Raw genomic sequence first — 107,941 nt, forward strand, 5'->3', positions numbered from 1 at the left:
GATTTATTTTTATTTTATTGAGAGGAACTAAGTAAGAACAGCTCTCTAACCACATTGGGAGGAGGCTGGGAAGGGGGTTGTACGGATGATGTATGTGAACTAATCCCTATTCTCTCCAGTTAACAAATCACTAGAAGATGCCTAAAATGGAGAAATCCAGAAACAGTAGCATGAGCATATGATTTAGAGACACGAAAGTCACTCCCAGAATAACAGAGGTAGGAAGTGGTTGCCTCCGAGGAGCGGGACTAGGGGAGAGAAGGGATGAGGTAGGGCTGTTCACCCACAGGCTCCTCTGTTCAGTTTTTTTTTTTTTTAAGATTTTATTTATTCATTTGACAGAGAGAGAGACAGCCTGCGAGAGAGGGAACACAAGCAGGGGGAGCGGGAGAGGAAGAAGCAGGCTCCCAGCGGAAGAGCCTGATGTGGGGCTCGATCCCAGAACGCCAGGATCACGCCCTGAGCCGAAGGCAGACGCTTAACGACTGAGCCACCCAGGCGCCCCTCTGTTCAGTAGTTTTAACCAAGTGCAGGAAGTACTTGCATACAAACACTTAATTGTATCACAAAGTAGACAAGAAGGCAGGCGGTGGGAGCTCTTGCCCCTGCTCCTGAGGGCTAGAGGCCACGTTCGAAAGAATTAGACACCTGAGTCATGAAATACCTTTTGCAGGTAGGACTGAAAAGCAACCAGGATAAACGATGAGGACACTGGAGATGAGAGAATGTTCTGATTTTCACAAAGAGACAGAAGGTATTTCTGGAAACAACGGACCAAACGGCTCAATATAGAATCCTGGCAAAATTCTAGCACAGATTATCAAACAGATGGCTTGGGAGTGGTTTGGGATTTATTTATTTATTTATACTCTGCGTCGTTCCAGAAAGAAGGATTTGTAGAGGCTTACAGAGAGGCGTACAGTACAACAAGATAAAAAATAATTTTCCGTGAGAAAAGATTCTCAAAAAGTTAACCATAGAGTCACTATGGCGTATACGTGCGGCCAGTCTGCTGTGGGTTTATGCCCGAGAGCATGACGCACGTTCACACGAGAACTTGCACACGAATGCTCACAGCAGCATTATTCACCATAGCCGAGACATGTCCATCAACAGATGAATGGAAAAGCAAAGTGTGGTACATCCGTGTGATGGAATTTCTTCTTCATCCATAAGGACGGGTGAAGCACTGAGGTGTGCCACAGCATGGAGGAACCTTGGGAACGTGCTCGATGAAGGAAGCCAGACGTAAAAGGTCACATATGATACGATTCCATGTCTATGAATTGTCCAGAACAAGTAGATCTATAAGGAAAGAAGGGAGACCGCGGTTGCCAAGGGCTGAGAAGAGGGGGAAGGGGATGTGACTGCTAATGGGGATAGACTTTCTTTTAGGAATGATGAAAATGTTCTGGAATTAGGTAGTGGTGATGGTCACACAATCTTGTGACTATACTAAAAACCACAGACTCATACACTTTGGTTTTTTAAATTAATTAAGTGATCTTCTACACCCAACGTGGGGCTCGAGCTCACAACCCCGAGATCAAGAGTCGCAGGCTCTTACAACTGAGCCAGGCAGGCGCCCCTGAATCATACACTTTAAAAGAGTGAATTTTCTGGTAGGGGGATTATATCTCAACTGAAAAAAAAAAAGGGAAAAAATGAGTAAAGGAGAATAAAAGGACAGAAAATGAAGAGGAACCAAGTCAGCACGTGATACATATACAATTCTGTACAGGTGATAAAGGTGGACATGACTTTGGCCAGGAGCTTTCCAGCAGCTTCTATCAGCTTGGAAAAAGTGTTAATTAAATGATTCGCAGCATCCACGAGATAAAAAAGAACTGGCTGTTCAGGAGAATCACTGTTTCTCTTGCCCAACAGGAGTCTCTCCTGTACATCTACAGGGGTCTATTGGCAACAGCACCCCCACCATAAGTGCCGTAACATACCGCAGGGTCGCTCAAGCTAGGCATGAAGCCCCGGTTGAATTCAACAAGGGCGCTTTCATGCAGGGCCTAAATGGTATGCCAGGGTATGGGAGCAGTTCTCTGGAGAAAGTGGTTTCCAACCTTGGCTGCACATTAGAAAACCCTGGGGAACTTTTGCAAAATACCAGCACAGGACCCCATCCACCAGAGAGGCTGACTGTCCTCAGCTTCCCGGTGATTCTAGTATCTAGCCAGGTCTGAGAATTACTAATCGGGGAATCGTACATCCCTCACGAAGTCCTCCATGAATATGATTTCTCACCTCAGAGCTGATTCGTAAGTTCAAGCTTCTAGTAATGAGACTTCCAATTCGTGTACCAATATCTCCCGAATGTCTGCTGTGTACCAGGCAGGTGCTCCGCTCTGCGCCTGAGACAGAAGGATTCCTGTGTGACCCAATCTCCAGCCTCAGTGCGCTGACAGCCGATCCCCGTTAAAGACACCCCAGCTGATGATCACAAGGAAGTGTGGTAAGTGGAGATGGAGGGAACACAGGCAGGCACCTTGGGTAGCAATGGGGGGGGGAGCTCCCCGCAGGATCAATAGCTCACCTGAGCTCTGAATGAAAGGTTAATTAGGAGGGCGGAGAACGGTGCACTGTGTTCAATATTTTTCTCAATGAGTAGGATGACTATCAGTAACCATCCATTCTGAATGTGAGGGGCCACCCTTACTCTGGGACAGCTGGAGGGATAGCCCTTCTGCGGCGCGGCTGAACTGGGATCCAAACGGTGCTGGCAGGGATGAGAAACCCAAATGGAAATCCCATTAGGCTCAGGGTGGGGGAAGGCAACTGAGAAGTGTAGGCGGCACCGAACTCGGTGTTCTACCAGAGGCTCAAGGGTGCTCTCATTCCTTCCCAGCACAACACTGTAAGGATGTGATGTTTTGCAGTTGAGGAGAACTGCGCTGACGATGTCGAGCCCTGAGTTGATACAGTCAAGTGCGGGGCCAGGACCTAGTGCTGGTCTGTCCCGTTCCTGTGTCCACATTCCTCCCGTTATTCCCACGTATACCAAAGCCCATACAGCATAGGACTTCGGTAAATCACTGCGCATAGACAAGACAGGAAGACTTAGTTCAATAGCAGTTCCGGGGAGTGCGAGCTGGGGAGGGGTGCCTGGGTGGCTCAGTGGGCTCTCGGCTCAGGTCATGATCCCAGGGTCCTGGGATCGAGTCCCGAGTCAGGCTTCTCACTCAGCAGGGAGCCTGCTTCTCCCTCTGCCTGCTGCTCCCCCTGCTTGTGCTCTCTCTCTCTCTGACAAATAAATAAATAAAACCTTAAACAAAAAAATAGCAGTTCCTGGGGGAAAATGTCGCCAGCTCTACGCCTGTGCACAAGTCTTGGGTGTGTAAGTAGGAGGTGAATGTGCGAGGCAGATGGTGTCATGGGGAGGAGCCAGACTTTGGAGTGGGCTCAGCTTCGATACTTTCTAGCTGTGTGACTTTGGGCCAGTTCCTCCGCCTTCTTCAGCCGCGGTTTCCTCATCCATATAAAAGGGATGATAATGCCTACCTCATAGGGTCATTGTGGAGATCAAAGATAACGTAGGTACAGACAAGGACAAGATGTTTATAATATATGTAACTGAGAAAGGACTCATACCTAGAATACAACAAAAACTCCTCAATAATTCTTCTGAGGACAGACAACCCAATGTTAAAAGTAGGCAGAAGACGTGAGGTGCCTGGGTGGCTCAGTTGGTTAAGTGACCAACTCTTGATTTCAGCTCATGTCATGATCTCAGGGCCGTGGGATCAAGCCCCACATGGGGCTCTACGCTGGGTGTGCAGCCTGCTTAACATTCTCTGTCTCTCCCTCCCCCTTGGCCCCACCCCCTCACCTCGCACTTTCTCGCTCTTTCTCTCTAAAATAAATACATCAATCTTAAAAAAAAAAAGTAGGCAGAAAACGTGAAGGGGGATTTCACAAAAGAAAATGTGTAAGTGGCCAGTAAGTATATAAGATGCTGAACGGTATCTGTTATTAGACAAATGCAGATGAAAACCCCTAAGAAACTAGTGTCCTCCCAACACAAGGTTAAAGTGAATATGACTGAAGGGAGGATGTGGAGCAACTGTAACTCCAGACGCGTGGATGCTGGGACGATCCCTCTGGGTAACTGTTTCCCAGCAGCTCCTAAAGCTAAACCCATCCTATGACCTTGCAACTTCACTTCTGGGCTTGTCCTCAACAGAATGAGTGCTTACGTCCCCAAACACAAGCACATGAATGTTCCCAGCAGCCTTGTTTATAATAGCTCCAAACCGGAAACAACCTGAACGCCCCTCAATAGCAGACGGGATAAGTAAATAGTGTGTCTATACATTTGGCTGTAATAAAACTGTAGGCAAATAAATTGTGTGTATGTATATGGGGGAACACTGCAGAGCAATGAAGAGTAATGAACTTATGCTCTCACAGACATAATATTGAGAAGGCACCCTACTGTCTCCGGGGTGGGTGCTGGAAATACTCTGTATCTTGATCTGGGTTGTGGTCACCTGGGTTTGTACACATATAAAAATTCAATTTGTTCACTTAAGACTTACGCATTTTAATCTATGTAAGTTTAACCTCATTTAAAAAAAAAGTAAACAAGGGGCGCCTGGCTGACTCAGTCGGTAGAGCATGTGACTCTTGATCCGAGTCATGAGTTCGAGCCCCATATTGGGCATAGCGCCTACTTTGAAAAATGTACACAAAAAGTTATTATATGTCATGTGCTTAGCACAGAGTGGGCACTCAATAAATAGCTGTCAAAGTTTCTAGAAAGGAGGAGGCAGCGAACCCGTTGTACTCGGTGCTGCTTAGACCACTCAGGAGCACTGAGTGGAGTGCTGGGGGACCCCATTTTTATGAAGGTCACTAACAATCAGAGCTTGACATGATTGGAGAAAAGCATGGCAAGGGGTTTGGAATACATGGCCAAGGAGGGATGGCTGAAGGAAGTGGAGAGGATGTTTCTGGAAACAATGAAACTTATCAGGGAAGAACTTGAAAAATGTCTTCAAATAGTGAATGGCTCTCTGTAGAACGGGAATTAGACTTTTCCTTTGTGGCTCTAAAGCAGTCATTTGCAAACCGTACTGCAGCTCAGTACCCTGGAGGGCTTACCAAAACAGAGTATGGAAGCGCACCCCCAGAGTTTCTGATCCAGCAGGTCTGGGGCAGGACTGAGAATATGCGTTTCTTTTCTTTCTTTTTTTGGGGAGATTTTATTTTTAAGTAATCTCACACCCGGGGCGCCTGGGTGGCACAGCGGTTAAGCGTCTGCCTTCGGCTCAGGGCGTGGTCCCAGCATTATGGGATCGAGTCCCACATCAGGCTCCTCTGCTAGGAGCCTGCTTCTTCCTCTCCCACTCCCCCTGCTTGTGTTCCCTCTCTCGCTGGCTGTCTCTCTCTCTGTCAAATAAATAAATAAAATCTTAAAAAAAAAAAAAGTAATCTCACACCAACATGGGGCTCAAACTTACAACCCCGAGATCAAGAGTCATATGCTCCACCGACAGAGCCAGCCAGGCACCCCTAGAGAACCTGAATTTCTCCCTTCCTTTCTTTCCTTCCTTCCTTCCTTCCTTCCTTCCTTCCTTCCTTCCTTCCTCCCTCCCTCCCTCCCTCCCTCCCTCCCTTCCTTCTTTTAGAGAGAGTAGGAGCAGGGGTGAGGGGTGGGGAGAGGGGCAGAGGGAGAGAGAGAGAAAATCTTAAGCAGCCTCCACAATGCAGGGCTCGATCTCACGACTCTGAGATCATGACCTGAGCCAAAATCAAGAGTAAAAGGCTTAACCGACTGAGCCACCCAGGTGCCCCCTGAGAATCTTCATTTCTAACAGGTTCCCAGGACATCCTGATGCTGCTGGTGCAGGGACATACAGCTGCTGGACTACTGCATAATCCAGGAGAGCCATGTGCGCGGTTGTTGTGAAGAAGGAGGGGCAGGAGGAGAATGTATTGAAAACCTGGTATACCAGCTCCTGTATTACACCCTGTCTACATTTTCTCACAGTAAGGGGGGTATTATTCCCCCCCCCATTTTATTTTTCTTTAAAGTAATCTCTATACTCAACATGGGGCTTGAACTCACGACCCTGAGAGCAAGAGTCTCACACTCTAGCGACTGGGCCAGCCAGGGGCCCCATCCTCCCCATTTTAGAGAGAACGAAACCAAGGCTCAGGTTTTCACACATCTCACGGCTTGACTCCAAGCCTGGGCATGCTAAAGCTGAGGCTGACTGGCTCCCTGGGCAGTGGGGCAAATGGGATTCGGTTTCTGAGTGGAAGGATAATTTCAGAGGGTCCTTCCAACCCTCCAAGTTAGTCTAGCTTCAACTAGCTCTTTGAAGCACTAACACACATTCAGCGCCAGCTAAGTGCCAGGTATTATGCAGTATTCTCTCCAGCGTGCATGTGGCCGCTGGTCTCAGTCTTAAGATGCTTCTGGGCCATCTCACCTGCTCCTGTCTCTCCAGTCCCTCTTGGCACCTGCAGTAACCACCCCCCAGCCCTCTGTGCAGGCTGATAACTCGGTTCATCCAGATAGTTGGCAAAGAAGACTTTTTGTAGACATACCCATCTCTGCTGTTGGCATTCATGTGGGGCAGGGTGGCCGGGTCATGTGGGTACAGTCCTTGGCACCAAGCTGTCTGCCACTCACCCCATGCCAACCCCAGACTGAGCCTGCCAGTCCACTCCGCGTACTCTGGCCAGCAAGGCAATGATGTGGGGCTGTGAAAATAAAATCCGGAGGTAGGGGAGGGGCGGCCTCATTCCCCACAATGGCTAGAGGAACTGCAGACGTGCTTAATGACCTTGAGCTGGAGACTTCTACTGCTCCTGCCTGGCTTCCTCAGAGTCTGGGAAGCAGAGACCAGAGGGTCCTGGGGACCCAAAGCAGGCCCACGGTCACTGAGAGGATTCTGCCAAACATGAAAGCAGGCCCAAGTCCAGGTGACCCCCTCTAGGTTGTGATCATCAAAACTTTTCTTTTTGTACATTCGTTTTTTTAAAGATTTTATCTATTTATTTGAGAGAGAGAGAGAAGGAGAGCATAAGCAGAGTGGGGGGGGGGCGAGGGAGAGGTAGAAGCAGGCTCCCCGCTGAGCAGGGAGCCCAATGGCGGACATGATTCCAGGGCCTCAGGATCATGACCTGAGCTGAAGGCAAGATGCTTAACTGACTGAACCACCCAGGCAGCCCTCTTTTTGTACATTTTTTTAAATATTTAAGGTTTTCAATTCTGACAGAAACAGGAACGAAGATAAAGTGTTCTCCTGGTTCTATGCACTAAGGAGTTCGGGCAGCTTGGACACATATGTAAAAGGATGGTGGCGAGGGCACTTGGCTCTTATCTCACATTCTGTTAGATCTTGTTTGCTTTCTCCTCAAGTATTTCCAGGTTGCAGACCACCCATCGATGGTCCAAGACAGGCCATTGATGGATTGCTTATCAACTTCCAGGTGTTAAGTGGAAGTCAGTAGAACGTAAGCACCTCTCACCAAGGAGCTAGTCCTGGCACTCAGTGAAGAGCCAAACCCAGGGCCCTTCCTTGGAGGAGAGGAGGCCCACAGATGATTAGCAGTGACTTAATGGGGCCCAAGGAGGGGCCCTAGCAAGATTAGGGAAAGCTTCCCAGAGGAGGCAACCCTTGAGACAAACAGATTTCAGGCAGCAAGAGCTTGAGGACCCTTCACTCCCCTAGATCTTTTCTGCCAATCTTTCCTTATCTTAGGGTCTCAGACTGCTTTCCAGAGCTAGTGAGGGACAGGGATCATTTCCTTCCAATGTACATGGAGGGAAATCCGAGAGTGGCCAAGGGACCATCCAAGATTATGTCGTTAAAATTGAAGAATGACCACAAGGTGCCCGGCAAGGGCTAGACATTTGGATAGTCGACACAGAAGAAATAGAGGACAGCCTCTGTCCTTGGGGAACTTGTTAACATTGGGAGATAAGATATGTAAATGAAAAACCAAAAATAATTTTAAAGGCAATGTGCAAATAATTCAGTACCCAGCTATTTATCCAGGACTTGCTATCTGCAAGGCATTCTATGAGGCACCTGGACGGGGGTGGGGAGAGTTGGTAAATATAATATAACACGGTAAATATAGTCCGAGCCCTTAAGAACTCACCGTTTAACGGCTGCGGGGGAGGCAGGAGGGCAGGAAGAGGAAGCTGGCAGTCCCCGGATCTAACAGCTGACACTGGAGATTGTAGGGGGCAAGGAGTGGATCAGGGGCTTGCTGGAATTTGGGGGTTGGATAGCATTTTTCCAGAAAAGTTTCCTGAAGGAGGTAGACAAGGTGATGATACTGAAAAATAGAGGAGACAGAAAAGAATAAGAAGAGAGAATAAGCAACACCTTTTCCCATAACTCATCCCTCCACACGCAGTCCGGTAATGAAGCCTTCCCAGGCAAAATGAGATGCTTCCCCCCACGGGCTCTCAAAGCACCCCCACGGCAGAAGGAACCTCCTTGCAGCACTTGTTTCCCTGCCTGCTTGTCCCAGCTCAAAGGCCCTGCACAACAGGAAGGAAGGAGAAGGAAGGAAGGAAGGAAGGAAGGAAGGAAGGAAGGAAGGAAGGAAGGCAGGCTTTGACTCCAAGGAGGCTGGGGATTGTGTTCACAGTAGAAGGTCTCACTTTGGTTTTGTTTACTTATTTTTACTTTTCACTGTTTTATCAAAACATAACGTGCTTACATTATAAGACACAAGTCCTAAGCCTATATATGTCTGTACATGAATGAATGTACACAACTGGAGCTGACTCACATTGAAAGCGAAGCCACAGGAAATGATAGGTAAGGTCCCCAACAGTAAGAGGTATCAGTCAAGAACAGGACCGACAAGCATTTATCAGCAATGATGGGGCGGGAAGAGGGGACTCGAGTTGAAGATTGTTCCTTCCAACTTTGAGCTTCTGTGGTTCTAGAACTAAGTCTGCGAGAATGGTGGAGAGGACCCAATCAAACACTTTCCATTATGATTTCTTTTAGCTTTTGTTTTCCAGAGGATAACTTTTTACTGAATCGCGAGTCCTGTGTAGACTCAGCACTACCACCACTGAATAAGTAATTATTGTTACCATGCGGCCCACTGAGCCAGACAGCCCGTGGGGCTCTGCTCCCAGCTGCTCAGAGTCTAGGGGGCCGGAGCTGGAGTGCCACTGTGGGATGCAACCAGTACCTGCAAGACAAGTTGGTTACCTGTCCTTCCGCCAAGCTGTCATGAGAGCACCCACCCTCCTCTCTCCTCAGCCCTTCAGCTCTGGTTTCCCCGGAGGGCCAGTGGCCATGATGTCATGGCTCCTGCCACTACTACAACAGCTGAGCGGGGGTGACACTCTGGAACTTACCGCTCTGCCTGCAGGGGCCAGTGCAGGAACCCTGGCCCCCTCAGAAGCTGGGCCACACAGGACTCACCAATTCCATGGCCACCTGGGGGTACGGACAGGCTGTGTCAGCCGCAGGCTTCTCCAAGAACTACCAGTCTGGAGACTAACACCTCTCACCCCACAAACCCATCCGGGTTTTTCCAGAAAAAGAAAATAAAAGAAAGAAATAGGAATTTTCCTCAGAACTCTTTGGCGCCCTAAAGAATTATTTCCCAATTTCTCCTGGGATTCCTCCAGATCGCTGCCCTTTCCTTCCAGCCGCCTCCTCCCCCCTCCCCACCAGGAAGCAGAGAGATGGAGACCGGACAGAACATCTCCATCTGCCTCCCTCCTACACCTGTCCAGCGCTCAGACGAGATGCGGCCGGTGAAGACCCGCTCTCAGGCGGGGCTTAGCGAGAAGATGGGGTGTTTCTAAGGTGTTCTGTCTAAAGTGCTTACCCTCGTGAGATGCTAAGGAAACCCATGCATGCTCTCTCAAGAAAAAAATGTCTGTAGGTGATTCTGTCTTCTATTCTGGGGGAAGATGGGGGCGCTGCCAGACCCTCGAAGTCCACGAAGCCCCTAAGTGTAGGGGACTGTGCCCGGCGATTCCTCCACCGCAAAGCGCAGGTCAGGCTGGAGTCTGGGGGGGAAACTGCAGCTCCCCGAGCCCAGGCGCAGCGCTGCAAGAGCCCGCCCTCCAGCCTGTGTGAGCGTCCTGGACGCCTCGGGCTCACTTCGTCCAGCGCTGCAATGGGGCTCGGGCCCCGCCGCCCCCGGCGGGCCGTGCAAGGACGCGGGTGGGACGGGCAGCTGGAGAGGGGGTGGGAGCGAAGTGCGGCAGGCGGCCGGGCTCCCGCAGCCGGGTAGGGTGAGCGTGGGCTCGGGAAGCTGGGGGAGGCCGGCGCCCGGCCCGCGCTAGGAGGGCGCGGGCCCCGACGCGGTGCCAGCCGGCCGCAGACGCGCCCCCGCAGCTCCCCCGGCCCGAGGGCGGGGCCCTCGCCGGGCCGCCCCTCCCCGTCCCTCCCTCCCGGCCGCCGGCCTCCCCGGCCCGGCCGGCCCTCCCGCTGGCGGCGCGGCACTCGGGCACCGGTGCGCGGAGCCAGCAGCAGCCAGCCCGCCAGCCGGGGCCATGGGCTGCGACGGCCGCGTGTCCGGGCTGCTCCGCCGCAACCTGCAGCCCACGCTCACCTACTGGAGCGTCTTCTTCAGCTTCGGCCTGTGCATCGCCTTCCTGGGGCCCACGCTGCTGGACCTGCGCTGCCAGACGCACAGCTCGCTGCCCCAGATCTCCTGGGTCTTCTTCTCGCAGCAGCTCTGCCTCCTGCTGGGCAGCGCCCTCGGGGGCGTCTTCAAGAGGACGTGAGTGCCGGGCCCGCCCGGAGCCCCAGAGCCCCCCAGCCCCCACCCCCGCCGCTCCTCGGCACGGCCGCGCCGACCCTTCCCTGCCCTTCCTTTCCCTTCCTTCCCTTCCTTCCCGGCCCTTCCTTTCCCTTCCTTCCCTTCCCTCCCCTTCCCGCCGCCGCGTCCCTGCCCCCGCGGGGCTGAAGCTGCCCGGCGCCCCAGCCTTCAGGCCGGCGGCGACCACCCCTCCCAGCGCCGCCAGCCGCGCCGCGCCTTAGCTGAAGGGCTGCCTCCCTCCCCCACCGCGGCTCTCCCCGGAAAAGTCTCTCCAGGGACTGAAGGTGACTTCGGGATTATTTATTTGCCTTCGCTCCCACGGGCGAGGGGCTGAACCCGGTTCGCACCCGCTGCCCCGCCCGCGCGCCGCGGGGCCGGGGTGATGGAGTTGGCGGCGGTGGGAGCGTCTCCCTCTTGCTCCGCGGCTCGGAGGTGGGTCGGTAGCCCCTGCTGCGGGGGGCGGAATTGAAAGTGAGGTGGAAGGAGAGTGGGAGTGTCACCTCAGGGGCCGTGCTAGGTGCCAGAGCTGGCTGCGGCTTGACAGAGCGCCCTGGGGCGGGCTCCACTCAGACCGTCAGCTCGACTTCAGCTGACACACGCTATTCCTTCCCCACGGGTGGCCACGGGGCCGCCGGGGTCTGTGTGGTCCTGCTTCAGAGAGAGTCAGGGTTTCTGCCTTGGCCCCTGAAGGGCAAGCCCTTCTGCCTCTGAGACACTCAGGACCTGACCATTAGGGCCATGTGGGGGAGGCGTGGGGCCTCTCATGCAGGGCTTGGTACGGTGACCGTCCATCTCTGGTGCCAGGGCCCCCCTCCACTTCTCCCACCCCGTGTTACTCCTCCTTAGCCTCTGCCCCCAGGGTAGGGCTCTGGCCTCTGCCTGCCACGGCCCCAGAGATGCCTCTTTGTATATCATTGCAGAGCCTCAATCTCCGGGCTTAAATTGGACAGGGCCGCCCCCGCAGAGCCCTCTGGAAAGGCAGCAGGATTCACTCTCCTAGTGCAGCTGGGAAAACAGACCCAAAGCAGGGGATAGATGACTTGCAAGCTGGAGGCTGCTGGAGATTTCCCTAGCTCCAGCTCCTGGCTGGGTGGTTTTCTGAACTGCAGGGACTCAAGCAAGCCAAGGGCCCAAGGAACAAAACCACAGTTAGGCTATCCCAGAGAAACATCTGGGGGTTGGGGGGTGCATTCTGAGCCAATTGCTCTCCCCCTTTGGCTCACTCCTCCACCTATCCATGAGGGTGGGTTTTCCTCTCCACCTTGCTTCTGGAGCTGATGGAGAGGACACAGGTACCCCACTTTAAGCCACCCAGCTGACAAAACATTACCAATTAGGGAGTGATTAGCCCCATTATCAAATTCTCTTATAAATGGAAGACTCTCCTCTTCAGAAGCAAGTCTTGTGTACGCTGGTTTTCTGTGGGTTTCATATAGGATTGGACGCATGTGGGATTCGGAAAATCTTAGGAAAAAGCTCGAGGTCCTTCCCGATTCTGCCTAGAGGTTTAACTGGAAAGCTAGCAGGGCGTTTTTCTGTTTTCTTTCTTTCTTTTTAAAAAGTATTTTGACTTACAAAAGCTCCCTTACCTGGAATTTTTTAGGAACGTGTGTAGTGCAAAGAACAGGAAGGGGCAATGAGGATAATTCTAATGGCAGGTTGGCGAGCCCAGGTTTTGTGAAAACAACAGAGATCCACACCCGGCTGGACCCTGTCTTCCTCCCTTGCACTGCGCCTCCCTCATGGCTCCTTACCTAGCCAGGAGCTCTGAGCAGGCAGTGGAAAGGGTCCTGGAGCAGGACATGGGCTCAGAGGAAAGAAAAATGATACTGGTAACAGTACCAACTAACTTCACTGAGCTCTTGCTCAATGCCAGGCGCTGTTCTTAGTACCTCACTGGTGTTGACTCATCTGTCTTCACCACAACCCTACGGATTAGTACCATTTTAATCTCTATTTTGCACATAAGGAAGCTGAGGCACAGAGAGGTTAAGACACTTGCTCGAGGTCATACCACACAGCTATTAAGTCAGGATTTGAACCCAGGCATTTGTCTCTAGAACCAGATACGTGGGAAATGGCTCTTGCTTCATGAGTAGTCAGCTTGAACTGGGTAGGGTACAAGTTACACCCGGTCCTCACCAGGCACAGGCCTACGGGCTGTGGGTTCCTGAGCTGACACTTCTGGGAAGGAAACCAAACCGAGGGCCTCTGGAGCTTCCTGCTGGGATCTGAGGGTGGGGTTAGGATGGGGTGGAGGGCATAAGTCCTATCAGTTCAGGTTCACATTTAAATTCGGAACCTCAATCCTCCTGCCCCCAAAACAAAATGTCAGAAGGAACCCTTTCCCTTGGCTGAGAGCAAAGTGGACTTCAGTGGGAATGGAGGATGTGTCAGCAGGGGTGGCCTGTGCGTCATTGGGAGTCACTACCAGCAAGAACTGGACAGCTCATCACAATCCCCTATTTCTCAAAACAAACAGAAACCCCAATAGCCCTGAAACCAGCCGCTAAAGCTTGACTCCTTGGGACCTCACTACAAATTCAAATGCTAATACCACCCCCCCCACACCCAACAAGCTTTTCAGCTTAAGTGATTACCCGCTAGTACTAGAGCGCCAGGCTGGTACTTGTGAGGGGGTGGGGGCGGGGGTTGGTCAACTGTTGTGGCAGCCCAGGTTAAGCCCTGCCTACTGCTTGGCCCAGCCTGAGGACCGGGGCTGAAGAGGGTTTCTGGATGCCTCTGTAGGGACATGCGTTGGAGGGTCTGCGTGTGGACAGCCTTGGATGTTAGAGTGCGTGACAGGACAGGACAGGAGCTCTCTGCTCAGGGTAGGATACGGCCCACCCTCCCACCCCCATCCCCCACCCCCAGCTTCCAGCACAGAGAGAAATCTTGAAGGAAGCCACCATGTGGGGGGCCAAGAGGGAGATGAGCGCAATTAGGGTCAGAAGAATCTGGACTAGAATTCCCTTAGAAATATCTTGCTTGGGGCGCCTGGGTTGCTCATTCAGTTAAGTGTCTGCCTTCGGCTCAGAGTCCTGGGATCGAGCCCCACACTGGGTTCCTTGCTCAGCGAGAGCCTGCTTTTCCCTTATCCTCTCCCTGCCGTTCCTGCTGCTTATACTCTCTCTCTCTCTCTGTCAAATAAAGAAATAAAAATCTTAAAAAAAAAAAAAGAAAGAAAGAAAGAAAGAAAAAAAGAAAGATCTTGCTTATCGGGAGCAGGGAGTCATTCAAAGAAGAACACAAAGTCCCCTAGCTGGCAGCGTGCACAGGTATACGCTTTGTCAGATAGGAAAGAGAAAGGGGTATTTAGATAAAAGGTTAGGGTTTGTTTTTTTCCTGGTTTCTTGGGGACCTGTCTAACCACCTTGGGCAGTTTGGGGGACCCCTTTATCTCAAAGGCATCAGGGTAGATAAATGGCTTTCAGACCTTCCCCGGCCTTCTCCCAGCCTCACCTTGGCCTTTCCCCTGCATGCACCCTCTTAATTGAAGGCTTGAGTCCTTCCCCTCTACCCCACTCGCTGTCTCCTTCTCTACCTTTAGTTTTCCCTATGCCTGCAAGGCCTGCCCTGCCCAAGACCCAGCTATGACTCCCTCCTGCCCATTGCATGAAACCCAGTCTTCCTTCCATGCAAGGTTGCCCAGGCCGCTGTCAAACCTGCTTCCCCAAGACGCTGGCCCCCTGAAGTACCTGGAACACAGTACAAAAGCCAGTTTCATCCTCTGAGTTGAGCCCCGGTTGGTCTCCCATCTAGAAAGACTCTGCCTCTCCCTCCAGCAGCTTGTCCACGTTTCGGCATGCAACAAACCTGGGCTGAAAGCCTGCTGGGGGTCTGGCCCCAGACATGATTCTTGCTTTAAAAACTCATCTCAGCCTGGGAGTTACCATATGCCCCAGCAATGCCTCTCCTAGGCATATGCCTCAAAGAACCAAAAACATGTCAACACAACACCTTGCACAAGAATGTTTACGGCAGCATTATTCATAATAGCCAAAAAGTGGAAGCCAACCAGGAGTTCCTCAACGTATGGACGGACGAACAAAATGGCTACTACAGTAGAACAGCTTTCAGCAGGAAAAATCCATGAGGTTCTTCTATACGCTACAGCACGGGGGAACCTTGAAAACATCATGCTAAGGGCAAGGAGCCAGGTACAAAAGGCCTCATGCTATATGGTTCCATTCCTATGAAAGTCCAGAAGGGGAAAATCTATAGATACAGAGAGTAGAGTGGTAGGTTCCTAGCGTTTGGAGAAGGAATGGGGAGTGATGCCGGTGGGTACAGGGTTTCTCTCTGGGTGAGGGCAGTGCTCTAAACTTAGATTGTAGTGATGGGTTCACAGCTCTGAATATACTAAAAACCACTGAACTATATACACTTTGAGTAGATGAATTTTATGGTATGTAAATTATCTAAAAAAATTGTTAAGGTTTTATTTTTTTAAGTAGTCTCTACACCCCCATGTGGGGCCCAAACCCACAACCTCGAGGTCAAGAGTCGTACACTCCACTGACTGAGCCAGCTAGGCGCCCCATCTCAGTTTTTTTAATTAAAAAAAAAGAATCTCAAAACTGAAAATTTTCAAAACCCATCCCGCCCCTTAATTCACTCATCCAACAAGTATCTTTTGAGCCCAACCCCATTTCAAGGGCAAACACGATGGACAAGGTCCCCGCCCCCATGGAGCTTACCCTCTGGAGCACCGTGTCCGTGAAATGAAGGGCATAAAGCAGGGAGATGGAGAGTAACAGTGGAGAGGGTACTTTCACCAGGTGGGGCGGGGAAGGCTGCTCTGAGCAGGTGACATTGGAGCTGATGCCTGAATGACAGGAGGGAACCACGCGTGCAAGTAACTGGAGGAGAGGGGTTCCAGGCGGACGGAGCTGCAAGTCCATCCAATGCGCAGGACTGCTCCCTGCAAGGCTAGCACCCCAGCGGGCCAGGAGTGTGGTCACATACAGGGTGCAGCCCCAACCTGAATGTAACAGGGCCTGAGTCCTGCCTTAGGTTGGGATCTCCCCAAAGACAAGCTTTCTTGATGCTCCCTCTGAGTCTCCCCAGCCTTAACGCAGGGCCCTGAGCAAGCTAGAGGGTCATTGTGGGAGTAACCGGTTAGAGGGGGGCCTCTTCCTAGCCCCCTCAGTCTGAGTTGTCCCTTTCCTGTTGGGCAGCTTAAGCTGTAGTCTCCAGCCTGCCCGTGCTCCCAGGGGGTGCCCTGACTCCTGGTTTCTTGTCCCAAGCTCCCACTCCTCTCTTGGAGGCTGTCTGCTCCTTTCGGGGCGGGGAAGGGTTAGGAATGCCTCTGACTCTTCCTGGGTTCTGGGCCCTTCTCCTCTTCCTCCAGGAAGATTATCAGGGTGGGGATGACCTGAGGCAAGACTGTGAGCGTGTCAGTGCCCACCCTGGGGTCCCTCACGTCGAGGTGGCAAGGGGCTGGTCCTCAGCAGCATTTTTGCCACCCTGGGGAGTGGAGGGCAGGACAGGCTGGCCGACATCTTACTGCTTAAGCCCTTCCCCTGGTGTGGAGCCAAGCAGCCCCTCCTCTTATCACGGATCCAGGAGGGCCAGAGCCAGCACCCCGGCAAGGCCAAGTCAAGGTGATCACGTGTACCCTCTGGGTAAAGCAGAGCACCTGGGCCGATGGGGTCGGCAGCAAGCTCAAGGTCACACAGCAGACTGGTGGGGCAGGCACCACGAGGCGCTCCCTCCCCCACTTCACCTTCCACGTGGAGCCATCAATGAGTAACTTGGACATTTCTCAGGCTTCCCGAGGAAGGGTTCCTTAGACCGTCTGAGCTGTTCTGCATCTCCCCAGGCCTTGGGGGAATGGGGCCCCCTCTCTCACTGGCCTGAATTAACCTCTGAACCCAGGACCAGGGGAGGAAGATCAATGACACAATGCTGGCCTTAGCTTGAACTGGGAGTCAAAAAACTGGATCCTGGCTCTCTTCCCCTGTCTGAGCTTGGGTCCTGATCTATGAAATAAGGGGTAGGTCCTTGCTGCCCCTGTAGCAGTTCCTGGACCCACTTCCCATGGTCACCCCAGACCAGCAGGCTGTGCGGTAGGAACAGAGGCAGGGCCTGGCTGGGGAATCCGGGAGCTGCTGAGCCTACTTGGGGGGGGGGGGAAGCTGGTTGCCGGCAGGGAGGACGTAGGGAGGAGGTGAGCTGGGGGGGGGGTGCTGCCAATGGCCAGGGGATGACCCCAGGGAGGGAGCAGAAGAATGTAACATCTCACTGACTTCGCATAACAGCCTCAGGAGGCAGAGCTTACCATCCCCATTTTATAAAGGAGCTAAGTATTCACCCCTAAAAGCTCAGAGGGGCTGTGTGTCAATGCCTTGCCCCGAGTGGCCCACTGGGAAGTGGCAGGGTTAGGTTCTTTTTAAAAAAATTTTCAGTTGAGTATAGTCGACATACATATTATATCAATTTCAAGCGTACGACATAGTGATTTGACATTTTTATACACTGGGACCGGTCTGATTATACATCCTACTACATTTGTGCTGCCAAAGCTGTTTTGACATTATTATTCCATAATGTTCAATTACCCACATTCCTGGAAGGGGCCGTTGACCAAACCATTAAGTGACCAAGCCAATTAGCGTATTTCAGCCTGGCTCTAGGATGTATCTGGGACTTCTTTTCTCTTGGCAGCTGTATGCCATTCTAAAGAAATATGTCCAGGCTGAGTTTTGGAATGCTCAGGCACAGCCTGGCTGAAGCAACTGGGGAGGGCAGGCAGTTGCTGGGATGGAAACACAGGCTTTCCTGGGCCGCAGCTGTCCCCAGGAAATGGGGACACGTCTCCATCCCCCGTGCCCAGGAACCACAGGCCCAAGCTAGGCTTTGCCCTCCCCAGCCTCGGCTGGTAAGTGGCAGGTTCGAATCATGCCCCAGGGGTCGGCAGGAGATGCGGGAAGGGCCTTCCCCGGCCAGTTTCCCTCCAGCCTCTCCTTTCTGTTTTCTCACCCCTTCCTGCCTGTCCCCGAGCCTGGGAACAAAACTCTTTCCTGTGGGCATCAAATGTCCTCCAGAACAACAAGGTAAAAAAGTACACATGGGAGAGAGGAGAGGCTGTCGGGGCAGCCCACCGAGACCTTGGCCCTTCCCCATCCCTTCCCCAGCCTCCTGCTGCCCCGCCGGCATCCCAGCCCTGCCTCAGGCTTTCTCTCTGGCCTCTGTCTCTGTCTCTGACTCTCTCTCCCTCTCTGTGTCACCCACTAATACTCCCGCATCAGCCTCCTAAGTCTCCAGGCCATCCTGTGTGGGGTGACAAGGCAAGCCATCCTCATTTGACCGGCAGCAGCCAGCACCCCTGGATGGAACAGCAGCTCGGGGCCAAGCACAGTGCCAGGCACGGGGGCCCGCAGTGAACAGGCTGCAGCAGACACCTTGGGAAGCTTGCCACGGAGCCAGCAGTGACATAGGAAGGGTCTGGAGCTGCCAGGACACTCGCAGAGGGACCACTGGGGGCTCATGTTCCAGTGACCACAGCTGTTCATCTCTGCTTTGTAAGCCTGCATTCAAGGCTCTAAGGACTCTGGCCTCCCGCTCCCATCTGGCTGCCCCTGTCTCAGGCCTAGCTGAGTCTATGGCCCAGCACCAGCCCTTTCTCTCTCTCTCTCTCTCTCTCTCTCTCTCTCTCTCTCTCACACACACACACACACACACACACACACGCACACGCACTCTCCCTCCCTCTGCATGCCCCCTTCTCCATGGATAAGCAGCATGGCCTAGGGATTATCAAAACAGAAGACCTGGTTTTGAGCCCAGACTGTTGGCTACTTTCTTAGTCTCTCTCAGCCTTAGTTTACTTGTGGGTCCAACAGGCGCAGTGGCAAAGCCTACCGCCTCGGGCCTGTAAACAGGTGTTCCTTGTCATTTTCTTTTCTCACAGCTCTCCTTCCTGCTCTCGCTTGCTGATCCCAGGTCCCATTCCTTCAGGACTTGGCTACTGGGCTGATTTTTTTTTTTTTAAGATTTTATTTGTTTATTTGAGAGATGGCACGAGAAGGGGGTCAGGGCGGGGGGGTGGGGAGGGCAGAGGGAGAGGGAGAAGCAGACTCTCCACTGAGCAGAGAGCCTGACACAAGCTCTTGGTCCCGGGACCCTGAGATCAGGGCCTGAGCCAAAGGTAGACGCTTAACCGACTGAGCCCCCCAGGCACCCCTACGGGGCTGATCATGAACCACATTCATCTAGGTTTTTCAGGGCAACAATGATAATGTGTTAACTCTTCAAGAGAGTCCGTGCACTTGACTTGGGGCAGAGTGATGAGCGAGGTGGTGGAAAGGTCACCCCATCCTGTGTGCCCGCTCAATGGGGAGAATAGTTGAGGGAGAGAGAGGGCATCCTCTTGCTATCCCTGAAGTCAGGCCAGCCAGGCAGCTGCCCGGTCCATCTTGTGCAGGCAAAGGAGAGGGAAAGACAGAGCAAGCGATCATGAGAAGCCTGCCGTTTTCATCACTCGTGGAGATGAGGGCATCCCCTCTGTGCTGGGTGCCAGGGAGCAAAGGGAGACTCGAGGCCAGGTTGCAGGAGGCAGAAATGCATGAAGCTCAGCGGGCAGCCCAGGCTGTCAGCTCTGGGGGCCCACAGAGCAGGGGTGCCGGGGCGAACTGGGGGCCAGAAGAGACCCTCCCCACAACAGCACCCTCCCTGTACTCCTCCTAGTGTCTGGGGTGAAGGGTGAAGGGAGTGCCCCCTCCCTGCTCACAAAGAGTTGGGAACAGGCAAGGGTCATGATCAGTGATCTCCCCAGCAGATCAGCCTGGAAACAAGAAAAGAGAAAATAACGAACTAGTTCTACCAGCAGAGGCCTTCTGATAAAGGATTTAATCAAAGATGGGCCAAAAGGAGAAGCAGAGAGCCATGGGGGTCAGAAGCAAGACCTTCTGGGAAAAGACGTAGCTAAGAGCTTTCCTGGGGGCTTCCCTCTTTTCCTTAACGTGCTGGAAACTCGGGTCTTCTTGCCACATACCTCTGCCACCTCTCCAGTTCTGGCTGCCACAACAACTTTACAAAATCTGAAAAATTTTCTTTTATAAGCTCTCTTTTCCAGAACCTTCTTTTGTTTTCTTTTTTTAAGTAGGCTCCATGCCCAATGTGGTGCTTGAAATCACAACTCTGAGATCAAGAGTAGTATGTATCAAGAGCCAGGCTTCCCCAGAACCTTTTTGCTACCCAGTGTCCTTCACCCACATCAGCCTTTCAGGGTGGTTCCAGAAAACACAAGGCATCCTTCCTTTGTCAGAGTCTGGTTATTAGGTAGGGTGTACCAACAAGATCTTGACAGAGCCCTAGACATTCCATTCACTGACTCGCTCATGGGGGAACAGGCCCTCAGCCTGCCTGCTGTGGGCTCCTCTGTGGGAAAAGTCACCTCCCAGACACCTCTCTTTGGGGACAACCACAGGACCTCTCTTCCAGAAACTGCAGAGTCAAGATCTCTGCCCGAGGGCCGGAGGGGGGGTTGTTGTGCCGAATTACCCAAATACCTTGGCTGTGGGCTTTGGTTCAGGTGGTTTAGTTGGCGCCTGTGAAGGACCTGGCCGTTTTGCCATTCCTGTGTTGGGAGAGGGCACTGCGCCCAGCTGGTGAGGGGAGGGGCTCGGGTTCCACCCCAGGTCCCATCTCTACAGTTCCCTGTATACGGCACAGGACCCTGGAAATGCTCAAAGCAGACGCCCCTCGAGAGGGACACAAATACGTATATAATAGTTTATGAGTAAACTATTTATTTATTTATTATTTTAAAGATTTTATTTTTAAGTCATCTTTCCACTCAACGTGGTGCTCGAACTCACAACCCCGAGATCAGGCGTCCCGTGACTCTACGGGCAGAGCCAGCCAGGCGCCCCCTGAGTAAACAGTTTCCAATTGCTTGTGCGTAAACCAGTAGCGGTTACACTTTGTCTGGCGTGTGCTGTGTGCTCCCTCACGGTTTCCCGAGTTCTGACAGCCGCGCTGTGACGGAGGGGTTGCTACCTGAGAAGACTGGGGCACCAGAAGCATCTCGCCTGCAAGCCCCTAGCTAACGACAGAGCTTCTGCAGTCCGCAGCCCCCTCCCCCCTCCTACCAGAGGCTTCCCCGAGGCTGCCCAGTGCAGGGAGGGCCAGGAGGGGGCTCTGTGTTCCAAGGCCCTGGGCCCCTCCACTGACCTCACCCCTCTGCTACTGCAGCCTGGCCCAGTCGTTATGGGCCCTCTTCACGTCTTCCCTGGCCATCTCCCTGGTGTTTGCCGTCATCCCCTTATGCCGGGACGTGAAGGTGCTGGCCTCTGTCATGGCGCTGGCGGGCCTAGCCATGGGCTGCATCGACACCGTGGCCAACATGCAGCTGGTGAGGATCTATCAGAAGGACTCGGCCGTCTTCCTCCAGGTGAGCCCACACGTGGGCAGGGGGCTGGGCCGCGGGGAGCTCCCTGGCCTCAGGCCCCCTCTCCCTTCCCTAGTTTAGGCCTGGTGGTGATGCCCAAAGAGCCCCAGAGATTCAGTTCAGTGTGGTCGCTTCCAGCTGGGCCACACTGGATCACGATCTTTGGACTTGGGTCTCCTCATCTCTAGAATGGGTCACGCTCCCTGTGTGCGGGGTGGTCACGGGAATCTAGGCACCCCGGAGAAGAGGTTCTCTGTGAACCGGAGAGTGCCATGATGGCATGATGGGAGGGCTTGCTGTTTTCTCGGCTCCTTCCTCCTCTCTGTGTTCTCTTTCTGTCAGCCCTCCTCTTTATCAAGCCCCCTCCCCTTTGGGGTGTTAGCTGGTAGATGTTATCATGGGGACAACCCCCAGTTGTGGTTAAGATTTGGGAAAGAAGGAAGTGGGAGGGAGGGGAATGGCCACTGTCACCCAAGTTATCCCAGGCCAGAAGATGGTTGAGAGGAACTTCTCTCCTCGCCTCTCCTGCTTCCCTATTGCTCCCCACTCTTGGGGCCAGGAGGGGCTCCCCAGATGGGACACGATGTGGGGATGGGGTAGGAAGCCTGAGCCATCCTCCCCCCATCCATACCACTTCTCTTTGCTCCCTAGGTTCTCCATTTCTTCGTGGGCTTTGGTGCTCTGCTGAGCCCCCTAATTGCCGACCCCTTCCTGTCTGAGGCCAACTGCTTGCCTGCCAATGGGACAGCCAACAGCACCTCCGGCAGCCACCTATTCCACGCGTCCAGGGTCCTGGGCCAGCACCATGCTGAGGCGTGGCGTTGGTCCAACCAGTCGCTCTCCAGGCTGCCTCCACAGGATGGAGGAGGGACCCGCGTGTCATACGCCTTCTGGATCATGGCCCTGATCAATGTGAGTGCCACAAGGGCAGGGCTGGGTGGGGCCAAGTGGACCGCCACACCTGCCAGCCCATACCAGCTCCCAGTGCAGCGTCTTCTGGTTCTCGGCAATGTGCTGGCTGACGTGCGCCCCGGGGAAGGCAAGGGGATGGGAAAACTGAATGTGAAGGGGTCACAGGAGATCATCTTGAAGGTCCTCGATTGTGACAATCCATGCTTGTGATCTCAAGGGAGATAGAGCCATGAGCGGGTTTAGCACAATGGAATCAGGGTCAACTTTCATGCCATTTGAGGCTCCACAGGAAACCGGCTCTTTTCCTCCAAGGCCAGACGAAGTAGATCCTGGGACAGAGCCCTGCAGGACATGTCAGGCTGTTCCCCCGGGTCCTTAATCGCCGGTGGGATTCTCCTGTGCCCTGCTGTGAGGTGGGCTCCTGCGGAGGCCAGGGGATGGACAGGAGAACCTCTGAGGGATCCTGCCTACACCGAGGCTGTGACGGAGCAGAGCAGAGAGACCACTCACTGTGACTGGGCCAGTGACTGAGGCCGCTCTGTACCCCAGCTGTCGTCCTCCCCTAGCAGCCTGACTCTGTCTCTGGCTAGAAACCTCTAGTGCTCTGCAATTCAAGACAGGTCCCCCCACTCCCACACACACACACCAGTAGCCCAGGCTGGGGCCACAGGCCCAGGTGGGGAGACACCCCTGCCCTCTCTGCAGCTTGGGAAGCGCTGCCAGGAACACCAGCAGCAGCCCTGGTTTCCTGGCTTGGGCCCAGCCTGGGCTGGGGGTGCAGAGTATTCGAGGGGGCATTTGCTGGGCTGTGGGTGGGAGGCACTGGATGGCTTGTCATGACTTAGGGTGTCAGTTGGCTCCGAGCAGACTTGTCACCCCTCCAGAGGGAGGCAGGCTGGGTTCAGGCACCCAGCTGCCATGGGGCCTCAAGACAATGCGGTGCATATGGCACTGAAAGGGGCCTTGGGATTATCCAGTCCCACGGAGAGGCAGAGCAGGGGTGACATGCGTCCCTGGCTCAAGGGCCTGATAAGTGGCTAGCAAGACGCTGACTCCCCACACCAGCCTCCTTCCTGCTGCCCCCCAGTCAATGCTCTTTCTCCTTTCTTCTCCTTTGTAACTTTCCTTGTACGAGAATCTTCCCTTGGGGCTCTCAAAAACCCACGCCCCTCTCTTGCTCTCTCTGTTTGCTGCTGCTGCCGATCATTGCTTTGGAAACAGTCCAGCTTTGGGCCTGTGGCTGCCAAGGGGGAACCTGCGAGGGGCAGGAGCACTGTCCGTACAATGTCGAAGCTGAGACTCCGGGACCAGGAAGCCGGAAGGTCCAGTTGAAGTGGAGGTCTGTTTTCTCTTGCCCCACGAGGTGCAGACTGGAGGCACTTTGTTTGCTGCAGGATGTCCGGACTTTTTATATTGGTTTGTTTCTGAAGATAAACAGTACACCACAGAAGAGGATGGGGCCGTGCATGCTTGTGGGTGTGTACACACACACACACACACACACCCGCACAGCCCACCCCGCACGCTCTGAGGAGCTTGCCTTCTCCGAATGGGCTTTTTATAAAGGCAGGGTGCACTCTAACTGGCCACAGCAGCCAATCCCCTGTGAAGTCCTTCCCACCGCTCGCCTCCCTGGAAAGCCCCACCTGCAGTGACCAGGCTCTTTCCAGCTGTTTCCCCTTGGCCTTCACTCAGGCTTTCTGCCACTGCAGACCTCTGTGTGAGGGTTTCCTGTTCCCCCCATCAGACTGGAGGGAGGGCTTGTCTCCCCCATCAGACCTGGACTCCTGAGGTCAGGGGTCATCTCCTCCCACTCGGGCCTGATGTGCAGTGCTCTCTGGGCATGTCTGACCTGGACTCATCTTCTAGTGGGGAGGGAGGCTCCCAGGTGCCCGCAGGGAGGTGTCAGCACGGAGCCGGTGTTCCGGGGGGCCCCGGGGAAGATGCCCCAGTACACCAGCCTGCCTCCAGGGACGGGGGGGGGGGGCCCTCAGAGCCGCACGGGCCCTGCTGCCTCCCACGGCCACAGCAGCTTTGCCCGTCAGGACAGAGGGGCCCGGGGGCCTCTGGGGAGTTTCCGCAGCTCCCCGGGCTTCCTCTCTTTCCTGAGCGAAAGGAACTGGGATGAAGTTGCGGCAGGAAGGGCAGAGGTCGGACTGGATGAAGAGCTTCCTGGCAGCAAGGGTGGTTAGATGCAGGCAGGGCACCTGAGGGAGGCGGCGGCGGCTTCTCCAGGCAACCGCGGAGGCCGGAGACGTTCCTCATTGCTCTGGGGGGTTCCCGAAACCGAGTGGCTTAGTGTAGGTAGCAGTGCATGGAGCGCTGGGCTGGTGTGTGCGCATGTGGCTGGGAGCGCACCTCTTCCAATCAACAGCAGCGCGAGTCTCGGCTTTCCAGTTTGCACACGAGGCCCTTGAGGAAAGGCTCTGCACCTGCTCAGGTGTGACATCACCCAGGCAAGCCCCGAGGGGACACCGGCCCCAGACAGAGTCAGGGTGCCCGGGCTCCTGTCCAGTCTGCCCGACGCCAGCCGTGTGACCGGGCACTAACGCTCTCTGGGCCTGGAGCTTGGGGCCTTGTAGCAGGTTATGACTGAGTGATAACTTGGAGCCTCAGTCGCCCCATCTGGAAAATGGGGATAATAAACAAAAGCAAACTGTCTTTGTAAAGTGTCACGTGATCCATCAGCACCAAGGAGTGTGGGGGCATTGTTCAGGATAAGGATCTTAGAAACGAGTTTATCTCTGGCACTTCTCCTGTACCAGAGGCCTGGTGGGAGTCCAAGTTTTGCATGTGACAAGGAGCTGTCTTCAGGAAAACGGATGTGGTTAAGGTTGGGCCACAATTAAACCAGTCTGCCCCGGGTCAATACACCTGGCGGCATTAGCCAGGGACAGCGCGTAAGTGGACACCCTTGGAAAAAAGCTGTCTTCCGTCAGGATGTGCGGACACATGCCGTTGGACGATGTGGAGGTGTCTGCAGTGGGCCAGGCATGGGAAGGGGCCAGCCTGATGGGAACAGGGCTCTCCTGACCGTCTGCCCACCCCCCAGCTCCCGGTGCCCATGGCCGTGCTGTTTCTACTGTCCAAAGAGCGGCTGCTGGCCTGCTGCCCTCAGAGGAGGCCGCTGCTCCTGTCTGCAGATGAGCTCGCCCTGGAGACGCAGCCTCCTGAGAAGGAAGATGCCTCCTCCCTGCCCCCAAAGTTTCAGCCACACCCAGGTGGGGGCTCTGATGAACTTTCCCGCCCACAGCCCCACACCGAGGCTTCTCTGGTGACCCCTTCCCCCAGGGGGTGAACGTAGATCCCAGGTAACGGTGGCTGGAAACGAGCCGTGGGCACTGGTGGTCTCGCGAGGCAAGAGCTGGAGCGACCCAGCCAAAAGCGTGGGGAAGGCAGGCTTGTGGCTCCAGCCTCCGTTCTGCCTGAGCCGGCCCGTGTGACCTGGGCCAAGTTACTGGATCTCTCTGAGTCTTGCATCCACCAGGACTGAGATGGACGGGGGCTGTCCCTAACAGATGGTTGGAAGCTAGTAGAAGGTGGGAGGCAGGATGGGGTCCCCATTCTGCCAGGCCCTCTACCTGCCAGCCGCTTCCCCTGGGCCTGCAGAGGGGAAGGAGCCGAAGCTGAGACTCACCCCTGTCCTTTGTGTCACCCAGGCCACGAGGACCTGTTCAGCTGCTGCCAGAGGAGGAACTTCAAAGGGGCCCCTTCTTCCTTCTTCGCCATCCACGTCACTGCGGCCCTGGTCCTGTTCATGACCGACGGGATGACGGTGAGCCTGCCCCCCTCCCCTGAGACTCCAGCTGGGGGTAGCAAGAGAAAGAGCCAAGCATCAAGGTTTCCTAGAGGCCTCACCTCTAGTACAGTCGATTCAAACAGTTACACTAAATAAAAGTCCTCGGGGAGACTGTCTGCAGAGTTGTTCGTAGCCCCTTGGTACTATGGTCTTCTGTCCCAGCCCATTGTCTTTATTTTCCTTAACTCTGTGGCTAGAAGCTTCTCTGGTTTGTTACCAAGGCTGGACTACCCATATTTTTTTTAAAAGGGCAGAGCCCAGGGGCACCTGGGTGGCTCCGTCAGTTAAGCATCTGCCTTCCGCTCAGGTCATGATCCCGGGGTCCTGGGATCGAGTCCCATGTCGGGCTCCCTGCTCAGTGGGGAGCCTGCTTCTCCCTCTCCCTCTGTCCCTCCCCCCACCCTGCTTGTGCTCACACACTCTGTCTCAAATAAATAAATAAATCTTTTTAAAAAATAAATAAATAAAGGGGCAGGGCCCTGTTCCTCCAGGTAGAGGTCATGCCATGTAAACTCGAGGGCACACTGCTTCCTGGAACACATTCCAAACCCTGGCTTCTCGAGCCACGTTGTAAACAGGCTATAGGCAGGACCTGAGCCCAGCTCTGTATTCTGCTAGTGACCTCTGTTACCCTAGTGTCTCTTCCCAGAAGTCTCTTAGGAGTAGATCAGGATCCTTTCGAATGGCTGATTGATTAACCGATTGCCGTATCAGGGACTCTCCAAAGAGAAGTCCCTAAGAAGCAGATGACCCAGTGCTAGCCCTGGTTGACTTCCAACTCAGTGTGGCCTTGGGCAGCTCACTTCTCTCTGCCCCCTCATCTGTAACATGAGACAGCTGTGGTACCTTCCTTCAACAGTAACCCTTCTGTGGAATCCTCATAAGTGAGACATGTGGTGGAAGTCTGCCGTGGTTGAGGGGTGGGGAGCAGTGCCCGTACGCCCACACCTCTCGGGACCCCCTGTGGAGACCGGAGACACCCCCCCCCCCGCCCCCCGCCACGGCATCCCGAGGCCTGCAGCTCTGGGCAGGTGCAGTCTCTACGCTGTGGCTCCGTGGGTCCTACCTCAGCTCGGGCCTGCATGTGGCATGTGATCCTGGCTCCAAACCCCCCTTTCACTGAGCCTCTAGGAGCAGTACCAGTCCTTCCTCAGCCCTCAGCACCCCTGCCCCCAACCTGGGTTTCCTTTGCCGAGGGTCCAGCGGCGCTGCGGCGTGCTCAGCAAGGCCCGTGTCTCTGCAGGGGGAGTACTCAGCCTTCGTGTACAGCTATGCAGTGGAGAAGCCGCTCTCCGTGGGGCACAAGGTGGCTGGTTACCTCCCCAGCCTCTTCTGGGGCTTCATCACCCTGGGTCGGCTCATCTCCATTCCCATCTCCTCCAAAGTGAAGCCAGCCACCATGGTTTTCATCAACGTGGTAAGTGGCCTCCTTTCACTTCTTGGAGACACAGGAGGACCATTCCCTCCTGGCCTGACCGCTGCCCCAGGACATTTGCTCCAGACTGGACTCTGCCAACAGGGAGGGAAGGTAGTAGGGGGAGGAGAACAGAAGCGAGAGATGCTGGTGAGGAAGGGACGGATATCCAGAAGGTGAAGCCTATCTGTGTGACCTTGGAAAAGTCCCTTTCCCTCTCTGGGCCTCTGATTTTGTACCCATCAAAGAAAGGGGCTGTAGGAGGTGGTCACTGCTGAGTGGAGCAGATCCCAGTGCACGGCCTGCCAAGATACAGGCGAAACAGGTGCTGGCCTTGGTCCTCCTGTGTCACCTTGATGCCCAGCTGGTCAGAGCCCCATGGCCAGCAGAGGCCAAGGATCCCCTGGCCTTCAGAACCACCATCTCAGGGCTAGAGCCTCAGAACCTGCATCTTGAAACTTTCCCAGATGACTCTTAGTAGCCATTCTAGAATGTACGATGGCATTCAGGGAACCGGTCTGCCTGCAAGGCTCAAGCAGTAGGGTCAGACCTTCGACCTGATGTGTGTCCATGTCACCATCTACGACAAAGGGTCTAGATTACAGACTCCTGTAAGGTCCTCTAGCCCAGCCTCCCTCCCTCCAGGGCTCCAGTCATCTCTCTAACCTCCCCTCCAGGGAGTCCACAGTCTGCTTAAATACCTGCTGTGACCGGGAGCTCGCTCCCTTACCAGGGAGCCCAGTCCACTGTCAAAAAGTACTTCCTTGGGTTGAGTTTCCAGCAGAAAGAGGGTCAGGAAATACTGCTGCGGCTACAGAGATTGGAGACCATGAGCTTCAAGAAAGGCTCTTATACTTGGCCTTGTGCTGGTCGATGACCTCTAAGAAAGAAATTTCTATTCACCATAGATGGGAGGTAGTGTCGGTAGAAACCAAACTCAAGAGGGAGAGGAAGACGGGAAGTGGAGGTGTGACTACTGCAAATATTTCTGAGCTGGAGAGAGTCCTGTCTGACAGGAGCCTGTGTGAGGCAGAGGAGAAAGGGAGGAAGCCTGTGAGGAGGGGTCCGGGCGGATCATTGTCAGAGAGGACGGCCCTGCAGCCCTGCGATGGGAATGGGGATGGAGAGCAGTGGAGAAGGGAGAGTTAAGCTCAGTGCGGAGGAGGCTGAGGAGGTGCCCCAGGGAAGGAGCAAGACTCCACAAGTCCTGGCTGGAGAAGAGTCGGGGTACCCGTGCTGCTGGTGGCCAGCCTCTGCGGGATGCAAGGTCAGCGGCTTAGACAGAGGACGGTGGGGGAAGGAGAGCGGCCGAAGCACCCACTTGACGTAGGCACTGAGGACAAAAATGCATCTGGACTGCTGGTTTTTAAAAGGAAAGTCAGATTCCTGGGCCCAGCCCAGACTTCATGAACCAGGGTGACGAGGGGAGGGAACGTAGCCATCTTTATATTTAACCTACACCCCAGGGGCTTCATGTCCTCAAGCAAGCTTGGGAAAACACTATCCTAGAGCAAATGACGTCCAAACACATTAGGCGTGCTTCTGGAAAATACAGATTTCCGGGCCCCTCCGCCAGAGAGTCTGATGCAGGGTGCGGAGAGGAGCCTTGCCATCGGGATCGTTTTCAGGGCTTTGCAGCTGCCTTCGGTGGGCACCCCGTCAGGATTACCGTCCGACAGCCCTGAGCGAGTTCCCTGGCGCTGCACCTGCCCAGTGACTGTCACACAGTCCCTGCGACTTCTCCGGAGCAGTCCTCTCGTGTTGGAAGGAACGGTCACCCTGCTCTCTGTTCTCCTGGGTCTCCACAACCACTTCCTGGTGAATGGATATGCACCTCGCGCAGGGCCTGTGGGGAGCTGCAGGGGACTGTCTCCCTCGGGAGCTTCCAGCCAGCTGGGGAAGAAGATGGGCAGGGGAGGGGTAGAGCAGGCCCGGCCCCGAGGGTCAGGAGGGTCAGGATGCGGCTGGCCGGCAGGTGGGAAGCAGGCCGAGTGGGAGGAGAACTGCTTGGTGGAGTTGCTAGTTCGCCCTGGGCATGCGCAGGTGTTTTCCAAACTCCCCCAAGTCTGGAGAGTTTCAGGGTGACTCTTCAAGGCTTGCCTAGAAATGTCTGGTTTGAAAATGGGGTGGCCAGGCGGCAGGAGGGGAGCGAGGGCAGCAGCTTCAAAACACTGGTTCCGCGCCAGGCATGTAAGTTGGGAGCTGACTCTCCAGAAGGTGCCGCGAGGGGCCAAGGTGGGGGAGTGTTCCAGACAGAGGACGCTGCTGGTTGAAAGGCCCAAGGGGGAGCTAGCTGGGTGGGAGCATGGTGGGCAGGGCCGGCGACAGGGAGCAGAGGGAACGGGTTGGCGCAGCAGACATGGGCTAGATCCTGCAAGGTCTTGTAAGCCAGCTTTGGGGTTTTATTCACAGTGGGAGAAAGGCAGGCCTTTAGAAGTTGGTAAGCAGAGAATGGACATGTTCTGCTTTGTGTTTCAAAAGCGCACTCCCCTGTCCTGTGTGAGAGTCGACCTGGGAAGGGCAAGAGTCAAGCAGGGAGCCGGTGAGGAGCCCCTCTCGCAGTCCCGGCATGAGAGGCGGCGGCTGAATGAGCGTGTCAGGATGGGTTTGGAGAGGTACACGTTTTTTGGGTGGAGTTGATAGGACTTGCCCTTGGCCTGAAGGTAGGCGGGGAGGGAATAAGGAACCGAGGACTACCTTGGTTACAGGGCCTGTCCGCTGGGTGGATGGGGATGGCATTCACTGACATGGAGGGGGGGAAGAGTCGGTTTGGGGGAGCAAAGGCCAAGTTTGGACCACGCTGTCAGTCAGCCAGTCACCTATCAAAGGGGCGGAATTACGTGCAAGCCTGGCGCTCTGGACACAGGTCAGGGATGGATTTAAGAGGCTGGGCGTAGAGATATTTGAAACCGTGGCTCTGGACCGACAGGGAATGCAGACAAAGAAGAGCCAGGAGCGTCTGGGGCCGCGCCAGCTTTTAAAGATTGAGCAGAGGAGGAAGAAAGAGCAGTGAGGCTGTGGGGCCATTTTCTGTGCCAGAGAAATACATTATATTTGGAACCTTAAATATGTCTACTGCTTTCGCGTTTTTACTGCATGAGAGAAGTCTTGCGCTTTGCTTCTCCGTTGTGAAGAGCGGGTGTCTCCTTCAGCCGCCATTTGCAGTGGACCCCCTCTAGGGTGGCAACTCTTCGCAGGCAAGGCCTTTGAGTCTTGGGCTCAGACAGAGAGACCTTGCAGCAGAAATTGAGGGGCTGGTAAAGAAAGGTAAAGAGTTGGGGGCTCATGGGTTGCAATCGCTGGCTTCGTTCCTCCAGCTGGAGCAGGTCCCTGGGATTTGCCTGGGAGGGTGACCGTCCCTTCCCACCGCACAGGCTCAGTTCATCTGTCAGTGGGCCGGGGCGGGGGGAGGGGGGTGGGTCTGGATGTGGTTTCTTTCACACCTTCTAGCTCTCTGCTCTAGAATTTTATCTTTTTTTTTTTTTTTTTTTTTAAGAAACAGAGGTACTCACCCAGGAGATTTTTACCTGAAAGCCCTGGTTTTCTGTGGAAGACCCTTATGTCTGGAGACATTTAGGAAAGCTCAGAACACGCAGATACTAGGACTGATCATTGTGTAAAGAGTCCCAGTTCAAGAGGCCCTGCGTGGCTATCATTTCTGCAGCGCTCTCCAGGGTAGCTCTGGTAACCCATTTTGCAGACTAGGGGGCTAGAATTAGAGAGACCGAGGACTTCAAAGCCCCAGACTTGGTACTTACACCTGGGTCTTCTGCCTCCAGACCCCAGCTGCCTGAGTTTCTTCCCAGCAGCATTTTGCATCAAAATTACTCAATGTTGGGGCGCCTGGGTAGCGCAGTCGTTAAGCGTCTGCCTTTGGCTCAGGGCGTGATCCTGGCGTTCCGGGATCGAGTCCCACATCAGGTTCCTGGGCTGGGAGCCTGCTTCTTCCTCTCCCTCTCCCCTGCTGTGTTCCCTCTCTCGCTGGCTGTCTCTCTGTCACATAAATAAATAAAATCTTAAAAAAAAAAAACAACTCTCAATTTAAAAAAAAAAATTACTCAATGTTGACATAAAAGCATTTTAAAGGAATTTAGAAAAAGAGTGACTTAACAAAAATATGCCCATGTGACAGAGACCCTTTCTGAACCAGAAAGATCTCTGGTGTCTGAGCCCATCCCAGGGGCCTTAACCACAGGCTGGAATCTGCTCACGGGAGTCTGAGCTGAAGCTGGGGGAGCCAGACTGCCACAGCCAGCAACCCTCTCCCTGGGAGGTCTCCCTGGATGCCCAGAGATTGGGGACCCCGCCACTTACCCCCACTACCACCCCCAGCCCTGCCAGCCTCTCCTGCTACCCCTGGCCTTTCTCTGTGAACTCATGGCTTTTAAGGCAAGAAAAGCAGTGGAGAGCGGAGAGCTGATGGCTTGGCTGGAATTACCTGTGCTCACAGATGAGACCTTGGGGACAGGCAGTACTGCCTCGCCAAGCGCTTCTTAAGTGTGGATGGCAGGCCATCTGCCTAGCTGTCTGGGTGGCTCCTTCCCCCCATCCCTCCACCGCACCCCCCCCCCCATCCGCTGTCTTCCGTTCCCAGAGCCTCCTCGGCGAGACCAGGCCGGGGGAAGGTGCAGTTCCCAGGTAGTCCACAGGGAGGCGTCCTGGTCACACAGCGGCGCTCTAGGTTCAGCGCGGACCTTTCCAAGTTGGGAGCCTGAGGCCCAGTTTTCCCCTTTGCTGACACCCTCCATCTCTGCTGTCACAGGTCGGCGTGGTGATGACGCTCCTGGTGCTTCTCGTTTTCTCCTACAACGTCGCCTTCCTGTTCGTGGGGACAGCCAGCCTGGGCCTGTTCCTCAGCAGCACCTTCCCCAGCATGCTAGCCTACACGGAGGACATTCTGCAGTACAAAGGTGGGTGTGCAGGGGCGCAGAGCCACCCCCCCCCCCCGCGGCTGGGTGACACATCCTCCCCTTCCAGCTCCATCGCTGCCCTGCCCCCTCCAGAAATGCCCACTCCCCTCCTGACTCTGGGGCCAACTGCTTGGCCGGGGTGGGGGGGCCTGTTCTGACCCATGTGGCTTTCCCCCATCAGCTGTACACCTGTGTCATGTGATTTCAGGCCCCCGAGAAGCAGTAAGCTCCTCTTTCCTGTTTTCTTTTTCCCGTGGTAATGTCTCCTGACCCACAGCTGGCATTTGGTGTAACGTGGGTGTGCTGGAAATTCCAAGTCCAAAGACCAGCAAAGTGGCCCAGGAAAAGTGATGGCCTAGGAAAGGGGTGATCACTTACCAGTAATAGTACCTCCTCGCTTCGCTGTGCTTGTGGAGGTTTTTGGAAGCCCAGAGGATTAGAACAGTGCCTCCACCCTCGATTTGGGTTGTGAGGATGGGGTTCTTTGATGTCAGAAACCTCAAATTCTCTCCAGTAATCTCCCTCCCGTTTCTGTAGCCTCCCAACGGCATATAGTAAAGATCTTTTTTTAAAATGAGTTAATTAAAAATAATTATACTTTGAACATTTAACATTACCCTTAGAAGTCACTACAGTGCCGTAGGGTGTCCGAAAACCAGCGTTGCAAAGGAGTGATTTCTTTAGGGGAGTAGTGGGGGAAATGGGTGTAGGAGGCATGGGGGTGGCCCGAGCCATTAGAGCTAAAACCAACTCAGCTACCCACAGTAACAAGAGATGGGAGGCCTGGATCCTTGAAATCTAAGGATGATCACCAAACCCCGAGTGAGTAAGGGAAGCAGTGAAGTAACTTTGGTATCCCATGTCACACGGAAGATCCCAGAGTTCTAAGTGGTCAACTAGTGTCAGAGTATAGGAGCTCCTGGCTGACTCCGCCCATACAGCATGCGATGCCTGACCTCAGGGTCGTGAGTTCAAGCCCCACCTTGGGCGTAGAGCCTACTTAAAAAGAAATTAACAAATCAACTAAGCTAAATGTTAGAGTATAATAACAATAATAACACTCATTGGTATTGGTTGATTCTGCCTGCAAATGATCGCTCAAATCCATCCTCGTCTCCTCTCTCACCATCCCTGCCTTAGGTCAGGCCTTTCCTATCACGGGCCTGCTTGGAAAGCTTCATGGTGCCCAGCCTTTCCCAGTTTCTATCACCTCCATCTCTGCTTTGGCAGGTCTTGGCCTGTCCCCTTCCCATTTGCCTCCCTCCGTGGTTCTCAGTGCTGCTCCCACATTAGAATCACCTGGAGTGGGGCGCCTGGGTGGCTTGGTCAGTGAAGCGGCTGCCTTCAGCTCAGGTCATGATCCTGGGGTCCTGGGATGGAGCCCCACATTGGACTCCTTGCTCAGTGGGGAGCCTGCCGCTTCCCCTGCTTGTGCTTGCTCTCTCCCTCCCTCCCTCTCTCTGTGTCAAATAAATAAATAAAATCTTGGAAAAAAAAAAAAAAAAGAATTACCTGGAGCGCTTGTAACAAACCCCAAGGCCTGAGCTTTCTTTCCACAACGTCCGATAGAACAGGTCCGGAACTACTGGGGGTTCTGAAGTGCAGCCCAGGTAGGACCACTTGGGAGGCCGTCCCCCGCACTGCTGCAGAGGGGTTCCTGTGAAACACAGAGCCGGTCACAGCCTGCATGACTTCCTGTGGGGCTCTTTTCCTTTCTCGCGCCTCCTCTCACCCCGCTGCCACTGGGCCTGCATGCTAGCCATGGTGAATGACCTGCTATTCTCTGCCCAGAGTGCCCACTCTCCTCTGTCCCTCTCTCTCCACCCCTTCTGGAAGCTTCTCTGAAGCCCCTTGAAAAGCTGTACCTTTCTCAAGGCTTCTGTACCTATGTTATCTGTGTCCTCTCCTCGACGACGTGCTCCCGACGTGCGGGCACCACAATGTCGGTCCTGCCTGCACACTTTCTGGCTTTGTGACCTTGTACAATTCCCTTTTCTTCCCCTTTCTGAACCTGTTTTCTCATCTACAAAATGGGGGTGCACGCACCTACCTGTGGGATTGTTTGTGCATTAGGGGAGATGAACACTTGACTTAGGGGCTTAACTGCCTCACAGGTGCTCTCTGTATGTTAACTCTGGTCATCTGAGTACTCTCAGCGTTCAGCTCGGTACCTGCTGCGCAGAAAGTACTGGAAGGTTTTTGAATGAATGAGCGGCATAGACATGGATGCTACTGGAATTCAGAGAAGGGAGTGACGAATGCTGAATGCACACATAGCTTCACAGAGTTGATGGGACGGGGAGCTGGCCCCTGATTTGGAAAGGCAGGAGGAAGGAAAAGCATTCCAGGGAAGGGTGGGGCGGGGGCCGTGAACAAAGTAACAGCAAAGGCAGAGAGAGAGAAATGTAAGCCAGTCCAAAAGATCTTGAACCCATTGTCAACAATGATGATCCCTGTTTTTTCAAAAAACACTAAGCATCTACCGTATGTTGGCCACTGAACTAAAATTCAAGGCTCGGTCCTGCATCGTGGGCTTGTAGACAGACCGTGGGGGGCGTGGGAGAAGGGTGGAGGGGCCCAGGGAAACGCAGGTTTAGGGCCTGGGGGAGGTTCCTAGAGGAGGTCTGAAGGAGGAACTTAGAAGATGAGAGGAGCTTGGCAGATGTGGGGGCACGGGGGGCACGCTCAGGAGGCGGTGAACGCATGCGTCGGAACCTGGCCTGGCGCAGGACTGCGCAGGGGCGGGAAGCGGGTGGTTTCTCCCGGCTGGAGGGCCTGGAGGGTAGATTGTGAGCAGGGGCGAGAGGCGTCTGAGCCCTCCACAGGGACAGGTTATAAAGGGCCCTGCAAACCACGTGACAGCCTGGGGTCTTTATCCTGCAGGCAGCGTTGAAGGGGTGAAGCAGACAACTGGCGGGGTTTCGCGGGTTCACGGTGTGCCCACACAAGGCTAAGCACTGCCCTGTACTGCATCGGACTTCCCATGGGGCAACCCTATGGAGAGGGTGTTTGTGCCCGTTTTACAGAAGGAAACCGAGGCCTAGAGAAGGGGGGAACGGGCCTCAGGTCACACGGCTAGTAGCTGACTCTGCTGGGCCCAGGACCCGAGTCTGACTCAGAAGCTTGGACTCAGAAGGTCTGTGCCATGTTGCCGGAGCAGGCAGAGCTGTGGCCGGTCAGTGCAGCACAGGGGCAGTGAGGACATGGGTCTGCCCGGAGCAGAGGGCTGGCCAGAGCAGGTCAGGAAAGCTTTCTGGAAAGGCAGGTGGCAGCCAGATTGGGAAGGATCCTTCCTAATGCCAGGCTGAGCAAGTTGGAATCTACCCTGAAGACAACCCTGAGTACTGAAGGTTCTAGAACAGTGAAAACATAGTGACAGCAGGACCTAAGCATTCCCAAAGCAAAGTTAAGGACTAGAGTCTGAGAAATCGGAGGAATTCGAAGTAGTCCTCTTATGCCATCATACCATTTTCCGAAGTCTTCCCAGAAATAATGGGGGTTATACCAACTGACTTGGTTCTCCTTAACTTGCTTTTACTAACCCAAATCCTTCTCTTTGGGGTCAGGCTGTGCGACCACGGTGCTGGTGACGGGGGCAGGAATTGGCGAGATGGTCCTTCAGATGCTGGTTGGTTCGGTATGTGGGGAAACTCTAGGGGAAGGGGCCAGCATTTGGGGAGCTCCCCTCCGAGCAGGCGGGAAGATGCAGCCAGCCACCTTCTGAACCCATGCTGTCCCTTCCCTGAGGGTCCCGCCCAGCAAGCAGGGCCCCCACGATCTATTACCTGTTTCTGCTTCTGAGCCAGCTTTGAAAGCTGAGCTTCCGAATGTGGGACTTGGAGATGTGAAGGGATGTATGGTACAGTCCAACGCAAACACAAGGCCTGTCTGGGAGCGGGGCCAGCAGGGCCCCGTGGGAATGTCCGTTAGCTCCCAGCGCCTGGGATGGGATTGAGGGGGGACGGGAGTTTGTTTCCCACCCCTTCTCAACCGACCATCCCCATCCCACCTCTCCTAGCCTTTGGCCACCCTCCACGGGGCCCAGCTCCTGCCCCGATCAAGGGCCAGCCCTCCGACTTCTCTTCAGATAGACCCATGTGTCATCTGTTCACCAGGAGAAAAAAATACATCTGCTTTTTGTTGAAGGCTCTAAGGCGTGCATGTCATTCCCCTTTTTACAAAGGAGAATATTGAAAGTCGGGTAAATTAGCAGCTTGCCCTCGGTTAGTCCTCCTTCTAATAAGTGACAGGACGTTCAAACCCAGGTCTCTCAGTCTCCCACATGCCCCTAATCACAACCCTCCTTCCCTCTTCTGGTGCCCTGCCCGGAGGGAGAAGGGCTGCGTCGCAATGACGTGATGTCTGGGGTTTGCTTCGGTGTAATCTAGTGCAGGGAAGAAGTCGGGGGGTGGAGGTAGGGGTGGGGTAACAGAGGAAATTGGTGCTGAATGTTAAAGTCAGGTGATGGGTCCATGGGAGTTCCATAACCACCTTGGCCTGTGCTTTCCATTTCCCACGATAAAAGGATATGTATAAAATCTTTTGCAAAGTTCTGGTTAGGCCTTGTGGGTTCAGAGTTTTAAGGAAGATATGGAGATTTCCAGAAGGTTCCAGACAAGAGCTAGCAGGGACGGCCGGGGTCATGGGGTGCAACCCCTGCCTCAAAGCAGGATTTCTGCCTCCTCCAGAAACAGCCTTGAAGCGAAGCCAAGACGGCCCTTCTACCCGCGGTCCTGCCCAGCGGTGTGCCGGGCGGGCCGCCACCTGACGGAGGAGCGGGCCAGGGGTTGGAGGAAGCTGCTCCCTGCAGTACGCCTTCGTGTGCGGTTCTGATGGTCTGTGTCTGTCTTCCCCTCTGGCAGGTATTCCAGGCTCAGGGCAGCTACAGTTTCCTGGTCTGCGGCGTGATCTTTGGTTGCTTGGCTTTCACCTTCTATATCTTGCTCCTGTTTTTCCACAGGATGCACCCTGGACTCTCATCAGGTAAGGAAAGAATCCGTGTCTACACAAGAGCGGGGGAGGCTGTGGGAGATGCTGGCCATCTTAGCACGCCACAAAGGCTATTCTGGTCCAAGTACAATGCAAGGAAATGTTTATCTTTCTACAGCTTCCTTTCCCCCTCTTCCTGCTCTGCCACGCGATTGTCTGCACCGGACTCTTAGCACAGGAGGGAATGGGACGGGCTGACTCATGGTTTCTCCGTTAGGAGAGGGGCATGGAGTGTGAACTTGGCTTCCTGCGTCCCACCATGCCATGGGACCACGGGCCAAGAATCTCTTTCCAGCCCGTGTGAGGCCCTGAAAGGCAGAGTCTGCCTCCTTGGCTGGAACGCGGCCCAGAAGCCTAATTGGCCATCTCTTTGCAGTTTAGGATTTTGACTCTAGTCCAGAGTTCTTTTTCAAAAAGAGGTCCTTTGGGCCAAGTGGCAAAGGAAAGCTCCTTCAGGGCAAAGATGCCTCCTAAGAATAGTCTCGTTCCTGGAGACCCCAGGCAAGGGGAGTCCCAAAGCTATTTTCATACCCCTGAGCCTCCCTGCCTCCCTGCCCTTCTGCCCAGAGATCTCAAAGCCCCAGCAAGCGTATCAGCTCTTCATGGAGCCACTTCTTAAGAGAAGGTGCCCAGGCAGAGCCCTCATACTCTCCGTGAGAGCAAAACAATCACCAAAACAAGGGGAAGGGACAGCTATCCGCGGTCCTCTCGCTCAGGCGGCCGCTCAGTTTAAAGGCCCAGAAGAACAATGGGGCCCTGAGTCCGCACTACCTGTAGCCTTGCTCCCTGAGGTGGCAGGTACATAGCCTAGCACTCAGCACGGAGCCTTCATTTAGGTTCGAGAAATGTTTGAATATGCGATGAGTAACACCTAATGAGCTCCCTATTCATGGGAGACAAAAAGAAACCTCTATTCCTCAAGCCCTAGACACTAGTCTTAACAAACTCCCTCCACTGGTTTGCCAGAACTAGTAAGTCTGACTTTGGACTTGGCTCCCTGCGGAGCCATAGAATGGTAGAGAAACAAAAGCCTGGGGAAGCTCTCAGAAGGAACTGATGCAGCCCATCAGAGCTGCTAGAACACGCTCCCTGTTTTTTCTTTCGTAGTTCCTACCCAGGACAAAGCCCTAGGAATGGAGAGTTCAGAGTGCTACCAGAGGTAAAGCTGGGTGAAGGGGGCCGGCGAAGACTGCCAGGCTCTTGGAAACCAGCACAGACCGAAGTGTGCGAGACAGTTGGGGGAGGCATGGAGGCCATCTCTCCACGCCTTGGCTCGGGTCTTCTCCACTAATCCTTGGTTGGGTACAAGAGATTAAATTGACTTCTGGTACCTGGATCCTCCTGGGGCAAATCATTAGAAGTTTACCAGATGGATATTCAAGTCCCCTTCCCCTTCCCTGGTTTGGACCTTTGGTCAGAGCTGTCCAGGATACCCAGATAGGAAGGAAGAAGACAGCCGTAAGCTTCACTCCATCGGCCACCTCTTGCATGGACCACACCCTGCCTGGGTTTGAAGATCACATTTAGTTGAAGTTTGGAAGAATAAGTTGAAATTGTAAAGTTCAATGATCATTGCTAGATGTAGATATATTTTAAATTGGTCAAAAACAAACCCCAAGTTATTCCCTGGCATGCTCAAAGAATGTATGTGCTTTTTACTTTTTGAGAGTCCGAAGTCCCTCAAATTCCGGGTGCTGATATCAGTAATTCATGTAACATCTCAAACATCGTAGGGAAAGTGACTCTTGCTATCTTTGGGACACTAATTCGGTGGTAAGCTGGGCTAGCTCAGACTCGCTTCCAAAAGCCGATTGTTAAAATTTCATTCCGAGAGCTGGTTGTTAAACACAGCCATTATTCAAAATGAAATTATAGAAACTTACAATTAATTACATTAAAAACAAAGGTCATAACCACTCAAAACTCATCACTTCCTTGAAGTTTTTTCACGTGTATTGTGTCTGTGTAGTGGAAAGTGTGCTTCTGAGCACCTCCTTCCAGCAGCACTTTCAATGATCATGTGTTTGGCGGCTGGAGATGGGCCATGTGGGAATATTCACCCCACAGAAACTAGCAAAGGCTCTCCATCCTGGCTTTTCTTCTGCTCCCCCTCCCCACCCCCGCCAGAGCCCATCGTTAAACATCCATCAGCCGACCACTGCTAAGAGGCAATGCCAACTGGCCCGAAGTTTCTGGGAGAACGGGATGAAGAGTCTGTTTTTCTTTTTTTCTTTTTTGTTTTTTTTGAAGAGTCTGTTTTTCTTGACTGACATTGCGCATATAAAAGGTGTAGAAACAGCACTAAGAATTTCTCGAAACTAATTTAAACTTGTCATCTTTTATAGAGGAAAAAAAGCTCTTTATACCATGTCAAGTTGTTTCCTTTAACAAAAAGCTGGGGTGCCGAGCACACACGGGGCAACACACTGAGGAGGAAGCGCTCCTGCCCAGAGAGCGTCCCCTGGTGACCCAGAGAGAATCCCAAGCCGGCCACTTGGAAAGGGTTAAGAGCACTGAGGCTCCGTAAGGAGTGAAATGGCTATTACCTGCAGATTCTCTGTGTAGGTACAAATGTACCTGTATGAACAGGGAAGGTGGATCGAGGTTCTCAGCAGCAGGTGTAAGCGGTGTGCCCCACACAGACCGGTGTCTGGACCGGTGTCTCCCAGATCTGTGGCACTGGTCCCGTCTGCCAGCACCCTGTGTGCTGATGGGACTCAGGGGGGAGTGAGCCCGGTGGTGGCCTCCCCCTCTAGCCTCGTGGCCCCGGGCAGAGAGATTACAGATGCTCTTCCAGCCTGGCTTTTCTTCTTTTTTTTTTAGATTTAAGTGACATTTCTAAAAGCACGTACCCTACCTCAAAGGACTTCTGAAAGAATTAAGTGACTTTGTTCGAAGCAACGATTGAATGCCCGACAGAAACTGCTTAATCAATGTTGACAATTTTTATTTTTAAAACCTCATTAGCGGCTTCAAAATTGTTCATATGTTTGGTACATATTTATTGTAAGTCAAACAATCCAAATTCTTTTTTGAAAGCTGATGGTCTGAGGTGTCGTTTTAACTAGATCTGTAAATACTTACAAGCATTTGATGGCTGCCAGACTTAAATGTGAGTGACTGACCTGGACAAAAAAGAAAGTTGTATTTTTCTTGTGGTTTTTCAAAAACAAAACAAAACAAAAACCCCTTCCTTTTTATACAGATTTAGAAAGAAGAATCATTGACTTTATCTAAGGTGTCATGATTAATTTAAGAATATAGAAAACAAGATTGAAACAAATCTAAGTGTATCTTTCCTGAAATAAAATATTTTAAATTTAATACGTGTTACCCATTATGGACAATGGATTCTTTTATATGAAGCTCAGAAACAAATGACCAAATATTTCCCAAAGAGCGGTCTCTCTCAAACTATAGGTTCCCATGGCTGAATTATTTTAGAAGAAACAAAACTCTCAGGACTGAGAATCACTGCTCCCTCTTAAATATAATCAGAATAAGGGAAGGCAGATAGGTTTTTCTACCACACTTCAAAATCAGTTACAGAGCAAGTAGGCTTTTTACCTGATCGTCCTCCTTTAAAGAGGTTTGACATTTCAGAGTGCAGCCCGATCACCCTGTGCCCAGGTGTCCCTCTGCTACTCGGAGGTGGGAATCTGATCCATCCGGACACCAGATTCACTAAAGGAAGACAGAGTGAACTGGAGGTCTTTCAGTCCTTCATTCGTTTTAGAAAGACTGATGGAGTACCCGCTGTGTTCAAGGCACTGCTTGTGTAGAGAGAGAGCAGAGCGCGAGCCAGAAGTCCCTGCCTCCTGGAGATTACGCTGCAGCAGAACAGATGGACAGCAAGAACATGCCGCGGGATGAAGGAAGATCAAGCTGGAGGAAGGGGGTTGGAGGAGGGACTGCCAAGTGATGCTCTTGCAAAGCCTTCCTGAGGAAGTGCCGTTTGCTCCGGAACCTAGACACAGTGCGAGAGCCGCGACTCCGAGTACCTAGTAGCTGAACGAGCCTGTCGTTGGGGCTCGGGCGGGGGACAGGGCAAGCACAGGGGCAGGGGTGCAGGGGCAGGGGCGTTGGCCTGCATGGGCTGAAGTGCAGTGGGGACGGTGGGACAGAGGAAGGAAATAGGTGGGAGTGGCAGCTAGGGGCCGGATCAGACAAGCCACGGCAGGAGCCCGGATTCTGTGGTTTTTATGTGAGCTCAGTGGGAGTTGCGAACAGGCAGGGCACATGGTCTCATTTACGCTTTTTTTTTTTTTTAAGATTTTTTAAATTTGTGTGTCAGAGGAGGGGTGGGAAGAGAGAGCGGTAGGCCAGAGGGAGAAGCAGGCTTTCCGCTGAGCAGGGAGCCCCACTCAACTCGGGACTCATCCCAGGACCCTGAGATCATGCATGACCTGAGCCGAAGGCAGACGCTTCACCGACTGAGCCACCCAGGCATCCCTCACTTACACTTTTTGTTGTGTGGAGGAACTGTGGGACAGGAGTGAGACCAGGACACCAGCAAGGGCACGACGGCCCAGACTATGTAAGACAGGATGATGGACAACATTGGTAGCGTCAGAAGTAGTGAATGTGACTGGGTTCAAGCTATATTTCCAAAGTCAGAATTTGCTGATGGATGGGGCGTGGGTGTGAGGAAGAGGGGAATCTAGGATGACCCCAAGGCACGTGACTTGAGTTCCTGGCCCTATGACAAGGCCATCGGCCACTGGAAGATGAAGGGGGTGGTGCTCAACAGCTCTATTTCGGGCATGTTCATTTTTTGATGCCATCTTGGATATCAAGAAGGCTGGTAAATTTCAAAGTTGAGAGCTTCAAAGTCAAGCCCAAAGGTATCAATTTCGTGGTCACATACACATAGCACTTACAGCCCTGGGACTGACGAAGACCGCCGAGAGAGAGAGAGAACGTAGAGGCTGGAAGGCTGAGCCCTGGGGTTAACACCTCGAGGTTTGAAGAAAGAATATGATCCAGCAGGGCGAGAGAAGCCAGGGAAGGAGGAGGAAGTTCAGGAGGGACCGTGGTTTCCTAGAAGGCATCGTGAAGAGTATCTCGAGGAGGAAGTAACCAACGCCACCAGGAGTTCCAATGAGGGCTGACCATCAACCGCAGGACTGGGCAACGTGGACGGTGGCCTGGACGAGAGCGGGGTTTCTGGCAACGATGATGATGACATATTCAAAGCGCATGGGAATCCTAACATCAATCGTGATGCTCCAGCAACCACCTTGACACCACTGCTTTCCATCGGGTAGAAATGATCTTTCCAGTTTCATTTTTCATGACATGCCGTCCTTGGGTTATCCTAAGGGAAGTCACCTTCATGGACTCCAGTTACGGGGCGTTATCACAAGTATTGTGCTTTCTAGTGACAGTCAGTGTGAAAGCTTCCAAAAGTTAATGATGCTCTCCTACCTGGTAACGTGAGCCCTGGGAAATTACCCAATGTTGGGCTAGTCTTTTGTCATTCGATGCATCTAAAAAACCCAAAGTGACTGCAAAATGGACCTTATGCCTCTCAGGAGGATGTGTCCACAGAAAGGTTAGAGAATGGTGGATCAAACAAGCTTTTTTACTGAAGGATTTCTTAGAGCTTTCCATATTCTAATAATGCATTTTGAATCTCCAAGAGGTGGTGCCCCCATTTCCCAAACTTATTCGACCTCATGGGACTGCTGTTATAGGTAATATTGTGACCACAGTGGCTTAGGATCCAGCAGTCGTCAGAAGTGGTTCCTACCCAACCACCTGAACACGGCTTACCCACCACCTGAAGGGACTCTTCACTGCGGCCCCCAAAGAACCCTCTGTGACACTATCCTGTCATCCACACCTAGGGACAGGAGACAGACCTCTGTGATGTAATGTGTGCCACTTACTAACCCCGCTTTCCCCATGGATATTGGATCAACTCAGTTCTGAAAGAGCCTCATTTCATTTACTTCATGAACTCAAGTCTTCAGTTTCTTATGCTGAAAACTACACGAAGAGACAATGCCTTGAGCAGAAATAAGCAAAACATGCTTCTCGCAAGGGCTAGAATGAATCGGATTAAATTTTTTAAAATTAAAAAGTGGAATTCAGAAGTAAAATAAAAAGATTTCACATGGAGAGTAACTTTTCTAGCCCATCGAGTTCTCTTAATTCCTTTTTATATCCATGATCATTTTACAGTCTCCCCTTTCCACCACCTATATCCCAGCTCAGGCTTTAACTATTTTAATGTAGATGTGCATCAGATAGTTGAGACCAGGTTTTAATGATAACCACGGGGAAACCGAACTTTTAACTTACACTTATGTATTTAGCATGGATGAACACAGAATCCACAGAGACCACCTCAATGGATGTGAGAGGAATGATCAATTCAGAAAGTCATTTTGTTAAAAATATTTATTTAAAAAAATACAATTGTTGTCCATATCTAGTTGCACATATACCTATTAACATATCTATATAGTTTTGGACTTCAGTTAATCTGCTACAGTGCTTTCCTAAAGCTAGCTTGCCATTATACAAAGCAAATTCCTCTGTCAGTTCCTGCATAAAAATAGGTTTTTTTTACACATCATCTTTCTAAAAAGGCGCACATCACCATTACAGAATTTAACAAAATTTTTGCATAAAACTTGAAGTGATAGAAAAACCGATCACCTGATTGGTTATCAGAGCAACGCCTTGCTACGTCTGGAGATGCACTGAGTATCAGCTACACTCTTCTCTTTTAAAAGCAGCATATCATAAAGCCCTCAAAGTGCTAGCACGTCGTCCTCGCCTACCTATGCTCTGTGTGAAGGTTCTTTGCCGCATTCGAACAGAGTTCGAGACTCTGGCTACGGTCAATCCTAATCAGCCTTAAAACATCACCCCTCTGTTTCCCGACAGACTAGGTCAGACTGCTGAGCTAGGAGACACGGCTGCTTCTCTCCAGCTGCACCAACAATCAGTATGATTTTAATAAATGGTAGCGGTTACCATCATATTAACTGCGGTATTGGGGAAGAAGAAAAAAAGCGATTTTAATACTTTGAAAGTCTCCCTAACATAAATTTCACGGACGTTAAGACAAGGTAGTAGTGACGCGTTACCCTCATTCATTGCTTTGGGTAGGTGTGCGCCTGCATTACACAGAAGCGTTCCACGGACACAGAAGGGGTGGATACTAGATACTGTGAGAGATCGATTTCAACAAGGGGGAAAATAAACAACGAAGGAACGGTCTTCTCAGTCAAGTTGATCTAGGCTGGAGAAAAGCACCCTTGACAAGTTCTTTTTCCCGCATCTCCTAAACTAAGATGCGGATGTAAAAGAATTCTCCTCTCCGGTGTTAATGCCACAGCAGCCATATGCTTTTCTTCCGCATCAGACACGGGGTGGATGGAAATCAAATGTTGACTATTTAATAACATTCAACTTCCGTGTGATAACCACACCTGAAGATCCAGTAGAGCTCACAGAAAATTACTGGTTTATTCTTCAAAATGCAAAGTTGTACACTTCTTTTTGTTTTTAAGCCAACTTGATTATCTGTCCGATAAAGGGTAGAATTCTAAAAAACTAATTTTGTCAAAAATTGTATTCACCTCAAACCAAAGCTACCAGTAGCAGAATGACTGGACTGAGTGTTTCACATTTAATCTTCCCTACCCACAGAGGTCAGTGAAACTACATGAAGGCAAAAGTGCAGAAGCCGATATGACTGTGATTAGGAAAATCAAATGGCCAGACCGAATCAATAGGCCGCGAGTGATCAAAAAACTTAATTGTATTAATTTCTATCTTTACATATATGCATATTAGTTAATTTCACTAATCGTGAACAGGGAAGTTCGTAAGACATTGCTACTTCTCACATAAGCACTGAATGTAATGTACATATAAAGGCCTTGGTAATACTGCCCTCAAAAACAGAAAATATGAAATGTCTTAGAAGGGACTATGTCCCCCGCCTAACGGACAATAAGCAACGACGAGTGAACAGGAAAGTGGATAGTTTACAAAGCTGAGTGTACCCCATCAACTGCAGATCATTTAAAAAGTCATACATTTTTACAAAGCACAGTATTAAAAGCTTGTAAATGATTTTAAAACTTCCTAGCTGAAAGATCATACCTTCCAGAGCCTGAAAGAATGGCTCATTTGGTAATCTATTTGTCTCTTCTCCAAAGAGTCTTAATTCCAGAAAACATAAATGAGAAACATTACTTCTCTGACCCTCAGTATCCTTAGGTCAAAATTAAACAAAATCTTTAAGTGCTTCCAGTTATTAATAACAAAACAGTGCTAATAATGGTGCCCCAAAAAGTGCCAAGTAATTTAATACCAGTACGTGGCATTCCCACCCCTGAACTCTACTCTAGGCTTATCTGAATGATTCTACTGGCTAGAACTCTGGCCCAGCCACAGGCCACGCCCACCCTTGTCCAGAAGGTCCCAGGCCTGTCCTAGCAGGGCTCATGATCCCTGGAGGGACAAGAGTCAGAATGGGCCCTTATGAGATGGGAAACAAGGCAAAGCTGAAAAGAACATTCAGCCCAAGATACTCTGAGGTTTCTGCTAATGCTTTTTAGGTACAGTTTAGAAGGATAAACTAGGCTACGGTGCCCGAACTCCCACCATTTCATCAATTCACGGTCAAATCTGTACTTTAGAAATACTATTCTTAGTATAAACCCCTGAGAAACTTGAGACGACCCCACCAGAATGAGGATTCTACACAAAAGTGGAAGTGTAGAAATGTTAGGAAAGGGCAGTGATGCACACGCCAGGAGAACGGGTCAACTTGGCTTCGTTCAGCACATGGCACGTGCAGCCTTCTAGTTCTAAAATGGTGGCAACAATTAGCCTTTAAAGTCTATGATTCTAGGGATTTAAAAATAAATGTGCAGGGCATTCATTTTTTAAAAGTGGCAACTGCAAAGTGCGGCCAATTTTTTTTTTTTTTAAGATTTATATAAAATAGCCTAGGAGCCATCCTAAAGGAAGAAAACTGTATGTTCCCTCTGAAAGATTTACTTACACGCACACGCACACACTCAGAACAGCAGCATACCCACACGTACACAGGTACTCAGCCGATACACCAGAAAGACTTGGAAGGAAATGCTCTCGTCTCCCAATTACATCTTTAAAAATAAAATTTTAAACCTCATAAAACTTTCTGATGAGAACTAAAAACACCTAGAGTTCAAGAGGGTTACTATGTTTGATTGTATCCCTCGAGAGTTTTGTTAGGGGGTTCACTTAAAACGATGTTAACAACAGCTCGAATGTCTTGGTTTCTCTGGAAAGCCTGAAAGCCAACACCTTCCCTCTCACACAAGCCACTCCGGGACGCCCCGTGTAGATGACAAATGGCAGCATTCCAGCGACTGCCACCTTCTGGCAGGCCATCAATCTATCGCAAGTTGGTTTGGGTTTTTTTTTTTTTTTTTTTTTTTTCAGAAAAGCCTGATGGAACTGGCAGCTTCAAATGGAACATTTAAACCACATCAACAACTCACCTTTCAGACTGCTCTGTTTACAGGTCAAAACATGACTTTTGTGCTTACAGGTTCCACCAAGTACGAGAAATGAAATCAAACCGCCTTCTTTTCTTGCTTAATACACTACCACCCACAAGAATTCTAGATTCTAAGATTAAAAACTTCAAACTTTGGTAAGCAGAATTCTGATGACCTAAGAGGAATAACAGGGCACCTTGTTTCAGGTAATGCAGCATTAGAACTAACCACATTTATTTGTTGATCCAAAACCAAGAAGGTAATTCCTAAAATGTTTTCCATAGAACCCACTCTCGGGTCAGGGCACCCGCTAAAGAAAGGTAGTTCATGTTGACCTGCACTTCCCTACTGTGGGGTGAGCAATTCACTTCTCAGCTCCATTTAGAAATAACGTGTTCTGTCCTTCCCTCAGCTAACACGGTGAGTAGTTTTTTTAACTCTCCCGTTGGTTTGGTGATTCATTTGGAGCTCCAGGTTTCTGCACAAAGACACATGCACTCGTCTCCAGACTGGTCTACACGCCTAAGAGCGGCACCGAGCACCATTCTAGATTTCTGGCAGGTATAACTAAAATATATACAAGTAAGTGAAGTGGTAAGTAGCACTGGCCCGTCAAGGAAAGTATTTCTTCAGATGCTGAAATGTTCCAACAAATAAAAAAATCAAAACTTATGAATGCAGCAAGAAAATGGAGGTGGTTATAGAGTTTTGCATAAAGCAACTTAAAATAATTCAGAATTCGTTGGTAAAATAGAACATTAATAAGACCAAAAGAAGTTTGTAGGCAGAGTAGTCAAATAAAAGTCAATTACAGAGTCATACCTAATTTGGAGAGAAAAGAAAACAGGTTGTCAAAAAGACTATGCAGGAAGCTCTGGAGAACATCTGGTAATGGGTTATGTATGAAAAAGAATTAATACATTTCAGGAAGTTGAAGACAACTTTTCCTGAAGATTTCCAAATGGAACTTCTAGAGATATGACAAGAAAATCAGATCAAACATGTAAAGCATTCCTCCGTATATCACAACAAAAGCATCCACCTTCTGTTTTCAAGATCGGACTAGACACAATACCGAGTCAGGGGTCTTTAAGGTAGAGAGTGCATGCTGCCAGAAGGCGCACAAGACAATCTCCTGGGGGCAAGAAGAAAATACTAGAACTTACAGTCAGGATTTCCTTTTTATACCATCCTTAATTCCGATTTTTGTGTACGTCTTATAATGTACATGACTTTCACACAGCGGTTCACAACTTAACTTACACACGTTTGATTCTGCAATAGGAAAATGGCGTTCAAAAACTTTTACTGAGCAAGGTGTGTGCTCACAAAGGCTGGAGACCGCTTTTCTGAAATGCCAGGGGGTGCTTCCAGGTGCTTGTGTTCCCTAGAAACATACAAAACTGACTTCAGAACTTCACAATCCTAACAAATACTCTGAGATCAGGATGAAACAAGGTTACCAGGCCAAACCTCACATAACACCAGCTATGAATGGGCCTGTAGTGACACTGTGACCAAGAGCCTGCTGTGACGGCCACAGCATCCCAAGCCTCTGACTTCCTTTCCCCTCCAAGCCAGAGTGACACACAGTATGGAGAAAACCAGAAATTGTGCCAGGTGAATAGACTCAACACACCTGCCTTTTTGGACCTCTAATACAGTATGTAAATCGTCAAGGAATTCTTCCAGTTAAAAAAAATCCCGTACCCTTTCACCATATATACATGTGTATATAGATGGGCTCATGGGCTTACTTTCCCCATCAAAATCTGAAGAAAAAATTTATACTCATATTTTTGCCATCAAAATGTGGAAAAGTTAAACTATATTTTAATTCTAAGAGGCTTACATTGACTTTTTGAGGATTTCTGGATTATTCCCTTACATATGTATTTTTAAAAATCGGTGGAAGTTCTCACCTTTGTTAGAACACACAGAATACGTCATGAGGAATATTATATTACACAAGCATTGACAAACCATTAAAAAAAATTACTGAAGTTAGACATGTGATTTTAATTTTGTATTTTAAAAAATCAGCATATGAATGAGAAAAAAATGATGTTAGAAATTATGTGAAAATCCACCCCTGGGATGGAATGATGCCGGCTGAGTGTGCAGCTCTGTGTTCACCCCTGCTCGATTCTAAGGCAGTGGCTTAAATTCAGCCACAGGGGGAGTCATTTACATCATGGAATCAGCCAATGCTCCAATTTCAGGACTTCTTTTTTTTCCCCCTTCAGAGAGCCTGGTTGTATGTTCCCAGCATACAAATGAGTAGATATGGGCCAGAGCAGATGAAAAGGTAATAAGATAATCACAGATGATTAAAAAACTCATTCAACCTGCTCCCTTACCTTACTCTGGGCTACTTCTGCCCACCAGCCATCATCCTGGCGAAGTGCCTCGTGATGGAATCCAGCTACAGATACCAAACAGAAGTCTCTCTAGTGAATACTGATCTGAAGTGGTCTGTCAGCTTTTGACGCTAAGAACAACCCTGGATGTTCCAAAAACATGAAGCTGAGACTTTTTCAGGAAGGAGGTAGTTTACAAACAGAACGGTCTGCCTCATACCCTTGAGCTAAGGTTGTAAACTTTCATTGAAAAAAGGAAACACACACACACACACACACACACACACACACACACACACACACTTCTCCACGTCAGCTGCTCTCAAAGAGAAAGCAGATCATCAGTCTCCTGAGGCCCGCGCTCTTGGAGGCTTCCGGGGCTGGTTTGCAGGACAGAGGACTCACTAAAACTCGCTCGTAGGAAGCTGCTGTGACTGAGTTTTAATGGTGCCCTTGGTTCCCAGGCACCCCTGTGCTGCGACAGTTAATCTTCAAAGATACTGTCTATGAAAATGACCAATGGCTTTTCTCCTTTACTTCAAAAAGATAAAATACTTTTGTGCTTTCAAAATTAAAAATACCTAGTTAAACCAAGCCATCAATACTTACATTGAAAGTACAAAATATTCATTAACCTAATAAAACTATTCCAAAGTGCTGCTGAGAGGTCCGATTTCGAAGAAGCATGCAGAGTAAACGACTCCATGTGGGAGCCAAGGGCCATCGTCTGCTCGCCATCGCTCGGAACACGGCCTTGCGACACTGCTACAGCCCCCCTCAAGAACAGGTCTTCCGACTGGTGACCACAAATGAACCGCTGACAGGGCTCCCACACCACAAATACAGAGACAGCTCCCTGAATACCGTCCCTCCGCCGCTACTAGCCTAGTGTGGACGCCTCACACTACAGCTTCTCTACACTGCGCAGAAACATATTTAAAGTGAGCATTACACGTCTGGAAGATGCTGGTTTGTCTCAGTGTCCATCTGAGCCCTCAAATCCTTACTCCCTCATTCCACTTAGTGGATGGGATTCAGTTACAAGAACTGTTTCTAGAGTTAAAAGATGAGGTTAATGGGCAGTGTGGTGGTGGGGGGCATATAATCAACTCTAGACTTTAAAAGCCAAGTTTTCAGAAGATTCCACTGTGAAGTTGGTATCAGTTCAGTCTGGAGGCTTCACAACTCCGCCCACACCTGGCACTGATTACCATACGCTAATACTTTATAAATGTGGTAACGCAGAGATGAAGGCCTGCGTTTCTCACTACTGATGTGAACAATCCAATCCCTGCGTGTGAGCATTTCCAAACAAATTCTGCCGCTCTCTGAAAAAAAACTTTTGTCAAAGGAATAAACACATCTCTACCTGACCACAGATTTGGAGGCTTTGCTTTGCTTTTCATCTTCCTAATAACATCTTTAAAACTATCACAACCTCTAACAACCTTAAATTTAAAAGAAGGTAAAAATGCAGTGGAAAATAGGGTAAAATGAACAGAAAAGAAAAAGTCTCTTCTAACTGGGACAGCCCCACATGTTGTTTCAAGTCATTCAGCTGAATGTTGACTCAGAGACACCTCCAGATTCAAAACCCAGCTTCACCCTAAAAGCCATCACTTACCAGGCTGTGTACCACGGGGGTATAATCATACCACCCAGAGAGTCGGCGGCACTTCTGTGCTAGAGATGGGGTCCCCTAGTCTCACTGGTTGTTGCAAACACTGTCTTAAACCCCAGGTTTAAAACATCTTCCTACGTTGAAATAGACTAGGCTCCACGCTCTGTTCACAGGTTCAGACGAAATCACACCTATGGCTACGAAACCCACTGTGATAAAGGTAAGTAAGAGTCTTTCTGTGGAGTTGCTTAGTATGCTACCCTTCACAGCAAAATAGAATCTCTCCAATAATATTCCTCCAATCTTACTTTGTGTGAACAGGAACGATTCCTTTTCCTTCACTGCTTGTATACAGCTCACTTTTAGTTATTCCACAGAACACACTTAGTCCTGAATATACGGCCAACTGCATTTCACATCTCTCCAAATAAGACACTCAAAGCATTCATTGTTTTCCTGGCCAAAGGGTCCCAATAAGGCAAAAGGAGTAACTTTGTTCTTAACTGCTCTTGCAAAGCATAGCTAGCTGCTAAACCCCACCAAAAATTTCTTTAACACAAAGCTCAAAATATTTAGAAAGGAAGGAAGGTAGGAGTGAAGGAAGGAGTGAAGGAAGGAAGAGGGAGGTGGAGTTTGAACTCCAATTAAGGCATTTTTATATACAGTCCAACTTCAGTCATATTCAAAGGGAATCTTAAAAAGGCATCTCAATGGGGAATGGCAAAAATCACAATAGTCTATTATTAGCATTGTAGAACTATTAACCGCTCACTTCAAATGTAATCATGTTGAATGTCTCTCTGTTTCTTTATTCCTTGGTTCTCTCATTCCACAAGTGCATAGGTTATGTTTTCTGTAGATCTGGGGAAAATGGGCCAGGGGTGGGTGGTCCATCCAGGCCAGACACAGTGAACGGTCCATGACTATTCAGTACAGAAGGAAACTAAGAAAGAAAATAAAACACGTTATTATCCTATTACTCAACCCCAACTTTCACTTTCTGTCCCTGCTACAGTCCGAGGCAGAACGTGAAAGCCACCTGCAGTGGCTCATGGGACAAAGGTAGTAACCATTTATCGTGGAAAAATATGATGCCACGGCAAAAACTTTAAAGAAAAAAACTGTTTGTCCTACACGTTAAATATTAACACTCTCTGGCCTACCTTGATGGAAAGAACAAACCAAAACCTTCCCTCATAGCCTAAGGCATACAGGTTTACGTTTAACTTCACACAAAGGTTTTACAAAGTTCATGAACTAGAGTATAATTCAATTACAAAGCAAATCACAGACCGTCAAAAAGAGGTCCAGAAAGAGATGCCCATCTATGAACTCTATTTATAACCGATGCAAATAGTTATAGGGTGTTTATCCTAGAACAGAGCTCCCCGTCCTGTATTCTAAGACCAGTTCTACAGGGAGAGTCCAAGCTGAAACTGTGTGAGCACTGTGGCTTTGCTTAAGGTCTCAGATCACTCTAGAACTCAATTATCTGTGAGAGGCAAAGAAAAATGTAAAAATAAAATCTGAAACATTCTCAACACTCTTTCTATTCAATAATTTAGAACTTTTTGCAAACAAACAAACAAACATAGAAGGACTTAATTTTCTTTTGTCCTTCCCAGTTCATTTTCAAAAAAACAAATGAAAAGTTAAATTGCAAAATACAAGAAAATCTCCCAGTGAGTCATCCCTAAGTAAGTGAATGAATCAACCAAAGTAACTCTATAAGTTATAAAGTCTAGACGCTTGGGGAAAAATAATGGTTAAAAGCTCTGAGACCTTTCCTATGATCTCAGTTAAGGGATAATACAATATCCATTTTTTAAAATATATATTTTAGGGGCGCCTGGGTGGCACAGCGGTTAAGCGTCTGCCTTCAGCTCAGGGCGTGATACCGGCGTTCTGGGATCGAGCCCCACATCGGGCTCCTCCACTGTGAGCCTGCTTCTGCCTTTCCCACTCCCCCTGCTTGTGTTCCCTCTCTCGCTGGCTGTCTCTATCTGTCAAATAAATAAATAAAATCTTTAAAAAAATAAATAAAATAAAATATATATTTTAAATGTTGATAAGTCTCAATTCTAAATGAGCGAGAAACAGGAGTATCTGATAGAACATTCTCAAAAGTTTTCTCTTTTTAAAAAATCCTCAGGTAAAAGAGGAGATATATGTGCAGATTTTCCCACAAATTTTCACACACGCCTATTTTCCTTTTTTCCAAAAAGAAAAAAAAACACAAAAAAAGGATTTCTAGCATTTAAAATGACAAAGAAATTGGGTGGGTTCAAAATCTACTACAGTACTGAACAATTCTTGGTCTAACTGAAGTGTGTCTAACAGTCAAGAATGAAAGGGAAGCACGGCTGTGAATATCCGTCAGTTGTTTGCTGCCTGGCAAATTAAGCCTCAGAAAGCACATTTATTAAACAGAAGTTTTACGATGATGAGACTGAGGAGTGAAGACACTGCCTTTGGCCTTTTTCTTCATGTGGCAGACCCCAGCTGCAAGAGACAGGCTGGTAGGTGCCTTACCTGGAAGAGTGTGTTAGCACCTTGCAGTCTGGCTGGACTCAGGGGAGCGACCGGGCTCAGAGTACTCCAGAAGTGGATGCTGGAGAGCAAGGGGCTCGGCGTCAGTAAGATGGGCGTCTGCAATACGCAAAACAAAAACGGTCACTAAGTGACTCATCAGGAGTATGTTTCCACCTTATAACACTACACCAATAGCCCTGAACCCAAATATTTTTTTTAAATTTATTTATTTGAGAGACAGAAACAGTGAGAACGTGCACACGAGTGGGGAAAGTTAGGGGCTGAGGGAGAGGGAGCAGCAGACTCCGTGCTGAGCACAGAGCCCCATGCGGGGCTCAATCCCAGGACTCCAGGATCATGACTTGAGCTGAAGGCAGACGCTTAACCAACTGAGCCACCCAGGCACCCCAACCCTGAACTCAAGTAGTGTCCTCTTCTCTGCTAAGTATGTCTGAAATTTTATTATGAGGAAAAGCTCAGAAATTATTTTTACAACCTAAGAAAGATAAAGGGCGAAGTATTTTTTAACCTGTGTTTTGTAGGGTCTTTCCCAAATAGAGAAACCAACCTGGTCAAGTGCAGAGAAATAACGGGTAACTGAAGTCACAAACACAGTTCTCCTTAGTAATGGGAGGTCTGGGAGTCATCTATTTAAATGTTACGGGGGAGGTGCCTGGGTGGCTCAGTCGGTTAAGCCTCGGACTCTGGATTTCGGCTCAGGTCATGATCTCAGGGCCCTGGGATCGAGCCCCACGCTGGGCTCTGTGCTCAGTGCAGAGTCTGCTTCTCCCTCTCCCTCTGCCCACCCTCCCAGCTCATGCTCACTCTCTCTCTCTCTCTCAAATAAAAAAAATAAAATCTTAAAAAAAAAAATTCTCTCTCTTCCTCTCCCTCCCCACCCCCCTCTCCCTCTCTTAAATAAATAAATAAATGTTATAGGTGAGCAAGTTAAGAAATAGCTAATGCAACTACAAACTTGTTAACATCCCACCAGTTGGTTTTCTTTTTTTTTTTTTTTTAAGATTTTATTTATTTATTTGACAGAGATAGAGACAGCCAGCGAGAGAGGGAACACAAGCAGGGGGAGTGGGAGAGGAAGAAGCAGGCTCATAGAGGAGAAGCCTGACGTGGGGCTCGATCCCGGAACGCCGGGATCACGCCCTGAGCCGAAGGTAGACGCTTTAACCGCTGTGCCACCCAGGCGCCCCCCACCAGTTGGTTTTCTTAAGGTTCTCAGGACTTATTGTTTTCTAGCTTTTGACATTATCACTATTTTTTTTTATAAGATACCAATGAGTTTTATAAGACGCCCCCCCCCCCCCCAAAAGAGGAGAGAGAATAGTTGCTTTAGGAGGAAGTGGACAACTATTTCTGGCTTGCAGAGCCCATGAGCTCTTGTGCAGCCCACGCTCCTCCAGCCTCGTGCGGCCACAGTTCTCATCGGGTGCAGAACTGGATTCCTTTCACAGGGTCAAAGCCCGCCTTTCTCAGACAGACCGAAGGAGCCGCAGGAGGACGGGAGGTTATCAATTCGGGATTTGTTTTAAAAGTGAGTCAGTGCAACCATCGGCGGCGCCAGAAAACAAGAGGTGGTTACCTGTGAGAACAGGGCTGGCGTAAGAGAAGCCGTGGGGAGAGACGGGCTCAGGATTCCCAGTGGACTCGGGTCACTGCCCGTGATCACGAGGATGGGTGCCAGCTCTAATCCTTTGGGTTTCTTGGATCTTGAGGAATTACTTGTTTTGTCCTTTTCCAGCAAAGCTGAATCCTGGTCTTTCGGATCCAGTGACAAGTTCTCTGAAAGTTCCATGGGCTGCGAGGCCACTGACTCGATGTCGGTGTCGAGGTCGGGGTTAGGACTCAGCGGCGGTGAAGGTGTCCTGGGGGTGGGGGGCTCCTGCCCAGAAGGGGAGGCGGACGGGATGGGGGGCGCGGCAAACGCGGGGGCGACGCTGGCCGCAGAGGCCGGGGCTTCCAGGGAAGGCAGTCTGGGGGAAGCCAAAGTCTCCAGCGCTTGCAGAGTTTCATCTGAAGGCGGAGAAATGCTTGGGCCGGCCGACGGGGCGGCGGCGACAGGTTCAACGGGCAGCTTTTTGGAAGGTGTTGTGACGAATCTGATGACAGATGGTGTTGGCTCCTGGGGCAGCTTCTTCTCTGCCAGCTTCTCAGCTGGACTCTCGATCTTCATGGGTTTGAAGAGCTTCTTATTGGAGGAGTTCAAAGAGTTGAGAGTGAAGGAAGAATACAAGCCGGAGTGTATGTAGTCATTGCGGCTGGAGGCCCGGGCCCCGGGCTGCGGGGGCCTCTCTCTGCCCCCGTTCTCGGGGTCCCTGGAGCTGCTGCCCCCTTCCCCGCAGCTCACGGCTTCATAGTCTCCCTCAGTCCTGCCCACAGTCAGTGGGTCCATTTTCAGAATCTCTGGGTAAGACACAAACTTGTACACAAACTTCTGACCATTCACCTTTTTAATGATATTCTGTAGATAAATAAAATAAGCATGCTTATACTTTCTTGTAAACGTACCTCCCGCAGCCCATGAAGATGCTGACCTGATACAGGTCTCTATTTGGCAAGGGGTTTACTTCTAAGAGCTTCAAAATCACCTACACTTATCTAGCCATGCCAAACCCAGGTCCTAGCGCTACGGAGCATAAGCTGAGCGTATTTAAATGTGTTAGGAACAACTGCAATGATATGCTACATGAAAGAGAGGTTTCAATTGCCTCACACCCTCAACCGAATTATCTGTATTAAGGCAAAGATCACTGAACTCCAGTCTCAAACAATTCCAAAGGTACCAGCCATTCGCATCCTCAGTAAGCACAAAGGAAGAGAACATTACTTCTGCTGGGCCTTCTACTTCCTTCCAAAGTTCCAGTTCTTTCTTACCTCACACCCCCATTCGGGAAAACTGATAAGACCAATCACTTAAAGGTGAAAGAAATTAAGATCTCAGCTTCTCATTCTCATTCTATCCATTGGAGCCATTCATTTTACCTCAGAGCCCAAGAACGTATCCAAAATAATAAGAAATTTAAAAATAAATTTTAATTAAGAAATCAAATCTGTGTATTAACAGCTATTCTTTAAGGCCTTAGTTTGTGTTCTCTGGATAAAATTAAAAAGTAAAAAGTAAACCTAAAAAACAAGCATATATGTGACAACTTTTCAATTACAATATACACGAGAATGTTTTATTTCATCCTCAAGAATCTCAAATTCTCTTTTCCTTATTCCAACCCTATACTCACTTTTTCTTTAAAGACAACTGCAATTAGGAACAACACATGCATGAGAAGTGGGCCTGCAGAAAGAGGGCTGGAACATTTACATGTTTCATCCTAATTCCCAACTGCTGAAGTGACGAAATAAAGCGGATCGAAATCAAACAGGACAGTGATCATTTTGCAATGGACACAAATATCAAATCATTACGTTGTACACCCAAAACTAATAGTCAATCACACTTCATTTAAAAAGGTTTAAAAATAAACCAGGATATTAGTATCTTATAACCTCAACAGAAGAGAGGAACAATTCTTGTCTCAGGCGGACGTGTATTACCTTCACGTAATAGTATCTGAGAGCGCGGCTGAGTTTGTCGTAATTCATATTAGGCTTGTTTTTACGAATCCCCCAGAGCCGAGCCACCTCTTCTGCCTGCAAAAGCTTGAACTCCCCATCATTGGAGGTCCAGCTGATCATGTGCTTGTTCTGAGGCTCCTGTAGGAGCTGAAGGAGGAACTGCCACAGGGTGATAGCACTGTCCATAGCAATGAGCTGAAAGACACACAACAGTATTAACAGCCAACACTCCCAGGACACCCCATGCCAGGCACCGCGCTCCGAACATATTCTGCCTTCATTTCATTCCCACAGCAATCCTACAAAACAGACGCCGCTGCGGCCTCATTTCACCTTTGAAAAAACTGATTCAGAAAAGAGTTAAGTCACTTGTCTGAGGCCAAGCAAGTAAATGGTGGAGCTGACATTTAAATCCAGGCAATCTGGACCCAGAGTCCAAACTCTTAAGCAAGCCACACTGCTTAAGAAAGTCTTGCTGGGAGACGAAGTTAGTTCCGTAAGTCACAGGAGCAGTCCGATGGTTGCCGGTCACCAGAGTGTACCGCTCTTACTGAGTTTGCCTCAGAGACCAGCATTTAAATCAAGCAACTTGGTTTATTTGCCAGGAGTACCGTGTGCGTCTCATGGTGGCCCGAAGATGTAGGGAATAATCTACTTTTGCTCCATGGGTATGTCTCTCCAAATAGTTTCCGTTCTCATAAATTAATTTACATTTAAATTGGCAGCACTGAAAATTCAGAAAATGCTCCCTGATTTAATTTACAAGTTCTGTCACCACTCTGCCCACAGGGTTACTCCTTTTTAAATTTTTTCTTAAAAGGAGGCTCAGCTTGAACTCACAATACTGAGATCAAGCGTCACATGCTCTACCGACTGAACCAGCCAGATGCCCCCATAGAGCCTTCTTTATTTGATTAGTGGCCTTTATTTGATTATCAAGACATGAAATGAAAAATCATTCAAGATCTCGGGTTTTAGGATCTCCCTGTTTAAGCCAGAGTTTCTCAATTTTGGCTCTACTGACATTTTGGGCCAGAGAATTCTTTGTTCCTGGAGGCTATCCTGTGCACCGTAGCTGCTCTGATCCCCTAGATTCCGGTACCCCTCCTGCCTGGTCATGACAATCAAACATGTCTCTAGACGTTGCCAAAAGTTCCCCTGTGAGACAAAATCATCCCAGTTGATAACCATTGGTTTAGGCAACGGAGCAGCAAAGAAATGCTCTCACAAAGTTATTTTCCTTATAAAACTTCAAAACCATACCCCATCTATTAGGAAGAATTCCCTAGGGCAGAAACTCTGGCCAAATATATAAAAGAACATCCTAAGAAGCCTATAACTGAACTATAGACACATAAAAACTGAAAAACCTTCCTTTCTTTAGCTAGGAATGAGATCTCAATGGACCAGAACAGGACTTGGAAACAAATTAAATCAATTCCATTAAAATACTACAGAAATAGGTAAGTTGGGCTACAACAAAATTTAAAACTTTTCTGCTGCAAACAATACCATCAAGTAAGAAGCAATATTCAGAATGGGAGAAAATATTTTCAAACAAGGGACTTGCATCAGAAATATATAAAGGAATTTTTTAAAAGATTTTATTTATTTATTTGACAGAGAGAGCACGCACAAGCAACAGGAGGGGCAGGCAGAGGGAGAGGGAGAAGCAGGCTCCCTGCTGAGCAGGAAGCCCAACGTGGGGCTCGATCCCAAGACCCTGGGATCATGAACTGAGCTGAAGGCAGATGCTTAACATCAACTGAGCCACCAGCTGTCCCTAAAGGAATTATTTTTTTAAGATTTATTTATTTGGAGCACCTGGGTGGCTCAGTCAGTTGGGCATCTGCCTTCAGATACGGTCATGATCTCAAGGTCTTGGGATCCAGCCCCACATGGGGCTCCCTGCTCAGTGGAGCCTGCTTCTCCCTCTGCCTCTGCTCCTCCCCCTGCTTGTCCTCTCACTCTCAAATAAGTAAATGAAATCTTTTTAAAAAATAGATTTATTTATTTATTTGAGAGAGAGAGAGAGCTGGCATGCAAGCTGGGGGAGGGGGAGAGGAAAGAGAAAATTCTCAAGCAGACTCCCCACTGAGCATGGAGCCCCACATGGGGCTCAATCCCAGGACCCGGAGAAAATGACCTGGGCTGAAATCAAGAGTTGGAAACTCGGGGTGCCTGGATGGTACAGTCGTTAAGCGTCTGCCTTTGGCTCAGGGCGTGATCCCGGCGTTCTGGGATTGAGCCCCATATCAGGCTCCTCCGCTGGGAGCCTGCTTCTTCCTCTCCCACTCCCCCTGCTTGTGTTCCCTCTCTCGCTGGCTGTCTCTCTCTCTGTCAAATAAATAAATAATCTTTAAAAAAAAAAAAAAAGAGAGTTGGAAACTCAACTGAATGAGCCACCCAGGCTCCCCCAAAATTCTTATAATTAGGGGCATCTGGCTGGCTCAGTCAGGGGAGAATGCAACTCCTGATCTTAGGGTTGTTGAGTTCAAGCCCCACAATGGGTGTAGAGATTACTTAAAAATAAAATCTTAAAAAAAAAAAGGGAATTCTCATAATTAAAAAAAAAAACAGAAAATAGGCAAAGGATTTGCAAAGACATTTCTTCAAAGAAGACAATCTGACAACAAGCTCATGAAAAGATACTCAACGTTAGTTACTAGGGAACTGAAAATCAAAACCACGTAAGATACCACTTCACACCTACTAGGATAGCTATGATCAAAAAGACAGACAGTAGGGGCGCCTGGGTGGCTCAGTTGTTAAGCGTCTGCCTTCAGCTCAGTCTGGGATCGAGCCCCATGTTGGGCTCCATGCTCTTCTGGGAGCCTGCTTCTTCCTCTCCCACTCCCCTGCTTGTATTCCCTCTCTCACTGGCTGTCTCTATCTCTGTCAAATAAATAAATAAAATCTTAAAAAAAAAAAAAAAAGACAGACAGTAAGAAGTGTTGGCTAGGATGATGTAAAGAAAGTGAATCCCTCAGGCATTGCCGGTGGGGATGTAAAATGGTAGAGCTGCTTTGGAAAACAGTGTGATAGTTCCTCAAAATGCTAAACAGAGTTACCATATGACCCACCAATTCCGCTCCTAGGTATATACCCAAGAGAAGTGAAAATACATGTCCACACAGACACCTGTACAGGAATGTTCACAGCAGCCTTATTCCATATCGATATCCAAAAAGTACAAACAACCAAATGCCCATCAACTGATGAATGGACAAGCAATATGTGGTGTAACTACACAGTGGAATATTATTCAGCCAGAAAAAGGACTAAAGTACTGGTACATTCTACAACATGGACAAACCTCTAAAACATCACATGAAGTGAAAGATGTCAGCCAGAAAAGACCACATGTTGTATTTCCATTTATATGAAATGTATTCAACACAGAAAGTAGATCAGTGGTTGCTAGGGGCTGGGTGAAGAGAAGAATGGGGAGTGACTGCTTTTGGGTTGATGTGAATATTCTAAACTTATGATTGTGGTGGTGGTTTCACAACTCTCTGAATATACTAAAACCACTGTACTGTACAACTTCAGTAGATGAATTTTATCTCAATAAAGATGTTAAAAACTAACACTACAAATATTACAAAAGCGTAGGCCTTAGAAGCCTAATTCTAACAACGTGTAACTCACAAAGGATGGGATCCTTAAAGGTCAACTATGTCTGCTCCCAAAAAAGGCAGGAGATGAGAAACTGTAGTGGAAGACAGCAGGGTTTCGAGAACTTTTCCGAGACCCTCAAAATGTCCTCCAATAATCCTTAGTTGTCACTCTGAAGCTGGTTACAGATACTGTCTTCTAAAAGCAGAGATGAGAAAATAAAAAAGAACAGGAAGCAGGAGACGTCCCCAGTCACACAGTTAATGAAGAAGCTGAGCCCATGAATCCAAGTCTCTTTCATCACAGTCAGTCACAAACTCTGTTCATCAGGAGAACCACTCCCTAGGTGGGTAACTGCATTCACATCACCAGTAGGTTGTAAAGTATTACAACTGGATACTAAGTGATAATAGCCTACAAACAGAAGTGCTGCTTTAATGCTAAGTAACCCTGCCCACTAACCTTTCCCATAGCCTCACTTAAGCTGAGTTAAAAGAGTAGGTTTAGGGGTTACCTGACTGGCTCAGTCAGTGGAACATGTGACTTTTGATCTTGGGATTGTGAGTTCAAGCCCCAGGTTGAGCATAGAGCTTAAATAAAAAAGAGTGATTTTATATTATGATCCATCAAGTATGGGGGGGGTTGCTATTCCTCTCAAATTACCAGAGACCCTTTCTTCTAATGATGTCTGCTCATGGCTAGTTATTTTTTAATCACATAATTTCCTGTCTAAATTTTTTTTTTTTAGTCTAACCCTGTGAAAACTACTCCCTAGTAAATTTTAGCCTAACCAAGAACTGTCTCTATATTTCCAGATATCATCTTCATAACAAGAATGCCTAGGGGGGCTCCTGGGAGGCTTATCAGTCAAGCATCAGACTCTTGATCTCAGCTCAGGTCTTGATCTCAGGGTCCTGAGTTCAAGCTCTGCATTGGGCTCCATGCCCACCGCCCCAATACTTATAGGGGTCGGGGTGTGAATGTGTGTGTGTGTGTGTGTGTGAAAGAGAGAGAGAGGGAGAGAGAATACACCAGTGGGAAGGGAAACGGGGAGCGAGGGGACAGCGGGAGGGAAGGGAAAAGATGAAGGTCAGAGAACTGAAATCTCAAAATGACTACAAATTTGGTGACTGTAATTCCATTTGTTTTTGGAAAAATTCCCAAACTAAATCCCAGTCTTAATACCTATCATATAGACAATGCTTGAGCCCCATGGGTTTATAATGGCTAAGGTTATAATTGCCATCTCCACAATGAACACATAAGTGCCATCCTGGGCAAAGTGAAGGGTCCCCAAAGTATACATGCACCCATAGGGGTTCAGGTTTCACCTTTCAAATTCTACCTTCCCTTCTGGTTATTAGGGGAGCGCATGTATTGAGTCAAATGTTGGTTAACTGCTGCTGATACTTCGGGGCAGAACCTAACTGTTGCAGAAAATGCCGATGCTTTTTTAGTACTTTACAGTGCCTCTGGGATACAAGGTTGTTTAGAATCAAAGGGCATTGTGGTTTTGGAATGAAGCACTGGAAAAGAATGTTCTTTTGCAAAAAACTAATATGCATATAAAATGGACATCTTCAGTGAGTAAAGGAATATTTTATTCATTCAATTTTGATATCAGATCATACTCTGAAAAGTTGGTGAACTCTGGGTGTACAGTCAAGTTGAACCTCTTCATTTCAGTTTCTAAAAGTGGGCTAGCAATATGAAATTCATTATTTCCTCAGCCATAAAAGAGAACTAAAGAAAAAAACTTCCAGAAAACAGTTATTAAAAAGGTGAAATAAGTCGAAAAATACAAATAATTTTATTCTAGCTACTTATCAATAAAAACCTTTATTTTCCTTCACGGAAAAATTCAAGTTTTCTAAAATTACACTTTTAGAAGAGCTTTTCAGGAGTATAAGGAAGGAGCGAAATACTCAACTGCTGCAGATGAAAGAGTGTGATCTCCTCGAGGAGTTAAATGTTGAAAACAGTACTGATTCTGCCTTAACACTTCAAAGACAGATCAATCCCAGAGGTAAACGGAAAGAAAGCATGTTGAAATAACCTATTAGGGAAAGGAAGTCTCTAGTAAATGAAACTTTTTCCACCCTAAACATGTTTATAATACACATAGCCCAGTTGCTGTGGTAACCCACAGCCCAACTATTTTTCAGAAACAGCAGCTAAGACCCAAACACTAAAGGTCTCCAAATTCAGCGCGCTGCTTAAATAAAACAAAACCAAATTATGTATCAAGATTAGTTTTAAATTAAAATCACCGTCGTTTACGAAAACCAGGAAATCTCTTAACTGTACAGTACCCTATATTAAGAAAATATTGAAAGTATAGTTATTGCAGTAAAACTTGACAATATTTCCATAAGACTGTAATGGATTTCACTTTCATACTTTTAACGCTTAAGGAAAATCAGAGAAGGGAGCTCCTGACGGGGAGGTGGGAGAGGGTGAACGGAATCACACACATTTTAATGAAAACACCACTGACAGTCCTAAATATTAAAGCACCAAGTACTCCGCGCACTGGGGTAGTGGCTGGGAGCCCGCAAGGGGAAGGGAGGACCATCCACAGTTGGGATGAGGAAGAGACCAGTCTTCATGTGAATGCCCTAAACTTCAAATAGCAACAGCCTGGGAAAAAGCCAACTGTGTATTTTTTTGACTACTTCAGTCAGTCAACAATACCCCTTATTTCCTGCCAAGGCCAGTTAATTAATATTCCGCCCCCAAAAGATGTTTCCAATTGATCCTCCCAGGAACCAAGAAGCGACCAGCCTCGCGGCAGCTGTACATTAAGCGGAAAGTCAAGGGGGGAGGGGGCTCGCGGGACAGAAGTAGAAAAAGAAATGAAACTTGACACCGGATGAACAGCGAGCTTGGGGAGAGGAAGAAACTTCGGTGACCGTGTGCCCCAGAGCAGATCAAAGTCCGGGGAAGAGCCGCAACCTCACGCGGCCTTGGTAAGCACTCAATTACTGTACTTTCATTTTCCAACTTCCTGTCACCACAAAGAGTCAGAATTCGGCCCCCTCCCCAGGCCAAAGAGCCACTGCCACCCTGTGCCCCAGGGACCTGCGGGGCGAAGCTGGGGACCCGGCGCTCCGCCGCCCACCTGTGCGCAGCGGGGCTGGGGCCGCGGGCAGGGCAGGGCGGGCCGGGGGCGGGTCCCAGGGGAGCGCCCGCCCCCGCCCCCGCCGCCACGCTCACTTCCTGTTGTGCAGCCTGCCCGCCCCCCCCACTCCCGGCCCCGGCCCCTGCTCCCCGCTCCCCGCAGCTGGGGGGCGGCGGCCGCGAAAGCCCGAAGGGGCGCGGGGTGGACGGGGCGCGCGGGGCCGACCGCTCACCGAGGCCGCGCGCGGGGCTCCCTCTGGGTCTCCGCCTCAAGCGCGATGCTTCTCTCTGCCCGCCGCCTCCTCACGCTGGTAGCTCGAGGACGGCGCGGCAGCCGCTGCGACCCCCGCGGCGGAGCCAAAGAAGGCGGCGGCGGCCGACCCGAGCCCGCCGGGTGCCCGCAGCCGCCCGCATCGCCCGCCACCGCCGCGCCCGCCGCGGCTTCTCGCGCCCCGCCCTCTCCGCCCCCGCACGCGGCGGCGGCGGCGGCGGCGGCGCGGGTCGTGGGGCCGCTACCCGCCGGGCGCGCGCTCCGGGCGTTCCTCCACGGGGCCCAGCCTGCCAGTCGCTCCGTGGCCGCCGCCACTCTCAAACCCCCCGGCTACGTCGGGGCCCCTCCCAGACGCCGTTGCCTCCACGCGTCAGTTCCGGGGGCGGGAAGGGCGGAGCCGCTGTTGGTGCGGGGTCGTGAGCGGCGGCCGCTCTAAGCCTGGGTTTCGGGGGTCCCGGGGGCGAGCTGGGGCGCAGTGCGGCTGCCCCCTGGAGTTCCGCACTCGCCGCTCTCCGCCGGACTACTGAGTGGCTGCTAACGGCTTGCTGAAGCGTCCGACCGAGTCCGCAGCACCAAAGCTGCCATCTGCGGGGGGGGGGGGGGGGGGGGGGGAGGACTCCGGACAGCTGGGGGCCTCTCCGCCTCTCCCGGGTCCGAGAGAGAGGGGGGCGCTCGCCGGGCGGCGGTCCAGGGGACCACCTCTGTTGTTGCGAAGCTGAAGCGTGAGGGCTTCTCTCTCCTGGGCCACTCGTCCTGCCTTTTCCCCAGCTGAGTGGACGGAGGAGTTAGTAACACAAGGAACACCCCGCCTCCATGAATATTAACAGCACTGTGGCTCACTGGCCCGCGGACTGACAAATGGAGTCAGATCTGGAATCCAGTCTTGGCTTTACCCCTCACTATCTTGGAGACCTTAGTAACTTTCTTAACTTCCCAAAACTTTCGTCGTCTATGAAATGCAGAGAGAATCCATTCTCTTAGAATTGTGATGATTAAAGCAGATCAGGTGCACAAGTCACCTAGCAGAGTTTCTAGCACATAGGTTCTTGTTAAATAGAATTCTTAAGGAACCAATCACACTTGGTACTAAAGACTACTTGAGTAATTTAGCAGCAGAAGGGATGCACAGTCAGTAAGCTGGATTGCTGAACAAACCCCGAAGAAATAGATTGCATATTCTATTTAACAAGAAACCAGAAGGCCAGCATGAGTTAACTTTGCATGGCCATTTACTATCTGTAAGACCTGCAGAGAGTTGCTTAACCTCTCTGAACCTCAGTTCCTCGTGTAAAATGAAGATGATAATGTGCAGCATTGCTAAAAAGATTGAATGAAATAAAGACTGTAATGTGCTTAGTGCGTTTCCTGGCATATAGTAGACACCATTAAATGGTGATGTCATTTATTTTTGCCTCCACCTCACCCCCACAATTGAATTCAAGGTAAAATTAATTGAACTCACTGAATGAAGTGTGATCCTATTATCCCTGGTAGAGTTTTGGAAGAGAATTAACACTTCATTTTATTACCAACCTCCTCCACCCTAAGAGTAATTATAACCCAGAGGTGTTCCTGTAAAAGCAACACTACCAAAGATGTTACCTTTTTAAAAATAATTTTACCAGAGGATGTAAACATTTTCATTAAAAGGAAACGTGCAATAACTGAAAAACACTAGCACTCTTGGCCTCTGATATAAAATGTTTCCTCGCAACAGTTTCCATTTTAGAAACCGGGAGGAAAAAATAAGTATTATTAAGGTAGGCTGTGTAAGCGACACCTTTGGAAACATTTGTTTATAGAAAGATTTCATTTTAAGCCTTAGACCAAGAACAGTTAAGGGTTGTGGAACTCTTCAACGGACTACCCTGCTCTGCCCAAACTAGCAGGAAACCTCTGATTCAGCCTCAGGGTCTGCGGTGGTATCACAATTCCTTTAGACAGAGTTGACAGTCTTGTCGATTGCAGTATATTTTTGGAAAAGAGCCTACTTTGGGAGTTCTTAAATTAGTCATAGCAAGTCTGTTTTTAAATTGACTTTTTTTTTTTTTAACAGTACATGTTGACAGCAGAGAAACTAGAAAAGTCAGATTTCGGATTGGTGAACTGGGGGAAAAAGTTGATTAATGTGCCCGGTTTTCCCACTCAAGATTCTATAAATACAGAATCTCTCTCCACGGTTCCTCACACGACAGATGGTTGTTTTTGCAAACTCCATGGTGGTTATGTTGCTTTTTTGTTATCTTGTTTGGTCACTTTCCCACTCAATAGATTTCTAGTTGTAGCCTTGGCTGCTCAGGGTTATCTCAAAGTTTGCAGATTTTATTTAAGTGGTTTCATACATGTTTCTCTGCCTGCCCTGCCCTCAGTTGTGTTTTTCAACCATTTTAGTTACTCCAGCGCTGCCACCCGTATTCCCCTAATTTAATGACATTTCCTATCCCAGTAACATCTCGTTATGATTATTTATTCTCCAAGCAAGTTCCCCTTCCCTCTCCCCTATTTCTCTGCCTCGTCATTACCCCCAAGTTAAGGTCCCTTTTTCCTTAAGAAATATTTCATGGACTCTGAGCAAGCACGGAACCATCCGATTGCCTGCCCTGTCTTCCAGACAATGTCTTGCAGCACATGGAGTAAAGAAGAGAGCCTTAAGTTAGAAAAAGCATCGGCCGCTCCAGATAGGGACAGATGTGAAGCAAGCTGTGGCGTGTGTGTCATGAAGGAATAAAACTTGGGGATTTCTGAGTTCTCGCCTTGCAATCTCCCTAAACTCCAAGCTTGATCCTCCTGAGAAAATCTTTATGACTTATCCCTTCTGGGCCTCACTTTCAATATCTTTAAAAATAAAAGCTATTCATACCTTTCACTTGTAGTCTGTAGTGGATGGAGGCAAAGAAAAAGACAGTTGATCAAAGTAGGCTTTGAGTTCTTGTTCAGTGACCCTATAGTTATTACGTTCGTGGGGCTTAAAAGGCCAAAGGAAAAGTTAACTTTGAAGTTAAAATGCAGGCTAACTGGATATTGAATCTGGCAGCATTTGCTAACCCCACTACTGATCAAGGCCCTAAAATTCACCAAAGACAACCAGTGGCGTGATGGTTAGAAATGATCTTTACACCAAGACTATTATTCTGGGCAAAGAAGTTTTATTCCCAACAATAAGACCTATAATCAGAGGGTATTCAAGGTCCAGAGAAAACCCATGAAAAAGCCTTTGAACAAGGTACTCGTGGCCTCTAGACTATGATGAAAGCTCATGGAAACATCTTTCAGCGCTAACTGTAATCCTCACACAACACCCTGTTTTCCCAGAGAGGACATGACAAGACATGACTTTATCGCAGCTCCCTGCCTGGGGCATAGTACGGATCTAACACATTTCATGACCCGTCCCAAACACACCTCAGAAATGGCTTCGTATACTCTGCTTCATTGGACTCTACACCCAGTCAACTTCTTTCCTCCTCCACTAATATCTTTTTGAAAAGATTTTATTTTATTTATGTATTTATTTATGTATTTATTTATAGAGGGAGGGAGGGAGGGAGGGAGGTAAAGGGAGAGGAGAGAGGGAATCTTCAAGCAGACTCCACACCTAGCACAGAGCCTGACGTGGGTCTCAATCGTGCAACCCTGAGATCATAACCCGAGCCGAATTGTTCTTTGATACATGTATTTTTTCTGGGTTATGAAAATTGCTGCGGAATATGTATTAGAGAAAGAGGACAGAACTGATCACTTCTTTCCTAACTGCCCTTTGGAAAAGATGTAACTTGATTGACAATCTACCTTGTGGGTAGGCATGTAAGATTCTGGGTGGTTTGACTAAACTCGTTGTATTCAACTCTCTGAATTTGAAGCCAGAAGTTTTGTTTCCTCTCTTGTAAATTTTATGATAACTGGCTGGAATTTTTTTTTCCACTTAAAATTAATTCAGGAACAACAAAAATGTTAATTCAGGAACCACCACCAGAAGGCTTTGTTCTTTTTCTTTTTTTTTTTTTTTTTTCAGGAATTTTCAGTCGTGGACCCGCAACACTGACGCCCTCGGAGACCATCAGTTTTACGGTTCTCTCGCATTATCTCTTATGATCCTATTGACATAGACAAGAAATTCAGCCAAGGATCCAGAGATGATGGGGAAGGAACAGTCAGACTGACAAAGGTAGGGGTAAGCGCAGCTCTTGGAGCCTGGCAGTGTTGTGGTGAGGAGGGAGAGGGAGGGAAATTACCACCTCCCACTGCATTCAGGAACATTTCCTGAAAGAGGTGGAGTTTGAAACATTTGGTGCTAATTCAAAAATGTGTGCCGCCAGCTTTTTTCTGTCTTACTTTGTTTACCCAGCTGCGAAACAGAATTAGTTTTGCCATGCCAAAGGACGCGTAGCTGGCAAGCCGCATACCCAGCTCAGAAGTGTGACACAGCCAGCAGCTTCCCTCCTTCAGACGCTCAAGGGAAGGAAATTTAAATTCTGTCTAGGCTCACCCCGTAAAATGGGGTAACTGTAGGGCTTTTTCCCCACTTCTTTCTCTCAGCTTCTCCTGCTGCTCAGAAAATGCAGCCATGATGCATGTAACTGAATATGTCTAGAAATCAGCTTCCAAAGGGAGAGCCCTGAAGTGGAGGGAGAAGAGGGGGTTCTCCCAGAATGGAAGAGAATCCAAAGGCAAGGTTTCATGGCAAAGAGAGCTCTGGTTAGATTTTGTTTGGAATTGTCTCCCTCCCCGCTGTGTATACCCTTCACCCTTGTTCTCTTGCCCCCCCTGACCCCCCCCAGCTGTCTCCCTCAGCCTGACCTTTCTTTCTTGGCCTACTTTGCCTTTCCCTCCCTTACCTCTGCGCCTTAACCCTGCCAGTGGCCCCCTTGAGAATTTACTAACAGTGATAGTGGTCCTCAGGCCTGAGAAAACTTCAGAGCAAAAAATATATTTTGGGGAGCGCCTGGCTGGCTCAGTCGGTAGAGCATGTGACTCTTGATCTCAGGTTTTGTGCTTGAGAAAGCACAAAAAAGAATTAATGCTTTATAAGATAGATAGATAGATACAGATATAGATAGATAGAGATAGAGACAGAGATAGAGATAATATTTAAGCAGTAGCCATGTGCTAATGCTCTACCCTGGATACTTAAGGAGCCAAGGAGATGACTAATTCTCTTTAGAAGTTTCCTAAAAGACCAGGGGCTAAAACCCACCCGGACACAGGAGGGGTGTTAGTTAGGGGCGAGGACTGTGCTGGGGGGAAGGAGGAGAGGGAGAGGAGCCTCCCGTTCTCAGCCCAGCACCACAGGAGCGGGCCAGGCCTTGGAAGAAGCAGGAGGGGATTCCTAGGGAAACATTCTGTTCGGGTTGCTCTTCCGGTTCGCCGGCCCCACGCAGACTTTAGGGCAGACTTTAGGCTCAGCTCAGATGTCACCTGCTCTAGGGCTGGTGACCTCCATCGTCTCCATCGCGGCCAGTGCTGCCCCTGCCTGCGGTGCTCCCCGCGCTCACCTTCTCTGTCTGTTCCACCCTTCAGACTGAGTCCTTGAGAGGAGAGCCTCGGTCTCAGTCACCCTCACAGCCCAGTGCCCGTGGCTGCCGTCCCTTTGCCAGGAGCTGCCCAGTTAGTGCTCATGGAGCAACTGGACCAGTGAGGCCAAGGGGGGCACCCAGCTCAGAGACGCAGACGGGAGGTGGGAGGTGCGGGGTGCCCAAAACTTACCCAACCCCACCCCCCGCATCCTCCCGCTCCATCCCCTTGCCTCTCTCAGGTCCTTACCCTCTCACCCTCTCACTTCTCCATCCCGCCAGTCAACAAGTTTGGTCCCACCCATCCTAAGAAAACTCCCCTTCCACCATCAGCCTATTCTTTCCTTTCCTTCAGGATCAAACTTCAAAAAATAATGGTTTCTATTTGCTGCCTCCCTTCTCAGCTGCCACTCACTCTCCAGTCTCCTGAATGTGCCTGCTGTCCCCACCAGTGGCTCTTCCCGGCCTTGTCCCACCCACCACCCCTAGTCCTCCTTGAGCCCAGCTTAGACCTCTCCGTTTTAGGTAAATATCCCCAGGTCTCCAAAGCAGGCTTAGATGTCCCTTCCTGGTACCTTCCCCGAAGCGCTGGCCTCCCTTGTCTTCTGTGAGTTTCCCTCTGTCTCTCTGACCAGTTTTGGTCTCTTTCGGGCTTTCTGTTCCGCCAGCTCTGAAGAATGGGTTCTGGACTTGCCCCAGGCCTCTGGCTGTGGGTGATGGTCCCTCGGTACACTCCCCGTGAGGGGCCTCATTCTCTCCACGGCTTTGTTCACTACCCAAATGTTAGACCCCAAACCTTTCTTTCTGACCCTCAATTCTCCCCTGACCTCTGGATCCCTGTCTCCAATTTCCTACAGGATTTCTTCTCCTGGATGTCCTCAGAACCCTCCATCTCAGAATATACAACCTGAACTCAGTACCCACACCGGCCACCTGAACCAAGTCCTCCTTCCTGCTTCCAGGTGAAGGCACCAGCCAGACACCTCAATCATCCCTAACAATTCCTTCCTCCTCACTCTCCAAACACAAGGGGTCACCATGACCTGTTGTGTCTAATCTCTAGAATATCTCACACCCATCCCCTCTTCACGGCTGTCCCCAAGGCTCACTGTCTCTTGCCAGGACTGATGCAATGGTCTTCTACTTTCTTTCCCAGGATCCGCGCATGCCAGCCCACCCCCACATCGCCATAAGCAAACTTTCTGACACACATGCTCGAGTGTGTCACTCCTCTGTTTCAGAGTGCCCAACGACTAATTTCTCTTCTGCTTCCACGAAAAAGTCCAAACTCTAACCTGAAAGACCTGTGAAGGGCAAGGTTTAAAGGCCACGTCACCCTGTCTCGGTGTCCCCTGTTTTGATTAGTGGCCTTTTCCCGTCTAGCCCCTTTTCAGCCTGAGCTCCAGCCTCATAAGCTTTGACCCCTCAGACACATCCAGCACCACCAGGACTCCAACCTTTTGTTTCTGTCGCTCTCTCGGCCTGTAACATCCCCTCCATTCCATGGAGTTCCTCGAAAGCAAACACCGTGTCGGTCATCTTTGCACACCCTGTGTCTCCTAGCCTTGTGCCCGGCACATAACAGGGACCTACTGAATATTGAATGAAGGACTCTAAGATCTCCAATGTCACTTCTCCCCTGCTTCTCCTGACCACTTTCATCCCAGGGAGATGTGAGTGTTCCTTCCAGGCTCATTCACTCAACAAATATTTCATGAGTTCCTGCTACATTCCAGGCACTGTGCTGAGAGGCAGGGATACGAGAAACTTCAGTCTAGGGTAATAGACTGTCAAGGAAACAATTATAACACTGAGAGAAGTGCTGTGATAGGGGTCCTTTGTCACACACCTTTCCTGTAGAGAAATTAATATGAAAAGCCAAACCATGACCATCATGCTAATTGGGGAGAATGGTGTCTGGGCAGAGTGGTGGGGGGGGGCAAATGTTCGGTGATATCTCAGTCTATTCAGGCTGCTGTAACAGTGTACCACAGACTGCGTAGCTTATAAACCACAGAAATCTATTTCTCACGGTTCTGAAGGCTGGGAAGCCCAAGGGCAAGGCACCAGGATGGTTGAATTCTGATGAGAGCCTCCTTCTTGGATCATAGCTGACAGCCCTCTCTCTGTGTCCTCACGTGGTGGAAGGGGAGAGGAAACTCTGTAGGGTCACCTTTACCAGGGCACTAATTCCATTCTGGAAGGTTCTAGCCTCATGACCTAAGCACCTTCCAAAGGCCCCACTTCCTAATACTTAGGGATTAAGATTAAGATTTCAACATATGAATTGGGGAGGGAGGGGTGCCAACATTTGGACCATAGCACATGATAACTAGATGTGCCCGCTGCATTTCAGGCCTCACCTGCCACAGGCGAGAGAGTCCCTTTCCCTGCACAACATCGGGCCAGTCACCCCCAACACCTTCTTCATCTGGTCCCCTCTTTCTGTTTCCTACTGACCATCTCCCTCCTGCTGCAGCATTCTTCTTAGCTGTCTTAAAACAATCTCCTAGGTTCTAGCCAAACTCTGCCACCTTACCCTAGTTCTGTATGGAACAGAAGAGGAAGAAAAGCGTACACCCATTTTTAGCCTCTATAACATTCTGTTTTCTCTTATAGCCATTTGTGTCCTTGGGATGGGGACCTGAGTTTCCCTTACCAAGTAGAGTGCTTTATACACCACAGACCAACATGTTCAGTTGGGTGAATGGTCATACTTCCCGCCCATGCCCTTTGCGGCAACTGACCATTCTCTACAGCGTCCTATCAGAGAATCTCAGGGTGGGAGGTGCTTAAAAGTAGAGTAGCTCAACCTTGCCTTGTGCGTGAGTCTCCTCCGCGACCTGCCCCGAACACTGGTCTGGTCCTCGTTCCCCGGCTTCCAGTGCAAAGAACCCCGACCTCCCACAGCGGCCCGGTTCCCCTCTGACAGTCAGAGTCTGTACTCCCAGAGCCTTCCCCAGCCCTGCTCTCTGGAGAACACGTACAACCCCACTCTGGCCTCCCCAGATCAGCCCTTCTGGGAGCCGGGAGCTGAAGATGGCTCTCCGGCCTCCTGAGGGGTCTCTCCTCGGCCAAGCTGGACACATCTTCCTCCACCCCCCCTCCCGCACGTGATGGGATTTCAAGCAGCTTCAGCATCTCGCCTGTGGCCCTTGCTCTGGATAGGAGGGGCAGTCACGGTACCGTGCGGAACCGGGCTTTCTCTTTCAAGCTCTTGACCCAAAGAGAGAATCGATCAGAAGCATCATAGGAGCAGAAAAGCAAAAACATTGCACCTAAGGTTTGAAAATAGGCTACTGATTCCCTCGCTGCTCCAAACACCCTGCCACCCACTCTACCCACAACACATCCCCATGTAACTAGGAAGGCAGACGGCATGCGCTAAAAATGTTCTCTTTAAAAAGATGTGAGCGCTCCTGCTAGAAACCCATATTTTCAGAAGTTTTCTGTGAGCTCACTGAATTAAGGATGGGGCCAGCTCCGTGCATGCAAGCCCCCAGATGCGTGCAGTCTCAGCTTCCCAGCGTAGCAGGGCTGGTGCTGCTCTGAGCCGGCCCGCGACAGAGTAATAAGGAGTGAGGCCTGTGGTCCTGCCCCGTCCTTCCTGTCCCCTGTCTCCCCTTGTCCTCAGTGCCTCTTCCTTTCACTTTCAAGGACCAAACCATGCCAGCTCTGCGTAGTTCACTTCGGTCAAGGACCTCCAAGAGGGTAGGAACTCTGTCTGTCTTCTTACCCTGTACCCTTGTCCGACCCCTTCAACAATTGCTCTTCAGAAAACATTTCAAGTCGCTTATATTCTCTTATGAATTCATGTCAGTACCTTATCTTCCCAGGGACATTTGCATCTTAAGTCTTATTTCTAATTATGGTCTCCAGTTAAGGGGATTCCAAACGTCAGCTAAGAAGCGAACGTGGCTGGTAAAATGGGCAGCGGGAAGAGCCTTCATTCTGGGGCTTCTGTGTTGTCACCTATAAACTGAGTGGGGGCTGTTTGATTTCCGGCTCTGGCATCTAGGAGAGGCTGATTTGTCGGGTGGTAGTAAGACCTCCTCGTATTAGTCAGGTTTCTCCAGAGAAACACAACCAATAGAACGCACCTGGGAGAAAGGCTTGTTACAAGGAATTGGCTCCCACGACTGTGGACACTGACAAGTCCCAAGATGGGCAGGTGAAGACTTGGTGAGCTGGAGACCCGAGAGAGCCGGTGGGTAGTTCGGTTCAAGTCTGAGGGCCTGAGAACCAGGCGGACCGAGGTGTAGCTACAGTCCGAAGGCCAGCAGGCTCGAGGCCCAGGGAAAGCCGATGGTTTAGTTTGGGTCCACAGGCAGGAAAATGTTGATGTCTCGATTTAAAGGCAGTCAGGAAGAAGGAATTCTGTCTTGCTCAGAGGAAGGTCAGTTTTTTTGTTCTGTTCAGGCCTTCAACTGATTGGACAGGGCCCACCCACATTTGCTTTACTCGGTCTTCAAATTTAAATGTTAATATCATCCAAAAACACCCTCACAAACACACCCAGAATAATGTTTGACCGAGCATCTGGGCATCCCACAGCCCCGGCAAGTTGACACATAAAATTCATTGTGGAAGCAGATGATGGATCAGGTTTGCGGTCTGAGAGGCTGGGGAGGCTGTGAAGGGCATAAAGAGATGGAGCCCCTACGCCTGTGAAGGAGCTTCCCGGCCACGTGCAGGTGAGTCACCTGAGGCTGCTACCCCTCAAGTGTGGGGCAGTGAGTTTAGCGCGCTGGGGGGACTCAGGCTGCGAGCAGGGCCCTCAGGGCAGCGAGTGGGTGGAGAAAGGGCGATGGCGTGGCTCATAGATCGGTCCCGCAGAGAAGCCACGGGACAGTGGCAGTGAGGTGAGCAATGAGGTCATCGGCGTGAGGCACATTTATGATGCAGAATCAATAAGACTCCATGGTTTTATGACTAGCGCATGAAGACCGAGAAAAATGTATGTACGGTTGATTGAAATGCTCCTGTATTCCAAGTGCTCACAGGGTTGAAACCATGTTGAACTTGTTTCATAGAAGGAAATAATCTTTGTCCTGGTGCTGCTTCCCTGCCTCTCCTGCACGCTCCTCCGTAGGGTTGGTACTTGTCAGCCTGCCTGCACGGTTAGAAGTAACTTTTCGCCAAACCTGTCTTGTTTTCCCCTGGGGAAATCTGAGCACCCGAGAGCAAGGACCGCACCCCACGCATCTTCAGACGCCCCCCCTTCGCGGCGTGCACCGTGCACTTCTGCCTCTCGGGTAGTCTGTGAACAGGAACGGTTGATGAGTCGACTGGCTTGTGCGATGGAAGGTGAGAAGACGGGTCTCACCTTAAAAAATAGAATAATGACCTTTTTATTTTGGAATTCTGTTAGATTTGCAGAAACGCTTCGGGGTTAACGCAGAGGCTCCTTGTAGACTCACCCCCACCTCGTGCAGTCAGTGGTAGAACGGACATCGGCCTGAATGCATGAGCCCTCGGACGGACGTGTCACATCCTCCCCGTTGGCCTCGGTTCTGTCACCAGTGAGAGACGGTAACAGTGTCTGCCCTGCCCCCCATGCTGTCTCCATGTCACTGGCAGGAGGCCAGCCTGTGGGGTGGTCTGTGGGTCCGGGCTGCTGTCCCTGGAGCCCGCTGCCTCCCCCTTCCCAGACCTAGGGCCCCCGGCAGCCAGCGGGCAGCGCCCAGTGCGCCTCCTTGCAGCCCCACTGGAGCGGCCGCCGGTCTTTTGTCAGCACAGCCCCAGGGCTAACAGAAGCTCCGCATATGGGAAGGCAGACAAATACTATTTGATGAAAAGGAGGAGAGAACATTACCTAACATTACCTGGGGACCGTAAAGTGCTCAGCAGTTTCTGGGAGAGTGGGGGCACAGGGCACAGGATGATAGAGAGGTCAAACGCCGGAAGGGGCAGATCGGGGTGACCCTGTCACCAGGGCCTGCCAAGCTGCCTCCTAATGTGTGCAGAGGTCCAGTGACAGTGTTGGGTGTCAGAAAGTCCCTGCCTCAAGTGGGCCTACAGTCAGTGGTGACGAGACAGCCAGGCTGCTGTAATCAAATCGGACCCTGGAAAGCAAGGGTTTTTTCCCCAACAGCATAAGAAGTAACCCAAGATCCCAGCTGCCCACTGGCTGTTCCCCACTCTGCTCCTCCTGCCCCCCCAATCCAGCTATAACCGGCTCTGCAACCGCGGGCACCCCCAGCCGGAAAGAAGACCCAGGAAGGTACAAGGGACTGGGGTACCACCCACCCAACTCCACCCCTCGCCCCCCTTTCTCCAGTTCCTAGGTTCAAACCACAAGCTAGGATCCAGGGCTCCATCCCTGCCTGGGAGGCGGGCAGAGCGCAGCAGGATGGGGCCAGAGCAGGCTTCCTTTCTCCCCCACAGAGATCTTATTTTTCCCTCCTCTAAACTCTCCGGTTTCTGCTCTGCATTTTCCATGCATATCCTGCCCCATACATGTTGGTACATTTGATTCACAGATGTTTGTTCCTCTCACCTAAATTCAATGGTCTTTTTTTTTAAGATTATTTATTTATTTATTTATTTATTTATTTATTTATTTATATCTGACAGAGAGAGAGAGCAAGCGGGGGGAGTGGCAGGCAGAAGGAGAGGGAGAAGCAAGCTCCCCGCTGAGCAGAGAGCCCGGACAGATCCCACGACCAGAGTCGAGGGGACTGAGCCACCCAGCGGCCCCTCAATGGTCTTTGTCTGAGACCCCATGTGGAGAGGACTAAGGCTAGTTGTAAGGTCTTTGAGGCCACTGGCAGCCTCTTCCCCTCTCCGGAGTTCCCTTTCTTCCTGCTCCTCTCCTCCCTTGTCCTTCTCAGCACGTTGGTGTTTCCACGAGGAAGGCGGTTAAAAACCCGAGGAGCCGGGCGCCTGGGTAGCGCAGTCGTTAAAGCGTCTGCCTTCGGCTCAGGGCGTGATCCCAGCGTTATGGGATCGAGCCCCACATCGGGCTCCTCCGCTGGGAGCCTGCTTCTTCCTCTCCCACTCCCCTGCTGTGTTCCCTCTCTCGCTGGCTGTCTCTGTCACATAAATAATCACATAAATAAATAAAATCTTTAAAAAAAAAAAAGGAAAAAAAAGGACACTAAGGGAAAAGGCCTCTCTGGCAACATCACGGAAGTCGGGGAAGCAATTCCGGGGAAGCAGTTCGTTATTCTGGAAACCAGTAAATACAAAGAAGGAGTCAAGCACTTTTTGAAGAAATACGATTTTCCACTGCCTATGAAATAACGGATAGAAGTAAAGATATCGGTGACTACTAAACATCAAAAAAGACAGACAGACAGACAGTACGTGCTCTCTCCTAAGGAAGTACACACATCTATAAGGTATCCTTACAAAAACAAACAAATCGAATCTGATCTGGTCTCTGACTTTACCAATTTACAGAAAATGCGGAGGCAATAACATGTGACATGTCACTCTGGGAATGTAATCCGCAAAATCCCGATGACCTATGTAACTGTAACAAATGACAAGGAAAAGAAGAAAAGAAAACTGCGGAGTCACCCACGGATTACAAGAGATCTAGGAGACATACCAACCAACTGCAACATCTGGGACTTATTTCGGTTCCAATTTGGGCAAAAACTACACAAAATTATGAACACTAGATATCTGATTACACTAAGAAATTATTTTGTGGCCAATAGTAATGTGGCTATGTGTTTTTTTGGTTGAAAGTCCTTACCTTGTAGAAAAACATTCTGAAGTACTTAGGAATGCAGTATGAATGAATGGAATGAAATCAGCTTCAAAATTATGTAGGAAGAGTATACAGAGGTATTGTTAAATTAGTTAAATATTAAAAGGCCTGTGTCATTATGATGGGACAGTCAAATCTGAATCTAATCAAGCCTCTGGATCTTGTTACCAGCTCAAAGGGAAAAAAGGAGAGAAAGACGAGCATCTTCAATAACACTGAGGATACATAACCTGATATAGAATGTGGGCAATTCTGGAGAAAACCTTACTCTTCCTTCACAAATGCACGGCATTAAAAAAAAGAAAATTAAAAAGAGGGAAATTGTTACAGTGAAAAGAAACCAGAGACATTGCCACTAGACACAATTTATCTTGGATGGGTCTTGATTTGAACAAACCAACTGTGGAACACCATTTTTTGAGCAATTGGAGAAAATTATACATGGATGGGGTGATCAGTGATGATAAGGAAATGCTGTTTGTTGGATATGTTCATGGTATTGTGATTAAGTTGCTGAAAAGTTTTACTTCTTAAAACACACACTGAAGTATTTACAGGTGAAATGAAATTGTGTCTGCCATATGCTTTAACAATACCTCCCCCTCAATGGGTCGGGGAGAGAGAGTAGATAAAATTAAAATGGCAGAATGTTAATAATTATTAAAATTGGGTTCGTTGTACCAGGCTCATTATTCATGTATGTTTGAAATTTTCCATAATAAAAAGTTAAACATAGAACATTTTAAAGATTTTATTTATTTATTGGAGGGAGAGAGCATGGGGGGGGAGGGGCAGAGGGAGAAGCAGACTCCCCACTGAGCAGGGAGCCCGACTTGGGGCTCAATCCCAGGACCCTGCGATCATGACCAGAGCTAATTAGACACCCAACTAACTGAGCCACTCAGGCGCCCCCCCTTTTAAAGATTTTATTTAGAATAAAATAAAGAACATTTTAAAAATAAATAAAGCTGGTTCTTTTAAAAAAAATTATTTAAGTAATCTCTGTACCCAGTGAGGCTCAAACTCCCAGTTCCAAGATCAGGTGTCACATGCTCTAACCACTGGGCGAGACAGGTGCCCCGAATAAAGCTAGTCCTGCACATGGTGTTACCTACACTGACCACGAGAACTGGGAACAGGAAGGCCGGCCAAGTTTGAAAGGGTGAGGGAGATGGCATGGCAGGGAATACTCTGAATGTGACCTAAGCCTGGCAGGAAGGGTGAAGGAGACAGGAACCAAGGCTCAGTGGTGTTGAAATCCTAGCCTGCACGCCTCCAGTTTCCTTTCTACGTCCTGCTGCTGTAGTTGATAGAGGGTGCTTGTTCCAACGTTTTGGCCCTCTGAGAAAGAAAATGCCCCCACTCTCCTGGACTCTGTGTTCTTCCTGCTCCCCACCCCCAAATTCCCAAACACACTCTCCAATCCAAGGGGGGTAGCACATCCAAGCCCAAGCCCCAAACATTGGACGAGTACTGGTCTATGGCTCCATCTGCTGGTGACACTGGGAACTGAAGCTGCCCAAACAGGATCCCTACTGAGAAGGATGCTGAGGATAATTTGAGAGAGATCTGATCCTTCCCCCTCAGGAAAGATAAACACAGGCCAATGAAACATAGAAGAAGCCTTTAATTTCATCACCATAAACATTATACTCTGATTGCTCACATACAGTATAAAATATTTACTCCACTAAATAAATAAGACACAACATTATTGCAAACGGCACTTAAACCCCCCAGAGATAAGACCTCCTTAGCCCAGGCAGGGGGTACTCCTGAGTTTCTGTGCGAGATTCCCCAAGCACAGATATGCCCTGGGGCTGAGACGGATTAAAGCTCGAGGAGCCACACTCTGTGCTTCTTTCTGGTCCTGCAACAGCCCCAGGGAGAGGGCTGTGGAGCCAGTAGGAAAGGTTGGGGGTGGGCAGCTCCTTCATCAGCCCAGCCCTAGAGAGAACTGAGGGGAGTGGGGGTGGGGGGCAGGCTGGGCCAAGAGAAGAGGGGAGGCTAGGGAGGCTGCTGAGACCTGGAGCCCCACCGTCCACTTACCCCCAGCTCCCCCAGCCTTGGGTAACAGGATTTGGGATATCAGCTGGGTAAGCAGAGCTTCCAAGCTCCTGCGTTAGGCAGTTTTGGGGCCAGACCAATCACCCAAGGGAAGATGATTCTGGCAATGCTCAGTCCAAGAAACCAGCCATGTCCCGGGGCCCACTGGGGATCTCACCTCTTAGACACTGAGATGACAGAGCTGGGAATTGGTCCCCCTCTACTTAGTTAAATAAATAAGTTAAATATTTAAAGGCCTGTGTCCCTATGATGGCAACACAGGGGCCAACAAGCCATGTCCTGATAAAATGTAGTCGTGGGGAGGATGGGAGAAAGGCAGTGCTACGCGGCCAGGCTTCCTCTCTCCCCACCAGACTCTTACCCAAAATTAACTTTCATATTCTCAAATCCTGCCGAGGAGTTTCACACTAGAAACTTCTCTGCAAGAGCAACATTGAGGGAATCTATGGGATAAGGGGTCTTGGAGGTGAGAGGCCTGGGTATGTCTTGACCAGGACACTAGCTGTTAACCCTGCCCGGGTAATCCCGCTGCAGAGTCCTGCATTCCAGTGCATGGAGCTAATGAAATGCCCTACCCTTCTGGCCTCCCTGTATTAGTCCAGACTGGAGCCTGTTTGGACCAACAGCCGGCCCTGAAGACTGGAGAGAGAAAGAGAGAGAGAGAGAAGCCCCAGTCCCCCACCTCTGCAGCTCTGCACTTCACCGCCACGGGGTGGCAGCAGAGAGCCACACCACTTTGGCAGCAACAGAAACTGGAAGGCCGGCCCCCCAGGCCTAGGAGGCCACCTGGATCCGGAGTGGGGGGGGGGGCTGTGACCAGTGAGGCAGGCCCTCCCTCAGTGGGTCAGAAGGTCAGAAGTACTCTACAGGGAGTATTTGGCCAAGTCGCTCTTGTCGAATACTACCTGCGTAGCAAAATAAATGGCCACCAAACCAAGGCCTGCAGCGGACACCATGTAGGCAGTGACAGACTGGCTGAGCTGCACAATGGAGCCCATAAACAGGGACGGGGCCACCTGGGACAGCAGGAAGGCACTGTCCAGGATGGCAAGGTCCAGGCAGATGCCCCGGCCCGGAATGACCCTGGCCTGAGGCACCTCGTCCACCACCACACGCATGGAGACGTCGCAGGAAGAGGCCCCACAGAGCACAGGTGGAGAAGGGAGGAGGCTGCTGCCTCCAGCACCCGTGTGTCCATTGGGGAAGGGAGATCCGGTCTTGGGGCCCGGTGGAAAGCTGGGCATCAGGCTGTCCTCACTGGCACTACTTCCGGCATCTCCTCGGTATTTGGGCAGGAAAACCTGGGGCAGGGGGACAAGGATATGTAGGTATCCAAGCATAGGATCCCAGCTCTAAGAACAGACCCTGGCCTTCATACCAGGGGCTGGAAGAAACCAGCCACCCAGTCTTAATGACAGTTGTGCAGCAGGTCAGAAAACCAAGCACACCCTCCTTGGTCTGGGTCTAGTTAGGAATCTCCTCAGGGATTGGGGATGGGGAGGGGACAGATCTGAATCCAGAAGTCTAGGTCTCCTCTAGCCTCTCCCGGAACCAGTAAGTGGCAGACAAACTCCGACTGCAGGTCAGGAAGAGAATAGAACCCCAAGGTAGAGGAAAAAGACGGAATGAAGACAGGTGAGAAGAGACATGTGTGAGAACAGAGGAACAAAATCCAAAGGTGGGACCCCTGATGGCGAAATCCCCACACAGGCTTTCTTAACCCTCCTACTTCCTGCCCCCCACCACTTCGCTTTGGGACATCCTTCTTAACCTCGCAGAGAGAGGCTCTGCTCCCACTGGGGTCCCAGGCCCTACTGTGAGGTCCATGGCCCTGGACTGAAGATCCAGCAGACAGCTGGGGGAGGAGAGGAACAGGAGGAAACTTCCAGACTCCTATAACCTAGCCGTGCTAATGTTGAAGCCCTTCTTGCTTCTTACTGTGTGCCTTAGATTAGGGTAGCCTGCCTCTGCCCAGGCCCCCCTATTTAAGGACGGGGCCAGAATTCATCCCCCACCGTCCCTGTGCCCGCTGGTGCCTCACGCAGAAGGGCTCTCGAGAGGGCTGCGCTAGAGCTGGGACCTATGGGAGCTCAAAACGGAAACCAACAGCTCCTGGTGCGGCCAGCAGTAGGCAAAGCAAGTACAGACAGTATACAGGGCCAAGTGTGCCGGCACTGGGCCTCCCAGGACCTGTCCTCCCCGCCTGCCACCCCCGGGAAGACCAGTGAGGCTGGAGCCCCAAGAAGCCCCTAGGGACAGACACGCTCCGCGGTCCCAGGGGACCAGCCCCAGCACGTTCCCTGGCGCGAGTGCGTGAGCCCACGCCTGGCCTCTGGACACCAGCCCCCAAGCCCCGAGCCGGGGCAGTGGAAGGATGGAGGCTGAGGAAGGTTATCTGTGTGCTGACGGGGGCCTCAGGGACCAGGCTACCCCAACCCAAGGCCCGGCACTCCCTCCACACACCGCACCCCTGCAGCTACCTACTCAATTAACCACCCTCCTAGCTAGCTACTTCCCCGCTACCTCACTCATGCCCTCCAGGGGCAGACGTACATCTTCCCTGCATCTGGAAGCTCCAGGAGGGCCGGCCTGCATCTCCTCCCTCAGGACACCCCAACTTCTTACCCTCTGGGCGGAGCTCTGCACCCGGGGCTGTAGCTCACTGAGGCCAGTGAAGGGGACAAAGGCGACCACACAGCTTTGGTCAGGAGGCTTCCCACAAAACGGGGCCCCTGGAGGGGCTGGTTGGTGTGGGGCCAAGCAGGAAGGAGGCCCCCAACTTACAGTGGCCAGGCGAGCGGTGGCAGGTGCGGCAGGCTCAGAGATCCGCCGTGGGGGCGGGGGAAGGGGACGGAGACAAAGGGGTGAGGCAGGAAAAGAAAAAGAGAGAATTAGGCAGAAAATGAAGATAAACCAGAAAGAGAAGGGGTAGTAAGGAGCCTTCCCCAGCTGGGAGACCAAAGCAGGGCATGGGTCAGTCACAATGCCCCTTCCTGAATAAAGAGAGCCGTTGCCAACCCCAGACCACCCCCACTCACTGGCTGCTGAAGCCAGGTGCCCCAGAGGCCATCTGATCCAGCCCACCGCCCTGCCTCTGCCTGGAACAACCCAGCCCAGACTGAGGGCCTCCACTAGCCAGATTCTTCAGGATTCCCAAAGAAGGATTTAGCATTTCCTGCAATCATCCACTCAGTGCTTTAGAGTCCTGACACCAGGAAGTCATTCCCAGAATCTAATCTACGCCCTCCTTCCGCAGCCCACGTCTCTGGCCCTGGGCTACATGGGCTTCCTCTCCAATCAAAGAACGGCTTCTCCCATGTCTCTGCCCAGACCCGGTTAGGGGCTTATCCGTCTCCCCTCCGCCCCCGCTCCACCCAGTGGCCAGCGTGAGTACCTGCTTCTCGCGGTGGTAGAGGGAGGCTAGCGTGTAGGGCAGGATCTGCAGGGCTGAGAAGGTAAAGCCGGTGAGGGCGGCCGACGCGGTCACCACAGCCACGCTGCGCGACAGGCACATGGTGCCGGCAGCGACAGGGAAGGCCACCACGCTGGCCAAATAGACGGCCCGGGTGCCGCATCGCTGTACCAGCCGGTCCATGACCAGAGAGAAGAGCAGGGAGACAGCACACTGCAGGAACAGCCCCAGGCTGCCCATCCGGACCCCTGCAGGGTGGGGGAGAAGAGGAGGTCAGCCCCCCAGCAGCGGGAGGCCCCGTACAAGCTGGGGAGGGGTCAGACTGTGGGCACCTGTCGTCGAAGACTCGGCATGGACCGGACCTGCTCACCCGCGTCATCTCCACCCAGCTGTGGCCACCGGAGTCTAGGTTTTTCCACCGCCCTTAGACGGTGGGTGCTGCCAAAGCCTCTGGCTAAGGGCAGAGGAAGACGTTCTGAGGGTTGTTTGGGGGCCTCAGCTAGTGCTCAGCTCTCTGAGGGTACGAGGAAACACAGAGACCGCTCTGCCTCTGGCTCCAGGACAGAGCTCGGGAGCGCCTGAGCTGAAGGCCTGGCCAGGGAACGTGGCAAGTCAACAGCGGGAGGAGAGGGCACCCTGAAGTTGGGGCCCTGGCCTTACTCCTCTACTCCCTCTGCTCCTTAACTAAGCTTAGCCTTTTCTTCTGGCAAATTGGGGCAATGACTCTGAACAAACTCTCCACGGCCAGAGGCCCAGAGGCGTTGTCAAGACGGCAAGCCCAAGCCGAGCTGCCCTGCACCGTGGGGGCCACGTGCAGAGATGGGGCCCACTTTCCTGACAGGCAAATCAGGAGCCCAGACGCACAGCTACCAGCCGGGCACAGACTGCAGGCTGTGGGCCTCTCCCAAGGCCGGGCCGTCCCCTGGGGGTGGGGGGGAATCTCTCACAGCTGCCCCCTCCCTGCCCCCCCCCCCCCCCCCCGCCTCGCTGCTAAGGCCTTACCTTCATCATACTGTCTCCGGGCATCTGTGCCGGGCGCAGCCCGGGGCACACCCTGGTACAGCCCCTCGCCCACGAAGTCCGTGTAGAACAGCGTGAAGGTCATGAAGGCCATCCAGCTGCACAGCTCGGCCACGAAGAGTCTGCGCAGCGTGCGGGGCACACGGCAGCAGAGCCGGTGCAGCCGGGGAAACAGGGCGCCCAGGGTCCGGAAAGCCAGGTGGGTGTGGCACGCACAGCAGTGCGGCCCCGACGGCACCGCCAGCCCTTCCGCCGGCTCGGCAGGCCCCAGCGCGGCCTCCTCGGCCACAAACAGTGTGGCCGCCACGCAGGTGAGGAAGATGACGGTGAGCAGGCCAAAGAGGCACTCCTCCTGGGTGCCCAGGTAGGGGGCCAGGGCACTGGCGTCCCAGTCGATGGCGGGCAGGAGGTAGCCCAGGCAGCCCCCGAGGCTGATCATGAAGGCATAGACGGAGAAGGCCTGCCGACACTGGTCTGGGTCCCGGAAGAGGTCAGAGAGCAGGGCCTCCAGCGGGGTGAAGCAAACCTGGCCACAGAAGTCCAGTAGCCCCACCCCCAGGATCAGCAGGGCCAGCTCCAGGGGCCTGGTGTCCGGGCACAGCAGCCCCGCCAGCCAGCCGGCCCTCGGGATGAGGAAGAGGCTCAGCAGGACGCCCAGGGACAGGGCCCAGATGAAGGGCCTCCGGCGGCCGTAGCGCCCACGCCAATGGTCACTGGCTGAGCCTAGGAGTGGGACCGAGACGAGGCCCAGCACTGGACCGATGCCTGCAGGAAGGACACACCGAATGAGCCAGAGGCTGGGGGCTGGGGCCCTAAGGGGCCGTGGGGGAGGGGGACCAAGCTCTTAGAGAAGGATGGAAATGACCACCATCCTATCACATGCAGGGCCACCTCTGTGCTGGACACAGTGCGGAATATGTCACACCGACTCGAGTTTAGTCTTCGTAGCTAGGATTGCTAACGCCCCGTCTTGAGATGGGCACGCTGACGCATGGAACAACTGGTAAGTGAGCCTTGAGCACAGGCGCCGAGGTGGGGGGCAGGGGCAAGGGGCAGAGTTTCAACAGGCAGTCTGACCCCAGGGCCTGTGATCCTGGGAGCCTCCGCCCCAGGGTGACCACTTGCCTTCTGTGGCTTTTGCAGAACACATCTGTGGTCAGGAGCCCAGCCCAGGCCTGAGGGGTAAGAAAGAGCCCTGGCTGGGAGACCCTGATCCCACTAACCAATAGCTAGCCCTCCAGCCTGCCTCAGTCACCCAACCACTCATCAGCCTCCATGACCTCCTCTGTGAAATGGGGGACCCCAAAGGTGTCGCAAGGATTAAATGAGTAACAGAGAGAAATCAGAAAGGGCTGGACAAAGGGGTCAAGAGCAGTGTCTCCTATTTGCCAGGCATTATGTAGGGGTCAGGGGTATTGGGGTGACCACGGAATGTTCCTGTGCTCTTTTCCTATTGGGCCCCCCTGCCCCGTCCAGCCCACCATCACCCCTCCACCCTGCAACCCCTCCCTCCCCCCCCCTCCCCCCGGCTCCACAGGCCCAGGAAGAGCACGCAGCCACCTCTCCCGCTTTGGGCAGACGCACTGCCACCCTACCTCCTGGGTGTCGTGGATCTGCAGTGCGAGGGAAGGAGGATGTGGTACTCACCTAGCACCATGGTCATGAACTTCTCCTCGACCCCCACTTCCAGCAGCAAGGGCGGCACGTAGGTGATGCCGGCAGCCAGGCACACCTCCAGGCCAAAGGTCAGCAGGTTGACCAGCAGGAGCTGGGCCTTCCGATGCCGCAGCAGGCGGCCGGCCCACAGCCTCTGGACCATGGTGGGCTTCACACGCTCCACAACTGCGGTGGCTCAGCCCTGCTCCGGACGCCCAGGCCTCTCCTCCTTGCTGCCACCAACTGCCCCGGCCTCGGCCAGGAGCCCATTTCTGCCAGCATTCCGTGCAGGTCCGGCTCCTCAGTCCCTGCTAAGCGCCTGTGGCCGTAGGGTGCCTCGGTGGGGACATAGCTTGTCACTCGGATCCTGAAAGGACAGGGACCATCAAACACAGACCGTGAAACCCCGGGAACCAGGCCTCCAGGATTTGCTCTGAGTTCTGTGAATCCTGTTCACTCCCAGGCTGGCGACGACAGTGTGGCCGTGCCACCCTACTGCCAATCAGGAAATGCATGTTAATATTAGCCTAAGGCTGACATAACTAATAAGGTAAATATGATTTTTAAACCTCAGCACACTCCAGAGCCAAACAGACGTCCGTTTTTCTCTGTTTTGGAATATCTTTGCCATTGCCCTTGCCTGCTGGGATGGAAAAAAGAAAAGAAAGAAAATCGAACCAACTGAACTCCCAGTTCCCCAGGCCCTGTTATCAAGGTGCCCCTGGAGACCTCTGCCAGGCCTGGCGTGTTTGCTTTTCTCTCTCCACTTCCCAAAGCTGGGCTGTTCAATTCCCCTTTGTTAGGAGTAGCACTTCCTATTCCGAGCTGCCTGGCCACAAGCCACGGTGCACCATAACCCGAGCCCCCAAGGACGAGGACAAGGCGGGGAGGGCGGGGAGGCTGTGGTTTGTTGGGTTGGGTTTTAACCTGTCATTGAAACCACTTAAAGAGGGCTCCCCTGGGGGAACCTGGGCCTGCAAACCTCTCCCTGGAGTTTCTCTCTGTGCTCAAGGCTCGTGGGGAAGAAACATTCCCACGTATATTGCCCAACTGTCAAGGGACAGTGGGGCCTGCTCCCAGGTCCCTGCCTCCCAGGGGCACCGGCTGGTGGCAACCATAATGACCCCGGTGACGCGGCGTTGGCAGGAGGCCCCACCACTTCCCTGCAGCCTTTCTCTGCCCCCCAAATGGCTCCATTCTCAGCAAAGAAGTCCCCATGGCCCTCCCTGCTAGGCCTGCCTCGTGTGCCTAGAGATCTCACTGGGGGAGCCCCCACCCTGTGCCCCCAACCCCCAGGCAATTGGCTTCCAGGTCTTGCTTCCTGACAACAGGACCCGACACTACCTGCTCTGTGTAGGGATGACCACAAAAGAGGGAAAATCAAGTCAGCCATGAAGAGGAGTATAGAAGGTGGGTCTTCGTGAGAAAAGGCAAGAGTCCCCTAACTTGTCAATCATTCGAAAGAGGTGCAGACAGAGCTTCATGCCACTCCTGGCTGGAGTCTAGACTGCGTTCCCCTGCCTCACCAATTCACTCCCATTCACTCCCATAAAGGCCGTGGACCGGCCCTGCTCACGAACAAGGTCCACAGCCCAGAGGGCCCCGCCTCTGCCCCTCCCTGAGTGGGCACCTGGGGCACCCTCGGCCCTCCTTCACTCCCCTCCAATCTCAGCATCTCATCGTCTGCCGCTTCCACTTCTTTTATCTTTTCAAATAACACTCAGCCTTCCAGGGCCTTCTGTGCTACAAAGCCCGTGGTAGGTGTTCTCTGAAATAGGCCACAGAGAAATCAGATGGCCGCCAATCCCCGGGAAGATGTGTCCCTCCCATAACCCCATAACCGCTTTGCAGCTGGTAGACCAGAAAGGAAGGCTGGGCAACCAGCAGCCTCCTCCCCAAAGTTCTGCTCAGACCCAGACCATCCACTTTGGGAAGGGGCATGGACTCTTATGGGGGTGGCATGGGGAGGAGTGTAAAATACTGACCCCCAGAGTCCCTAAAGGGGTGGAGGGGGCCACATGTCAGTCCTCCTCGCTGGGCAGTTTTGAGCCAATCCCCTCCCCTGCCTCAGCAACCCCACAAGGAGGGCAGGACCCCGCACATAGACCAAGATGGGGGTACTCTCCAGCCTGGAGGGAGGGGTTCTGGGTCAAAAGGCTCCCAGCCCATTCTACTCCCCGCCCTCAGTCTGGGAAGGCCCTGGACACTCCCAGCTGTGGGTAAAGGGACCAGGTCCTCCCTGAGCAAACAGACCGTCAGACCCAGACTCACCCACAACTTGCCCACATTCCCAAGCTCTCCTTGCTCTCTGTGGTTTCAAGTAAATTGCAGCTCTTCAAGAAAACGCTAATCACCCCACCTGCCTCCTTCCCGTCCTACCCCAGCCCCTTTCTCCTAGGAAGAGGCAGGACACCCTCCTTAGCCCAGGAGAGAGAAAGACAAAAAGACCAAAGGGGGTGAAGAGAGGAATTTCCCTTCACTCTCCTTCAGTCCAAGTAGCTCATTAGCCGCCTCCCTCTCCCTCCTTTCTCCAGCCTCCTCCACCCTCTCCAGCACCAGGTAACTGGGGGCTGGGCCGGGTGAAGAATTCTTTGAAAGGAGTTGGGTAGGAGGTGGGCAGGCTCCAAGCCCAGCTCGGCACCCCTCTGTTCTTAGGTTGCTAAGCCCGTCCTCTCTCTTTTGACTTCTACTGTGCCTCAAGGTCCAGGGCACTCTAGCCACCTCTAGAGTGGAGTCTTCCCAGCCCAGGACTGCCTAAGGAATTCCTCCTCCCCGAACCTTCCCCAGAGCCCTAGTCTCACCCATGTCATCCCCGCTCTGGGGTCCTCAGGGCAGAGTGCACCCCAAAGGTCCCCCACAGTGCTCACCGGGCACCTGCCATCCCTCCAGGACACCACAGAAGCCCAGGCCCTGCCCGGTGCCCAGGCCCAGAGCAAGTGGTTCCCCCCACTTTGGTGGCAACCACTCCCTTCTGCAGCCCAAGGGCACGCTGCCCACCAAAGCTTCTAAGTGACAGATGACTGCCCGCACCCATTTGGGGCATTCTGCTGTCTTCATCAGGAATGCAGGCGGGGAGACAGAGTTCAATTCTCCTCAGCACCCTCGGTGTCAGAGGGGCTTCTGACTCAAATCCGCCTGTCCCACTGCTCCCGGAGCACTCAGCCTGTCTGGCAAACAGAAGATCAACCCGCAGAGCCGGCCTCCCGGGGCTCACCTGGTAGGGAGGGGGCGGGAAGAGGAGGGAAGTGGAGGTACCACGAGGGGAGTGTGGCCTGACCTCCCAAAGGGAACAGCAGCCTTCGGGGAGGACAAGTCCCTCTCAAGTTCCAAGTATCTGTCCTCCAATGACAGGACAGCAAGAAGGCTGGAAGAAACGCAAGACCTCCAGGAACCTCCTTGGAGCTCTGCCCCAGGCCACCTTTCCTCATCCCTGGGGGAGCAGAACCAAGCACGCTGGGCCCGCTCAGTGAGCCCAGCCCCAGAGAGCAGGAGCCCTACGGGCAACGCTCCCCACCCTCCAGCGCCCACCCTAGCACGGGGGGGCCTGGGAAACTTTTACCCAAGGAATGCACGGCTGAAAGCAGCGTGGGGGTGGGGGGTGGGAGAGATGGGAAAGACCGAAGGGCCCCCCCACCCCCACCCCCACCAGGGAAACCCTGGCCACACCCCCAGAGGGGGCAACTCCTAAAGTTTCAAAGGTGGTGAGGGGGCCGCACAGCCCCTCGGGCGGAACGGCCCACGTCGGGTCTGGCACAGGCGAGCGTGGGGAATGAGACTGAGCGGCAAGAACCGACTTGGCCTGAACTCTCTCCAAAATGCAAAAGACAGAGAGAAGGAGGTGGGGGGAAGGGCGAGAGCCCACTCTGGTAGCCCCCTAGGAAGGGAGCGTCAGAGGGACGCAGAAAGAGGCCTTTGAGGGCTTTCAAAGGGGCTCCTGCCACCCTCACGACTGAGGTGGGGCCCGGGGGGAGCGGGTTCCCTCGCTGACAGACAGAGGCCAGAGGAGCCCAGGCTCGGGGCAGCCCCGCCGTGGGCCAGTGTCAGGCATCAATTCTATGGGCTCTTTATGCGGGCCGGCGTCCCCCTACCCCGCCAGGCACATCAAACGCTGTGGCCCCCACCCTGACCCCAGCAGCTCGGCGACCCTGCGTCCTCCCTCCACACTCACAAAGCCGGCCCGGCTTTCTCACGCGCTCCTCTACCCCTCACAGCCCCCAGGCGGCCCCTCCCGCAGAGAAGGAAACGCAGTGGGGTGGGCTCCCTCCAGGAATAATGACTCAGCTGCAGAAAGGGGGTGGGGTCACTCCTGGCCAATCTCCCCAACACACACCCCACGCACAGGAGGCTGTCTGGGCCCAGGCTGGGAGGGCGGGTGAGGCGAAATCCCCAGGTGGAGACTGCAGGAAGGGGGGGACCCCCGTTCTCCCACACCGGACTGGATACTAGGATCCCCTTCCAAGCTGAGCTCTCCCAGGCCCTCTAGGTTGGGGGCAGGGAAGAGGGCTGGGGGTTCACCAGCCCCGCATCCCCGTGACCCAACCTCCTGCCTCAGTCCCAGGGGACCAATGTCCTTGGCCTTACCAGGTAAAACCTAGCACACTGCACTCCCGAAATGAGCTCTGCCCTCGTGGGGCCCTGGGGCACCCCAGAAAGAGGCAGGGCTGGCCAGCCAGGAGACCTGAAAATGAGCATTCCTGGGAGGCCGCAGCTCTCATTACAGCCCCCGGCCGGCCGGGGACGCGGTGCGGTGCGAATTGCTACCTGGGCAGCTGGGGAGGGGAGAAGGCCCGGGGGGGGGGGGGGGGGGTTGGGCCCCGCATAGGAGACGCACCTGGTTTGTCCCTTCCTACCCACATTCAGTCTTTGATTCTTGGGCTCAAACTCCCAAAGAAGTGAGGGTCTGCTCTCCCCCACCCCACCCTATAAAAAAGGCAGCGATCTGCTGAAATACCCCAGACCGACACTTTGTAGGGTTCCCCCAGGCACCCGAAAACTCTGCCCAGCATGCAACCTCTCCACCTCGAGGGAAGGGTCCGAAAGAAGAAGGGCTGGACAGAGGGGAGGAGGACCCCACCCCCGCCCCAGGCCCCAGACTCGCTCCCTAGCTCCTGTCTCCCCCAGGGCCCAGAGGCCAGGGATTTGGAGCTCGCCCTGCTGCGCTGCCTTTTCTTCCTTGGGACTGGAAGCCTTCTGCTCAGCAGCTTGTCAGAGAGAGTGAGGGGGCTGCAGGCCAGGACACAAAGGGGGATTAGGGAGAAACCTCTCGGCCCACAGAGTAATCCATCAAACTCTCTCCCGGCTGCCAGCACCGGCCCCTTCCCACTCAATTCCCCTTCCAGCTGCCGCAGGCCCCCCACCCCCTCCAGCTCCTGAGCCCTGTCGCTTCGGGCAGCACAGAGAATCCCAGGCCCTGGGGGGGCAGAGGGGCCACACCGCAGACACTGGGAAAGGGGCAACGGCCCCCTCCCCCCACTCACCCCCAATGTGTGAAAACCCAACAGGTGGCAGTGGCTTGGAGGAAAGTTGCTTTTGTTGCCCTGTCTGAGAGCCCCAGCCCAGCTTCTGAAAGGAAACCAATGCGAAGAGGTTGGGGAAAGGGGAGGGGAAAGGACGGCCAGGCGGGCAGTCCCGGGAGCCCACTCTCTTCTCCCCTCCCCTCTGCAACTCATGGACAGGAGTTCTGGGGCTAGCCTGACCCTCACCTTGGCCGGTCAGTCCAGGCCAGCCGAAGTGGAGGTGAAGCCCCTCCCCAAGGGGTCACCTGGCAAGTCCATAAGTCACCGTCTGCACAGACACACATCTGACTCTGGGCAGTGACCTCCCAATCAGACTTCCTTTCTGAGAACAGTGGTGACTCAAGGTCACACTGGGTCACCTTGACCAAGTGCCCTCTGAACCAAGGCGACCAGTTACTCTTCACCCTGGAGCTCCCTTCTACCCCAGGGGCCACCAGCCTCTGAACCCTAGCGGGTTCGGCAGGGTGTCCCTGGGGGTGGCAGCCTGATCTTGGTCTGCGCGCCAACTCCCCCAGTCACATGACCCGGGTCGTGGCCCTCCCAACCCCGCATGAGGGGGTCAGGCCTTTCTTCTCTGGTAGCATTCCCCTCTCACCCACATGCCACCCACTCAGGCACTCACACCCCTTTCGCCCCCAGAGGCCAGAGGAATGCCAGGAATGTAAATGCCCCCCAGGTGCTGGCCCCGACAGGTGAGGAGAGGTCACCCCAGCAGACCTGCCTGGTGGCTGAGGCTGGGAAGGGAGATGGAGGGCGGAGTCAGCCTCCCACGGTTATGACACAGGGTGGATCCCAACCCCAGGGACAGGAATCACAGTGGCTGACACCGGCTAGCTGTCCAGAAGGTGTCTGGTATGTGCTGGATACCTGACATACTTTTCTAATTCCAACCTTTCGAAAATGCTGCCAAGTGCTCTGAACTGGGAACCAGGACAGTATAGTCTAGTTTCAGCAACTGTGGCTGCTGTGTGGCCTGGACAAGCTATTTCACACACACACACACCCACACTAGGGATTCACACGTGTAAAATGAGAACCAGTCTACATACCGTCTGAGGCTCTCTACAACTGTGCAGCTCAAGGATCTCACGCCCACCCGCCCCCCACTCCCCCCTTCCTTCCCCAGCCTCAGGTATGGTGCTCTCCCTGGACAGGTGCCTACTAAGTGCTCACTGCCAAGGCCACATGGCATTGGGGAGGGAGTTCCATAGCTTTCCATGATAGGGAGGCCCGGGAACCGGGTGGAGAGGGGCTCCCAGTTGCACTTACCCCATCCTCCACCTGCCTACTCGCGCACGCCAGAGCGCCAAGGGCTAGCGGCCACCTGAGCCTGAGCCCAGTAACCAGACATCTGCGGACAGAGTTGCCCTCTCCCTACTCCCTCCCAGAGCTGGACTCCAATTTCCTGGCAGAAATTGATAAATTCTTCCTCTACTTGGGCCACAATAAATGCTTCCCTACAATGTGGGGTAGCGGTACCAAGAAATCCCTTGGTCCGGGGTGGGGAGGAGAATGGGGAGCTTGGCACAGGCTCCGGGCCGCTGGGAAGTTCTCTCCCCCTGATGCCTTCTCTGTTCCTACAGCCCCTGCGAAGTGAAACCTGAAAGGCCTCCCTCCTAGTGAATTTGAACTTTGCCAGTCAGCCAGGCGGGGCAGCTCTCCCCATCCCGCACAGCCAACCCTTGCCCGCTTCCTGCCGACCGGCCTCCCTTAGGACGTGCAAGCACACAGAAAAGAGGCAGAGGACGGAGGGTCTGGACACACCTACCGATGAGCAGAACCCCAGGCTGGAAGGAGGACCAGGATGCTGGTCCTGGCTCTGCAATGCCCCACCTCTAAGGTCTCAAATTCAACGGTCTCGGTCTCTCGGGGCCCTTCAGCCCTGCTACCCTACGGTCTGTGACCAGTCCTATTTATCAACATGGGGCTCTGGGCCAGAGCCAGCCCTCTGGAAATGTGTTCTCAAAACCCCAGTCACTCAGTAGTGAGCAGGGTGCAAGGGGGTTCCAAAAAGGACTCTTTTATTAAAGAGTCCTAGTTTGCCCACCCTTGGAGGAAGTATGCCTCAGTGCATGCAACCTAAGCTCCCCCAAAGGAATGTCAAAGAGGACTAAAACTAACCTGCTCACTCGCTCACCCAGCGACCCACCCAACCCTCGCTGAGGTCCAATCACAGACAAGCCCAAGGTGAAGGTGCTGGGGCTACAGAAACAATGGCTGGCAGCCCCCTTTGGCAGTGCTAAGACACAAGTCCCTGAAGTTGGGGGTCCAAGGTGTAGGGCATGGCCTGTTCTTCCAGGGCTTCCAGGGGGAAGAAGCCATGTTGTGGAGCCTTAAGATGAGTGGGTCGGAACCATGCAGAAAAGGGCAGATATTTGCAAAACACAGCCACTGAAGCCTGGCCCTTCCATACACACCTGCCTCTCCTTTCGGCCCCTCCCCGGTGAGGCATGGTGGAAAGAATACCAGACCCAAGATCATGGCAATGGGTTTCGATCTCAGATCTGGGCCCAAGATGGGGGAATCTATCAGCACTGGGCTTGATTTTCCTTCCAAAGTATCACCATGCTCCAGTTACCTCCTCCAGATGCCTCCCCATTCACCTGACCCCTGTCCAGCTCATGTCCCATATCTCTAGGGCTCCCTGGAACCCAAGCCATCAAGGATCCCCTCTTTCAGGGGTGCCTGGGTGGCTCAGTCAGTGAAGCATCTGCCTTTCACTCAGGTTATGATCCCAGAGTCCTGGGATCAAGCCCCGCTTCCAGCTCCTTGCTCATCAGGGAGCCTGCTTCTCCCTCTCCACGCTGCTCCCCCTGCTGGTGCTCTCTCTGTCAAATAAATAAATAGATACAACCTTAAAAAAAAAAAAAAAAAGGAACCCCTCTTTTCCCCTCTTTCCTCCAAATCTTGCAGCCCTCAGTGTTGGATACTGCCAGTGGTCCTTCCGGTTTGTTTCCCTACCCCTGCCCCACTAGACCTTCGACTCCTGGAAAGCAAGGACCACAGTTCCTGTCCAGGACCTAGAAGGGGGAGTGCTCAACAGAAGGCTTTCCAAGTGAGGCTGAATCAGGATTCCTGTCTAATGCAACGTGACCAGCCTGCCAGGGACTCAGGCAGGGCCACACTCGAGGTATTTGGGTGCTCAGCTCTTTCCAGCGACAGGAGCCAGGAGTGGGAAGCTAGATTGTCACATCCCTAGGAATGGGCTGTGTGGTTCCAGCTTGGACACTATTCACCAGCTCAAAAGATATTCAAGAATAGAGGTTGGGGTGGGACATAAGAAAGAGCATTCGGGAAGGAGGGACTTGTCTCTGGCTGGCTGCTCTTGAGGGTAACTATCTGGCTGGGCGTTGGGTCTGGCCTGAAACTGGTGACTGAGGGACTATGGCCCATGGGATCAGAGGCTGTTCTCCAGCCCCTTTCTTGCTGGCTCATCCCAGCATCCCAGAGAGAGGGGTCTCCAGAATTAACAAAGAAGGGCAAGGGAACACACATGTATTGAGCACCTGGTCTGTGCAGGCACTTTGCAAAACATGCCTATCTCATGTAATCCTCTTTGTAACCTTGCAAGGTGACTATTATCCTCTCCATTTTACAGACACAGACTCCACGGCCAACAGGTGAGGCAGGCCCGTCTCCAATATCAGAAGCAAGAAGCCCTACAAGTCATTCAGGGTCAGTGGCAAAACTGTGGACTGTTTCCCATGGAGGAGGAAACACAGACCTCATAGTAGGAAAAGGGATTAAATAGGAAGCTCTGGCCAGATACCAGGACCATCCCGTGATGGCTCGGTCAGCCCCTGCCCCCCAGCAGGGACACTTAATACACTAGACAAAGCTCCACACTCCAGCTCTAATGCTGGGAGTCAAGTGGCATCAGCGTTCGAGACGCTGGGCCTGGCACCAACTGGTCCAGCCTCTCCTTGCTGTCCAGCAAACGGGGCCACTGACTATTCAAAGAAAGCCAGGCTGGGTTTTTCTTCTGGCTATCAGAAAGTGATGCAGCCCAAGGGCTGGGCGGGGGGCGGGGGGAGGACAGAGCAGAACCCTGACTTCAGTATGCTCTCTCCTCCTCATATAGTTTCCCTAAAAATCACAGCAAATCACCTTTCTGCATAGGGGGCTCTTACTCTTTCAAGATACATATTCACCTCTATGATCCCCTGGTATTCTCTTCCACCTTGAGGAGACAGGCAGGGCAGGGGTTTCTGGACTGATTAAAAAACAAGTCACACACAGTATTGATGGAAGAGACCAGGATGTCCAGTCCTGGTGTGTTCTTTGCACCAGACCACAAGTTCAACAGCAAGTAGGTCATTCACGGTTTACATATAGTTATATATGGTCTAATTCCCTTGCTCAGAAACTCTGGTTTCTAAGCGTAAACCGCAAAGATTGCCTCCCTTGTCACCAAACAGCAGCAGCTGACATTGATGGGCTCTTTTTACACACCCCTGCTGTGCTGGGAGCTTCACCTGTATCAGCTCCTTTAATGCTCACAATACGCGGAGGGGGGAGGGGGTACTGTTATCCTCATCTCACGGCGGAGGAAGGTGAAGCACAGAGAAGTGAAATAACTTACACAAGAGGAAATGGGCTTGAAATTCGGGCACCTCGGTGCTGGAGGCCAGTCTCTTCACTAGTCATACGGACTCCCCGAGGTCCGGGAGAGCTTGCTCCCAAAGAAACAAGAGCAGAACCCAAACACAGAGTCCCATGCTAGGTGCTGCTGTCCATTCGGTCCTGGGTAATAGACACAGTTAAGTACAGCTAACATTTACTGACCACTTATTACCTAAGGCACAAATCCCAGGGCTCTGTATGCATGATTTAATAAAGCTCTACATTTTTCATATTTTATACATTATACACAATCAGCTATTTCTAGTTAAGAAACAAAAAAAGCTACGGGATGCCTGGCTGCCTCAGTGGGAAGAGCATGCAACTCTTGATCTTGGGGTCCTGAGTTTGAGCCCTAAATTGGGTGTAGAGCTTACCTAAATAAATAAATAAACTTCTAAAAAAAGCTGTAAAGTATGATCACTATTATTATCAGCCCCAGATTGCGGCTAGGGATACGGAGGCTTTGAAGAGGTTAAGGAACTGGCCCAACGTTCCACCGCTGGTAGAGCAGCAAACATAGAAAGCCTGTCTTTCTATAGTCCACGTTCTTACCCATTGTGTTGTGCTGTCAGGCTCTAATGGTCCAAACGAAAGCACTTAATTTCACCTTCGGAGTCCCCAGACCATCCCCACCTTTCTGCCTTGTCCCTCCAGAGCCCCGCCCGGGCTGAGAGGGAGGGGACTCCACACCATCCTGCCACCACCTGGTAGCCTGGAAGGCCCTGGGTGGGTCACCAGGAATCACTCTGCAGCTCCTCCTCCTCCTTCGGGATAACCCCGCAGAGCCAAGAGGGGCAGCGGAGTTCACCACACACTCCGCAAGGACGTCGGAAACTTCCCCTCACACACCCCACACACATACCCTAATTGGGGCCTGGATGTCCACAGCTCTACATTCACCCACAGCTGTATTTTCCTCTTCAGACTCAGCCTGCTGACTCAAGCTCCATTTTTCTGAGCACTTTTAGAAAAACAGAGTCCTGGCTCCATGACAGGCCTGGGGGGAGGAGATAAGGGAGGAATGAGGGGATGGGACCCATCCAACAGAAGGGCCTGCGACCTCAAATACCGTAGCACTCACTCCCTAAGAGAAGCCACTCTGCACATTTCCCCGGGCTTCCCTTCCAGGCTGTCCTTCCTGGGCCCTCCCCTCCCTACCCCCGCGTGCCAGCCTGCTCCCCAAGCCTTGGGCAGGTGAGCCCCACACCAAGGCTGTCCTATTCTGAAAGGAGATCTGCTACGGGCATCAGAAAAGGCAGCCAGAGGCCCCCAGGGCCTCACCCCACCCCTGAGCAAGGCTTCCAGGAGCGCAGTAAGGGTGGCTCTGGGCCTGGGTGCACGGGCTATGCCCGGCTGCAGACTGCAGGGCAGCAAAACAGCAGCTGGGCTATTCTTAGTGTCTGCTCCACTGGGATCAGGTCTGTGTAACAGCTGAAGGGCAAGTCCTCACCAGGTACCCACCATGCCAAACCCCTCCCTAACCCCAACTCTGGCCCCTGGAGAAAGGAGGAAGCAGGGTAGCGGGAGTAGCCCAGGGGGAGCAGGAAAAGCTGAGCAAGTTCGAGTGTCTGTGAGGAAGATGGAAGCTGATTCAGAGGTCAAGGGCAAAAGCAAGTCACGGGGGTTCTTGCGCTTGAGGGGAACAGCATACGATGGGAAGGGCTGGGTCTCACTCAGGAGAAACGCCGCAGGTCCCCCCAGGAGCTTCTCAGCAGGCCGTGCTGCTGCCTAAGCCCAGAGTCCCCAGAAGCCAGAGCGGGTGCCCAGGTTCCATCTCATCACACCTGTTTGCCGATTTCAGCATTGTCGCCGTCCCTACCTGAGGGCCCCGGGAGGCGCGGAGAAAAGGGCCTCTCCTTTTCCTCCTGCCCTGAAGGGTGACCGAGGCGGCGGGGCAGGGGGTAGGGGAACCCACACACCCACACACTCCAGCCTCAACTCTGCCCAGAGCCGGGCCCCAAGACTAACATCCGAGAGCGCTCGGTCACCTTTCCCTCCCTTCGTAGCCCCGCACTCCAGCCCAAGCAAGCTGGCGCGAGCCCGGGGACCCCGCGGCATCCCGGCCGCCGGCCCCTTTCCCGGCTCCCCAGTGCCGGACTGTGCGCGCCGCGGTGACTCATCCCGTCCCTTTCCGGTGAAGCCGAGACAAGGGAAGAAAATAAATGCAACTTTCCAAAGAAAACTCTGACGCCGGAGCTGCAACAGGAGCGAGCAGCCGGTCCGCCTGCCGTCCGCCCGGCCCGGAGCTCCCGGGAGGGCCCGCTCCCCGCCCACTAGCCGCCCGGCCCGGGACAGCTGGGGCCCCGGCGCTCCAGCCCGGCCCAGCCCGCCCTGCGCGGAAGAAAGCCGCGCTCCACAGGGACCGAGCGGCAGGACAGGGGGCGCGCCCGGGGCCCGCCACCTCCCCCGGGAGTGGCGCGGGGCGCAGAACACGCCACCCCGCGGAGCCCGGCCGCGCGGCGCCACTCCCTCCCCCGCGCCGGGGGTCCCCTCCCCCGGGAGAAGAGGGGGCGCTCGCCTACCTGGCCTAGGCGTGCGGCTGTCACCCGCGGCCGGCGCGTGCGAGCTGGTCCCCCACCCCCGCCTCCTCCCAGCGCGCGCCAGCCGGCCGCTTTTAAATCTCCAGGTTGCTCGGCGGGGGAAGAGAGCATGCGCGCTGGGGCTGCGGGAGGGGGCGGGGCGAGGCGGGTCGGGGGTGGGGGGTGCGGGAGGGGTGGGGAGGGGTGGGGAGGGGTGGGGCTGGTCCGCGGGGGAAGAAAGCGGTAGGTCTCCAAACGGTCTTTGTAGCCGCGACCGAGACGGGCAGCCCCCGCGTGGCTCCCCGACTGCCCTGTCATTACCTAGGGCAGTGCACCGCCCCCTCGCCGCTCGCCACCAAAACATTTAGGTAAAAGCAGCCCGGCTCCGCGGGGCACCTCCCCTCCCCGTAGCCAGTCTGCGACCATTACCTGCACGTGCTATTCTGGCCGCCCGCCTGTCCCGGGGCCGAGCTGCACCCCACCCAGCCAGGACCAGCCTGGAAAGGAGATGGCACATTCTCCCCCAGTTACTCTTCCTACCGTTTGCTACGCTCTGGAACAGAGCTTCTTGATAGCTAACTCAGTCGCTCTATCTGAAGTTAAAAGCTGAATTTCAATTCGTTGTCTCCTGAAGGATGTGTATGGGGAAGAGGGCGCTCGGTAAAATGTTCCCTTTGTCAGCTGTAGAGCGAGGTCCCAACAGATACCGTGTTTCCAGAATGCCTTTGACAAGAGTGGAACAATGCGGTGGGAGACAGAGAATTGGAGGCCCAGGCTGGCCTTGGGGTCGGGGAGGCCCAACTGGGTCTTTTTTTTCCTTCATGGAGTTTTATTTGGTTGGAGAGAAACCCCACTTGTGTGGGTTCTTGACTTGAATATTACAAAATTGCAGGAAGATGCCTTTGAAGGGGAGGACCTAGTTGGCTGTAGCCCTGAACGGGGCACTGGGTCACTGGGACCCAGTGCTGGCCCTGTCACCAACCAGGTGTAATGTGAAGCAAGTCCCTTCCATATCCTGGGCCTCTGTAAGGAGTTGACATGGAGCTGGGAGGCCAAGAAGAGAGGGAAGTAGAGAAGGGGAGAGGAGCAATGGAGCCCCCGTGGGGTGGCCCTGCGGAAGAGGGTGCAGGAGAGAGTGGAGCAAAGTCAAGAACTTTCTGAGTCACTAAACAAGTTTAACTTGGAAACTGTCTCAGCACTCACTCCTCCAACAGGTGACCCTCTAGGTCCCCGATGGCTTCCCCAAACCTTTGGCATACCCACATTGTGGCCAGCAGAGAGACTAGAGTCCTGGGTCCGTGAGCTGGTGTCCCCTCTGCCCCAGAAAAGAGGGCAGGAGTCAGAGGGAATTCCAGGTCAGCTGGAAAATTACAGAGCAGGAGAGAGTGGACAATGGTATTTTCCAGGATCAGAGAAAGACCTCTGGGAGCAGGAGGGACTTGTCTGTCCTGCCTCAGAGGAGTAGCAACCCCTCTCTGCCCCCTTGACTTTTTGCCAGGAGCTGACATGCCTCATGCCTTGTGACCTGGGGAAGTGGGAGGGGGGCTCAGGGCAGGGAGCAGACAGCGTGGTATGAGATCCTGGACTCTATCCAGCAGTCTGGCCACCTGAGCAGGTAAGCGCAGGTGACCCTTCTTTACCAAGCCAGGTAGAAGCTCTCTCCAGGGCCTGCCCACCCGGCACAGGGCGCCGTTGGGCCCTCTGCTACAAAGATGTTCCCTCCTCGTCTTTCCGCTGGTGTAGCCTCCTGCCATGATAATAATAATTAACTATTACTGATTGTGTCAGGCACTTTCTACATGCTCTCCGTGTCTTAGCTCATTCCTTCCTTATGACAACTCAGACACCAGTACCGTTTTCAGATAAAGAAACTGAGGCAACCCCTTAGCCCAATGATGACTCCCCATCCACACATACCCCAGAAACAGTGACTTCAGAGTCTTAGAGAAAGTCCTGACACCCATGCTACGGTCTCACATTGCTGGGTCCTTCTGCCCAAGTGGCAGCTTCTGTAGGTCTCAGTTCCCTTTTAAGTCTACTGTAGGAAAACCACCATGTCCCTTTCCTTCCTCCCTGCCCCCACCACACACACACACACACACACACACACACACACACACACACACACACGGAGCCTACTCCCTAGCCACTTCCCATTTATAGGAAATGGGGGATGACGTGAGGAGCGAGGCCATCCTTGGGGACCGGCTAATAGTCTGGCTGGATATTGGAGAAAGGGAAGATGCTGGTAACAATGCATTAGCTCCTGCCCCCACCCACAGCCCCTTCCCATTATCCCTGGGCTCAGAACAAGCATCATCCTCTTTCTACAGAGATAAGATACCCAACTGGGGCTGCTTAGCCTGGAAGAAGGCGGAGAAGACATGAAGGGTCTGGCTTCCTCTTGATGTTTCCATCTCATCCCGCCATCCCCACCATCCAGTGATTCTGGTCCCTTAAGGGCCTCTTTGCTTTTTCCCCTGCCTGTCTCAGGATGATGGGATGAGCGGTCTGTTTAAGCATGAAGGCCACCAGCAGGGCCAAATCCTGGCTGTGGACTAGGAAGGGGGAGGAATGGGTCCCCTGGACACATTCATTCCATTTATGGGATTTCTCTTGTGGCAAAAGAATTGGAGATAGATGTATCAGAAGTATGTACAAGGTGTTCATCTCATCATTCTTCATAACGGCGAAAAACTAGAAACAATTTAAATGGCAAAATAATAAGCCATTGGCTAAGCAATTTATGGCAAATCCCTATAGTGGAACATTATGCCTCCATTAAGAATGGTGATAACAAAGAATTATTTTATTTTATTTTAGTATTTTATTTATTTGACAGAGAGAGAGAGCACACACGCACTCAAGCATACAAGCAGGGGGAGCAGCAGGTGGAGGCAGAGGGAGAAGCAGGCTCCCCACTGAGCAGGGAGCCCAACTCAGGACTTGATCTCAGGACCCCCGGATCATGACCTGAGCCAAAGGCAGACACTTAACCAACTGAGCCATCCAGGTGCCCTTATTTTTATTTTTTTAAAGATTTTATTTATTTATTTGGGAAAGAGAGCACAAGTGGGGTGAGGGGCAGAGTTGGAGAAGTAGTCTCCCTGCTGAGCAGGGAGCCCAATGCAGTGGAGAGGGGGTGCTCTATCCCAGGACCCTGATATCATGACCTGAGCCAAAGGCAGACGCTTCACCAACTGAGTCACCCAGGCGCCCCTAAAGATTTTATTTTTAGGTGATCTCTGCCACCAGTGTGGGGCTCGAACTCATAATCCTGAAACCAAGAGTCGTATACTCTATAGACTGAGCCAGCCAGGCGTTCCCATGTAGAATTTTAATTGACAGAGAAACACTGATGATATATTACCAATGAAAATAGCTGACTACAGAAAAGGTGCACACCGGTTTTCTCTAATTGGGAAGGGTGATTTTGACCTGGGGTGCGCAGTAGGGAAACTTCCGTATCGCCACATTTCCCATATGGATCTTAGATTGCTTTTGTAAATAGAAAGACTCAATCAACACCATTTGTTAAAAGGGAAAGAATAAAATAAGATGAAGGAAGGAGGAAGAAAGAGGGATGAGAAATCACCAGGGACCTGAGCAGGAAAACCAGCCGAGGGCCTCCTTACCCGAGAGGTTTGGGTGAAGAAATGAGATGGAGCAGAGTTTGAGAAAAATGAAGAAAGAACTGGAGGGATTATACCCACACACCTGGGCCATATTTCCACCATGAACAAGACCTTCGTGGGCACAGAGGAGGAAGAAATTGAAGCCACCGAAAGAAGAACTGGACAACCACATCTTCCCTCTCAGACCTCAAGCTTGGGAATGACAGCAGCTGCTGGCTCCTGAGGTCCCTCCTGCTCCCCTTCGATGGTCATTGCTAGAGGGTGGAGTGTTGGAATGGCTGGCCAACCCAGCCCCCCATGAACACCGCAGGGGACAGTCCAGTTTCAGTGGCACCCCACGGGAAGTTTTTAAAACAACAACAGACACCTTCAAGGGTACTTCCCTCAGGAAAATTCCTCTGACCTTGAAAACTAGAAACCCTTTAAGGAAGAGAACTAGAGAAATTTCCTGTGGATTTAAACTTCCTTCTGAGTTCTCCCCTGCACCCCCACCCACCCACCTGGGCCTCTGGGGGAACCAGGGGAGAGACCAAAGCTGCCCCCAAAGCAGAGGGATCCAGCGGAGCAGAGAGCAGAGGTAGGGAAATGTGGCGCCTGTCCGAGGTGCCTTGCGAAGGTGTTGGCTTTAGCAGCAAAGCCAATGTCAAAACGAAATGGTTTCAGAGGGCTGGCCTAGAGGAGAGGGGTCACGGGCGGGAGATCACAGATGAGTTCACTAAGAGAGCGGGTCCCAAGCAGCTGTAAGCAGGTTAAGGATGGGAGGGCCATTGTGGGGCTTTCAGGTACCAGGTAAGGGGTGAGCCTCATTGAGCAGAGTGACCCTTCCCAGCTCTGAGAGCCAGTGAAACCCATCCCACTCCCTTCTCAAAGGCCAGACCTGAGTCCTTTAGCCTCCCCCATGTTGTAGGGGCATCAGCAGAATGTTCGAATCCGGGAGCCTGGAACTAGAGCGAAGAGGGCTCAGTCTGAGAAACTGAACAGGCTGGTCGGGACTGGGGTTAGCGGCTGGACTGGACTCCTTCAGGGCAGTGAGGCAGAGGTGAGAAAGGTAACGCTGTCTCCTTCCCTGAACGGGTTTCAGGAGTGAACCAGACACCTTCCCCGTAAGGACCTAACTGGCAAAGACACTTGTTAGCTGGGCTGGGTTCTAAAACGCCTGGAGCAACGAGGTGATTATGTCGCTGTGAATGCTGGGGATTCTACTCCAGGAGCTCAGACTGCCTGAGGGGCCAACTACCAGGCGGGGTTGGAGAATGGGGAGGGACAGCCAGAGGTGACCCGGCTCCCCGCCCGCCCTGAGCTCTCCCACCAGCTGGTCTCTGAGAGGCTGTGTGCTCCAAGGGAAAACGTGTGGGCTCTCCAAGGCTCCTTACCAGGCATCCAGACATTCATTCTCATTCAACAAACATTTATTAAATAACAATCACAAATCAGGCTCTGTGCTGGGATGTAGTAGTTCATGCCTGCAAGCAAGTCACGTAACCTGGGAGTCTCCATTTCTACGCAGAAAGCCTGTTGCTAAGAACGCAGGCTGTTGCCTACATAAGGGAGAATCATCCAGCCCCACCTGCAGAATCCTACCCGCGACGCCATGCGGGGCGCGGGGGCGGGAGCGGGGGGCGGAGAGAACGGACGGTGCGCGCTCTGCCCTCGAGCGCGGTACCGTCTTTCCAAGGAAATAGAAAGTGCTGCAAACAGATGATTCAGCCACAGATCAGCGAGAGCGCAGGAACCTCGGGGCTACACAGCGACTGCAGAGGTCAAAATGATCACAGAGTTCAGTGGGATAAATCCGGGGAAGCCGGGCAGAGCCGGCAAGTTCTGAGCGGGGCTTTGGAGGCCAGTTCGCTGGTGACCGGGGGTGATAATGACTTGTTTCTGTGCTGTACTTACCGGCTTACAAAGCACGTTCACAGATATCGGGTGTAATTCTCACAGGCAGGTGCCTACCTCCTTTTATAGATGGGGAAACTGAGGTCGAGTAACTCGCCCAAGGGGCAGAGCAGAAGCAAGAGAGAGCCCGAGGCCGGTCGTTTGGGCGTGCTCAGTGCCCTGAGTTCCCTGCCAGCGGCAGAGGCCGGGAGCAGCTCTCCCTCCGTGGGCTCTGAGCCTCCGTGCTGGGAGTGCCGTGGCAGCAGGCCCAGACAGAGCCCGACCAGAGGCCAGGGAGCTCAAAGGGGATTTGGTTGCCGACTGTGACTCCACGGCCTTCAGAGTGGGGAAAATAGAGGGGTCAAGTAAGGGGCAGGAGGGTGCAAGGGAAGAGGCCCCAAGGAAAGTCTCAGTCCGTTCTCCCTGTGGGGCTGACTCTCTGGACGGCAAGGCAGGAATACAAGGAGGAGGGCCCCAGCCGTCCCCACCATTAAGTGCTCCAACACAGAGGCCAGGAGGGCCACACGAGGCAGAAAACACTAGAACTGCAGCAAGAGGGATGGGAGTCAGACGAGAGGAGGGACTTCCCAGGCAGCAGAGGTAAGGTGTAAAATGACTAACCTCCCTTCCTTAAGTGTCCCCCTCAAGCTGAATCCAGAGCAATATAGCGAAGGAATAAGGGATGGGTGAGATGACCCCGGGCAGGCCCCGTCTTGGGGATCCGCTGGGGGGAATCCTGTCACCTGGGCAGCTTTTCCTCTTCGAAGGATGACCTCAGGGTGCCAGGAGTTGTGGGGAATAGGCTGGGTTGGAATGACTTTTGGCAGGATTTACTACTGTACCCGGATCTGTGTGCGTGTCTGCGGAGTGAGGGGAGCTAATACTAATTTAAGTGGCTGTAAAGCCATTCTCACGGTCCTGATGCAATGCTCAGTATAATAAGCAAGTGAGTAATTAGTAATTAGATTGTGAACTAACCTCTTGCCTTAGGGTATGGTACCACTTTTGCACAATCCATCCCCAGGCCTACGGGGAAGAGAGGCACAGGCCTGAGTCTAGGTCTGGGCAGGGCCACCAGTCCCCACAATCTGGAGCCCCAGAGAAACAGAACGGATTGGTAGGAGGGGGCCTTCTGCTGGGCTCCAAGGCCAGGAAAGGGAGATGGAACAAGCCACAAAGTCTATATCCTAGCTTTTGTTTGGTTTTTCCTTTGTTTTTTCTCTTCTCTTCTCTTCTCTTCTCTTCTCTTCTCTTCTCTTCTCTCTCTTCTCTTCCTTTCCTCCCTCCCTCCCTCCCTTCCTTCCTTCTTTCTTTCCTTCCAAGTAGGCTCCACACCCAACGTGGGGCTTGAACTCACGGCTCCAAGATCAAGAGTCACATGCTCCACTGACTGAGCCAGCCAGGCGCCCCTGGTTTTTCTTTCCTTTAATTAATTTCAGAGGCCCTCCCAGTGCTGCCATGTACAGTTGTACATGTTATTCACTCCGCAGGCGTAAGTAGGCAAGGCTCACGGCTGCATCGCCCTTTCCCTAGGTTGCATAAAGGCTCTGTACCGGCTGGCCGTAGTCCTGGCATCTTCGGTGGACCAGGCTCTGTGCCCGGCTCTGAGGAATACTTCCTGCCTCTCCCCTCCTCTGCTTCGGGTCACTCCTGTCCTCCTACCCCTGTTTTTAATCTTACACCCACCCCCAGAATAGTTTCTCTAGGGACTTGGTAGGGGCAAAGATCATGGACTCTGGAGTTAGAGACTTGGGCTTGCTGGCCAACTGTGCCCTTACTAGCGGTAAACTTGGAACAAATGATTTAACTTTGCAGAGTCTAGGTTGCCCTGTGCAAAATGGGGATTGCAGTACCCATCCCACAGGGTTGTGTGAGAGGTATGGCATGCTTAGCTTAATGCCTGACACAGCAGTAAATAATCACTGCCCTGGTCCCTTTTCTCCCATCCCCTGCCTCCCACCCCCTTCTCAGGGCGATTGCCAGGTTCTTTCCCCCTCACCCTGCCAGTCTGTGTCTTTGTCCCTGTTTCCCCTTTCCATGAAAGTAGCAGTCCCTTGCACGTGAATGGCACTGTTTTTAAAACCCTTGCACAAACACCTCCCAGTTGCTCCTGATCTTTCTGAGCAACAGAAAGGAATGGTATCAGTTCTGCGTTTATAGGATGAGGACACAACACCGGAGAGGTGACTTACCAAGTATTATGTGGCTACAGGGTGGCAGAGCTGGACTAGAACCCAAGGCTCACTCCCTTTGTGCTGACCCTTTGTGCTGAGCTCCCCAGGGGTCACGTGGGGGTTTCTAGAACCTCACCAACACCTTCCAAGAATGAAAAAGGGGAGTGGCAGGCCATCTGAAACCCACAGTTTTTTCTTCTTCTTCCTTTTTTTTTTTTTTTTTAAAGGTTTTATCTATTTATTTGACAGAGAAAGACAGTGACAGAGGGAACACAAGCTGGGGGAGTGGGAGAGGGAGAAGCAGTCTCCTTCTGAACAGGGAGCCCAATGCTGCCAATCCCAGGACTCTAGGATCATGACCGGAGCCAAAGGCAGAACCACTCAGGCGCCCCTGAAATCCACACTTTCAAAACCTCTCTTCCATGCTCTCAGCCCAGAGCAGGTGAGCAGCAGAGGAGAGCCCGGGACCAGGGGAGCTGTTGCTCTAGCCTGGGCAGGAAGCAGACTGCTATCTTCAGCTAACTGCCAGCGCTGGCACCGGAAGGCTGGGCCCTATCAGAGATGCTGAGATCAGACCACACGCAGTGGGCTGCCTGGATGTGAACCGTTGATAACACCCCCAGCCCAGCTCAGAGACAGGCCTCCCTCCCTTCCCTCACTTAGCCTCCAGCCCTTGTCCTCCTCTGCTTGGGATAGGCTATGTATGCCTTGGTTATTTCAAAGTCACTCAGCCACTTTGGGCCTGTAAGCTCACTCTGTCTATTGCAAGGGGTGGGCACAAAGATCATAGCTCATTCCTATGAACATTCCCTCCCTGGCTTTATGGCTTTTGTGCTCAGCATGTCATTTGGTCCTCACAATGACCTTGGGAGACAGGTATCATTAGAAGGGGGTATTGTAAACTTGGAGAGGGTAACAGGTGACTCACGAGGGCTACACAGCTGCTAAGTGTTGGAGCCTGGCCCCGACCCCCAGCCCTCTGACCATGTCTACTTCTAAAGAAGGCCACCTAAGGGGGCGGAAGGTGCTGGACCTGAGCCAGGAGAGGCAGCACGACGCTCTGGCTCTGGCTCTGCTCCCCGAGAAGTCATTGGGAGGATGGACCTTCTCTTCCTTGGAGGGCACAGGGCAGCGGGGGGGGGGGGGGGGCTCTGCCCAGCCCTCCAGACTTCCCAGAGAGGTCAAGGGGGGGACCGGCAGAAGGCCAGAAAGACAAGGCAGTGGAACAGCCAGCTTCTGCTTCCACGCTGTGCCCTTGCCCACCCTCGGCTGCCCGTCCGTCCCCAGCACCCAGACTTGTTCAAGGCCTGAGCCTTTACGTTTGCATTTTGATTCTTCTCCCTTCAGGCCTCCCTACCCCCAGGGCCACCGTCTCTGCCTCAGGGAGGGGGAGCCTCCCAAGGTGATTATAAGCTCCCCAGAGAGAGAAGCCTGTCATTAGGAGCAGACTTGCCACTTCCTAGAAGCAGCTAGCTCTCCTGGTTTTTTTCTAAGAATCTGCCAGGGCTCTCACAGACTGCCTCCTACACGGGGCCTGTGGTGTGGACGTGGACCAGCTTCTGCGGAGAAAGGGGACCGAGGGCTCCCCACCTTTGTCTTTGACGGTTGCTGTGCCTGAGGTTAAACTACTTGAACCACCCCAAACCCCCCCCTTCTAGGGAAAAACTAAGGGCAAGGGGCTCTTGTGGGGCGCTGCTCTGAGGGCCTTTTCCCCAAAAGGCTTAGCAGGTGTGCAGCACCCCTCCGTTTCTCTGGCTGGGGGTGAAGCGGGCCTTCCAGGCGGTGTGACAGAGAGCTCTGAAAGAGGAGCAGTCCCCTGAGGCCATGCCGTCCTCCCCACCGCCAAGCAGCCTCTAAGTCAAGCCCTTTTGCTTCTGACCATCAGCCGAGGGTCCACACACCTCTTCTGGAAAGGGCCACACAGGAACTATGGGGGGCCACGCTACTCACCTCTGCCCTTGCGAGCCCAGGAGCAGCCCAAGACCTGGCAGGCACGTGAGTGGGCGTGGCATGTTCTACTATCATTGTCTTTCTGGACACTGAAATTTGAATTTCACACAATTTTCATGTGTCACGGAATAGTCTTATTTAAATTTTTTTTCAACCACGTAAAAACATAAAAATGCTTCCTCCCTCGTGGGCCACACAAAACCCAGAAGTGGCCTGGATTTGCCCCGCAGGCGGAGGTGTTCTGTGTGTCCCTCCGCTGCCACCGCCTTCCGTGTCACCCCCCTTAAATACAAAGGGATGACGCTGTTGATTAAAGGAGCGGAGCAGAGATTAGTGTGCACCCGCACCCAGGGGCTGTTTTACTGCCTTTGGATAACCATGTGGATTTATTTTTAAACCAGTGCTTATTCCTTCTCTATTTTGTGCTTTTGCACGGCAGCTAAACGGTAGCA

General features: G+C 52.0%; 3 protein-coding genes and 2 long non-coding RNA genes across 14 annotated transcripts; 2 read left to right on the forward strand and 3 right to left on the reverse strand.

Annotated features, from left to right (window-relative positions):
• Positions 1–842: 842 nt before the first annotated feature.
• On the reverse strand, positions 843–10,297 carry LOC123000167 (uncharacterized). 3 transcript variants are annotated; one of them, XR_008960348.1, is made up of 7 exons: positions 9,832–10,297; positions 9,353–9,434; positions 9,083–9,183; positions 8,128–8,307; positions 6,565–6,720; positions 2,257–2,363; positions 843–1,305 (listed from the first exon to the last, which is right to left on the reverse strand). It is a non-coding gene; the product is annotated as an uncharacterized LOC123000167 (long non-coding RNA). The 3 variants fall into 3 exon arrangements; XR_006407963.3 differs by lacking the exon at positions 6,565–6,720 and having other exon boundaries at positions 849–1,305; XR_008960349.1 differs by lacking the exon at positions 6,565–6,720 and having other exon boundaries at positions 849–1,305; positions 2,257–2,442.
• A 129-nt stretch (positions 10,298–10,426) lies between these two features.
• MFSD4A (major facilitator superfamily domain containing 4A) lies at positions 10,427–40,517 on the forward strand. Of its 3 annotated transcripts, none has more exons than XM_026480513.4 (10): positions 10,427–10,734; positions 20,974–21,172; positions 21,821–22,081; positions 25,134–25,302; positions 25,741–25,856; positions 27,124–27,297; positions 32,057–32,204; positions 35,771–35,841; positions 37,067–37,187; positions 38,301–40,517. In XM_026480513.4, exons 1-10 carry the CDS (start codon positions 10,505–10,507, stop codon positions 38,354–38,356), a joined length of 1,545 nt encoding a protein of 514 aa, XP_026336298.1. In that variant the 5' UTR covers positions 10,427–10,504; the 3' UTR covers positions 38,357–40,517. The 3 variants fall into 3 exon arrangements, with proteins under 3 accessions (XP_026336298.1, XP_057171019.1, XP_048081425.1); XM_048225468.2 differs by having other exon boundaries at positions 10,450–10,734; positions 40,017–40,517; XM_057315036.1 differs by having other exon boundaries at positions 10,447–10,734; positions 37,067–40,517.
• Positions 40,518–43,583: 3,066 nt separating this feature from the next.
• On the reverse strand, positions 43,584–63,974 carry ELK4 (ETS transcription factor ELK4). 2 transcript variants are annotated; one of them, XM_026480512.4, is made up of 6 exons: positions 63,778–63,974; positions 62,355–62,480; positions 56,786–57,001; positions 54,819–55,697; positions 53,222–53,338; positions 43,584–51,632 (listed from the first exon to the last, which is right to left on the reverse strand). In XM_026480512.4, the coding sequence occupies exons 3-6, from the start codon at positions 56,990–56,992 to the stop codon at positions 51,534–51,536; spliced, it is 1,302 nt and encodes a 433-aa protein (XP_026336297.2). In that variant the 5' UTR covers positions 56,993–57,001; positions 62,355–62,480; positions 63,778–63,974; the 3' UTR covers positions 43,584–51,533. The 2 variants fall into 2 exon arrangements, with proteins under 2 accessions (XP_026336297.2, XP_026336296.2); XM_026480511.4 differs by lacking the exon at positions 62,355–62,480.
• On the forward strand, positions 63,040–77,727 carry LOC113242481 (uncharacterized). 2 transcript variants are annotated; one of them, XR_006407949.3, is made up of 6 exons: positions 63,040–63,393; positions 67,828–67,980; positions 70,183–70,287; positions 74,697–74,857; positions 75,420–75,548; positions 76,730–77,727. It is a non-coding gene; the product is annotated as an uncharacterized LOC113242481 (long non-coding RNA). The 2 variants fall into 2 exon arrangements; XR_008960350.1 differs by lacking the exon at positions 70,183–70,287.
• Positions 77,728–78,652: 925 nt separating this feature from the next.
• SLC45A3 (solute carrier family 45 member 3) lies at positions 78,653–97,962 on the reverse strand. 4 transcript variants are annotated; one of them, XM_026480509.4, is made up of 7 exons: positions 97,862–97,931; positions 96,202–96,336; positions 95,299–95,459; positions 85,192–85,567; positions 83,527–84,309; positions 82,507–82,772; positions 78,653–80,413 (listed from the first exon to the last, which is right to left on the reverse strand). In XM_026480509.4, the coding sequence occupies exons 4-7, from the start codon at positions 85,361–85,363 to the stop codon at positions 79,976–79,978; spliced, it is 1,659 nt and encodes a 552-aa protein (XP_026336294.2). In that variant the 5' UTR covers positions 85,364–85,567; positions 95,299–95,459; positions 96,202–96,336; positions 97,862–97,931; the 3' UTR covers positions 78,653–79,975. The 4 variants fall into 4 exon arrangements, with proteins under 4 accessions (XP_026336294.2, XP_026336293.2, XP_026336295.2 ...); XM_026480508.4 differs by lacking the exon at positions 95,299–95,459 and having other exon boundaries at positions 97,862–97,962; XM_026480510.4 differs by lacking the exons at positions 95,299–95,459; positions 96,202–96,336 and having other exon boundaries at positions 97,862–97,962.
• Positions 97,963–107,941: the final 9,979 nt, after the last annotated feature.

This window comes from Ursus arctos, unplaced genomic scaffold (genome assembly GCF_023065955.2).
Source record: "Ursus arctos isolate Adak ecotype North America unplaced genomic scaffold, UrsArc2.0 scaffold_2, whole genome shotgun sequence".
Lineage (NCBI taxonomy): Eukaryota > Metazoa > Chordata > Mammalia > Carnivora > Ursidae > Ursus > Ursus arctos.

Coding starts and splice junctions, on each gene's coding strand:
- SLC45A3 (XM_026480510.4), bottom strand. CDS start 85,363: ATGGTCCAGAGGCTGTGGGCCGGCCGCCTGCTGCGGCATCGGAAGGCC. Junction 82,773..83,526: donor CCGGAGACAGTATGATGAAG/GTAAGGCCTTAG, acceptor CCCACCCTGCAG/GGGTCCGGATGGGCAGCCTG. Junction 80,414..82,506: donor TCTACCACCGCGAGAAGCAG/GTACTCACGCTG, acceptor CCCCTGCCCCAG/GTTTTCCTGCCCAAATACCG.
- MFSD4A (XM_057315036.1), top strand. CDS start 10,505: ATGGGCTGCGACGGCCGCGTGTCCGGGCTGCTCCGCCGCAACCTGCAG. Junction 25,303..25,740: donor AAAGTTTCAGCCACACCCAG/GTGGGGGCTCTG, acceptor TGTGTCACCCAG/GCCACGAGGACCTGTTCAGC. Junction 25,857..27,123: donor TCATGACCGACGGGATGACG/GTGAGCCTGCCC, acceptor GTGTCTCTGCAG/GGGGAGTACTCAGCCTTCGT.
- ELK4 (XM_026480511.4), bottom strand. CDS start 56,992: ATGGACAGTGCTATCACCCTGTGGCAGTTCCTCCTTCAGCTCCTACAG. Junction 53,339..54,818: donor CGCCAGCCCTGTTCTCACAG/GTAACCACCTCT, acceptor TGCGTATTGCAG/ACGCCCATCTTACTGACGCC. Junction 51,633..53,221: donor GTGCTAACACACTCTTCCAG/GTAAGGCACCTA, acceptor TTTCTTTCTTAG/TTTCCTTCTGTACTGAATAG.